Below are 144,179 nucleotides of genomic sequence, written 5' to 3' on the forward strand. Positions count from 1 at the left end.
ATAGGCCCAACTAAAATTGAGTAGACAAATGGTTGGTCCGTTCACAGAAGATGGCCAGTATACATATGTCACTGAATATCTGGGGTGATCTTTTTGGGAGGTTTCAATGTAAAGTTATGAGAAAAAGTAAGCAAACTTATTCTGCATTGACGACAAATATAACACTTACTCAATATGCCCATAAAAGACATGACCATTATGTAGCTAAGCCAGCCTTGCCTGGCTTTCAAGAGTCCTTACGTCTACTAGGCGCTCTCCATAAGGAGAAAGAGTATCCTCAGATGCTGATGAAGACTTCCCACCTAGTTAAGCCTGTTCTCTCTGCTCTGCACTGTTGAGAGGCCATTGCCCCGAAACAGCTGTCTACAGGTGAGATACTGGCTTAGCTATAATCCTAAATTATATCTCAAGGCCTGTTTAAAAGGTCAAACATTGACTTATAGCATACCCATCTTGTATCTAGGGGCACTAGAGTCTCAGCTTTCTTTTCTTTTTAGAAAGAAAGCATATTTCTGTACATTTGTCCCAGAGGTGCATTGCCTGGCCTATAAGACTCCTTATGCTAGGCATGTTCAAACTGCGGCCCTCCAGCTGTTGCAAAACTACAACTCCCAGCATGCCTGGATAGCTTACAGCTTTTATGGCATGCTGGGAGTTGTAGTTTTGCAACAGCTGGAGGGCCGCAGTTTGGACATGCCTGCCTTATGCCTACTAGGCGCTCTCCATAAGGAGAAATATTACTTCCAGGATAACATTGTTTTTGGTAACCAATGCGGAATCTTAGGTTATTCCAAGGGGTTACTTTTTATTGCAAATGTTCTTAGCAACATGCTTTTGTTTCAAATGGATGACTATTACTAATTTGCACTGATCAATCACCATAACACTATGGTAATCTAATCTGGATGTGAATAAGGCCATGTATGGGGGTGATAGCGAAAGCTTCTGACATGGACAGGTCTCTATTTTTAGTGAAAAGACAGATCTCACAGTGAGTGACGGTATTTTACTGCAGTCTGTGTATTTTACCCTCATGAATGTAGTAAATGTACTTTAGACTGTCACCCAAGGATCTATCATTTTACAAATTCCCACGTGACAATACATTAAAATATTTAATAAAATTACGAAGCTAATGATGATAATTCAATATACTGAAAAAAGTTAATCTTCCTCGGCAGAATGATTAGGAAGATTATGTTAAAACTAATACAGAACAAGAAAACTTGGCACTCCCAAGAAATTTGTCAAAGCTTGATTATTTATTGGTCCATGTTTTGTATGTATTGATTTTTTATCACTTTGGTTTGCTCAACCGATATATTGTCAAGTAATCGCAAATTCCTTGGAGTGCCCAATTTCATTATCTGTGTAAGGCTACTTTCACACTGGCGTTTTGGCTTTCCGTTTGCCAGATCCGTTCAGGGCTCTCACAAGCGGTCCAAAACGGATCATTTTTGCCCTAATGCATTCTGAATGGAAAAGGATCTGCTCAGAATGCATCAGTTTGCCTCTGTTCCTCCTCCATTCCGCTTCGGAGGCAGACACCAAAACGCTGCAAGCGTTCTGACACACAATGTAAGTCAATTGGAACGGATCCGTTTTCTATGACACAATCTGGCACAATAGAAAACGGATCTGTCCTCCATTGACTTTCAATGGTGTTCAAGATGGATCCGTCTTGGCCATGTTAAAGATAATACAAATGGATCCGTTCTGAACGGATGCAGACGGTTATATTATCTGAACGGATCTGCACCAAACGCAAGTGTGAAAGTAGCCTAAGAGGCAAGACCCTACTTGGAGTACCACAGCTAAAATGGAGCGCTATTATACCCTATATCAAGGAAGTTCAACCTGCGTCCCTCCAGCTGTTGCAAAACTACAACTCCCAGCATGCCTGGACAGTCTACAGCTATCAGCAGGGCATGGTGGGAGCTGTAGTTTTACCAAATGTGGAGGGCCGCAGGTGGAGTATCCCTGCCCTATACTAATGGATAACTCTAGTACAGGTCACAGTCCAGATCTTCAGATGAGACTGATGCAATGTGCTTACCAGTTGCAGTACATCACCAGAATGGGAAGGACGTGGTACTTAAAGGGATTTCCAGTTATAATGATTTTTAATATAGTGCCCGCAGTCTACCTGATGAAACAGAGGATTAATGCTTGCCTGCTCCGGTCTGCATACGTCTCCACCTTCCAGTTTCCACACTGTTTACATATGTTAGTGCATAGACACTGTCCCATGCGCCACTCCAGCCAATGACTGGCTTCAGCGGTGATGTGCTGCTTGTGGCCACATCACCACTGAAGCCAGTTAATGGCAGGAGCGATGCAAGTGATCATGTACCACCGAATGTAAGTAGTGCAGGGAGCAGAGGATGGAGACAGCGGTGGTAGCCATTTTAAGAGGCAGGCTGCAGCACTCGCTTAAAAATCATTCAAACTGGAAAACCCCTTTAAAGGGCATCTGTCAGCAGATTTGTACCTATGACACTGGCTGACCTGTTACATGTGCGTTTGGCAGCTGAAGACATCTGTGTTGGTCCCATGTTCATATGTGCCCGCAATGCTGAGTATGTATGCATATTAGCCTCTAGGAGCAACAGGGACATTGCTGTTATACCTAGAGGCTCAGCTCTCTCTGCAAATGCCAAGCCCTCTGCACTTTGATTAAAATAGCCAGGAAATAAAAAGATCAACACGCCTGGCCCTGTCAATCAAAGGGCAGAGGTCGCAGCAGTTGCAGAGAGAGCAGAGCATCTAGGTGTAATGGTAACGCCCCCACTGCTCCTAGAGGCTCATTTGTATATAATAAAACATTATTTTTCTCAGCAATGCGGGCACATATGAACATGGGACAAACACAGATGTCTTCAGCTGCCCAACGCACATGTAACAGGTCAGAGAGTTACATAGGAAAATCTGCTGACAGATGGCGTTTAATGCATAATGCTGAGCCTCAGTAAACGATTCTTTAAAGGGGTTTTCCAAACTTTTAATACTGATGACCTATCCTCTGTTCCGACAACTGGAAACCGGGTCAATCAGCTGTTTGAAAAGGTACTGGTATTTGCAGTAGCGCCATGGCCTTCTCTCAGTTTTCCTGAGGCCTGTGACGACACGTTCATCGGTCACACGGCCTTGGCGCTGCTCAGCTCCATTCAAGTGAATGGGGCTGAGCGCGATACCAAGCACAGCCATTATACATATCGCTCTGTGCCTGGTAAGCTGCGAGAAGGCCGCTGCGCTCAAAGGTGCACCGGTGCCTTCTCAAACAGCTCATCAGTGGGAGCACCAGGTGTAGGACACTGACCGATCAGATACTGATGACCTATCTTGAGGATAGGTTATCAGTAGAAAAATCTCGAAAAACACCTTTAACTGTGCAAAACATGTAAAAATATATGTATGTATCTAACTGAATACGATATGTACAGTGCCTGAAAAGCTGAAGTTAACCTTCAAGCACAGTAACAAACAAAAAAACTATAAAAAAAAATGTAAACTAACCCTTATTTCAAATTGACATGAACAGACATAAAGGAGGTTCTTCAGACATAACGTCAATGCTTGAAACCAACTAAAAACAACTTGTGAACGTCCTGTGCTGTGGACCTACAACTGGAGACAATTTCTAAAACTTACTTTCTTACAAAATTACTGTAAGAAAGGAAGTTTTTATGCAAAATACAAAAACAGCATAAAAAAAACTGCAGCAAAAATAGTGCGGACATATCTTTGGTCCATAAAGTATGGAAATATGGAGGTCTACTGTCCACTGTCCACAGCTTCCGTTTTGCGATGTCTTAAGGCACTCTCAGTCTCCGGTGTGCTTGGCCGTGGTGGATGACTATCCTGTTCTTCTTCATTTTCGGGGTCAGATTTCTCCACTGCGGAGTCCTCTTCAGAATCTTTAGCATCACTATTAGAATTAACATCTTCACTGTCCTCTGCTTGGTCATCTTCCTTGTCACTTTCAATGTCCTCTTCAATGGCATCTTCTTTGTCAATCGCATCCTTCAGTCCATCAGAAGAATCCATCTGGTCTTGGTCTGAAATTTCCACATCTTCCTTGCTTATCTCTGAGGTAAAATAAAAGAAAGGATTGAGATCATGGATTTTTACCAGAATGACAATCGCAGGTAGGACTAATGCCTTAAAGGGGCATTCAGATCTTAGGCAATTACAACCTGGTGACATGGCTGCCGTGAATGGAGGGCTGGCCATGCGTGCGTAGCTCTCTCCATTCACTTCTACGAAAGTGTGGAAAACAGACCCTTTTGGCATATCTTTTAGATTATTCATAAACATCTAAGGGCTCTTTCACACTTGCATATTTCTTTTCCGGCATAGAGTTCCGTCGTTAGGGCTCTATGCCGGAAAAATCCTGATCAGGATTATCCCCATGCATTCTGAATGGAGAGAAATCCGTTCAGGAGGCATCAGGATGTCTTCAGTTCAGGACCGGAACGTTTTTTGGCCGGAGAAAATACCGCAGTATGCTGCGCTTTTTGCTCCGGCCAAAAATCCTGAACACTTGCCGCAAGGCCGGATCCGGAATTAATGCCCATTGAAAGGCATTAATCCGGATCCGGCCTTAAGCTAAACGTCGTTTCGGCGCATTACTGGATCCGACATTTAGCTTTTTCTGAATGGTTACCATGGCTGCCAGGACGCTAAAGTCCTGTTTGCCATGGTAAAATGTAGTGGGGAGCAGTATACTTACCGTCCATGCGGCTCCCGGGGCGCTTCAGAGTGACGTCAGGGTGCCCCACGCGCATGGATCACGTGATCCATGCGCGTGGGGCGCTCTGACATCATTCTGGAGCGCCCCGGGAGCCGCACGGGCGGTATGGCAACTAGGACTTTAATAGCGTCCTGGCTGCCAAAGTAACACTGAACGCATTTTGAAGACTGATCAGTCTTCAAATGCTTTAAGTTCACTTGCGGTGTTACGGATCCGGGGGGGGGGGGGGGGGGGGGCAACGGAAGTGCACGCTGGATCCTAACAACGCAAGTGTGAAAGAAGCCTAAGCTGGGAATAACTCTTTAATAGGTTGCCCATTATTAATGTACTCTGTTTTTTCAAAACCTGATCACACAGCTGAGAATATGCTACAGTGTGTCAATCTGAAAAAACAAAACAAAACACTATTGTAGCCAAACACATTAGCAGGTCTTATCAGTCTTCCCTCCTGCAATCTGGACATTTAGGGCTCGTTCACATGGCGGACTTTGTGCAGAGATTTTCATACTGAACACTGAGCAGAATCCACCTTCCATTGCTGTCAACAGTCGTTCACTGGGCTTCAAAGTATTTCTATACTGCGCCAAGAAAAGTAGCAGGTCTTATCAGTCTTCTCTCCTGCAAGCCGAACTGTTGGAGCTTGTTCACACAGCAGATTTTGTGCGCACATTTTCACGCTGAAAACAGCCTAGAATCCACCTGGCATTGTTGTCAATGGTAATCCACCCTGCCATTCATTCAACTGCAGACGATTTCCAAACTGTGCCAACAAAAAGACATGTCCCTTTATGTCCCGTGGAAAATCTGCTATGTGAACAGATCCTTAGCTGCACAAACTCCACACAGACCTAATTTAGGTCTCAGCAGACAGGTCAATACTTGTAACAATTCTGGAGCTTTCTCTCTTAGGCCTCTTTTACACTTGCGTTGTCCGGATCCGGCGTGTACTCCACTTGCCGGAATTACACGCCGGATTCGGAAAAACGCAAGGGTACTGAAAGCATTTGAAGACGGATCCGTCTTCAAAATGCTTTCAGTGTTACTATGGCACCCAGGACGCTATTAAAGTCCTGGTTACCATAGTAGTAGTGGGGAGCGGGGGAGCGGTATACTTACAGTCCGCGCGGCTCCCGGGGCGCTCCAGAGTGACGTCAGAGCGCCCCATGCGCATGGATCATGTGATCCATGCGATCACGTCATCCATGCGCTTGGGGCGCCCTGACGTCACTCTGGAGCGCCCCGGGAGCCGCACGGATGGTAAGTATGCTGCTCCCCGCTCCCCACTACACTTTACCATGGCTGCCAGGACTTTAGCGTCCCGGCAGCCATGGTAACCATTGAGAAAAAGCTAAACGTCGCATCCGGCAATGCGCCGAAACGACGTTTCGCTTAAGGCCGGATCCGGATCAATGCCTTTCAATGGGCATTCATTCCGGATGCGGCCTTGTGGCAAGTGTTCCGGATTTTTGGCCGGAGGAAAAAGTGCAGCATGCTGCGCTATTTGCTGCGGCCAAAAAACGTTCCGTTCCGGAACGGAAGACATCCTGATGCATCCTGAAGGACGGACTGTCCATTCAGAATGCATTAGGATAATCCTGATCAGTATTCTTCCGGCATAGAGCCCCGACGACGGAACTCTATGCCGGAAGAAAAGAACGCAGGTGTGAAAGAGCCCTTAGAACTCTGTGTTGTACCGTCCCTCTCTTATTCCTCCAGAATATTTATGAATAACCTGACAACTGTGTGTTACCATTCATCTGGTCAGAGAGGTGTCTCCTTCCAAAGTCTTATACCGACAACACTGATTGGACATTATCAGACTGTGTTTGGACAAACCCCAACCGGTTGTCAGCTTATTCATACATTTCCAGGAGAGATCCAGGAACGGCACAAAGCAGAGATCTAAGGAAACATGCTCTGGAATTGTTATTTCTTGGGGAATCCAAGTATTTACTACAACTGAAATGTCAGGCAGACTAACACAGGTTCTATCATTTGCGGCACGGCCACACATTGAAAACCTGTGCTGACCGTTTTTTTGCGGACCCATAGAAATGAATGGGTCAATGTGAGATCTGCAAAAAAAGCGGATTGAACACGCACCAAAAATATGGTCATGTGCATAAGGCCTAAGCAGACCAACTAGGTTGAGGAGCAGTACCAGGCACAGCCACTCTGAGATGTATGGCCGCGTGCCTGGATAAACAAGGCTAGCAATCTGTTCTACTGGACCACCACTTTAGCATAAGAGAGCACCGAAGTCTAAAAGGCTGATGACAATGGTCTTTGATTGGTATGCATGCACGGCAGGCTCTATATCTCAGCTAGTCTGAATGAAGCTGGTGCACATATGGGCTTTCATCCACAAGCGCAACCACCTCTACAGTAATGTGCACATGAAACCCCGGACTGTTTAAGCTTTGATGTTTCTATCAACATATGGTATCTGTTGAGAAGGCGAAGAAATAGATCATTATTCTACCTCAAATAGAATACTTATGACGAACCTACAATCTTACTGGCATTGTCCTTCATTATCTACAAACACACGGATAAGGATCAATGTTTTCCTCCAGCTGTCTCACCATGATGAACAGCGCTTGGCTGTAAAAGATAGACTTTTTTTTTTTTTTTTTTGGTAAGTACTCTAAAAGGAAATCTTATATACAAAGCAGAACAAGATAATGATCAGATGAGCATTACAGAAGCATCACCAAACAAATGCGGCTTTATCGTTTACAGAAAGAAACCAATTTGAACCAGGGCGACATTCCATTTCTAAAAGCAAAGCTCCGAGATAGAAAATGTACAAAGCAAGTGAGGTTATAAATGGAGAAATACAGCTACTAAAATGAGTTAAAAGGGGGGCATGGCGGATCAGATGCCGTAATTGAAAGGCGCCATGTGTTTGGGAGGCAGTGAGATACATGGACCCCAATGAAAGACTGGACACTAATGTATTTTTTATTTGGTTTACTTAGATGTCTGGCTTATAGGAAGGACGAATGGCAGAAGGCATAGCCTTGACCTGTTCGCCTTGAGAGGCTGTATGGACCACAGTCAAATTAATATATACTGTAAATTTTACGGATGTAGTAGCTCTAAATTTGAGGGCGATATCCTGTCACAGCACGACATTACATCACCAAAGACCATGAAAAAGTGAAGAAAAGTCTCTTGCCATTAGTTACTTAACTCATTAATGATCAAGGTCAAGTTTGCTACATCTGTGTATTAGGCAAATTAAGGAGAAGACCCATTTTCCCTTTATACCCTTTTAGAGACTTGAATTTAAAAGGGACGGGGGTTCCCTGTTCAAGTTCCACAACTCTGGCTCTAGAGGATCTCCCGTCTTGCAACACACAGACATCCCATAAATGTTAATACAGTAGGTACTGTAATGCTTCATTTCTCCTGTGGAGGCACTGTAGGCCAATTGAATAGCTTTCAACACAGATTGCAGTTGGTCCCAGAAAGGGGAAGTTTTGTCATTTCCCATTTCCTTAATATCAATAGTTCCTTCTAATCAGTAGTGATTGTCCAAAGCGGAAACCCCCTTTTTTCCAACTCTGCAATCCAGCTCCCGCTTTCTTAACTCCATCTAATGGTTCTCAGTTCGTAAGTGACTCAATCTCCAGCCTTATCACCTTACCCAATGTACAGGCAGCATATGAGCAGCATATCCACTAGTTTTCATTTCTCCCTTCCTCAACTAGATCGAGCACACTAGCATAGTTTGTAAGGCTGAAGAAAGATATACGTCTATGTAGTTCAGCTCATTATCCTGCAATGATGAACCAGTGAAAAATCCCCATGAGACAAAAGCTTATTTTCCTCATCTTATGGGAAACAAATCCCAACTCCCCAATCCCCTCATCACGGTCAAAGTCCTGGGAATAAATAGATGATGGGAGAGATCTCTGCATTGACCATTGATATATTCATATATACTTATTAGGTGTCAGCCATCTTTTTTTTATTTATTTTTTTAAACACATTAGATGAACTGGCTAATTCAGGTAATACCAACTGACCGTCTAATGTTTACGGGGCGTCTTCTGGCTCTTCCCTAACAGCAGATATTAGAGGAAAGAAGAATTGAATATGGGCAATCCTTTTATTTTACTGGAGATACACTGCCGCCAATGGTATCTAGTAGTGACAAATAAATTGAGCTTTGGATGTTACATCCGAAGTCGCTTCGTTCAAAACTTCTGAATAATACTGTACAGAGATAAGTCTCCGTACAGTATTAAAATGTATGCACTGCGATGAGCCGAAGTTAGTTATTTGCAAAGTTGTACGTGACTTCATTGAATAACTTTGGTAGTTGATTTTTAATACAGCATCCAAAGCTCTCTTGGCTCATCACTAGTGTACTAGTGTAGTCCTCTCTCCTCATTGAGAACACATGTACACTCAGTCAAACCAAACATGCTCGAGTAAGATGTGAGGACAGGGGGGAAGGAATATATTTAGCCAACAGCGTATGGCCAGCTAAAATCCTAATGATGATATGTTTTAGAGAAAGCTAAGTACATCTGGTATGGCTTCCATTTCAAGACTCATTTACTCCAGCTGTTAAGACGTTGGAGAAGAAAGTCTAACTAAATAAACTGTATTGACTTCAATAGAGATGATGTCTTCCATACTTACCAGCAGATCTCACCGCTTGATACTTAGGTTTAGCTGGACAAAAGCAATCTGCTAGAAGTACCAGTATCTGCATAGGAAACATACCAAGGAAGAGAGGTCAGTTTTACAGCAATACAAACCTGTAGCATGATAATCTAGCTGCCATCACCCATATTCCCTCCCCCAGAAAGACGTACATTCAACTAGAACACCAACAGAAGAACCTCTTATCTTGGGGCGGGGGACGACAACAGATGACAGACAGAAAACCGAAAGACATCAAACTAAGGTTTATAAGCAGTAAAGCAGACCTCTAATAAAAGGGTTTTCGAGGACTCTCTTATTGATGACCTATACTTGCGAGGTTGTCAGTATCAGATCAGTGCGGGACCTCCCTGATCCGTTGTATTCAGAATCTACAGCACAAGCTCTGTTCACTGTGTAGAATCCGGGCCTGGTTATTGCAGCACTGCACCAATTCACTTGCATAGGAGAAACTTTACACAATAGCCTTTGTAGGTCTGGTGCGACAACACAGCTCCTGCAGCCCATTGATCAGTGGGGGCTACATGAGCTGGGGGGAGGTCATCAATAAGTAAGTCCTGAAGAAGCCCTTCAATAGGTTGGAAATGTCAGCCGCATGAAACCAACCATTTCCACTTTTTCGTAGATATTTTCTTGAAGAATAGGAGAAGGGAGCTGTCAATCACTTGTCAATCATGATATCCAGCATAGCCGGAAAGGGCCGGAGCACCACCAGGCCCCATTGACTATAACGGGACCTGGCGGGGATCTGGCCTGTTTCCAGCATTAGTGCCAGGACTCCACCGGACAAAAACTTATGCTAAAAATCCTGGCACTAATGTTGGAAAAAGGCCAGATCTCCGCCAGGTCCTATTATAGTCAGTGGGCTCTGGCAGGGAAAGTGTGAAAGTCCTTTATAATGTCTTGCTTGGATTTACATCAACATAAGAGCACTGCTTTAAAGAAGCTGTTTGAGAAAGCCCCAGCACTGCCTCCTTCAGTTGAATGGGGCTAGGCCTCGTGACCAATAGTCGTAGCGTCACTAGCCTAGGGAAAGCTGTGAGAAGGCCGCAGCACTCACAGAAGCTCCAGGGTTTTCTCAAACAGTTGTTCAGCAGAGGGCCCGGGTGTTGGACCCCCAGCAGAGGATAGGTCATCAGTTACAAAGAGTCAGATAACACCTTTAATATAATATGGGGACGAACAGGAGCCTTCATATAGGAAATCAAACTAATTTGAACAGAAGTACAGACATAAAATATGGCGATTTTGGGTAATGCCGGATTACTCCTCCTTTCTGGACCATGGTGCAGGAAGTTCTCTACAGTCTATTTGAGGTTAGGTTCCCCCTGGACCCTTACACATATCTGCTAAATATCCCACATATACCTCTAAAGAAACACTCATTGAAGTTAATGCTATATGTTCTGACTGCGGCCAGACATTTACTGGCTAGATTTTGGAAACGGGCAGATTGCCCGTCACGGGCTGAACTCATCACTAGTATATTAGAAGTCAGACGCCTTGAACATTTGCCGGCCGCATTGCTTGCCTCGGTGGATAAATTCGACCGAGTTTGGAAGCAATGGGACCTAGTGTTTGATGCTCCAGAATGATTGGGCCTTCACCCTTTTCCCCCCATCCTAACCCTACTGTGTCATGTCTTGTCACTCTCCTTTGTGTGTCTAAACCTCTTTCTTACAGTAATTTTTGTATGTCTTCATACAGATTGTATGATAATAGACACTTTGTCATTATAGTAATCTGTTGATTCCTACCACAATATTACTTTTCAATGATTATTATATCTGTAATTTTTAATACATGCTTTGAACCTGTTTTTGCATAGCGGTGTAATACATGCTATCTTTTGCTCAATGCTCTTTGTTATATCTCTAACATGAATAGTGTACACCAGAGAAACTGTTTTTCATCCACGTTTATTCTTGGAATTTTTTTTAGACAATTGAAGAAAAAAAATAAAAAGTTATATTTTAAAGGGTCCATATACTCATTGCTAATCAATGCTGATACCTATTTTCACACTGCGGACACCTATACTATTGTTATATATCTATTTTTTTTTAGATTAAGTAGGCAGCACATCACCCTGTGTAAACAGGGCAGTCTTGCTGACAAATAAAGAATTTGAATGGGGCTGAATGATCGTCGTAGCCATCATTTATCCCAATACAGAGGAGATGACTGCTCATGTGAAATGCAGCTGAATGAGCAATGATCGGGAACAGTCAGATTCAAACTCAGAATCGCAGCCTCACCACAAAGCACTGCCAACCACTGAGCTACCCTGACGGGAAATAGAAACTGACTAAATAACTGAAATGGATCCTATACTTTTTGTAAATGTAGCACTTGTACCCGAGTGCAGATGGCACACTTAGTGCTTACATGGAGGGGCTTCTAATTAAACATGTAAACACGAGTCTTACCAAACCAAGCACAAGTCCAATCACCAGGGTGGCCATGATAAAGATGATGTACGAGCCCCAGGCCGGGATTCCAAGAGGTCCTGTGAAGTAGTTGTGTGTTTGCTGAAATACAGGAGAAACACGGCAATTTAAAGTGATGCACAATCACAGCAGACATCCATCTACAATAATACATATGTCCTTTAAAGGGAGTCTGTCACCTCCATATGGCCATATACAGTGCTTACATGGCTCTGTAGCACACCTATACAGGACTGTAATGGTACCTTTGTTATTTTCTTTAGACTTGCACCAGCAGGAAAAACTGAGCTTAATTCATATGTAAATGACACTCGCAAGTGCCCAGGGGAGGAGCTCAGTGTGTAGGTGCCCAGGCTGCTCTGCCTTCTTTTCACTTTACTCCTCCCCAGCCTCTGCCTTTGCCCGCCCTCCAAGTCTCTTGCCTCATTGATAGGTCCGGACTTTAGGTGCCCAGGCTGCTCTGCCTTCTTTTCTCTTTACTCCTCCCCAGCCTCTGCCTTTGCCCGCCCTCAAGTCCGGACCTATCGATGAGGCAAGAGACTTGGAGGGCGGGCAAAGGCAGAGGCTGGGGAAGAGTAAAGAGAAAAGAAGGCAGAGCAGCCTGGGCACCTATACACTGAACTCCTCCCTGGGCACTTGCGAGTGTCATTTGCATATGAATTAAGCTCAGTTTTTCCTGCTGGTGCAAGTCTAAAGACAAAGACAAAGGTACCATTACAATCCTGTATAGGTGTGCTACAGAGCCATGTAAGCACTGTATATGGCCATATGGAGGTGACAGACTCCCTTTAAGGTCCTTTTACACCTATCAATATTTAAGCCAATTAGCGGCGATATACGTCTGAAAAATCCCTTGTTCCCGATAATTGACCTGTGTTAAGATGCCCAGGAACAATGATTTTTGATAAATGCTGACAAAGGCAATTATCAGCAACATTTGGTTTCGTTCCCTGTAAACGACCTGATCAACTGTAGGTATAAAATGACATTTAAATTTAGGGCCTAAAGATTAAAGGAAAAAAACTCTGATATGTAACACCACAATGGTCACCACGGACTTGGTGGAACCTCGCCGTGCTGTATGCAGAGACGTCCTCCATGTTTGGAGAGGTGGGGGTGTGAATTTTTCAGCATGATGCAAATCTGCAGACAACTAAAAGAAATAATAATCTATGACCTCCAGCAATGCTTCTAATAGATGCAAGGAGGTCAGCTCATGTTCACAGTCATTAGGGTGACGATCTGACAGACTTGAATCCCAGCAGTGAGAAGCAGCATGTTACACGCTGCAAAGTCATCAGTCTGACAAGGTCACTATTAAGTAAAACGCACAGCGGCCATGTGGCACTTGTAATCAAACTTCTCCAGTTACCACTAACAGGATGGGGTCTATAGCAAGCGAGCACCGGATCACAATGTACAAGCTTAACCCGGCTACCAAACAAAAACCGAGGGCAGGGCGCTGTTAAATAATTCTAAATGTATGGAGTCACATCTCTAGATAGACATCATGTCAATATAGTAGACTGGAAGGGTATGTTCACATGAAGAGCAGTGATGGCCAGTTCGCCCGTGAACACATGCGGGCTGCCATCTTTATTCACAAGTCCGGCGATGCACAGGTAAGTCCTTACCTGTGCGGCAAGCCGGTCTGAAACTAATGTGGTCACCGGGAACAGGCAGTTCCGGGAACAGCCCGATGAAGGCCCCCGGCGGCTGTTCTCGGAACTGCCTGCTTCGCTGACCGCATTTGTTTCAGACCAGCTCGCGGCACAGGCACAGGTAAGGCTACTTTCACACTAGCATTGTTTAAATCCAGCGTTCAATTCAGACACCGGAACTGCCCGCCGGATCCGGAAAAACATGTGAAAACGGATTACATTTGAATCCTGATCAGGATTTTGATCACAATGAAAAAATGCATTGGAAAAAACAGATCCGCCATTTATGGACTTTAACTTTTTTTTCCACATTTTTCCGGTTTAACATGCAAAAGCCGGATCCGGTTTGACTGAACACACGGCGCCGGATCGGGCGTTAATGCAAGTCAATGGGAAAGAGGCCTGATCCGGCGTTTAGTCAAAGTGTTCAGGATTTTTGGCCGGAGGTAAAAATACAACATGCTACGGTTTTCTGAAGAGTCAAAAAGACTGAACTGAAGACATCCTGATGCATCCTGAACGGATTACTCTCCATTCAGAATGCATTAGGATAAAACTGATCAGTTCTTTTCCGGATTTGAGCCCCTAGGACGGAACTCAGCGCCTGAAAAGAAAAACGCTAGTGTGAAAGTACCCTTAGCACTTACCTGTGCATCACCGGACTTGTGAATAAAGATGACAGCCGGTATGTGTTCGCTGATGAAGAGTAGATGCTGCAGACTTACAGTATCAGCAAAGTGGATGAGAATTGAAAGGGGTTAACAAAAAAATATTCTACTCTACATATTCAATTAAATGAACTCTATGGCCTCTTTCACACAGGCGTCATGGATTTGAGCCGGATAAGATGCAAGTGAGTCGCGGGAAAATGCAAAATTTTTATGCATTTTGCACGTGCGTGAGAAAAATTGGCATGTTTGGTACCCAAACACGAACTTCTTCATAGAAGTTTGGATTTGGGTTAGGTGTTCTGTAGATTGTATTATTTTTCCTTATAACATGGTTATAAGGGAAAATAATAGCATTCTTAATACAGAATGCTTAGTAAAAAAAAAAGGGCTGGAGGGATAAAAAAAATAAAATAAATTTAACTCACCTTAATCCACTTGTTCGAGCAGCCCGGCTTCTCTTCTCTTCTTTGCTGTGCAGGACCTGTGGTGACGTCACTGTGCTCATCACATGGTCCATCACTATAATGATCGGGTCCCCATCCCAATCATCTCCTAGCAAATGTGTGTGAAAATCGCACCGCATCCACACTTGCTTGCGATTTTCACGCAGCCCCATTCACTTCTATGGGGCCTGCGTTGCGTGAAAAAACGCACAAAATAAAGCATGCTGCGATTTTCACGCAACGCACAAGTGATGCGTGAAAATCACTGCTCATGTACACTGACCCATAGAAATGAATGGGTCCGGATTCAGTGCGGGTTCAATGTGTACACCTCACGCAATGCACCCGCGCGGAAATCTCGCCCGTATGAAATAGGCCTATCTGTAGTGGCACCTGCTATTTGCCTAGGCCTCTTTCACACGAGCGAGTTTTCAGCGCAGGTGCAATGTGTGACGTGAACGCATAGCAGCCGCACTGAATCCTGACCCATTTATTTCAATGGGTCTGTGTACGAGTGTTTTATTATTTTTTCACGCATCAGTTCTGCATTGCGTGAAAAACGCAGCGTGTTCTATATTCTACGTTTTTCACGCAGCCCTGGCCCCATAGAAGTGAATGGGGCTTCAGTGAAAAACGCATTGCATCCGCAAGCAGGTCCGGATGCAATGCGTCTTTCACTGACGGTTGCCAAGAGATGATGTTTGTAAACCTTCAGTTTTCTATCACGCGCGTTAACGCATCAAAACTGAACGCAATCGCAGACAAAACTGAATGAACTTGCTTGCAAAATGGTGCGAGTTTCACTGAATGCACCCAGAGCCAATCCATATCGTTCGTGTGAAAGAGGCCTAAATTCTCAGTTCAGGTCACTGAGGTTGACATACGTGCTCAGGTCCATCTTTCACCTGCCACCACTGCAGCAGAAAAGACATGCCCCCTGAGAAAGTGCACGCAACCTCAGCTGCCAGCTTGAAATAAATCTAGCGGAGTAACTGCAGCAGAAAAACACGCCCCCTGAGCTGTCAGCTTGATATAAATCTAGCAGAGCAATGAATGTGGAGATCTCTGGACCCATGTGAGGTACCGGGCTGGTTCTAGCTTTGTTAGAAAGAGATTGACATGTACTATATGATGTCTGATTTTCATTTTTTACATTTCTCATGGGATAACCCCTTTAAGAAACCTCAGCATATCTGCAGCATAAACTGACCTGTGGGGCAGATTTTTAACTGTCTTGCGTCAGTTTATGCTATGGATATCCAGTATGCTATTTTTTCCACACGGAAATTTTCTGCTACGACGTTTTGACCCCATCCATGTATAATACGCTGTCAGTCATTTGTGGTGAGAAATCTGCACAGCAAATCTGCCACATTTGATTTTATCAAATCAGTAATCAGTTGTAGAGATGAGAGAAGCAACGGATGCTATATCTGAAGTCGCTTCTAAAATTTTTTTGTTATAATACTGTACGGAGATTCGTCTCCATACAGTATTAGAATGTATGGGCTCCGATGAGCCAAAGCAAGTTATTTACAAAGTTGTGTGAGATTTCGCTGAATAATTTCGGTAATTGATTATTACAGTGAAAAAGCACTTAAAAACTTTGAAGTATCTCCATACATCATAATAACGAATTTTTTAGCGAAGTGACTTTGGATGTAGCATCCGAAGTCGCTTTACTCATCTTTAATCAGTAAATGATCAGGATATCCAGTAGTAAGTGTTCAATTGCTCTGCAGTGCACTACAGGTGAAATTAAAGGGGTTCTCCAGGCTTTTAATATTCATGACCTATCCTCAGGATAGGTCATCAATATCAGATAGTCGGGGTCCGACACCCAGCACCCCCGCGATCAGCTGTTTGAAGAGAAGGCGCGCGCTGTGCCCGTGCTGCCTCCTCTTCACTGTTTACCTTCTCGCCGTCGCCTCTGCAGCGGTGAGCAGATGTAATTACACCCAAGCTCGTCCCATTCATTTCAATAGGACGGATCGCTCCTATACAAGTGTATGGGAACGTTCTGTCCCATTTCAATGAATGGGACGGTTGGGTGTAATTTCACCTGCTCACCGCTGCAGAGGCGACGGCGAGAAGGTAAACAGTGAAGAGGAGGCAGCACGGGCACAGCGCGCGCCTCCTTTTCAAACAACTGATCGGCGAGGGGTGCTGGGTGTCGGACCCCCGCCGATCTGATATTGATGACCTATCCTGAGGATAGGTCATAAGTATTAAAAGCCCAGAGAACCCCTTTAAGCATTACACCGTTCCCAATGAAATCACTGGGCTATTGGTATAATGCACAGACATGGGTCCTCCACCCTTCCCTCTGGCTAATTGATGAGGATCCTGGATGAAGGATCCCTACAAAACGTTGTTGCTATGCAATGAATAGGGCATGAAGTAATATATACACCAAAATACAGATGTGTCTACTCTTACCTGATCTCCAAATTGGAAGTGGTGTCAATTTTGCTCTGACAGCAAAACAACATAATATTGCAAGACTGTAACTAAACTCTAACGCTGGGTTCAGACCTGAGCGTTCTGAAACGAGCGCTCTGTATGCGCGATTGTACGGGCGTTTACAATCGCGCATACAGAGACTGGCGTTCACACATTGTCGCGCGTTCCCGAATTTCTATGTGCGGGAACGCGCGACAAACGCCCCAAAAAAAAAGCTCAAGCACTTGTTTGAGCGTCGGGCGTTTTACAGCGCGATCGTACGCGCTGTAAAACGCCTAGGTGAGAACCATTCCTATAGGGAATCATTGGTTCTTGCCTGTTGTGCGTTTTACAGCGCGTAGGAACGCGCTGTAAAACGCTCAGGTGTGAACCCAGCCTAAATGCTTGCAACACACATCACAACCACTGGGCGGTGAGTGCTCCACATTTAGCTTATTGCTCAAGCTGCTTTTTCTTCTGTTTCGAGAACAGAGAAGCTAGCCTCAGATATGAGATATTTAGCGGCAGACCTAGCTAAATTTGTTGAGATCTATTGAGAATATTAAGTGTGTGAACGTCAAACACATGAGAATAAAGGAACACTAAATCCAGAATCCAAACATCATGTGGGATACTGCCTGCTGAGCTGGGTATCTAATCCTACCCTGTGTGATACTGTCTGCTGAGCTGTGTATCTAAGCCTAAGGGTTGGGAGTGGAACTGAGGAAGGTGAGGATTTTGTTAAACAGTGGCTCATTTTAAATTCCCAGCTTTTCCTGTCTCTCATTTTTAAAATTCCCTCTAGAGAGGAAGGTTTTATGGTAAGGAACAGATATGAGCAGGAGGTCAGATGGAGGGAGAGATGATAAGTTCCTTGCTGGGTGCAGGGGTTTTATGGTGTTTCAGGCAGTGCAGGAAAATAGGGTTGATAGTTCTGGGAAGCAAAAACATTGTTTGCAGTGATTATTTTATTAGTTACAGTTCTGGTATAATTTGATTTTGTGCACTTAGTAAGTTTTCATTTTGGATGAAGGACAATGTCTCAGAAGAACTTAGGGCTCTTTCACACTTGCGTTGTTCTTTTCTTCCGGCATAGAGTTCCGTCGTCGGGGCTCTATGCTGGAAGAATCCTGATCAGTTTTATCCTAATGCATTCTGAATGGAGTGAAATCCGTTCAGGATGCATCAGGATGTCTTCAGTTCCGGACCGGAAAGTTTTTTGGCCAGAGAAAATACCGCAGCATGCTGCGCTTTTTGCTCCGGCCAAAAATCCTGAAGACTTGCCGCAAGGCCGGATCCGGAATTAATTCCCATTGAAAGGCATTAATCCGGATCCGGCCTTAAGCTAAACGTCGTTTCGGCGCATTGCCGGATACGACGTTTAGCTTTTTCTGAATGGTTACCATGGCTGCCGGGACGCTAAAGTAATATAATAAATATAATACTAGACTAGCACTGTATACTGACACCAAGTGTATCTAAATCATAGTATACGGCATATAGAATTGTAGTGAACAATGGCGCAGGTCAAAATATATGGTAATCATTGCACAGTAAAAGAAAAAAAAAAAAAAGCGTCAGAGGGATTTGTTTAACCCCTTCAGAACCCTGTTATTTTTTACATTAAGGACCAGGCAATTTTTTGGAAATTTGACATGTGTCACTTTGTGGTAATAACTTTGGAAAGCTTTTACTTTTACAAGCAATTCTGAGATTGTTTTCTCGTGAAACATTGTACTTCATAATCGTGGAAAATTTCAGTTAATATTTTTCATTTTTATTTAAAAAATACCAAAATTTACACACAAAAAAAAAAGGAAAAATATGCAACTTTCCAAATTTCTATTCCTCTGCTTTTAAAACAGATAATGATACCTCATATAATAGTTATTACTTTACATTTCCCATATGTCTAATTCATGTTTGGATCATTTTCTGAATGCCATTTTATTTTTTAGGGACGTTAGAAGGCTTAGCAGTTTAGAAGCAAATCTTGAACATTTTTGGAAAATTTCCAAAACCAAACTTTTTAAAGGACCAGTTCAGGACTGAAGTCACTTTGTGAGGCTTACATAATAGAAACCGCCCAAAAAGGATCCAATTTTAGAAACTACACCCTTCAAGGTATTGAAAACTGATTTTACTAACTTTGTTAACCCTTTAGGTGTTCAACAAGAATTAAAGGAATATGTAGATTACATTTTAGAATTTCACTTTTTTTGGCAGATTTTCCATTGTAATCTATTTTTTCCCAGGAACAAAGCAAGGGTTAACAGCCAAACAAAACTCAATATTTATTACCCCGATTCTGTAGTTTACAGAAACACCCCATTTGTGATTGTAAACTGCTGCACGGGCACACGGCAGGGCGCAGAAGGAAAGGAGCGTCATGTGGTTTTTGGAGGGCAGATTTCACTAGGATAGTTTTAAGTTGCCATGTCACATTTGACGCCCCCCTGATGCACCCGTAGAGTAGAGTAGAAACTCCAAAAAAGTGATCCCATTTTGGAAACAACGGGATAAGGTGGCAGATTTGTTGGTACTATTTTAGGATACCTAAAAATATTGCTGTATATTATACTTTTTGTGAGGCAAGGTAAAAAAAAAAAAAAAAAAAAAAAAAAAAAATTTGTTTTGCCACTTTTTATTTTTTGTTATTTACAACGTTCATCTGACAGGTTAGATCATGTGCTATTTTTATAGAGCAGGATGGTACAGACGCGACAATACCAAATATTGTTGGTTGTTTGTTTCAGTTTTACATAATAAAGCATTTAAAAAAAATATATATTTTTTAGTGTCTCCATATTCTGGAAGCCATAGTTTTTTTTGGTGACTGTCTTATGTAGAGGCTCATTTATTTCACGATGAGATGACGGTTTGATTTGTACTATTTTAGGGTGCATATGACTTTTTGTGATGTAAGATGACAAAAAATTGCTTTTGACACAGTTTTTATTTTAATTTTTCTTACAGTGTTCACCTGAGGGGTAAGGTTATGTGGTATTTTTATAGAGCAGGTTGCTATAGACACGGCGATATCCAATATGTATACTTTTATTTTTTTACATTTAACACAATAAAAGCATTTTTGATGAAAAAATAAATAAAAATAATCATGTTTTAGGCTACTTTCACACCTGCGTTTTGGTGCGGATCCGTCTGGTATCTGCACAGACGGATCCGCACCTATAATGCAAACGCTTGTATCAATTCAGAACGGATCTGTTTGCATTACCATGAACAAAAAAAAACAAAAAAAAAACAAAAAACTTTTATTTATTTTTTGTTCATGATAATGCAAACGGATCCGTTTTGAATTACTGTACATTGAAAGTCAATGGGAGGCGGATCAGTTTTCAATTGCACCATATTGTGTCAGTAAAAACGGATCCGTCCCCATTGACTTACATTGTAAGTCAGGACGGATCCGTTTGGCGTAAGTCAGACGGACATGGAGCGGAATGGAGGCTGAACGGAGGCAAACTGATGCATTCTGAACGGATCCTTATCCATTCAGAATGCATTGGGGCTGAATTGATTTGTTTGGGGACGCTTGGGAGAGCCTTGAAACAGATCTCACAGACGGACCCAGAAACGGCAGTGTGAAAGTAGCCTAACGCTGGGTTCACACCTAGGCGTTTCTCAAACGCGCGTTTTTGTCGCGCGTTTTATGCGCGGTTTTTTTAATAGTGAACGCGCGTTTGACGCGCGTTTGGGTGATTGACAGCAGTGTTGTCCAAAGAGTCTATGGCCCAAACGCGCGTCAAACGCGCCAAAAAAAGCTCCTGTACTTGTTTGAGCGTCGGGCGTTTTACAGTGCGATCGTACGCGCTGTAAAACGCCCAGGTGTGAACCCTTCCCATAGGGAATCATTGGTTCTTACCTGTTGTGCGTTTTACAGCGCGTAGGAACGCGCTGTAAAACGCTCAGGTGTGAACCCAGCGTTAGTGTCCCCATAGTCTGAAAGCCATAGTTTTTTTTATTTTTTGGTCAATTGCAAAAACTTTTTTGCAGGATGAGCTGACTGTTAGATTGGTACTATTTTGTGGGCATACGCCTTCTTGATCGCTTGGTGTTGCACTTTTAGTCATGTAAGGTGACAAAAAAAAGATTTTTTTTTTAGCAGTTTTTTTTTTTTTTTTTTAACGTTGTTCACCTGAGGGGCTAGGTCATGTGATATTTTTATGGAGTTGGATCAATACCAAATATGTCATTTTTTTACAATTTTGTGTTTTATCTTGGTAAAGGGCGTTTTTTTTATTTTTTACTTGAAACTTTTTTTTAGTATGGAAAACACACTTTTTTTTACTTTTTATTTTTGTCCCACTCTGGGACTTCTGGGGTCTGATCCCTCTGCAATGCATTATAATACAACCTGTATTGTAATGCATTGGCTGTCAGCTTTTATGCTGACAGCCTGCCTGTGACACCCAGCCTGGGGCTGGATCTCACAGGCTTCCATAGAAGGCAAGCTCCGATGTCTATGGAGGGCATCAGGCCCCCGTCACTGCAGTGCAGGAACCCGATGGGAAAGCAGAGGGCACCTGTACCCTCGGAAAACCCCGGTGCATGCTGCGGTCAGCTTTGACTGCAGCATAAAAGGGATTAATACGCTGGCATCAGTGCTTTCACCGATGGCGGCGTATGCAGCAGGTGTCGGGCTGTCAGTGACTGCCGGACCCCTGCCGCTGATCGAGCGGACGCAGCACCTGCCCCCGCTCGCCGTACATATATGGAGCGGGTCTTTGAGGGGTTAATGTATACAGTATATCTTTTATATATGTTAAATGTAAGACAAAGACGTGATGTGAACCTGGCCAAATTTCACAGGTCTTGAACTTATGTTCAGGTATTAGCTAGTAACACAATGTGCCACCTTTCATTCATCCCTACTTCAAAATTCATAGAAACATATAGCCATCTCTCTCTGTTTTCTGTGTAGTGGAGGAAGGCAGGTGAAAGGGTTAACAGCTGCTGACTGCAATGCACTCTTGGGAGATGCAGCTCACACCCACAGAAAGTGAAGATACCATGGCTGCAGAGGGGTGAGTAAAAAGCCAAGAAAGGATGAAAATGACCCTGGAGAGCAGCTTATTACTCATTGATATATCAGTAGTTTAAAATAAGTGTGTATTACTGCAGATATTTTCATTTTTTTCATTTTTGGGATAAAAAAAAAAAAAAGTTACTTTGAGACCGGTAACAGGGCTTTATCAAAACCAGGCAACCCTTTTAAGCGCAATGTGCGAGCGCATAACTACAGCTGAACTCTATCATTACCTCTATAGTGGGTTTTAGAACCGTAAATGAAACAAAATGGATTCTAAACTAAGACCAGTCACCACAGTGAGAGTAGTAGTAGTAGTAGCTAATTATTTCCCACGCAACATAGGCTCTCAGGAAAGAGATTTCAAGTCTTTGCCGTCTGTCAGAACCAATATAAGAAAGATGCAGGGAAAACCTAGTCTGATGAATATCAGCGTGCGCTCAAGAAACACTGTGAAAGGGCAATTTTGCTCACACTGAGGAAAGGCGAAAGAGCTCCGGTGACAGTATCATTGCTATAATACAAAGGATATGCAATGGCAGGGAAGGTCACTCTTAGACAGATACACTATTGATTCTTCAGATACCCTAAGGACAATAGACTGCAATAGCAATTTTATTTCTTTTTTGTTGTGTTATCTTTTCTCTGTTTGTGACATTGAGATGGAGAGAAGCGAGCAAAAGGCGCAGCTCCTGGGCCCGTCACACACAATTAGGAAATCAATACGTCTGCATTCACAAAGTCTATGCTATCAGAAACCCGGTGGAAATTGACTTATGTGGCCGGCTGCCCTTCTGCTATTGTAGCTGGAGACCCTTTTACAAATGCTCTGTTACTTTCTGCAGATTATTTTATGTTCTAACCCTAGCCATTTCACTGCTATTCCAAGCGACCTTCACATATTTCTCACCAAAAATTCTCTTTCATATTTATCTCACTGTTCATCCTGAGCTTCCTGGTTCACAAACGGCATAGAACAGCATGAGAGAGGTAGGTTGGTAGATGGTTAGAAGGCGGTAACTGTAACGTATACATTTTGGTCAGCGTGAATGTGTGATTATTCGTAAAAGGGAATCTATAAGATGCTTATACTGAGGATGCTATTGTAACTGTCACGAAACGCCCTGTAACCGCCACTTACACCCTGCATTTCAGTTTAGGGTCACAGGCTTACATTTACACGCTACTTATAGCTCCTCCCAGCCAGAAATCATCACACAATCAGCGCCAAAAGCAATCACTATAGTGACCATGTGGTGCGCCACGTTCAATGGAAAAAAGATTTTTTTTTTATTTAATAATTTTTATTATTTTTTTACAATTTACTAGTCCTGTTAAAAGGGACTTTAATACATGATCTATTGATCACTTCTATAATACATTTGTATTGTTAATGCACCAGCAGGCTGCGCCAGAGAGAAACAGCATGCTAGGAATATACTGCAGGCAGGCCGGGCCTTTATTAGGTCCCCAGCTACCATGCAAAGATATCGGCAGACTGCAATCTCATTCGTGGGGGCGCCGATGCAAGACAGAGGGAGCTCCCTCTCTCTAAACAACTCAGCCGCCACAGTTGCCATTGACCACAGCCAAGTGCCATGTGAATGGGGCCCAAGGGGTTTATACACATTTGAATTTACACTGGCGTTTTTATTACCACTAAAAAACATTACAGAAACTACTAAAAGTTTTTATGGCGTTTTTTCTAAAGCACATTCACAAAGCTTCAGAATCCTGCTTTTTTCAAAAAAGCTTGAGACCAAATAAAAAACAAACAAACACCTAAATCAACAAAAACGTCAGTAGCAAAAAAGGGTGTCCTGCATTTCGAATACACTTTCTGCTGACATCTGGAGCAGCGTTTTACCGCTAAAAACACACCAAAAACACAAAAATGCCATTCAAAAACCACCCTAATGGTATGCTATATTATAATGCATTACGCATTTTATGGAACATCTGGCCCATAATAGAACAGTCCTACCGTATTTTTTGGGCGGCGACAAGGTCACCAAAAAAATGGTAAATTTAGTGTTTTAACATTTTTTTTTTTCTGTTACGGTGTTCACCGCATAAGAGATATTTTTTAATATTTTAATCATTTGAACTTTTTCGGACGTGGCGATATGTAATATATTAATTTTTTGATTGTGTTTATATTGTCACCCTAATAGAGGTCTATTAGGGTGAATAGGACTTCACACTGTCCCTGCTGCCCTGTGCATAGTGCACACAGCAGCAGGGAGCTTACCATGGCAGCCAGGGCTTCAGCAGCATCCTGGCTGCCATGGTAACTGATCGGAGCCCCAGCAGATGCTCCGTTCCCGCCATGCTGTCCTGGGCAGTTCATGAACAGTCGGCAGTGGCATGTGCTCCCCTGCTCCATGAATGGCAGTCAAATTATTGTGCGTATTTAGACGCAGTAAACAATTTTTAGGGAGAAAAACTGCTTGTATAGGCATCTATGACGCTTGTACAGTCGTTATTGCAACTAGGGATGAGCAAATAGACTTCGGATGGAACATCCAAAGTCGATTCGCATAAAAATTTGTTCCCTAATTGCGACCTCTGCGGCTTACTATGTCTGCGATGCTACATGCCCTAACCCTGCTGTTCTGTCGAGACTCCACCTGAAGCCTGGCAGGTAACAGCCATATTTTAATGAGGAGCGCCATTGGACCTCTCCTGCACATCAGCCGTACTGTGCATACAAAAAGGATAGACTAAGTGCAAAAAAAAGGGGTGTAAACTGGTTGTCCCAAATGGCCATTTATTACATAACCACAGGTTAGATAAGCCTGGGGCTACATGGTGACTTTGGCCCCTCGCAGACGAGCGTTACTCCTGCAGCGAGTCTGCAACACAGCACCCCGCCTGACCTCCCAGCACTGACGGGAATCACATCACATTATATTGATTTCTGATGCTATGTAACCCTTACAGTTCTGGAATGTATTGGATAACACTGACAGCATTATGCCAGTGTTATCCAATACATTCCAGAACTGTATGGGTTACATAGCATCATAAATCAATATAATGCTATGTGACCCCGGCAGCTATGGGAGTTCAGGCCGGGAGCTTGGGTAAACCAGCTATGGAATCCATTTCATCTGCTAGTGTGAGGAGCTAGCATGACTCGGCATTCTGTGTGTGGCTGAGCGCACTGCAGCTGTCCACCATCATTGCCCTCTGTTCTCCATCACTTGCCCCTTACATTGGGAGCACAGGGCACCCTCAGCACATGGCGGTGTAAGCAGAACGCTCACCTCCATGCACCGCTCTTATTGCAGGACTGAAAAACTTCTCTACTTGAGCTAACCTTTTCTATGGAGCAGTCGGCAGTGAGCGCACTCCCCGTTGTCATAACGGAAAAGCGAGGGAAAAGGGGGGTTTGAGAGGAGCAGCCAATGGCAGGGCAGCACGCTGATACTGGCAAATCAGCAGCGTCCTCACTTTTCAGCTCACAGAGCTATATGAGGGCTTATTTTTTTCCCATTATGGTGTTCTCTGTGCAGGATAAATACTTTTATATTTTAATAGTTTGTATATTCTTGGACACAAACGATACCAATTACCGTATAATAAATTTTTCTGTTAATTTTTATAAATTGATTTTAAAGGGATTCTGTCACCTCCCCTAACCCAAAATCCGATTTTAAAGCAGCCATGCAGCACAGCTTACCTTGATTAGGCTGTGCTCTTTTATCTTGTAATCCGTCCAGTAGTTTCTGCAAAAAACGACTTTTATGGATATGCAAATGAGTCCTGAATGTGCCCAGAAGGGCGTGTTGTTCCTCTTAGAGAGCCCAGTACCGCCCCTCTTACAGTGCCCAGCCCGCCTTCCTTGCACTGTCTAACCGCCCCCAGCCTGCCACAGCCTCTCCTCCCTCTCCCTCACGGCCGAACGAACTCTCGCACAGGCGCAGTACCCACTGAGGGCTGCGCCTGTGCGATCAGCAGGAGACTGAGGCAGGAGCTTCATCCTCGTCACTGGGCATGCGCCGAGCCCAGTGACGTCCGATGCTCGCTCTTCCCTGCTGACTGAGGGAAGAGCGAGCATCGGACGTCACTGGGCTCGGCGCATGCCCAGTGACGAGGATGAAGCTCCTGCCCTCAGTCTCCTGCAGATTGCACAGGCGCAGCCCTCAGTGGGTACTGCGCCTGTGCGAGAGTTCGTTCGGCCGTGAGGGAGGGGGAGGAGAGGTTGTGGCAGGCTGGGGGCGGTTAGACAGTGCAAGGAAGGCGGACTGGGCACTGTAAGAGGGGCGGTCCTGGGCTCTCTAAGAGGAACAAAACGCCCCTCTGGGCACCTTCAGGACACATTTGCATATCCATAAAAGTCGTTTTTTGCAGAAACTACTGGACGGATTACAAGATAAAAGAGCGCAGCCTAATCAAGGTAAGCTGTGCTGCATGGCTGCTTTAAAATCGGATTTTGGGTTAGAGGAGGTGACAGAATCCCTTTAAATACTTTTTATATTTTTTAAAATTTCTTTATTTTTAGTCCACCTTGGGGGACAAACATGCATGATTCTGCTGCAGGGAGGGCTTAATATGCAGTTAACAATGGCAGACATGGTAGCCTTTACAATCGAGAGACTGGCACCCTGCAATTTCACTGTGGGGCCATTGGGCAGAGGAGACCCTGTGAATTCATTTATAAACTTTCAGCAGGAATAAAAGAGGTACAACATAATATACAGTTATGTGAAAAGATAAGAATTTAGCTTAAAAGAGTATTTATAAGGTGTCAGGAGTTCAGAGTTAAAGAGGACCTTTCACTACGGTACAAACTAAAAACTAACTAGATCAGTGGGCAGAGCGGCGCCCAGGGGTCCCCCTGCACTTACTAGTATGCCTGGGCGCCGCTCCGTTCGCCTGGTATAGGCTCCGGTGTCTGCGCTCCCTCTGACTGATTTTTTGTAGGAGGCGTGTCCCTTGCTGCACTGCTGGCCAATCGCAGCGCACAGCTCATAGCCAGGCTATGAGCTGTGCGCTGCGATTGGCCAGCAGTAGCCAGTGCGCTATGAGCTGTGCGCTGCGATTGGCCAGCAGTGCAGCAAGGGACACGCCTCCTACAAAAAATCAGTCAGAGGGAGCGCAGACACCGGAGCCTATACCGGGCGAACGGAGCGGCGCCCAGGCATACTAGTAAGTGCAGGGGGACCCCTGGGCGCCGCTCTGCCCACTGATCTAGTTAGTTTTTAGTTTGTACCGTAGTGAAAGGTCCTCTTTAAGGGCTACAGATCAAGCTGTCAGAACAGTCTTTGATGGATTCAGTGTAAAGCTAGTCTGCAAAGACTTGATTTTTTTTTAAGCAATTGGTAAAATGATTTTTAACCTTAAATGAGTAAAATACAATAATTAAAAAACTGCTCCAAATGTGTCTATAGACTTTAAAGCATACCTGTCGTTTCCGGTGACTTTCAGTATAAGATGTACCGTAACTTGTATGTTCATGAGAAATAAACACTATGTCTGACCATTATACTGTATGACTTGCATATAGCATGGAGGAGACTGGCTGCTATGAAGTCTCCCATGCACAGCACACAAAAGAAGAGGAGATCCTGCTCTCATATCTCTATGTTACACAATGTCCAAGGCACCAGCAAAATGAAGGCCTATATACAGTAGTACTGAGCAGTGTGACTGCAAATCCAGACAGGAGTGAGGCAGAAAATTACTAGAGCCAATAGCAACATCTGTGTGTATGTGCCTCTGTCTCCCTCCAGCAGCTCACCTTCCCTCCAACCTTCAATACACTTCTATGGGCAGCACGTTAGCTGATCCCTCAATGAGCTGATCTGGTATCTCAATACAGATTTTAGTTGTGCATTGAGGGTAAAGGATCAGTTCAGGAGGCAGCTCAGAGGAGAGAAACTGGTTTAAACTGGAGAAACAAGAATTGTTCTCTAATAAGATAAGATTTAATTGAAAAATATACTTTGCATATCTGTGAACTATTTATATATGCAAAGTTTGTTAAAAGTACAGTGCATATTTAGAAAACAGATCAGCAACATTGAAGTTGCAAAACCAAGACGGACAAGCCATAAGGTTTCTCAAATTGAGAAAGTAGCAGGTGTCGTTTAAGATCTGCAGATGATCAAACTTTCAAGCACCTAGCTCTACTCTGTGGCATAAAAGCCAAATTAAAAGCAAAGTTTTTAGCCACATGAAAAACCTTAAAAAAATTGATCAGGTCATGTGGGATGATTGTGCGATGTTTGTCGCTGTGCCAGTTACTGTCACTTGATGTAAACAAAGAAGAACAGAATCCTTCAACTCAGAGGCCTTAGTTTATCACTCCGGAAGATCGTTACTTGCCTAGGCTGAGATGTCAGCACTGGTCAACACTGCTGCGATTACAGCAAGAGGTGCATAGAGGCGAACCTCTGCACAAACGGATCGTCTGAAGAATGTGTCTGCAATGTCTGCGAGTGAAATTGGACGTCACATCAGAAGCCTAGGGTGTCAAACAGTGTCTGCACAAACCATCAGAAGGCATTTGCACGCCATTAGGCTGTGAGCCAAATGTCCAGCTACAGATGGTCCACTGACCTCACGCCACTGCTCTCAAAGGCCATCATGGTACACAGCAAGATGACATTGGAGGCTGGAATGGAGGTCTGTCCTCTTCAGCAAAGAGTCTTGTTTTTGTCTCAGATGCAATGATTGCCTATGTGGTTTCCAGACCAATATCCAGCTATGCCATTAAGAGGTCTTCAGTCCTGGGATTATGGTGTGATCTGGCATAATGTACCCCTCCATTCTTCATTTCAGATACACTAAGGCCTCTTTCACAAGAGTGTCCCGGATTTGCTCCGGATGCATCGCGTGCGAGTTTTGACTGCGATTGCGTTGTTCTGGTTTTATCATGCGAGTGCAATGCGTTCTGCGCGCGCGCAATAAAAAAATGAATGTGGTACCCAGAACCGAACCCGGACTTCTTCACTGAAGTTCGGGTTTAGGTTAGGTGTTCTGTAGATTTTATTATTTTCCCTTATAACATGGTTATAAGGGAAAATAATAGCAATACTCATCTTCTCCCTGCTGATCTGTTCCAGTTCCCTTTGGTGGTCTTCTGGTCTTTGTCCTGTAAACTTCTGGATGGACAGGATGACATGCGCTGCTGCAGCCAATGACTGACCAGTGACTGAAAAAACACTGAAGGGAGCCAGGAGACTGAACAGGGTGGTGGGGAGCAGGAGAGTATTGGTTTTTCAACGGGTACAACACACTGCAGATGTCTATTAATAAAAAAAAATAAAAAAAAGAAGAAGAAGAAGCTGGACGGCCTCTTAATATTACCATTTTAGAATAGCAATGCTAATGTACATGCAGTGCAAAATAGTGCAAGTAATCAATTCCTCATACGGGTAGTTATATAAAAAAAAAAAAAAAAAAAAACACGACTGTCAGAATGAGAGGAGGCGAAAGTGAAAAAGTATCTTTGGGTTGAGGAGGCCAAACAGTCTGGGTCCTTAAAGGGGTAAGAGGTATTTTTTATGGCTTATTTCTAAGGTTTAGCTGCAGTGCCATTATCAGATATAAACAGTAGGTGGCGCCAATTTGCAAATATAAAATTAGATTTCATTCTGGAAACATTATACACTGGGATGGGAGACTGAAATATTATAGTAATGGCAGCCAGCTTTATAAGACAGGAGAAGAGTAACGCAAAGAATACTCTACATTAGTTGGGGTGAGCAGAAGAGATACATGTACGTACTGCTGCTGGATTGTCCAAGAAAACATGCATTTAGCCTTATTTAAGCAATTGCAATTTGAGGAATTATTTACTAGTGTTTGCACTTATTTTCTGTAAACCAACAAAATCAATACATACGACTAAGACTACTTTCACACTCACGTTTGGTGCGGATCCGTCATGGTTCTGCACAGACGGATCCGTTCAGATAATACAAACGTCTGCATACGTTCAGAATGGATCAGTTTGTATTATCTGTAACATAGGCAAGACGGATCAGTCTTGAACATCATTGAAAGTCAATGGAGGACGGATCAGTTTTCTATTGTGCCAGATTGTGTCATTGAAAACGCATCCGTCCAGCTCAGTTTCGTCGCAGGGAGAGTATTGGGGTCCGCCTCCAAAGCGGAATGGAGACTGATCGGAGGCAAACTGATACATTCTGAGCGGATCCTTTTCCATTCAGAATGCTTGTAAGAGCCCATGACTCATCTCACAAACGGAAAGCCAAAACGCCAGTGCGAAAGTAGCCTAGCATCCTATTTGTGTGGGACCACCAGAAGCTGCACACTGCTGTGCATTAGTGGTCCAGTGTAATTAGACCCCATCCCAAGTGATTATTCCTTAAAGGGTCATTTGAAGTTTATGGTGCATGAAGAAACAATATAATTTAAAAAAAAAAAAAAAAAAAACACATAGTTAAGAGAATAACACCAGATGTAATAGAGCATGCTGTCCATGAGCTGGAGAGAAGCCTTGTTTTCAAGGAAATGGCAACCACATTGCAGATGTTTCTTAGAAAAAAATTATCATTTTCCCTATGAATGGAGACTAGAAGGCCTCCTGCAAGGGAGATAATACTGTAAATTTACTTGCCGATCTAAAACCAAGGATAACATTTACTAAGAAAAATGCATTCTAGTTTAGTTTATGTTGTCTACATTTCGGACACTAATAATAAATCTGCTCCGCTCTGTTATACTTGTGCATGGACTTTTGATTTACAACATGCTAAAGGCATACAGATGTGCCCTCCTTACCTATCCTCTTGACACAACATACTGTATCCCGAGCTGTGAGGCACGAGATGTTCAGGTTATAAAAAAAAAAAAAAAAAAAAGAAAGATAAAAATTGATTTTGTGATAGAGTGCCACGAGATGTCTATGCCATATCTGTCTATGTGTGGCCACCCAGTGGTCGTGAAGTGAACTGCAGTCAGGCAACAGTTTTACTAACCTGTTGCAATACTTTATTGTGGCGGTTTCATGACTAAATGGAGTCTTTAACCAAATTTGAGGTAAAGTAAGGGTGACACATCTGTACTTGTCAATGTGAAGTATCAATATCAGGGACACATGAAATAATCTACGTAAAGTGAACAGAAAATCTTACCCGAATCCATCCGGATAAGTGAAACAGACCGGCCATCCCAGACATCCTAAAAGAGAAAAGTCCAGCATTACAGAGATAACACAATCAATCAATTTACTATCACAGCTGGTTGTCTGGATCCGGCTGGAGACAGTATCTAATGTGACTGGGGAGACAGTGTGATTTATAGAGGGAGAGACACATCCTGTGACTGGTAGACAGCCGTGACAAGACACAACTGCCATTTGCTATTGGAAACTTATGTTTTTCTCAGTTTATTTGACAAGACTGGACATAGAAGGGCTGTCCACCTTTGGGGAGCTTTCAGCCTGCGTAAGCCCCCCACCCCAAACCTGTGTATGGAAGCATTCTTACCTGCTTCATACCACTGGGTCCCGGCTCCTTCGGTTTCCCCTGCAACAGACTTGCTCAGGTACTGCATGTCAACATCCAGTTTGACGGGGGTCACAGGTGACTGACCACGGCAGTAGCCTGACCCCCATGTGTCACGTGACAACCACTAATATTCAAACTTTCCTTCAAAACAACCTTTACTAAATAGTGTGCATTGTCTGGTCCCTTCTTACAGAATGAATAAACTGAGAACTGGGCATTATATATGCCTTGTTGATAGGATGTGTCGTTACAAACCCTGACACTGTCGTCATTAAATGGACAGTGTTAGACTGTTTAGGTACCTAACCTAAAGGGTAAAACCAAGTAGTTTATTTTATTATACATTTCTAGGGAGAATAAAAGAGGAACAACAAAGTACATTTCTAAGGAAAATGCCCCAGAATTGTTATTTCATGAGGAATTCAATTACTTGCTAAGACTGACAGGAGAGCTGAAAGGTCCTGAGCAGGGACTCTCCTTCGAGCCACTCCTGACAGGCCTGTTGTAATAGCTTAATGCAATCCCCATGTAATAATAATTCTGGAGCATCTATCCTTATGGCTCTATGTTGTGCCGTTCCCATATTATTCCTACTAGAAGTTATAAATTAATTGCTAGCAGTCTGCAGTAAGGGTACAGAAGAATGTTAACTAGTTGGGGGGGGGGGGGGGGTGTACCTACACACTCACTGTATCCAATCAGTGCTCCCATTTTCAGACTGTGAAAAGGGACACCCCCACAACTGGCTACCTCCCCTCTGTACCCTTACTGCAGACTGCTAGCAATTCATTCATAACTTCTAGTAGAAATAATATAAAGGAATGACATAAGAATAGATGCAACAGAATTGTTATTACATGGGGAATGCATGAAGCTATTAAGGGTACGTTCACACTAGCGTTTTTCTTTTCCGGAACCGAGTTCCGTCAAAAGGGCTTAATGCCGGAAAATAACTGATCAGGCATATCCCCATGCATTCTAAATAGAGAGTAATCCGTTCAGGATGCATTAGGATGTCTTCCATTCAGTCATTTTGACTGATCAGGCAAAAGATAGAACTGTAGCATGCCATGGTTTTATCTCCAGCCAAAAAAACGGAAGACTTGCCTGAATGCCGGATTTTTTTTCCATAGGGATGTATTTGTGCCGTATCCGGGATTCAAAATACCGGATCCGTCCTTGTGGTCTGCGCATGCGCAGACCGAAAAAAAGGTGAAAAAAAAATGAATGCCGGATCTGTTTTGCCGGATGACACTGGAAAGATGGATCCGGCATTTCAATGCATTTTTCTGACTGATCAGGCATTTTTAAGACTGATCATGATCCTGCTTGCCGGATCACTCTGCCGCAAATGTGAAAGTAGCCTAAATCAGACATGTCAGGAGTGGTGACAGGTCCTCTTTAAAAAAATAATGTGGTTGTTTGAAAGAGGGGAACCTGTCTCATGAAGACATCCCTGTCCATGTGCCCTATTACAGTGGGGTTTCCTTACAAGAGGAGTTCCTGATCTGATGGACTCTGAGCCGTCCAAATAATACTAACTATCCTGCAGTGAAATGCCTGGCTGACTGCGGCTTCCTCTAGCAACATCAACTGCCACATTCTTAAAAGGATAAATGTCATTTTCATAAAAAAAAAAATTTAGTATATGTTACTGCTGCAGCAGAATTATGCATAAAGCAATCTTTAGTTTCTTCACTTACCACTAATTTCCTTGAGTTTTCCCCCTAGTTACAGCAGTTTTGAATCCTACATTACGAGCATCTTCTCACGATGGCTCCTCTGCCAGTTCTGAGGCCAAAACTGCATTCCCTCAGGTCGCATACACACTTGCTGTAGCTAGCAGCTGACTGCCAGCCAATCAGATTGGATTACTTAGAGACACACCTCCTCACTCTGAAGCCTAATGCAGGCATGCAGTGTGAAGGACCGCCCCTCTGTCTTCCTAGCCGGAGACAGATGAGCCATAGTAACAGTATTTTAAGGGAGCGGTGGAAAGGGACAGGAGACATTAACGAAAGCTGTTGTAATCATTGACAGACTAACTCAGGTATACATGCATAGCTCTAATAAACTAGCAAATAAAATTTTAAAAAATGACATTTATCCTTTAACCTCTTCAACCCCCCTAGCTGAAACACCCTTAATGACCAGGCCACCTTTTAAACTTCTGCACTACACTACTTTCACCGTTTATTGCTCGGTCATGCAACTTACCACCCAAATGAATTTTACCTCCTTTTCTTCTCACTAATAGAGCTTTCATTTGGTGGTATTTCATTGCTGCTGACATTTTTACTTTTTTTGTTATTAATCGAAATGTAAAAAAAATTTTGCAAAAAAATGACATTTTTCACTTTCAGTTGTAAAATTTTGCAAAAACGAGATTTTTGTATAACTTACCAGTAAAATCTCTTTCTCGCTCTTTCCTTGGGGGACACAGAAGACCTTGGGTATAGCTCATCTCCATAGGAGGCGTGACACTAAGTGAAAACTGTTAAGCCCCTCCTCCACAGCTATACCCTCAGCCTGGAGAGAGAGACTGCCAGTTGCGTGTCCAAGCAGTGAGAAAAGGCAAAGCCCAACAAGGAACCAACAAGCCAACTACCCAACGGGTAACAAAAAACTCGGAAACTGTACAGAGAAAAACAATGAATGGGTGGGTGCTGTGTCCCCCAAGGAAAGAGCGAGAAAGAGATTTTACTGGTAAGTTATACAAAAATCTCGTTTTCTCGCCCAGTTTCCTTGGGGGACACAGAAGACCTTGGGATGTTCAAAAGCAGTCCAAAAGGGGGAGGGACCACAGCACCAAGGTGAAGCACCCGAAAGGCATCAATGAACCGCCGCCCGCAAACCCAGGCGGGGCAGGCAGCATCTGCCAAAGTCAGAGTATGCACCCTGTAGAACTTGTCAAGGCGTGCAAGGTAGACCTGTGGCCGCCTTGCCCAAATGCATGGCCGAAGCCCAATGCCTCCGGCCCAGGAGGCACCGACCGCTCTGGTGAAATGAACGGTGACACCAAGACAGAATCCTGCCCTAGGTGCGGAAACCTCAGCAATAGCCAATCTGAGCAAGCGGAGGACAACCACCCTGGAGTCCGTCAACCCTATGCACAGACCTCCTGGAAACCCAAGAGGCCGAACATCTACAAGAGTCGGAGATCTCCAAGTAAAAAAAAACGGCAAGGCCCAAACAACGTCCAAATAGGTGAGGTGTTGAAGCGAAAGGCAAACACCACCTTCAGAAGGAAGGAAGGAAGGAAGGAACGAAGAAAAACGGGATGTAGAACAGCCCTGTCCTGGAAAAGACAGAAGGCTCGTAACAAAAAAAGGGCCATTCCGGCACCCGTCAGAGACACGACTGATACAGAACACAACCGTACCGGACAGAAGGGGTAGAGAGAACCTCTGTAACGGCCCCAAGGACAAGATTGGAGCGCCAAGAGCTCAGTATATAGTCCCAGGGCGGTACCGAAGGACAGTACAGAGGAACCAAAGAGCCACTCCGAGGAAGAAGGTCTTGGCAGGCCCAGAGGGCCGGGAACGCTGGAAGAGGAAGAACAGCGCCGACACTTGACACCCCAAGTAAACGACAGAACCATGGGGAGAGAAATTCAGAGTGGGGAATGCACAGCTTCCCACAGAACCCCATACAAAAAACCCTAAGCCTTACGACAGATCCTGGACGAAACACAGCCAGGAGTGGACAGTAGCGAACCCGCTGGAGTCGCCTGGCAAGCGGGCGAAAACCCAATGTGATCAGGCGCAGACCAGTAACACGGGCAGAAGGGTCGACAAAACTAGCCCCGTCAGCCCTCGAACAACGTTGTCCCGTATCCACCCGAGTGGGGGAGCAGAGGACAGATGGAAAGAACCCAAAGGATCCGCCAGATACCAGGAGAAGACAGGCAAAAGTCCATGCTGATGTAACCACGTTGTACAGCCCCGGTGTGGGAGATCAAAGGACAATCTGGATCGAAAAAGGTAGTCCCCCCAAGTTATCAAGAAGGCAAGTCTACAGCAGGACCATGCAATCTGCACTCAGCGGGAGGACAGCACGCGGTAGACTCGGTAAATAGGCACACAGCTAATACAGCCAGTGTGAACCAGGGAGACAGCACGAGGCCAAAAGGAACACCGGAACCATCCACATGAACAACCATGCTCTCCCCAGAGGGGAGGACAGTGAAAGAACAGCCTCTGAAGTCCGGCGGGAAGCCACATCGGAGTGATCCGTACCGAGCGGGAGCCAAACAAAGCCGGCGAGATAAGGCAGTGGAGACAGAGGCCGGCATAACACCCTCCAACCGAAAGGAGGAGGGGTGGGCAACAGGGAAGCCATAGGCCAGCTGAAAAGCAGAACCCGCTACACTGAGAGACGCCCGGTCCACCGCCTCGCAGAAGGCGAATACCTTGGAGAACCCAAGGCGGAGGTCCTCCGGACCTGGGTAATCGAGCACCCAAGAGAAGTTGGGTGACCTTCCAGAGAATAGCAGCCCGAACCTGGCAGCAGATCAGACAGAAGCGCAGAGGCGCCAAGAGGAAGGACTCATACCACACTGCATCCGAAGAGGAGGAAATTGCAGCAGGCAAGGGAATCGCAGTCCTGCACGAGCCAACGAAGAATTCGAGAGGCGCTGCAGACAACAGCACTCTCGAGCATGTGACCACTAGCGCAGGGGAACAATGCCGCGGGAGGACGAATGGGTACGTATCTAGGGACCACGAACACACCCCGGGCGGAAGGGCCACGAAAGGAATGAGTACCACCCAGCTAGGTGCAGTAGCGAACAAGTAGAGCCCGTCTACTTATAAAAAAGGGTATATACCTTGAATACATTGGGCATTCATCTGCTGTTTGTTGGACACCACCTCAGGCCCACACAGTTGGACCGAATGAGCTCTTTAGAGAATAGTGCAAGGCTTGCTGGAAGCACCATATCCCAAGAGAAAAAAGTACATCTCAGGATAAAGGGGGGCATACGGACGAGTAGCCCCGTAAGCAGTGAGAAGGCATACACGGCCCAAACAACGGATAGAGCGCACAAGAAAGTCCGCCCACTGCAAAAAATAGTCACTCAGCGAAGAATCAGCCAGAGTCCAACCGTAACAATGGAAGTGCAAAGTGCAACCCGAAAGGTAGTCATGCACAAGACTAGTACGGCATGCGATGGAACGCAAACAGTCCGCCCAGAAAAGGGGGAAAATGTACCTGGCAACCACTGCAGAGGCCTGCCCAAAAAAACAAAAGGGGGGGATGCCAAGGCCAGTACCTACTCCGGAAAGGTAGGGCATACCATACTCCGCCCAGAAGGGGGCCATGCCCATGGCCGCACATATCCAGCAGAACGCAGGAAGGTCCACTTTAGTGAAAGGGGGCATGCACAGGTTATTCTATCATTAAGTGATTGTGCAAAAATCCACCCAACACCGAATGTCGTGAGAGTGCACCACTCCGCCAATGAAGGGGGACGTGTACCAGTCCAGCACAGCATAAACAAGGACAGCCGTGGATCGTGTGAGCGTGCAAAATGCCGCCCATGGAATAATGGGGGGTCATGCACAAGACCAGCACCGTATCCAATGGAAGTGCCAGCATTCCACCCAAGTTAGAGGGCATGCTCATGACCGGCAACGCATCCAGTGAGTGCAGTATTCCGCCCAGAAATGGGGGTCATGCACATGGCCAGCCACGCATCCAGTGAGAGCGCCGCCATGGATGAGAGTGCACGTATGTCGCCTGAGGAAAGGAGACATGTCCATGGCCGGCAGCGAATCCAGTGAGAGTGCGGCACACCGCCCACGGAAGGGGGGGGGGGGTGGTGGTCATGCAGATGGCCTGCAACGGATCCAGTGAGAGTGCAGTGTACCTATGAAAGGGGTTCACGCACACGGCCGGCACCGTATCCGGTGAAAGTGCAGTATTCCGCCTAAGGAAGGTTTCATGCACATGGCCGGCAGCGAATCCAGTGTTCCGCCTATGGAAGGGGGAACGTGCACATGGCCGGCACCGTAACCGGGGAAAGTGCAGTATACCTCCTTATCCGGGGAGAGTGCAGTATACCTCTCATGGAAGGGGTTCATGCACATGGCCAGCACCGTATCCGGTAAGAGTGCAATATTCCACCTATGGAAGGGTTCATGCACATAGCCGGCAGCGAATCCAGTGAGTGCAGCGTCCCGCCTGTGGAAGGGGGTCGTGCATATGGCCAACACAGCATCCGGCGAGAGTGCAGCAGTCCGCCTAGAAAAGGGGGATCATGCACGAGGCCAGGCCGCAGCCAGGGAGAGTGCAGTATTCCGCCTAGGAAGGAGGGTCATGCACCTGCAGCCACCAGAACTGGAGTGGGTGACGAAGTCTGGTCAGAAAAAAATCTGCATGCACTTGGCCAGCGCCGAATCCCGGGAGAGGGCAAGAAAAAAACGCCTGGGAGGCGCCGCGGCCGGGGAACACGACACACCGCCTAAGAGAGGGGGGCATGCATACAGACAGCAGTACTGAATGATGAGGCTGCCGCGTCCTGCGCAGCCCACAAGTCCAGTTATTTAAAAAAAATAATAGTATTTTTTTTTTTTTTTTTTTTTATTATTATTTTTATTATCATTATTATTTATTTATTAATATTACAGCCTCCCTGAGGCAGAAGGGGGGCCACCATACAGGGGCACAGGCCGTACAGGCCCTCAGGAGCCGGCCAGTACCCAAAGGGTTAACAGGCATCTGGCCTGGGGGCGGCGCAGCGAACCCCTGGGGGTGGGGGAACCTCCAGGCGGGAAGAATCCGCGCCTGGAGAGTTCCCGCCCCCCCCCCCAGAGGCCAGAATGTTGCGGCCTAGTAGGCCGTGAAGCCGGGGCCTAAATTTTAGCGTCGCCCGGCTGACCGGGGCCGCAAGTATTTAAAGTATCGGCCGGGCCTAAGCCGGCCGCGGGAGCCCCCGTACCGGTCGCGGGTGCCCAACCCGAGCGCCGGAAGTGCGCAGCAGGCCGCGAGGCCTGAACAAACTATGCAGCGCCCCGGCCGGCCGGAATGCACCGACGGCCGGCCGGGACCTGTTGGAACACAGCGCTATCCAATGCCGGCTGCGGGAGCCCACCCGGCAGCCGGGAGAATCAGGGACCCGAGAGGAGCGTGGAGGTGCGGCCCAGTAGGCCGCGATGTCTGGGCCCAAAGTTGCGGCGTCCGGCCAACCGGACGGATGGTCGGCCGGCCTAGTTAGAGCATAGTGCGCACTGCAATGCAGACCGCGGGTGCCCACCCCGCGGCCCGGAAGAGTCAGGGGCCCGAGGAAGGAGCACCGGATGGTGCGGGCCAGCAGGCCGCGAAGCCTGGACTAAATTTTGGCGGCGCCCAGGATTACCCATGCCGTCAGGAGCGGCAGCAGGTCCTGAGCAGCGCACCGGTAAGCGCCCCCTCTTTGCGCGCGTCCTGCACCAGCGGTATGATCTATGGCGGGGAAGAGAGGAGCAGATTGCCGCCTTGCGGCACCCCAGGGACCACCCTAGGTCCAGTAGGGCCACCCTATAGCCACTCTGCTATAAGAGACAAACATTTTAAATCTGTCTTTGGTAAAGCAATGGGTAATGCCTAAACCTTGCACCTCTCCGCTCTCGGATAGGCTACCAGTATGGGGGTCAGTCACGCAGGAGACCGGGGAGGGAGGGGACGTAGGGCTGGAGAAGCCACTCTCTCACCACAGATGTCTTCACCCTCGGTCCGTTCCAGCAGGGTCGCCCCTTCAGCTACTGGCACCGTAGTGGCAGGACGCTGGAAGAGGGGCTTGGCGTGCGGGCGACCCTTGCGCTGGCGGGATGCAGGGGAGCTGGGCTGCCCTGGTCCACCTTGCCTTCTGTGGGGGAGGCAGCAGTGCGGATGACCGGCACTGGCGCAGCTCAACCCCGGGAGAAACAGAGAGGTCTAGTGCGTCTCTGTTGTCTCGTATTCTGGAACAAAAAGAAAAAGTAAAAATCAAAAATTTTAAAACAACAAAGGAGAAAACAGCCCTGCAGTAGCAGGGAGTGTCTTGCCTCCTTGGACACTAAGCAAAAACTGGCAGTCTCTCTCTCCAGGCTGAGGGTATAGCTGTGGAGGAGGGGCTTAACAGTTTTCACTTAGTGTCACGCCTCCTATGGAGATGAGCTATACCCAAGGTCTTCTGTGTCCCCCAAGGAAACTGGGCGAGAAAAAACGACATCCATATATAAATTTTTCGCTAAATTTATTGTTCTACATGTCTTTGATAAAAAAAAAATGTTTGGGTAAAAGTAATAGCGTTTACAATCTATGGTACAAAAATGTGAATTTCCACTTTTTGAAGCAGCTCTGACTTTCTGAGCACCTGTCATGTTTCCTGAGGTTCTACAATGCCCAGACAGTAGAAAAACCCTACAAATGACCCCATTTCGGAAAGTAGACACCCTAAGGTATTCGCTGATGGGCATAGTGAGTTCATAGAACTTTTTATTTTTTGTCACAAGTTAGCGGAAAATGATGATTTTTATTTATTTATTTATTTTATTTTTCCTTACAAAGTCTCATATTCCACTAACTTGTGACAAAAAATAAAAACTTCCATGAACTCACTATGCCCATCATGAAATACCTTGGGGTGTCTTCCTTCCAAAATGGGGTCACTTGTGGGGTAGTTATACTGCCCTGGCATTTTAGGGGCCCAAATGTGTGGGAAGTAGTTTGAAATCAAAATCTGTAAAAAATGGCCTGTGAAATCCAAAAGGTGTTCTTTGGAATGTAGGCCCCTTTGCCCACCTAGGCGGCAAAAAAGTGTCACACATCTGGTATCGCCGTACTCAGAAGAAGTAGGGCAATGTGTTTTGGGGTGTCATTTTACATATACCCATGCTGGGTGAGATAAATATTTCGGCAAAAGACCACTTTTCCCATTTTTTTATACAAAGTTGGCATTTGACCAATATATTTATCTCACCCAGCATGGGTATATGTAAAATGACACCCTAAAACACATTGCCTAACTTCTCCTGAGTACGGCGATACCAGATGTGTGACCAGATATTTATCTCACCCAGCATGGGTATATGTAAAATGACACCCCAAAACACATTCCCCAACTTCTCCTGAGTACGGCGATACCACATGTGTGACACTTTTTTGCAGCCTAGATGCACAAAGCGGCCCAAATTCCTTTTAGGAGGGCATTTTTAGACATTTGGATCCCAGACTTCTTCTCACACTTTCGGGCCCCTAAAATGCCAGGGCAGTATAAATACCCCACATGTGACCCCATTTTGGAAAGAAGACACACCAAGGTATTCAATGAGGGGCATGGCGAGTTCATAGAATTTTTTTTTTTTTGGGCACAAGTTAGCGGAAATTGATTTTTTTTTTTTTCCTCACAAAGTCTCACTTTCCGCTAACTTGGGACAAAAATTTCAATCTTTCATGGACTCAATATGCCCCTCACGGAATACCTTAGGGTGTCTTCTTTCCGTAATGGGGGCACATGTGGGGTATTTATACTGCCCTGGCATTTTAGGGGCCCTAAAGCGTGAGAAGAAGTCTGGAATATAAAGGTCTAAAAATTTTTACGCATTTGGATTCCGTGAGGGGTATGGGGAGTTCATGTGAGATTTTATTTTTTGACACAAGTTAGTGGAATATGAGACTTTGTAAGAAAAATAAAATAAAAATAAACTATCTATTTCCGCTAACTTGTGCCCAAAAAAAAATGTCTAAATGGAGCCTTACAGGGGGTGATCAAAGAGTCTGTATGGGGTGATCACCACCCTGTCATTGATCACCCCCCTGTAAGGCTCCATTCAGACGTCTGTATGCGTTTGGCGGATCCGATCCATGTATCCGTAGATCCGTAAAAAACATACGGACGTCTGAATGGAGCCTTACAGGGGGGTGATCAATGACAGGGGGGTGATCAGGGAGTCTATATGGGTGATCACCCCCCTGTCATTGATCACCCCCCTGTAAGGCTCCATTCAGACGTCCGTATGTGTTTTGCGGATCCGATCCATGTATCCGTGGATCCGTAAAAATCATACGGACGTCTGAATGGAGCCTTACAGGGGGGAGATCAATGACAGGGGGGTGATCAATGACAGGGGGGTGATCAGGGAATCTATACGGGGTGATCACCCCCCTGTCATTGATCACCCCCCTGTAAGGCTCCATTCAGACGTCCGTATGTGTTTTGCGGATCCGATCCATGTATCCGCGGATCCGTAAAAATCATACGGACGTCTGAATGGAGCCTTACAGGAGGGTGATCAATGACAGGGGGGTGATCAGGGAGTCTATATGGGGTGATCAGGGGTTAATAAGTGACAGGGGGGGGGGTGTAGTGTAGTGGTGTTTGGTGCTACTTTACTGAACTACCTGTGTCCTCTGGTGGTCGATCCAAGCAAAAGGGACCACCAGAGGACCAGGTAGCAGGTATATTAGACACTGTAATCAAAACAGCGTCTAATATACCTGTTAGGGGTTAAAAAAAAATCGCATCTCCAGCCTGTCAGCGAACGATCGCCGCTGGCAGGCTGGAGATCCGGTCTCTTACCTTCCGATCCTGTGAACGCGTGCACATAGGAAATCTCGGCTCACGCGAGATGACGCGTATATGCGTCGCTGAGCCTGGGAGAGCCGCCTCCGGACCGTGATCCTGCGTTAGGCGGTCCGGAGGCGGTTAAAGCATAACTGTTATTTGCTAGTTTAGAGCTAGGCATGTACACCTGAGTTAGTCTGTCAATGATTGTCGAAAGATCTTTAATTACCTTATAATAACAGATTTCATGAATCTGCTCTATCCCTTTCCACTGCTCCCTTAAAAGACCGTTAACTAGGGCTCGTCTGTCTCCCAACAATGTAAGCAGAAGACGGAGGGGCGGTCCTTCACACTGCATGCCTGCATTAGGGTTCAGAGTAAGGAGGCGTGTCTCCCAGTAATCCAATCTGATTGGCTGGCAGGGAGATGCTGGCTACAGCAAGTGTGTATGTGAAATGAGGGAAAGCAGTTTTGGCCTCAGAGAACTGGCAGAGGAGCTATCTTGAGAGGATCCTCATATTGTAAATGTTTAAACAGTCGTAACTAAGGGAAAAACTCAAGGAAAATAGTGGTATGTGAAGAAACTAAAGATTGCTTTATGCATAATGTTGCTGCAGCAGTAACATATGCTAAAATTGATTTTTTTTTTATGAAAACATGACAGATACCCTTTAAAGGGGCGGTCTCTAATGAAACATTCCCTTTAATGCATCTCTAATAAGCTATGGAAGACAGACAGAATAAAAGGAATGCTAAAACGTATTCTGTAGGTGGCTGTTCTACCAGAAACTAACCTGTAATGTTTCCTACACACTTCTATTCTCTACCTGACACTTCAGTGATGACGTGTGTCCATATAAATATACTGTATGTGGGTAGTACCTAAAACAGGCCACATACTGAAAATAATAACCAAAAGTAACTTCATGCATCTTCCTGTGTTTGGAACAGGATGCAGTTGGCAATGGCGTCTCTCACAGGCATTTCCTACAATTATGATCAGCAGGACTCTATTTTATTTGAAAAATTGATTGTAATCTTCAGACAAAAGGCAAGTGCTGGAGAAAGAATGAAAACGTGAGTTCTATTTAGGAAGCAGACAGAAAGTTGGTCTGAATACAAGGTCTTTGAGAGTTAAGTCAACCGCCCCTCCAAAAATCCCCTGCCCTAGCAGCAAAAACTGAGAAAAACGCTCAAAAAAAGCAAATAGATGCAAAGTGAAATAAGGAAATGTGCGCATTGAGCATCTTCAATTTACAGAGTAGCACAGGCTTAAGAACTAGGGTCCTAATATGAAAGAGTATGGTAATATAGTGTGCCAGTAGAAATCAAGCACTGTTATAATAAGTGAATACTCGCAGTAGCTGCCATGATCCATTGACAGAAATAGATTTGAAGGAAACAGGTCATCAGAAAATGACTGTTTAAATCACATTTTTATTGTTAATATATTTTTAAAGAATTTCTAGTGGTTATTTTTAATTTTCCATGTCAATATCTATATTTAAACAAAAACCATAAAATCCTGCAGTTTTCACAGGGGCGACTAAGCCTAATAATAGGTCTGTACAGATCACTTTACTGCCGTTATCTGCTCATCTGTCATTCTAATCCTACCTTTAGTGATAACGCCTCTGTGTACAGATAAGGCTACTTTTACACTCGCATTTGGTGCAGATCCGTTCAGATAATACAACTGTCTGCATCCGTTCAGAACGGATCAGTTTGTATTATCTGTGACATAGCCAAGATGGATCTGTCTTGAACACCATTGAAAGTCAATGGAGGATGGATCTGTTTTCTATTGTGCCAGATTGTGTCATAGAAAACGGAGCCGTCCCCATTGACTTACATTGTGTGTCAGAACGGATCAGTTTGGCTCAGTTTCGTCGGACGGACACCAAAACGCTGCAAGCAGTGTTTTGGTGTCCGCCTCCAAAGCGGAATAGAGACGGAACGGAGGCAAACTGATGCATTCTGAGCGGATCCTTTTCCATTCTGAATGCATTAGGGGCAAACTGATCCGTTTTGGACCGCTTGTGAGAGCCCTGAATAAATCTCAGAAATGGAAAGCCAAAACACCAGTGTGAAAGTAGCCTTAGACAGGATCCACCATTCACAATAGGTGGCTTCACAGCTTATCTATTCTTTCCTTGTACAATGATCTCTGCACAGGTCACAGAGCATGCCTTGAAAACTCCCCCATGCAAGTCAAGGAGGTCCCCTCCTGACCATTGTGTCTATGGCCAATGGGGCTCCTGTAAAGCAATTTTCTTAATGCATTGTAAATGCTCCGGCAAGATGGCTGTCCCATAATCATGTGCAGGAAAGAGAATAAATAAATTTGCAACCAGATATTAAAAACAGCATAGAAATGTCACTATCTGATTTTAACTGGCAGAAAAAAAAAAGTGAGACATTTCCTGTATTCAGCCAACATTGCCCACAGTGGGAAGGAATGTAAAGGGGATTGTTTTATCTGGGACTTTGAGGGCAATCACTAGGACATGGCACCAATGTCAGACAGGTGCAGGTCCCACCTCTGCTCGTCCTGCTGGATGGTGAATTAGCATTAATATAAGATGGATTCCTGTGTATTACGGGGCAGTTAGAGAAGGAGGCTCTGGGTAATTTTACTAGAAGCAGTAGAGACACAGGGAAGGTAAATCCTCTCCCACTTTCTCCTCAGTGTGTGGCTGCAGCCAACTCTGCGTGTATGAGAGACTCCTATACACGCTTTACAAGAAGCTGTCTCCTGCTCTAGCAGATAAACCCTTCACAAGCTGTCCCCTCATCTAGCTGGACAGGATAATACCCATCATTTTTCACCTGACATATATGTTTCACTAATGCTTTTCCCACTAGGATGCAGGGGCAAATTGCTTCACCAGTTCTGTGATTCACTTTTGGCAAATTGATTTACTGAGCCTGAATTCTGGCCAGATGTTCTATGAAATCAACACCCCCTTCCCTCATAGTTGGTCCTTCTCTTATAGGACAGTCAAAATTTCACAAATTGAAAGCTAAAACATAAATAAATAAAATAAATATCAGTACTTGTAACACTGAGGGAAATTAGCTGTGTTGCTATTGATATGTATTTGAAAATATTCTTATAATTTAATCTTCTGTCAGTGTTTTGTGTTTTTCTCTAAGGCCTCCTGGACGCGAAAGCGTGCACCCCGTGACTGTGCTGCATAGGGACAGCATACTTACCATTTTGGCACGTTGCTACGGCTCTTCTCTCTACCCCCTCATTTCAAATGTAATTTGACTCACCCTTACGCATCTACTCTTTTGGCTATGAAGACACCAGACCACCGGTGTCTCCCTGTGCCCCAAGACGCCTTCCTCAGGGGCTTGGTTATTGACTGTGTTTATAGTTCTTGTTTCCTGAAAAATACTGGCTCCTTTTCTTTTCAATACCCATGTACGTACTATGGAGGCGTGCATGCATCCTTTTATTCTGACACTTAATGATTACATGCGGTGTCTATGTATATGATTTATGGAACCTCTAATAAAAAGTTTTTAGTTTTTTTTTTAAAAGACACAAAATACAAATGAATCAGCACTCCGTTCTGGACCTAAAAGACCTGGTGTTAAACATGTGGACCACAATCTTAAAAGGGGTTGTCCGAGTTATATAAAACAAATAAAAAATACAGCACTGTAAATCTAAAAGGTCAGCAATATATACATAGGCTAAGCAAGTTTTAGGCAAAAAAATTAAATACAATTCTATTTCCTTATTTCCCTAGTTCTCATCTGGCCCTTTGTTTACATGCAATCTGTGAGGTTTTCCTCATTTCCTCATGAATATTTGTGGGTGTCAACAAAGACTGCCTTTTCCCTCCCCCTGCTTTACAAAGGGAGTGAATAAAATTGCTGTCCTGAGTAAAATGTCTGACTGCTGGGATACTCATGTTGTATGTGTAGGACTACAAGTCCCAGCTGTACAGTACAATGACATTGCTGATACACACAGGATATTCACCCTACATGTTCTAGTGCAATGCTCTGCAGAGCTCCTCTAGTCTGTCAGCTCTGTGTTTGCAGGGTAAAGAGGAAAGAACCTGTGCCCAGCATTTTTCTCTCCACTGCCTGGAGAAGAGAAAGCCCGGCAGCTGCTCTGCAAAGCCTTCAACCTTGAGTCTGTGCTGCAGATGGTAGAAAGGGTTAAACTTTGCTAAAGAGTCGAGTGGAGGGGAGACACAGGGCAGATCGCAGTGCAGGGGTGTGTGGACAGACAGACCTGCTCCTCAGGTTTGTGCACGAAACATCAGAGCAGGGAGAGAAGCTGACATCACAGGTCATGTGACCCTCAGTGAAATATGAGAAAGGGGCCACTGCAGATTATGTGAATTACATTTGATTAGCTAGAAACATATAAAGAACAAAAAAAATAACCTGGACAACTCCTTTAAGGTAAGCTGTAATAAATGTTTGTCTTACAAGCAAGATGAAGGCGCTTTCCATCCAGCAACCGGCTCTATAACGTTCCATTTCTTCTCTGTAATGAATGTGTGAAGGTCTTCAGCAATCCTTGAACCATGATAACGTCTGAACACTCCATCCATGACACTAGGAGATAAAAAAAATATGCCACATATGCAGAATTCAGTTAAAGGGGTTCTCCAGGAATGAATAATATTACTTCATTATAAGAACATTCCCAAATAAATGTTATTATTTATAAAAAAAAAATTTGTTTGTTTTTTAAAGGGGGTAAGCAACGGGGGAAATAAAATGGCCGCTGCCCTATGAGCACACACAAAACCCATCCTAATAACACAGCTGGACGGGTTACTTCAAAGCAGATAGCTGTCTCAGCTCTGTCATGAATTACGATATTACATACAGCTGATAAGAAAATAGCTGTGCATGAGGCCTAATGCAAGTGAAAAGGAATTGCATTAATGCAGTTTAAAATTCGAATTTTGTGAAAAGGTTCAATATTCTACGCTCAGAGTGTCACACTCTAGTCAGCTAATTAATCCATATCCCCTGAGTAAAGGGGACCTCAAACTTGAGACTTTGGGGTTTCATAAGCGGTTAGCTATATTCATCCAAATTAGAACAAAGAAAGGCTTGAAATATCTCGCTTTGCATGTAATGAGTCTATCTAATATATTAGTTTCACCTTTTAAGTTGCATTTCTGAAATAAATGAACTTTGCACGATATTCTAATTTTTTTGAGTTTCACCTGTACTCTTATAACAAAGCAGAACAATGGAAAAGGGGAGAGCAGAGCAGCACCAAAATAAAAAAGCCCTTAGAGAAAAATAGACTTCCTGACTCCAGATATTATGTATATTTCTGTAAGGTAATACATCCACTTACTGGTATATCGTTGGAAGAGTCGTGACAAAGAAACGACCGCTCAGTCCTAAAAAAAGAAAAAAATTTGCTTATTTAACCAAGTAGAAAAATTATATATTTTTGTCTGAAATTGTCCGATCCACATTAGTCTCTAAAGGGGTTTGCTAGAAAAGACATTTGGAAAAAGCAATAGACAATGAGGGGCACTCCACGTTTGGGAAAAGAGAGCAGCAAGTGTCTAGTGGCTAAGTCAATAATATATATTTATTACATATTCACTATAGGGAGCCAATACATAAAACAGTAAAAACCATCCATAAAATATAAACTATAGATAAGGACCTCAAATAATCGCCGAACAATCGTGAATATACATAGGTATATGAAACAATCGTATTCGCGAATATATAGCAATTCCCACAGTGTTCCTATGAGCAATTCTCTTTGTAAATAGTCGCAGGAGATACTTTATACACTTGGAGTGATGGTTCCTATCTCCAGCCAAATGAAAGGCTCCAAATGATTCGCATAAAATATCTTACTATGTAAGGTAGTATCGCACCACATGCTGTCCAGATTCAGTCCTATGGCTTATTCGGATAATCCGATATATTAATAATCGTGAGGGAGATCTCTTACCATGTATCGTCACCAGCTCGATGTTACAAATCGAAGATTCTGCCGATCTTACCCTACGCGGCGTCCCACGTGGTATGGAGTCTCAAACGTGACGTCTCACGTGACTCCTCGGCTTGGCAGCTGTAAAGTATCGGATCCTTCTCACGATTCTGCCTCTAGTTCGAGACAATGGCAATAGTCCATATGAGAAAATCCACAGGACTGTAACCTTCTTCTGTCGATAAATCCTGGTATTTGGGGAACGGCTCACTGAGGAAGGGGTGTATACCCTGAAACGCGTCTGGGTCTGCTGGGACAGTGAGCCGTTCCCCAAATACCAGGATTTATCGACAGAAGGTTACAGTCCTGTGGATTTTCTCATATGGACTATTGCCATTGTCTCAAACTAGAGGCAGAATCGTGAGAAGGATCTGATACTTTACAGCTGCCAAGCCGAGGAGTCACGTTTGAGACTCCATACCACGTGGGACGCCGCGTAGGGTAAGATTGGCAGAATCTTTGATTTGTAACATCGAGCTTGTGACAATACATGGTAAGAGCTCTCCCTCACGATTATTAATATATCGGTTTATCCGAATAAGCCAGAGGACTGAATCTGGACAGCGTGTGGTGCGATACTACCTTATATAGTAAGATCTTTTATGCGAATCATTTGGAGCCTTTCATTTGGCTGGAGATAGGAACCATCACTCCAAGTGTATAAAGTATCTCCTGCGACTATTTACAAAGAGAATTGCTCATAGGAACACTGTGGGAATTGCAATATATTCGCGAATACGATTGTTTCATATACCTATGTATATTCACGATTGTTTGGCGATTATTTGAGGTCCTTATCTATTGTTTATATTTTATGGATGTTTTTACTGTTTTATGCATTGGCTCCCTATAGTGAATAGGTAATAAATATATATTATTGACTTAGCCACTAGACACTTGCTGCTCTCTTTTCCCAAACGTGGAGTGCCCCTCATTGTCTATTGCTTTTTCGTGCGGTCTGGGTGGACCGAGAGGTGTGCACCCTGATCCATTCGGTTGATAGGTAGAGTCGCTGTCTTGTATTTTCTTCCATTTAGAAAAGACATTTATCATTTATCTACAGGATAGGTCATAAATATATGATCGGTAGGACCCCATCGACGATTACGGTAAATGGGAGCCCCGACTCCTCACTGCATGACTGTGACATGGACGAATTTAAGTGGCGGCCGAGCATGTACCCTGCCGCTCCATTCAGAATTTATATGGCAGAGGAAAACAGTCAAGATGAATACTCACTGCTAGTGAATGATGGGGGTCCCAGTGATTTATCACTTATCCTGTAGCTATATAATGTATGTCTTTTTCTGGGGGAAACCCTTTAAAGAGGACCTGGCAGCTCTCTTGAGATTATGTTTTAGCAAATATTTCTATTCTAGAGCATTTTACTTGGAACTCTATATTGCCCAGTTCCTCTGTTATTCCTGCTAGAAACTTATGAATAACAAGACCACTGGGTGTCGCTATATTCGGACACTGTCCAATTAGTGCTTCTGGTGTCAAACTGTGTAGGGGCACGTTCCTTTTACAAGAGAAAGAAAAGCACCCATGAGTCACCTGTAATTAGTTTGATCTGTTGGGCTTTTGTCCCATATGTAAGGTATACACATGACATATACATTAATTGGATGCCATACCATAGGGTAAAAAAATAAAGAAAATTTTATTTTTAGTTTTAATGTAAAAAAATATCCATTAACACAAGATTTTTATTTTTTATTTTTTTTCTGGATCCTGCAGGATTTACGCTTTTGCATCTTTTTCCGAGCGTATATGTTAAATATAAGGAAAAAAATTTAATAAACCTCTTAGTAAAAGCCGACAGGTTTGCATAAGCAATACTAAAAAGAGTGCAGGGACACGATCTCCTTTTGTGGGTAGTTAAATTACCAGCATGAAGTGCTACATAGCCAGAAGTGGTTCCGAGCTATAATAGCTGCTCGCTAGGGATGAGAAGAGCCAGACCTATTGGAGCAGCTTCCATTTTATAAGGGTTGATTTTCATGAAATTACACATTTAAAAGATAGGGGATAACTGTTAGTTTATTGGGGGTTGACCCCAATCATGAGAATGGGGGATTCGTATCCCCTACTTGACTGCCGTTCTGGTGAAGAATGCACACCAACACACTATTCATCTCCATGGGACTGCCGGACAAAGCCAAGCACAGCGCTCTGCTATCTTCGGCAGTCCCACAGACTTTGAATGGAGCTGTAATTTCTGCACTCCATTAAAATGTGGGGCACGGTTCTCCTGTTCTCATCATTGATGGGGGGGTCCCAGCAGTTTGACCACTATCAATCTAACAGTTATTCCCTATCTATATATGGAATAGTTTGTTGTAACAAGTATTCCCCTCTCCTGTTTCGAAATGTTCTAAGTATTTTTTAGAATGTAATGATTTTAGGCTGGTATAGGCATAAAGACACGACTACTTGAATAATGAAGCAGAGTGTCTTTCAATAAGCTCAACCACTGACAGTTTCTCAATGACTGCTAGTCTTAAAATATTTGATTGTGTGGATGTCTCATGAGCTACTGGAAAGGTGTCACAGATCTCCCTCACACATGGCCCCAGTGCTGTCTAGTCATCAGGTCATGTATGCCTGAATTATTCGAACTACTTAATACAGAAATTAAAGTGAAGCGGTCATTACAACATTCTGGAGCCCCTAGGGGTTCATTTGCATATACGGTAATACAAAGGCTTATTTCTCTGAATTGGGACCACATCAAAGTGTGATCAAGTGCTGATCACTGCATAGGGGGCTCCCTTTCTAAACCCATCGGCTCCTCGCAATGCAATGGATGGTTGCTGTGGCGGCCCAAGTCCTTATAAAAGGCCCAGTTACAATGCATTACAATACAGTATGTACTATAAAGCATTGTAAAAGGATCAGACCCTGAAAAGTTGAAGTCCCCTAGTGAGACCAAAAAATCTGCCCTCCAAAAACCATATGGCGCTCCTTCCTTTCTGAGCTCTGCTGTGTGCCCATACAGTAGTTTACAATCATATATCGGGTGTTTATCTAAACTGAAAAATCATGGTAATAAATATTAAGGTTTGTTTTGCTTCTAACCCTTGCCACATTACTGGGAAAAATGGATAAAAATGGAGAATAGGCACACAAAAAAAAAATTTTTTTTTTACATTTCACCTCCATTTTGCTTTAATCCCTTTCAAACACCTAAAGGGATAATAAAGTTTGTAAAATCATTCTTAAATACTTTAAGCAATGTAGTTTATAAAATGTGGTCATTTGTGAGTGGATTCAATTAGGTAAGCCCCAAAAGCTAACTTCAGAATTGAATTGGATATGTTCTTGAAACTAGGGATCGACCGATTATCGGATTTACCGATATTATCGGCCGATATTCAGGATTTTGAACGCCATCGGTATCGGCATTTATTTTGCCGATATTCCGATAGCGTATGGGGAACACAGATCGCGCTGCTGTCAGCGCTCTCCGTGTTCCCCTTAGCAGCACAGGGGAGAAGGAAGCAGTGTCTCCTCCCCCTGTGCTGCTGCTGCTGCTGCTGCCGCCGCCGCCAATGAAAGGACAGGGGACAGGAGGAGGGGAGGAGCTATGGCCACTGCGCCACCAATGAAGCTTAATCTCTCATTTATTCATATACAGGAGGCGGGAGCTGCAGGATCACATAGCCGGCTCCCGACCTCTATGAGCGGTAGCTGCGATCTGCGGTAGTTAACCCCTCAGGTGCCACGGATCGCAGCTACTGCTCATAGAGGTCGGGAGCTCATAGAGGTATGTGATTCTGCAGCCAGCTCCCGCCTCCTGTATATGAATAAATGAGAGATGGGGTTGTCCAAGTTATATTTATTGATGACCTATCCCCAGGATAGGTCATCAATATCAGATCGGAGGGGGTCCGACACCCGGCACCCCCTCCGATCAGCTGTTTGAAGAGGAGACTCGCACGGTGTCAGCGCTGCCTCCTCTTCACCGTTTACCTTCTAGCCATTGCATCTGCAGTGGTGAGCAGGTGTAATTACACCCCAGCCGTCCCATTCATTTCAATAGGAAGGCTTGGGTGTAATTACACCTGCTCACCACTGCAGATGCAATGGCTAGAAGGTAAACAGTGAAGAGGAGGCAGCGCTGACACCGTGCGAGTCTCCTCTTCAAACAGCTGATTGGAGGGGGTGCCGGGTGTCGGACCCCCTCCGATCTGATATTGATGACCTATCCTGGGGATAGGTCATCAATAAATATAACTTGGACAACCCCTTTAATCTTCATTGGTGGCGCAGTGCGGCCCCCCCCCCCCCCAACCCCAGTATTAGACATTGGTGGCGCAGTGCGCCCCCCCTCCCCCCCCCCAGTATTAAGCATTGGCGGCGCAGTGCGCCTCTCCCCCAAGTATTAAGTATTGGTGGCCAGGACCATGGCAGCCAGGACGCTATTGAAGCCCTGGCTGCCATGGTAAGCTCCATATGCTGCTGTGTGGACAAAGCACAGAGCAGCAGGGAAAGTGTGAGCTCCTATTCACCCTGATAGATCTCTATCAGGGTGAATAGGACAAGGGTTCTAGTCCCTAAGGGGGCTAAAAGTTAGTAAAAAAAAAAAAAAAAGTTACAAAAATAAAAACACCAAAATATTAAGTATAAATGAAAAAGAAAGATTTACAAAAAAAAAAAAACTACACATTAACAATAAACATTAATTTTCAGCAGATTTGTGGGAATTTTTTTAATTTTTTTTCAAAAATAAAAATTCCCAGAATATCGGTATAAATTATCGGCTATCGGCCTGAAAGTTCACAAATTATCGGTATCGGCCCTAAAAAATCTATATCGGTCGATCCCTACTTGAAACTTTTGAAAAATTCCTTCTAAAATTCTAAGACTTCTAACATCCTAACAAAATGATGCCAACAGAAAGTAGACTTGATATTAGACATTTTGTGATGCATCACTTTTCGTCTTAGAAGAGAAATAGAAATTAAAAAAATTGGCAATTTTTCAAAAATTTTTGTACATTTTGGGTAAAAATATATAGGTAAAATGTATTGACTCAAACTTACCACTAAGTACAATGTGTCACAAAAAAAAACAAATCTCAAAATCACTTGGATTAGGCCTTATGTACAGGACCGTAGTTCTGGTCCGCATTCGAGCCACAGTTTTTGCGGCTCGGGTGCAGACCCGTTCACTTCAATAGGGCCGCAAAAGATGCGGACAGCACTCAGTGTGCTGTCGGCATCCTTTGCTCCGTTCTGTGGCCCTGCAAAAAAAATAACATGTCCTATATATTTGCCAGTTTTTGCGGACAAGAATAGGCATTTCTACAAGGGGCCGCCCGTTCCGTAAATTGCGGAAGGCACACGGGAAGCTTCAATTTTTTGCGGATCCGCAACTTGCAGACCGCAAAAAACGGAACGGTCATGTGCATGTAGCCCAAGTAAAAGGGTTCCAAAATTATTACCACACAAGGTGACAAATGTCAGATTTGCAAAACTAGGCTGGGTCCTGAAGGGGTTCAATTGAAGCTCCACCTCTCAGAATATACAATGTGACAAACAGCATCACAGGAGTACAGAGCAGTTATGGTGCACAAAAAACCCTCAAAGTGATAACAAAGGTGTGGACAGGTTGAATTGTTCTAACATGTTTGGGGTGTGTCTCTGCACAGTCTGACATATCCAATCAGTGTGGCCAGTGTCAGCCTGTGCTGGGGCACACCTCCAAATGATAAAACCCAACTGCACCATCATTGCAAACCCCTTGAAATGTATTCTTAACTTCTAGCAGGAATAATGAAGGAAAGGCACAACATAGTCATAAAAATAAATGCTCCAGAATTGTTCTTACATGGGGAAGGCAAGTAGAGACTAAAACAGAAGTGTCAGGAGTGGTGACAGCTCCTTATATCAGCGAACATTCACAGCTTATGTGCATGACTGTACCTGGTTCTTCAGTCACATCCACTTTTGCTACATTTACTTCAAGGACAGAACTTCGTCTTGCAAAATCTTCCCACTCTGGCTTCATCTGCTGGCACGCAGGGCACCATGGAGCAAAGCTGAAATAAAAAAAGAAGAATAAAGCATGTCCTACAGCTTTATATGTGTAGAAATAAAAGGAAAAAGCAAGGGTCAGTCAGCTCTTAGGGATTGGTTTATCCGAAAGATAAGAACAAACTTGAGGCTTCAGTGGAGCTAATACTTCACCTCTATTGGTGTCATTACTGCAACATGTATGATCCACTATAAGAGTTTTTGGCGCTTCTTCTTTGGTTCCTATATTCGGCTGGGCTTTTGGGTGTTCGTCAACGTTTGATGCGCCTGCATTGCACCAGCCGGATCTCACTTACTCTACAGCTCTATACACAGACAGTGATCAATCACTCTAGTTTCCCTACTTCACACATACAACCAGGGTTCATTTAATAAGAAATATATTAATTATCTTATCGGCATGTTTTGGGGAATGCAGGAGGAAACCAAACAGACAAACAAACTAAATGTAGATGTTTCCCATGGTCATCTTTGAATGCAGAATTTTATGGCTTCATAGCCTACACCATGCTGTCCATTTTACTAATGCAAAGGTAAAGGTTGTCGTCAAGAAGACGTTTTAACCATTGTCCATGTATCAGAGGTAGACAACCAAGAAAGAATGGCTCCTGCTATGGGTGAACTTGGTCTGAACACGTGTAAGGACTTGTCAATCTTCTTCTACAGAAATGGGGCGGGCCTCATCAGTGGGGACACCTTATAGTTTAATAAGCACTGTATTACACAGCACTTAATTTATACAATTGAGCACAACGTGGCCATGATTTTAGCCGATCGCAGGGGAATCTGAACGCCACTTCCACATCAAGCAGGTTTATTTTGAAAATGGTTAATGTGTTTAGATTCCAATTAATGAGTGAACAAAATAAAAATCAGTTTTTAATTGACAATAATCACTTGTGTTGCCCCCAATGTTTGCACTGCTAGCACAGTACTGGGATGTCTATTGCGCTCCTGTGTATCTTGAGCATCGGAGAAAAGATTCAACAGTATACTATTGCTGAAGCTCAGGGGGGAACTGGCCATAGACCCCTCAGGGAATTTTCTCAGTGGGCTGATGACCATGGGGTAACCCGAGCCCCCCTTACTGCCGCTGGTTGGGTACATATTACTAGGGTCACTAAAGGGGTCATTACTAGAGGACATCCAGGCAACACGCTTAGGGTCCATTCACACAACCATATTTCTGGGCCCGCATCAGTTCTGCAATTTTGCGAAACGTGTGTGGACCCATTCATTTCAACGGGGCCACAAAAGATGCGGACAACACACCGTAATTCCGTTCCGCGGCCCGGCAAAAAAGAAAGGGCATGTCCTATTCTTGTCCACGGACAAGAAGAGGCATTGCTGTCAGAGTTGGCCGCGTGCGTTATGCAAAAATGCCTCATCTACTTGTGTTGCCCTGCCATCTGACAATTGTGATCCACTTACAACATTGGGGCAACTTTAAGTTCCCAATCTGCCCCTGTTGAAGCTGGTGTATTGTGGGATACAAGTAGATGAAAGGTAGAAGGGGATGAAGATTTGTTTTCAGGCAGATGATCGGCTGGTGGTAACTGCTGGGACTTCTTGCTGCTGTGAAAGGTAAGCAGAGATGCTTCCCCCAGAATCCGCACTGCTGGGGGGACCACACTGTAAAATACAGGTAAACTAAAAGAAATAGCTGGTCCAGTGACAGAAGTCTACCCTGACCTACGCACAGTCTCTGAACAAGGCCTTACACATCACTACATGGTGAGAAACTGAGGTTAGCACAGGGCGACATAACTGTCCTCACAAGAAGAATATTAACCTATTTAGGACCCTGCCATTTTTCACCTTAAAGGGGTATTCCCATCTCAGACAATGGGGCATATCGCTAGGACCCGCACCTACAATGAGAACGAAGCGGGAAGCACTGTGGCTGGATGATGCCGGATTTCCCGGGGTCCGTCCACCACCAAGCGCTGCTCTAGTAGAAATGAATGGGAGCGCACCGCGCATGCGTGGCCCATGCTCCCATTCATTTCCATGGGGCAGACGGCAATACCTCGGCAATGGCTCGGCTATTTTCAGCGGCCCCATAGAAATGAATGCGCAGTGTGCCCTCCGTTCATTTCCCGGCTCCGTTCTCATTGTAAGTGCGGGTCCCAGTGGTGGGACCCGCACCTATCAGACAATGGGGGCATATCCTAGCGATATGCCCCCATTGTCCGAGATGGGAAAACACCTTTAAGGACCAGGCCATTTTTTGCAAATCTGACATGTGTCACTTTGTGGTGATCACTTTAAAATGCTTTTCCTTATCCAGGCCATTCTGAGACAGTTTTTTCGTTACATATTGTACTTCATGACAGTGGTAAATTTGAATCAAAATATTTCATTTATAAAAAAAATACCAAATTTACCCAAAATTGAGAAAAATTTGCAATTTTCAAAACTTCTATTGCTCTGCTTTTAAAACAGATAAGGATACCTCCAAAAATAGTTATTACTTTACATTCCCTATTTGTCTACTTCATGTTTGGATCATTTTGTAAATTACTTTTTTTTTTTGGGGGGACGTTAGAAGGTTTAGAAGTTTAGAAGCAAATCTTGAAATTTTTAAGAAAATTTCCAAAACTCACTTTAAGAACCAGTTCAGGACTGAAGTCACTTTGTGGGGCTTAGATAATAGAAACCACCCATAAATGGCCCAATTTTAGAAACTACACCACTCAAGGTATTCAAAACAGATTTTACAAACTTTGTTAACCCTTTAGGTGTTCCACAAGAATTAAAGAAAAACATAGATGAAATTTCAGAATTTTTAATTGTAATCCATTTTTTTCCAGTAACAAAGCAAGGGTTAACAGCCAAACAAAACTCAATATTTATTACCCTGATTCTGTAGTTCACAGAAACACCCCATATGTGGTCGTAAACCACTGTATGGGCACATGGCAGGGAACAGAAGGAAAGGAACGCCATATGATTTTTGTAAGGCAGATTTCACTGGGATAATTTTAAGTTGCTATGCACCCCTAGAGTAGAAACTCCAAATAAGTGACCCGATTTTGGAAACTACGGGATAGGGTGGCAGTTTTGTTGGTACTATTTTAGGGTACGTATGGTTTTTATTTTTTGTTATTTACAATGTTATTTACAATTTTATTTACATCTGACAGGTTAGATCATATGCTATTTTTATAAAGCAGCTTGTTACGGACGCGACAATATCAAATATGGATTTTCAGTTTTATATAATAAAGCATTTTTTGAAAAAGATTTTTTAATGTCTCCATATTCTGAAAGCCACAGTTTATTTTTATTTTTTGGGCGACTGTTATTTAGGGGCTCATCTTTTTCGGTATGAGATGACGGTTTGATTAGTACTATTTTAGGGTGCATATGACTTTTTGATCGCTTTGTATTACACTTTTTGTGATGTAAGGTAACAAAAAAAATGGCTTGTTTGACAAAGTTTTTGTTTATTTTTTATGGTGTTCACCTGAGGGGTTAGGTCATGTCATATTTTAATAGACCTGGTTGTTACGGACATGGCGATACCTAATATGTCTACTATTTTAATTTTCTTCACTTTGACACAATAAAAGCATTTTAAAAAAAAAAATAAAATCATGTTTTAGTGTCTCCATATTCACATTTTTTATTTTTTTATTTCCCGATTGTTTTATGAAGGGGCTCATTTTTTTTTAGGATGAGGTGACGGTTTGATTGGTACTATTTTGGGTAGCATACGCCTTTTTGATGGCTTGGTGTTGCAGTTTTTGTGATGTAAGGTGACAAAAAAAAAATGATGGTTTTAGAACAGTTTCTATTTTCTTATTTCTACGGCGTTCAGGTGAGGGGGTGGATCTCGTGATATTTTTGTAGAGCCAGTCGTTACGGATGCAGCAATACCAAATATGTCTGGTTTTCATTTTTTTTCTATAATTTTAGGTGTTTTATTTTGGGAATTTTTTTATTTTTTTTACTTGAAACTATTTTTTTTATTATGAAAAACACACTTTTTTTATTTTTACTTTTGTCCCAACTCTGGGACTTCAACTTCTGGGGGTCTGATCCCCTCTGCAATGCATTACAATACAACCTGTATTGTAATGTATTGGATGTCAGCTTTTATGCTGGATCTCACAGGCTTCCGTAGAAGGCAAGCCCCGATGCATGCATTCTGTGCCATCGGGTCCCCGATGGGGAAGTGGAGGGCACCCGTACCCTCCGTGAACCCTCTGCTGTGGTCAGCCTTGACCGCGGCAAACAAGGGGCTAACACGCCGGCATCGGTGTTTTTTTTACCAATGCCGGCATATGCAGCAGGGGCCCGGCTGTCAGTGACTGCCAGATCCGTGTCGCTGATCTGGCGTGTGCAGCTCCTGCACCCACCCGATCAGCCCACCGTTCATGTACGGCATTGGTCCTTAAGTCACGTCCGCCAGCGCTGCACATGTACGGCGAGGGTCCTCCACGGGTTAAAAGGGTTTTCCAGGAGTTTGACATTGATGACATCTCCTCAGGATAGGTCATCAATATCAGATCAGTGGGGTCCGACACCCAGCACCCCTTCCCATCAGCTGTTTGAACGCTATGGCCTCTTCCAAAGCCACGGACATCATGTTTAGCGTTCACATTGGCCTAGGTGCAGCTCAAGTAAATGCGTCTGAGCTGCAATACCAAGCAAAGCCACTATACCAGTGATGGCGAACTTCTTGAGGCCGAGTGCCCAAACTGCAACCCAAAACCCACTTACTTATCACAAAGTGCCAACACAGTATTTTAACCTGAATAGCAATATAGAATATCTTCCATGTACTTTATCATTTAGCTACAGTAGCCTGCCTGCATTCAATCCAGCGGTACGCCAAATGCTCCGGCAGCCCGCTCAAAGCGACCAATAACAAACTTCTGTAAGTAGCTTTGTAATTGGTTGTTTCAGGCAGTAGCAGCTTCGCTGCGCTGCCTGGGCCGCTCACAAAGTTCCCTGCGCTGATCAATGGCAGGAAAAGTCTAAGGCGTATTGCCCTGGGTTCAACACCGCTGTGCTATGCAATGTACGGCGCTGTGCTTGGCATGCTGCAAGTAAGCACCAACGGTCAACGGAGCACCGCAGAAGTGCTGGGAGTCGGACCCCCACCCATACGATACTGATGACCTACCCTTAGGATAAGTCATAAATATTGAACTCCTGGAAAACCACTTTAAAAGTACAGGCAATTACTGTAGTATGTAATCTCCAATAGTCCTAAATATAGTAAAGTAGCTAAAAGGCCATACAAAGTCATACAAGTACATATCATACAGCAAAATAGCACATCCTGACGTAAGATCAATATTTAACGCTACAAAGCTAACTTGGTCAGGGCGTATTACATTTCTGGCCATAGAATTGTGACAAGACTATTGATAGATAAGGCAGCTGTCACATCTGTGATAAGCAACACACCCGCGCTCACACACAAGTTCTGTCTGTGACCTTAAAGGGGTTGTCTCAAAATGAAATGCTCATTTACTCACGCTAAATGGAACAAGTTATCTATTGGAGTACTTATTTTTTTTAAATGCTCCAGTGTGTAGAAATGACGGCTATATACTTGCCACGGCGCTCCCTGCTCAGAGCATACATGTAACATGTCCACTGCTCGTGAGTAGAAGTCAATTCTAGTGATTCTGACCTGTACAAATGTCATAATCGCTCCACTGTACACGAGGATCCTGGTGGTTATTGAGCAAGTGTGATCACCAGCACTGGTTACATTAGGTGGACATGAAGAGACATAACAAAAAAAACAGCAGGGGGCGCCATAACATGTATATAACGGCAATATTTAGACACATAAGAAAACAGACGAGGACTCTTTAGAGACAGTTTCTGTAACTCCAAAAGAGGTGAATGGAGAGAGCCCTGAACATCCCCATTGTCTTGGCAGCCAGAATATGGAGCTCCATATTTTGGAGATAGATATAGGTCCAAGAGGATAAATAGGAATTTAACCGGTTCCCGAAACCCTTACAAATATATAGGTTGGTGGTCGGGAGTGCAGCGGGCGCCATAACCGATGGGTGTCTGCTGTTCTAAATGTATGCAAATGACAATAAGCCGATCGCACACATTTATCCACTCAGATGTCATGGTCAAATGTGACCACGGTATCTGTGACGATAAAAGCCGGGAGCGTGTGCTCTCTGCCATGCTCTGGCTTCCCTTAGCGAGGATCAGGGAGCTGGATGGTGTATGCGGCAGCCTCTGTTCTCCTAAGTGATAGCACAGTAAACCCGCGGTCACGTTGGCAATTAGAGGACCACAGATCACTACAATGTAGTGCGTTCTGCTCAGACGAGCAGTGGTCAGTCCAGGGAATGCAGCAGTCACGCAGAGCGCGCTTCATGGACTGCGCTCTACCATCTGAAAGTAGTCTAATAAGCCTGCATTTCACACATACGACCCAAACAAAAATGTTAATAATTCTGAAGAGTTCATAGATGTAAGTTTACTTCTCCGTGTCACCAAGATAAATACCAATCTGTCCACGGAGCCACATTAAATCCATCCCATCCTGACAAATCTCGACATTAACTCGGGTAGTATTAGGTTTTATAGAAAAGACTGAACACGTCTGGAACCAGCCTAACAGCTTTACTGCCAGAAACCTATAGCGTTCATTCATCTGAAAAATGAATGCAATCACAATAAGGCAATCCATGCCAATAGAAACCACTCATCTTCTACTTTTTTTGCCATTGGCCTACTACCGTAATGCTTATTTTAGTCCTTTAAAACTAAAAGAACAAGAGTAACCTAAGGCATGCCATCTGCAGGACACTGTGCCAAGCCATGCCGAAGTTAATGCTCTTTATGTAACGCTGACAAACAAGCCCCGTCTGCCCAAACCGCATCTCTGGATTCTAGATATTACCCTAGTAATAACTGTATTAGAAAAATAAAAACATTTCTATCATTTCCATCATATTAGATATCCATCTTAATGCAGAGAATTCCCATACACACAGAGATTATGCTACATATACAACTGGTAAGTACTGCTGCATAAATGCCATCAATGTTGCTGCTACTACTGAAAGTGTTATAGACAGATACTGTATGAGAGCAGGATCTCCTTTTCTGTGTGTGTGCTGTGTATGAGAGACATCATAGCAGCTAGCATCTAACCTGTAGGTCAAGAAAACCTGAGCTGGAGCCTGCAGAGGGCAAATCTGTTGAAAAATGCACACTGCAAGTCATGTAATGTCAGACATAGAATTGGGGGTCTTCTTACTGTACATCAGCAAATGGTAGACAGTAAATGAGTGCCAATCGAAGATGTACTGTACAAGACAATCAGTGCGTGCTTGGCCTTTCACGCGTAAAAATCTATTATTTTTACAATTATTTATCCTCCATTCACTTGACATATTGCTGCCAGGGTGATGTGCTGCTGACTAACAACAGTTTTAAGTGCCACGTCAAAGATGCAATAGACAGTACCTTTACAATGGGCAATTATCCTGAATCAGTATTCACAGGAACCTTTAATTCACATAATTGACCCAATCCTTAACCAATGTAAAAAGTGCCCTTAGTACCCTGCTGTATCTGGGCCTTAGGAGTACATTGAACCTGTCATTAAAGGAGTATTTTTCCAAGACTTCGATATAGATGACCTACTGTATCCTTAAGACAGATCATGGCACCTTCCCTGATCAGCCAGAAGCAGTGGACGGACGCCTACCTTTCACTCAAATGGAATTGAGCTGCAGTACCCTGGCAGAGTCACTACACAGTGGAAGGAGCTTTCTGCTTCCATCCCCAGCATATTCCACTGCCATCTCATATTTTCCACTGATCAATGGGGGTGTCAGAATCCCATCGATCTGATGCTGATGACCTATCTTGAGGTCATCAATATCTAAGCCCCGGAAAACTCCATAAAAATACACTACCCTTTGCTGATCATGTCAGTCTGTACCACATCCTGATAGGTGAGCTGCCGAAAATAGGAAATGTGGTCCTATTAGGACTGCTCTAAGTAGCTATTGTGAAAACTCAAATATTTCAAGATTTTGTAACTTGTAATGAAAGCGAGTGAGATCCTGTATTATCCAGAGCTGCTTGAGCTGCAGCTCATTGTTAGTATAACCCGATAAAAAACAGTGATGTACATCAGGGATGCTCAACCTACCCTGCTGTAGGATGATAGCTGTAGGCTGTCTGAGCATGCTAGGAGTTGTAGTTTTGCAAGAGCTGGAGGGCCGCAGGTTGGGCATCCCTGTTGTACATAAGTGTCAAGATTCATGAGGGAGTGTATAGAGCACGCTCAGCTCCATAAGGGTGCTGCCACACGTTGTGGCTGTGCTGCGTTTTGGATGGGATTAAACATTAAAAATGCATGACGTTTTTGCAACACCATAACCTGCAGTTATGCCGCGTTTTCTTCCAGCAAGGGAAAACACACAGCAGACAAATTACATTAATGTATAGCTATTTTGTAATTAATGCAATTCAGTTTTGTTGTGTGTGATTTGCTTTTTTCCTTTTGTTTTGCTAGAAGTAAAAGCACCATACTACAGGTATGTTGTTGCAAAAAACGCATGCATTTTTTGCGTTTTCTGACGCAGTACAGCTGCGACATGCGGCAGCACCCTCAGGCGAGTGTCGGCTCTGTTACACAGCCAACATCCACCTGCAATACTGTCCGCAGCATCTTGAAACCGCTGTACCTCGGAAGTGAAGCAGAGTTTGGTTTCAAGTTTTAAAGTGGTTTTCCAGTTCAAAAATCAACTACTAAAGTTCTTCAAAGAAGTCACGCGCGACTTTGTGAATAACTTACTTCGGCTCTTCGGAGCCCGTACATTCTAATACTGTATGGAGACAGATCTCCGTACAGTATTCAGAATTTTTCAACGAAGCAACTTCGGATGAAGCATCCGAAGCTCGCTTTGCTCAAAACTAGTTCTGACCACAAAATCAACTTTCTACAGGGAGTTTTGGAAACCAAAACCAGGAGTCAATTCGAAAAAGAGAAGAAGTCGCATCTGTCCTGTATGCTTTCTCCTCTTATCATCCACTCCTGACCAAGTGACTGGACCCTTACGGACGCAGCTTGTGACTATAATACAGGCTGTAACCCAATGCTATGGTATTTTGAGGGATCTATAAGAGCAAAGTAAAATGACATCCAATACAGACATACAGTACCAGAGAAAAATGTTGCTTCTGTAAAACACCCGCCGGCCTGCTGATGGAAGTGAGAAGAAGCTATACAGTGTGTACAAGATCACAAGACACCGTAACTAAAATGATGCCACAGTCTATGGTCTTGTGAATAGATTTCCATGAATGCCTCCCTAAGGAGATGTTATTTCCCTACAAAAAAAAAAATAATGAAAAAAGTTGCATAGGGGTTATTATGGCACCACACAGTCACATAAGGAATAAAAGGCACTCCGATTATCACTTCCATTATCCTAGGTAATGATGTCTGTACAGAAAGTATGCACTCTTCTACTACAGTCAGAGTGACAAATGAAAGAAAGTGGAAGATACAAACGCATTAAGCTATTTAGGACATTTTGCCGACCAGGGGTCTTCAGCACTTTGCAGTGATTATGGGATCAGACATTGCATTACAGCAAATATGGAGCACTTTTCCCTATTATAAGGATGATGCATATAATTCAGTTTTTATTTATTTTTTCCATTTAGGAGACCTGAATTTACAAGGTATTACTTTTTTTTATGCAAATGAGCTTATCGGAGCACCAAAGGGCTGGCAGAATCGGCGCTTGCGCAGTGTAGATTTAAAAGCAGGGAGAGCTGCCCGAGATCAACCGTGCATGTACCGACGAAGTCTTGGCGGTGTAAGCACGAGATTTCAGGGCCAGGCATCTGAACAGTGAGCATACCTGACCCTGTCTATTAGGCCACGACGGACAGTGGTGATGGTGGAGAGGAGGAGGTGAAGAGATGTTCCGAGAGGCTAGGCCAGCCCCTTGATGCTCCAATCACCTAATCTGCATAAAGTTAAAAGTAATAATTATATAATGGACATCCATTTGAATCAATAGAGGGTTCATTTTATTCCCCATGCGGACGCGGACCCATTCATTTCAAACTCAGCGTGGCTGCAAAAGATGTGTATAAGCACATTGTGTGCTGTCCGCATCCGTTCGCCTATTCCGTGGACCAAAACCACAGCTGTGTGCATGAGGCCTAAAGATAAACTGCATTATGAAATATATTAGTACAGAATTTTGGACCTATTAAGAGTGGATTCTTTTTTCTCTCTTTTCAAGGGTTTACATTCACTTCAAACTACATTTTCAACTAATACACAACTGAAAATTATTGAAAGACACAAACTCACAATTCTCCTGTTGATGTGAATAAGCACTCAAAAAATATTTAACAACTATTTGTGGTTTCAATATAACGTGGAGGGCATGGACAGCAACTTTTTATGAACACATGCCACAGTGAATATAGTCATAAATGCCAAATGCACATGGTAGTCACTGACAGCCCAATGCAAAAATTTGCAAGATTTTTATTTTTACCAGCGTTCCACTGCAGAAGCCTCGTCAAGCAGCTCTCTCCTCCCTTCTCACAGCAAAAAGTCCCAGCGTGATCTTTGCAACCAGTTTATATACAACAAACCAACCCTAGCTTCAATAAATGGTATGTCTCTAAGGCTATGTGAACCACCTCACCATCAGTCTTGACCACTCACATTTGGGAACTTCAAATGAACTTATAATGTTAATATTTCCTAACGCTGAAAATACAATCTGCACAAACTACGCATCTGCACTTACAAGTAGCATTTGTCATCAACTTCTAGCATGTTCATGAATTTAATAACTTGAAGCAAAGAAAGTGTGCTTCTAAATGAAAATGTTGTCTTTGTTAAAGAAATCCTCCTTGTAGCAGGTCAGCGGTGACCGATGGCATTAACTTGCATATTTCAGTCTCTGACTATGGATTTTTCAGCCACATCAATCAAATCTGTTTGCAAAATATAATCAAGAAGCTTTGGAAGTGAGATTTTCTTTTTTTTGTTTTGTTTTTTGTTGTGATGCTCTAAGGGCCCGTGAGCACAAAATAATTAAATGTCTCCCAAGGCTGTAACATCTCTTCAATCTGCCCTTTGGATTATGAATGAACATCTCTGAGATAAAACAATCTGTGTTACTTTACGGGGGAAGGGGCGAAAAGGCAGAGAAAAGAAAAACAATGTACTTCAATTTCCACAGCAATGCTGAATCTTAATCATACCGAAAAGTAGCTCCGAGCAAGACATTTATTACAGGAACAATGCATTACAATCAGCCATGGAAGGCTATTGTTCTCTCAAGTCACATTTTGTACTTAACTCTTTCTGTTCAAAATGTGCCTGGAATAAATTGTAATTTCATTTATAGGACACTGTCCTCCAAATGCAGGAAATGCACAGATGGATGACTAACAGGCTGGGATCCCATTACATCTCCTACTTAAATCGACTGTATGATAGACTGAAGTTTCGCTGCATTGGGGGGGTCTTGAGGTGTCCATACGGGGGGCATCTCAATAAATTACAATATCATTGAAAAAGGTAATTTATTTCAGTAATTCAATTTAAAATATTATATACATTCAGGACATCCGACACACAGAGTGATCTAGTTCAAGCATTTATTTCTTTTAATGTTGAGGATTATGGCTTACAGCAAATGAAAACCCACTTCCGGTTTCCTGCTTTGACTGGAGTTTGATATATTCACACACCGATCACAGTTCCTGCTGCACAGGTGAATGTAGTTACACCTTATCTTATACCCTATATTAACTGACGCCCCAACACACAGTCCTTTACCCCTGAGGAAGCCGGATTGCTCCGGCGATATACGCGTTGGGCGCTTGTTATATTTCCAGGTCCACTGCACCAGCTGGCTATGTAGGTTTGGCTCTTGATATTTGACCCTATGTCGGTCTGTCTGCATTTTCAATTCTAGTGGTCTTACCTTACCTTACATTTGCTATATGTGATTCATTGTACTGTTTTATATGCTGGTTGATAACGCATACATTCAGATGTGATAACTCAGTGGACCTGTATGTGTCGGTTACATATATTTTATTGCATACCGCACTTTGTTCCATATTGTATACAATTTTTTAATGCGTGTGTGTTGTTGTGTCTAAATAAACTTTATATATATTTTTGTATCCCTTTATGGTTGGATGTGCATCTATGGGGTGGCTCTCAAGTTACTGCCTGTATCACAGTCCAGTCATGGATTTACCGTTCTGCTGATCATCATAGGAAACAGCAACAAGCTTGTTGTCAGATACGCACTTGCTGTGCTCAGCTGGTATAATGTATTGGGGAAGGCTCTCTTTTATACATCTGTACATTGTACAATGTCCGATGTAAAGACATCACTCACAATGACAATCACCAGAGAAGAAAAGGGGGGTCAGTCAGCACATGCCAATGTGCAGGTGCGCGCTGTCATGGCTCAAAACACAAAGAAAAAAAGGCAATGCAACAGCACTCTGCAAACCAAATAAAGTACAATAATGCCATAGTAATAGAAAATATTCTGGTGTTAATGCTACGCTTAGTGTTAGGTTCCCATCTTAGGCCTCAAGCACACAACAGTATTTTTTTCACGGTCCGCAAAACGGGGTTCCAGTTGGTCCGTGATCCGTGACCGTTTTTTCGTCCGTGGGTCTTCCTTGATTTTTGGAGGATCCACGGACATGGAAAAAAAAGTCGTTTTGGTGTCCGCCTGGCCGTGCGGAGCCAAACGGATCCGTCCTGAATTACAATGCAAGTCAATGGGGACGGATCCATTTGACGTTGACACAATATGGTGCAATTGCAAACGGATCCGTCCCCATTGACTTTCAATGTAATATCAGGAGTCCCTTTTATACCATAGGATCTGAGTTTTCTCCAATCCGATGGTATATTTTAACTTGAAGCGTCCCCATCACCATGGGAACACCTCTAGTGTTAGAAAATACCATCGTATTTGAGTCACATCATGAAAACTCATATCCGACAGTATATTCTAACACAGAGGCGTTCCCATGGTGATGGGGACGCTTCTAGTTAGAATATACTACAAACTGTGTACATGACTGCCCCCTGCTGCCTGGCAGCACCCGATCTCTTACAGGGGGAAATGATACGCAAAATTAACCCCTCAGGTGCCGCACCTGAAGGGGTTAATTGTGCGTATCATATCCCCCTGTAAGAGATCAGGGGCTGCCAGGCAGCAGACCCTACTCCCTCCCCAGTTTGAATATCATTAGTGGCACAGTGTGCGCCCCCCCCCTCCATTGTATTTAACTCATTGGTGGCACAGTGTGCGGCCCCCCCGCTATTGTATTTAACTCATTGGTGGCACAGTGTGCGGGCCCCCCCTCCCTCCCTCTATTGTATTTAACTCATTGGTGGCACAGAGTGCAGCCCCCCCCTCCCTCTATTGTATTCAACTCATTGGTGGCACAGTGTGCGGCCCCCCCCCCGCTATTGTATTTAACTCATTGGTGGCACAGTGTGCGGCCCCCCCTCCCTCTATTGTATTTAACTCATTGGTGGCACAGTGTGCGCCCCCCCCCCCCCCCATCATTGGTGGCAGAGGAGAGTTCCGATCGGAGTCCCAGTTTAATCGCTGGGGCTCCGATCGGTAACCATGGCAACCAGGACGCTACTGCAGTCCTGGTTGCCATGGTTACTTAGCAATATTAGAAGCATCATACTTACCTCCTGGCTGCTGCGATGTCTGTGACCGGCCGGGAGCTCCTCCTACTGGTAAGTGACAGGTCTGTGCGGCGCATTGCTTAATGATCTGTCACTTACTCAGCTCTGAAAAAGCTTTTATGCAGACGGATCTTCGGATCCGTCTGTATGAAAGTAACCTACGGCCACGGATCACGGACACGGATGCCAATCTTGTGTGCATCCGTGTCTTTTTCACGGACCCATTGACTTGAATGGGTCCGTGAACCGTTGTCAATCAAAAAAAATAGGATACACGGATCACGGATGCGGCTGCAAAACGGTGCATTTTCCGATTTTTCCACGGACCCATTGAAAGTCAATGGGTCCGCGAAAAAAAACTGAACACGGCACAACGGCCACGGATGCACACAACGGTCGTGTGCATGAGGCCTTACAGAGATCTCCTTGACGTGTGGCAGAGGGGCCCAAATAATTTTGTACAAAATGTATTTTCCAATAATCTCAAATTTACTAAATAAGAGAAGCATTAGCACCAGAATATTTTCTATTACTATGACATTATTGTACTTTATTTGCTTTGCAGAGTGCTGTTGCATTGTGTTTTTTTTCTTTGTGTAATCACCAGAGAAGGCCATGTGCTGATGCTCAGCCAGCAAAGAATGCTGGGAGATTTCAGTCCTGAAGTTGACACAATTGTGAAAGTTCTGGAGCAGTAAATTAAAATATGTGCAAAGAGATTCTTATATTTTACTTTCCTGTATATGCAAATGAGTTATGTATATTAGCATCTATATAGAATTCATACAGCCTGAGGCTAAATTAGACAGAAACCAAAACACTCCAACCTAAGCAATTACATGGTACATGCACTCTCTGGGCCCACAGCAGTCTGTGCCATCAGCAGGCCGTACACAGGAAAATGCTCCATTCTTCATGGATTTACGTGTTGTAAATCTGTTCTGGGTGATATTAAAGAAGCACTCTAGAAAATGTTTTATCTTTTGGTCCATCTGTACCTCAGGTAAATAATAGTGCACTTAACTAAACACTCCCCTATCACTGCCCCTAACCCCCAGCTAGTTTATAGCTCCTCCCACCAAGGTACATAGACACTCCCCTATAACTGCCCGTGTTGCTGCTCCGACACTCCCATGGACATAACGTCACAGGAAGTAAGATAGAGCAGCATGGACATGGTCATGTGACCACGGCTCAGAACAGAAGATAGGAGCAATGTAGGTAATAGAAAAACATTACAGCGACTTTCATAAATTATTTTAAAGCATTTTCATGCAAACCAGAAAACCCCTTTAAAGATTTTAACCTTGATTTCCTTACAGTACTATTTTGGTCTTTGGACTTTTTTCCATTTTAGCATTGTCATATTCAGCCATAACTTTTTGTTATTTTTCCATTGACATAACCAAGGGAGGGCTTGTTTTTTTGTACCCATAGGATACCATTTTGGGGAACATATAACTTAATGGTTAACTTTTATTAACTCTTTCTGGAGGATTGGATTCTGCCATTAATTTTGTGCTTTAACTTTTATGTCGTTCAGTGTGCGACATAAGTAACGTACATTTTTATTCTAAGGTTATATGGGACAACAATACCAAATATGTATTTTTTTTATGCACAATAATCGTACATCATACAAAATGTGATGAACATGGTGATACCATATACACTCATTGGCAAAAAAACTTAATGCACCAAGAAGGCGTTGTTGGATTAGAATGTAACTTTCTAGGAGTGAATGTAATGATGATATATGTAAGAGATTACAATATTGGAGCGAAAGAAGTTTATTGTGGAAAACTGTACAATTGAAAGGAGGCGCTAGGACCCTGTTGGGCACCTCTAGCCTGGGTACAAGATGAGATACGGTTGGGATGGAGGCATACACATACATATCTGCCCACAGATGTAACAGCTGGGCCGGTAGATCCTGCATGCTTGTAGGTTGCTGAAGCTGGCGTCTCATCTAGTCCCATAAATGCTCGATTGGTAATAAATCTGGTGACCGGGCAGCCAAGTAAGTGTTGCAATCTGGCAGAGGCATTCATGGGAAACCCTTGCTGTGTGCAGGAGAGCATTATCCTGCTGAAAAATACCAGTTGGAAGTCCTGCCATGAGAGACAGGATGTCCTGCACATATCTCTGAGGTGTTAGTGTCCCTCGTATCATTACTAGGAGTGACTGTCGTATGTGATGGCTCCCCAGATCATCACACCAGCAGATGGAGCAGGGGGTCGCTCCGCAGCAAGGGCAGGATTGAAGCTCTCACCAAGAGACCTCCATGCTTAAACCAAACCGTTGTGGGATCTCAAACAGAACCTGGATTCATCACTCGAGATAATACAGCTCCAGTTCATAGCAGTCCAGGTTTCTGCAAATGAAGGAGACTGTCAATGGCAGGAAATGTAACTGGCACAGTGACCCCAAAACTTTGTCTGCTAAGCACCTGGGAATTGTCCGAGCAGAGACAGGGGTGTGTAACAGCGGCGATACCTGTGCCTGGACTAGGGTTGCACCAGGTATCGAACTTTTTTTTTGCGTGGTATCAAATGGTATAGAGTTTCGCAATACTTTTATGGTATTGAAATTGAATTAAAATTTTAGTATTGTGACAACCCTCGTCTGGACAGTGGAAAACGAAACTGTGGGAGCTAATCATGCTTGTTGGTGGATCAAATGATCCTCTCTACTGGTGGTCTGTCTGCTACTGGTGGTCTGTCTGGGTCATCCCAAGCCCGTTTACTGTGTGCGCGCACTCTTGTAACCACTGCTCCCAACACCTCCTATCAGCTAGGTCAGAATGGACTAGATCCCAGGCAAGTTGTTGAAACTACCATCCCACTTCTCTCAGTCCAATGATGCTCCCCCCTCTCATAGTTTGTCAACTGCGCAAAATTTTTTTGGGTGCGTCTTAGAGGCACATCTAGCAGTCAAAGGTCTCTCAAGAGATACACTACCCAAAAGTAGCCTCCGAGAGTCTTTTTATAGGACAGCCGGGGAAGCACTTTTATGCCCTCCTGTGGCAAGGTCTAGTGTCTAATCAGACCACAGGGGTCATGTTCATATCTGTCTGTTTGAGACATAACTGCAAGGCGAGGTTTGCAGCAAATCTGGATGCGTTTTTGTTGTCAATGAACGTCCGGTTAAAAAAAAATAAAAATGCAAACAGGAGAAGCAATTTAGAACTGGACCTAATCTTCCTGGGTTTGTTAGGCCTCCGGTTGCCATGGCGAAGCATCGCCATCCCACGATGGGGGGGGGGGGGGGGACACAAGGAGAATAGAGAGAGCCCCCCTCCCTCTAACAGACTGCGGCAAATGGTTACCTTTCACTGTAATCCTGCCTGTGATGATAATAAAATGACTACTTAGGGTACTTTCACACTAGCGTTTTTCTTTTCCGGCACCGAGTTCCGTCCTAGGGACTCTATACCGGAAAAGAACTGATCAAGCCTCTAGCTAGATTTTTGGAGGACTCTGACTTGTACTCAGGTATCACCATAGGTAAGAAAGAGGTCAAACTAGCTTTATATGCTGATGATCTTCTGATTTTTATGGAAACTCCTCAGCGACACTTAGGCCCCTTAATGGAGTTCCTACGTTTTTTTGGGTCCTTCTCGGGATATAAAATAAATTTGTCTAAAAGTGAGATTCTGGAGTTACACGCCACTAATCCACCGCAGTTTTGGCTGGACGTAGGTTTTTCTTTGTCTGCTGTTAAGAAATATGTCACTTACTTAGGGGTTAAAATTGGGAAGCTCCCGGGGTCACTGTATTCGCTGAACTACCCTCCCCTCATAGCAAAAATAATATCTGAACTACAGAAATGGCACTCACTTCCCTTGTCTCTACTAGGAAGGTGCCAGCTCATTAAAATGATGAGCTTCTCTAAGCTGCTCTACCCCCTCCAAACGCTTCCGATTCTACTGAAACATACTGATGTCACTGCCCTGAATAAAGCGCTTACCACATTTTTGTGGTCCGGCAGGCGCCCTCGTATCTTTCTTTCGAAGCTTATGCTGTGGAAACCAGAGGGAGGGGTGAAATTCCCGAATGTGCGGGGCTACAATTTATTATGTCTTATGCGTCACATATCCGATTGGGTGCACAATACTGATCTTTTCTCTAATAGGGAATTGGAACAAAATCTGGTAGCTCCCTGGAACTTGGTATCGTGCCTTCTCTCTAACCTGGCCGCGTTACCTGGGGATATTAAATCCTCGCTTTTATTGAGAGATACGATAGCAGCCTGGAAGGCTATAAGGAAGACAGAAGGTCTGCCCCATGCAATCTCTAAATGGATGCCGCTATGGGGTCATCCAGAATTTCCATCAGGAATTAGTTTGAGACCCCCTGAGCTGTGGGTATCTAGAGGTGTGACTAGGGCGGAACATCTGATGCACCAAGGGGAAAGGCGTTGGCTGACCCCAAAAGAACTGAAGGAAAAATATGCCCTACCGGATTCCCATTTCCTGCATATAATGCAGATTGTGGGTTTCTGTTCGCATAGACTGCTGTGATCTGTCAAGGGAGGGGACTACAAATTCCTTTCACGAGATCCTCAGTTACTCTCCCCAAACAGTTTCTCTCTCTAGGTTGTATAGGGCTTTTTCAGGCAATTTCACTGAAAGCCAAAGTGGATGATGAGATTGGGGTGAAGATCCTGGAAGGCTGGAGTAAGGTACGCCAGTGCGTGATAGGTGAGACTTGGCGTGAAACGTATTTTAAAATTATGCATCGGGCGATCTATGGCTTTAATTTTCCGGCCTCGCCTCAGTTTCCGGACCGTATCACACATTGTCCAAATTGCAATTTGGCGGCTACGGATTTCTGGCATGGCATATGGGCATGTCCTGAGGTAGTCAAATTTTGGGCCACTGTGATTGATTATATCAAGACTAACTGGTCGGTGGAATTACCCATGGAACCCCAGGCCCTGGTCTTCCATTATATACATCCGGAAAGCCCAACTCAGATACCGATCATATTGCACTCTGTTTTATTAGTAGCCAAAAGAGTCTTGCTTCAAAGATGGCTCATAGATGCCATGCCAGACATTCCAGCTGTGATCTCTGATTTGAAAGTCCTATTGGGATTTGAGAGGATTGAGGCGTCTAGGCACAAAGAAGGTTCAGCTTCCAAATTCTTCAATAAATGGCGCACTTTTATTACCGTGCACTTTAGCCCGGTAGAGATTGGGGAATTAGTTAAACCCTTTCAGTACACCTCGTGGTATCTTAAAGCATCTCTAGGTAATACCTTGGGACCCCTGGCAGTGTAGTCCTGCCCCCCCCCCCCCCCCCCCCCCCCACCTCTTCCTTTTCTTTGCTTTTCTATTTTTTGTTTATACTTACTCTAAGTTAAAATAAAAAATGCAGTTAGATTCATATTTACTGAATTCATGTCCCCTATGATGCTGTATTTGACTCCCTGACTTCCTTTGGAGGCCATGTGGGGGAAGTATGTATAATGTATGATATGCGGGTACATGACCCTTGCTTTTGTTCTTTTGTGAATCTGCTCCAAATAAACAGAATAAAAAAAAAAAAAAAAAGAACTGATCAGTTTTATCCCCATGCATTCTGAATGGAGAGTAATCCGTTCAGGATGCATCAGGAGGTCTTCAGCTCAGTCTTTTTGACTGACCAGGAGAGAGAAAAAAACGCAGCATGCTAAGGTTTTATCTCCGGCCAAAAAAACTTGCCTGAATTCTTTTTCCATAGGAATGCATTAGTGCTGGATCCGGCATTCAAAATACCAAAATGCCGGATCCGTCCTTCCAGTCTGCACACGCGCAGCAAGAAAAAAATAGGCGAAAATAATAAATGCCCGATCCGTTTCTCCGGATGACACCGGAAAGACGGATTCGGCATTTCAATGCATTTGTAAGACTGATCAGGATCCTGATCAGTCTTAAAATGCCATCAGTTGGCATACGTTTTGACTGATCCTGCAGGCAGTTCCGGCGACAGAACTGCCTGCAGGATCACTCTGCCGCAAGTGTGAAAGTAGCCTAAGGAGAGAAACATTTCCTATTACTATTTGCCATAGTAACGGGACACAAGTATCTAAGACACAGAGGACATCTCTGTAGGTGACTGTATGCTTCCCACTAAAGATTTACTTCCAGCATACAAAACCTGCAGTAGATGTCGCCGGCAGAGACCGTGTGGATTTCAGGTTTAAGTAGTTGTTTGACCTTTTATACTACTTTCATCGCAGATTTTTGTTGCAAGATTACTTTACTGCTGTAGTGTTAGGATTAAAGGACTAAATCAATTCTTAAATATTAATCCCTGTAAAGCCAGGGTGAAATCAATTTTGACAAAGTTTAGCCTTCGCATCTCATTATATAATAAGCATTTATTTTTATTATATTTAGAAAGCCTAATGGGAAAAAAAAAAAAAAAAAGGGAGGTAATAATTTCATCGTAGAATTCAGATAGATCTGTTAGGCTACTTTCACACTAGCGTTCGATCGGATCCGTTCTGAACGGATCCGATCATAATAATGCAGACGGAGGCTCCGTTCAGAACGGATCCGTCTGCATTATATTGGCATATAAAAGCTAAGTGTGAAAATAGCCTCGGACGGATCCGTCCAGACTTTCAATGTAAAATCAATGGGGGACGGATCCGCTTGAAGATTGAGCCATATTGTGGCATCTTCAAACGGATCCGTCCCCATTGACTTACATTGTAAGTCTGGACGGACCAGCACGCCTCCGCACGGCCAGGCGGACACCCAAACGCTGCAAGCAGCGTTCAGGTGTCCGCCTACTGAGCGGAGCGGAGGCTAAACGCCGCCAGACTGATGCAGTCTGAGCGGATGCGCATCCATTCAGACTGCATCAGGGCTGGACGGAAGCGTTCGGGTCCGCTCGTGAGCCCCTTCAAACGGAGCTCACGAGCGGACAGCCGAACGCTAGTGTGAAAGTAGCCTTAAAGAGAAAAATGATCAGCAAGAAGGATGACCGGGGTCAGGACCATATATGTAACAGAATAGGAAAGAAGAGCAGGGACATGCACAGCAAATTTATCAGGTATCCTGATGGTAACTAATGCCCCTGTGACTAAGGGCACCCTGTATGTCACTGCAAGAATGCTTTCACCTGGTGCCCCTCTAACTGACTGTCATATGGTAAATGGCGGTGTGCCAAATGTACTGAACTAAAGGCTGTTGCTGACAGTTTTAAAGGGAGGACCCAGAACGATAACCAATCACCTATCCAAAGGATACAGGATAAATGTCTGATTGGTGAGGGTCCAACTGCTGGGACCCACACCAATCATAAGAATGAGAGTGCTGTGCTCCCCCTCTAGATGAAGCAGTGGCCATATATATTGTACTCTATCTGCGGCAAAAAACTTTAAATTAAACAGAAGTTTCCACGCTCCATTCATAACAGAGAGGTTGGGGACTCATGATCGGTGGGCGCCCCTGCAGTCAGACAAACAGTAGTCAGACTCTTGTCACCTATCCTGTCGATAGGTGGTATGTTGTCATTCTGGAAGAACCCTTGAGATCCATCATTCCCAGCAGATGCAGTCACAACTGGACTACACTACTCACAAAAAGTTAGGGATATTTGGCTTGTGGGTGAAATTTCAGGATGAACCTAAAATGAACTCTAACCTTTACAGGTGAACTTAATGTGACCTTCCTTAAACTTTTGAATGAACATGTCCAAAGTTCAGTGTTTCAGTACTTTTTGCACAACTTGCTGTTCTCGAACAAGGAGCTTATTTTTATCCAGGCAGCACCCATGAGCTCATGCTCCAATGCTCTCCTTTGCCCTGCGCTAAATCGCGCAGGGTACGGGCTCTTTTGTTTACAATCACACTGCCGGGCGGAAGCTACCAGCCCGGCAGTGTGTTCAGTGATGTCACCGGCTCTGATGGGCGGGCTTTAGCGCTGCCCTAGCCGTTTTACTGGCTAGGGCAGCGCTAAATCCCGCCCATCAGTGCCGGTTACATCACCGGGCTTCCTGGCAGCCCCCTGGAGAGCCCCGGTACATCACCGGATCTCCAAAAAATGCCTTTGCCCTGCGCGATTTAGCGCAGGACAAAGGAGCGCATCGGAGCATGAACTGCTCCGATGCTTAAGTTAGGGGGGCTGCCGGGGTGAAAATGAAGGTATGTCCGGGTTCAGCTCTGAACCCGGTACAACCCCTTTAAAGACAAAATTCACAAAACGTGTTTGATCCAAGAATCGCCCAATAAATTCCCTGGTTCAATTAGAATTGGTATTTAAACAGTCCTCCTCATCATGCTGTTCACATTTTGACATCATAAGACCAAGATGACACCTAACATCTGATCAACAGTACCTCGGCATTGCGAGGATTCAAGCAGGATGTTCTCAGATGAAAGTGGCCGTTGAGCTTACAGTGTCACACAGTGTCATCAGCAGGTTGCAACAGAGATGCAGAGAGACTGGAAGAGTCGCAGAAAGGCATAGAAGTAGACATCCTTTGTCCACATGCCACACTGATGACCGTTTCATTGTGAACAATGCCCTGCGGAACCAGATAATGAATGCCACGCAATTCCAGGCACATTTAATGGAGGTGAGAGGCACCCAAGTGTCACATCAAACCATTCAAAACTGTTTACATCAGCGTGGTCTGCGTGCTAGACCATCTGCAAGGGTACCCGACAACAGGCGTCATCGTCTTGCATAGGCCAGGGAGCATCTACGCTGGACCGGGACCAGTGGACTTCAGTGCTGTTCACTGATAAAAGTTAATCACGCTGAGCAGGCATGATGGCCACCAACGATGTTGGAGACATCATGGAGAGAGCTGTGCATCAGCCACTGTGGTCACCAGATGAGCCTTTGGTGGTGGTGGTGTTACAGTGTGGGCAGGTGTGTCTAGACAATACAAAATTGCCCTACACTTTGTGAATGGTACAGTGACAAATCCATACTACTTGAATTGCATCATTAATCCGGTCATTGTGCCTCTGCATGAACAACACAGGCCTAATGTCATCTTCATGGAGGACAATGCTCCAGCTCATCGAGGTCGCATCATTAGGGAACAGCTGCTGGAGACTGGGGTACCTCAAATGGAGTGGCCTGCACTTTCTCCAGACCTGAATCTTATTTGAGGGGATATACCCACCATTGTTGTTGACTTTTGTTTCAATAAATTGTTTGAGATGAGGAGATCATCATTGCTGCTTCTACTTAAATGCCCTTCTTTCAGGATATAAAAAAATTTATGCGACAGTGATATTATGTTTTCCATAAATTTCACCCAAAAGCTAAATACCTCTAACTTTTTGTGAGTAGTGTATAAAGACAGCACTGTGGGCACTTGTGACTACTATAGAGCTGCTGTGACTACTGGGGGATGGAAGTCTACTAAAACTACTATGGTGATATTAGACTGCGGTTATTAGGGAGGGCCTGCTTTCACCACAAATGAAGTTGTTCTGACTGCTGGGTTAGTGGCAATGAGTCTGCTGGGTCAAATGCTGTGCCTGTGCTAACTACTGGGAAAGTGAAGGAGCAAAGAGCTGCACAGAGTCCATTACTAGAAGAAGGATCCACCGCTGCTCTACTAAGGGGAGCTCTATTCTGAATGCAGGATATGACGGTATGGTCTCAAGCCGTGTTTACATTGGAGGCAACTTAATATTCACCAGTACGCACACTAATCTGTAGGATCATTGGTGGGCAATGTGCCATGTTCTTATCACTAAATTGTCGACATATCATTTACACTGAATGCTGTCCCTATACTACAGTGAGGACCAACATGTGCAACATTCATTAGGTAACCGCTTAGGGGATAACTGTTATTGGTGATCACAAGACCCGGAGTCCCAGGTAGAGAGCGCTGTACTTGGCCATTTCTGAGTCTCATAGAGATGAAAGGAGTGCCAGTGTGCATGCAAAACCGCTACTCCACTCCACGTCCCCTGTTCTAGTGATGAGTGGGATCCCAGCGGTTGGATTCTCACTGACCCCACAACTATTCCCTATCCAGTGGATAGGTTGTAACTTGCTGTTTCTGGAATATCCCTTTAATTTATCATTCCCCACTGAGCACTAGAATGAGGATAGAGCAGCGCTCACACAGGGCCGTCTCCTCACTGCAAGAGACGCAAGATGGACACAGAATTGAAATGGGCCCCAGACTTTCTACTGTCTCCTGCAGCGAGCGGGTAGAGCACGCTATGTGAGAGCTTCTCTCTCCTCGCTCTTATTTTCTTACAACTCTGCGTTGTTCCGTTCTTCTGTTATTCCTCCTGAACTCACACCCGCTCATTAATATTCCACTGTCTAGCGCTGATTGGACAGTGCAAGTGACAGCTCCAACTGGTTACAGCCAGCAGTCAATTTATTCATACATTTCTAGGAGGAATAACAGAGGAAAACCACAATGTAAAGTTCTTAAAAAAGATGTTTCAGAATTGCTATTTCATGAGGAATACAAGAATTTACAAAAATTTATTTATTTGTCAGGGGTGGCAACAGGTCCTCTTTAAAACATACCCTGCAGGCTGCTGAGAGTCATACAGTAACTAGTCAAGATGGAAATCCTCCACAGCCCTCAGCTATGGGTCTCAAATGTAAAACCAATACAGCAAGCTAAGGGGGTATTCCGGCGTTACAATTTTCAGTATCAGTTGACAGGAAACAACATTATCACTTACTAAGGCCTCTTTCACACGGGCGTCAGTTTTTTTGCCCGGATAAGAGCCGGGTGCGTTGCGGGAAAATGCGCGATTTTTTCTGCGCAAGTGCAAAACATTGTCATGCGTTGCACTCACGTGAGAAAAATCGCGCATGTTTGGTACCCAAACCCGAACTTCTTCATAGAAGTTTGGGCTTGTGATTGATGTTCTGAAGATTGTATTAGGACCTGGGGTGAGCTGCTCCATTAAATATCGGTTAAGGACCTTCGATGACGTCACTCCGGTCATCACATGGTACGTCACATGATCTTTTACCATGGTGATTCACCATGGTAAAAGACCATGTGATGACCGGAGTGACGTCATCGAAGGTCCTTAACCGATATTTAATGGAGCAGCTCACCCCAGGTCCTGTTCAACTTCAGCGCAGAGGAGACACAAGGAGATGCCGGGCTTCGCGAGCAAGTGGACTAAGGAGAGTTAAATTTTTTTTTATTTTTTTTTAACCCCTCTAGCGCTGGTTTACTATGCATTCTGTATTCAGAATGCTATTATTTTCCCTTATAACCATGTTATAAGGGAAAATAATAATGATCGGGTCTCCATCCCGATCGTCTCCTAGCAACCGTGCGTGCAAATCGCACGGCATCCGTACTTGCTTGCGGATGCCATCCGATTTTCACACACCCCATTCACTTCTATGGGGCCTGCGTCACGTCAGAATCGGACAATATAGAGCATGCTGCGATTTCAACTGAACGCACAAGTGATGCGTTAAAAACTTCGCTCATGTGCACAGCCCCATAGAAATGAATGGGTCAGGATTTAGTGCGGGTGCCATACGTTCGCTGCACGGATCGCACCCGCACGGAAAACTCGCCCGTGTGAAAGGGGCCTAATAGTGACTGTTTCTCTGTAATGCCCAGTTTTCCTGCACTCCATCCTGGTCACTTGAAGCGGTTGTCCATTTTACAGGCTAGGACAGCGCTAAAGCCAGCCCATTAGTGCCCGGTAACGTCACCGGGCTCACTGCTAGGCAGAAGCCTCCGCCTAGCTTACCCTATGGAGAGCCCGGTACGTCACCGGATATCCAGAAAAAGCCTTTGTCCTGCACGATTCAGCACAGGACAAAGGAGAGCATCGGAGCATGAAATGCACAGAGTTTTATTTAAGGAGTTTTTGTGGCAGATTTCCCTTCAGGTTTTTCAGCCAAAGCTGGATCCAGCAGGTATAAAGTATAAATTATTTCCTTTATATTTCCAATTCATTTTGAATCCACTTCTGTTTTTTGTCAGAAAAATCTGAAAGGAAATCTGCAAAAAAATAAACTCGGTTTTTTCCGAGATAATTTTTTTATCTGATTGGTGGGGGTTCGACACCTAAGACCCCTGCTGTTTGCAAAGGCACCAGCGCTCAAAACTTCTCCTAGGCCAGTGACGTCACGTTTATGTGTCACGTGGCCTAGGAGCAGCTCAGCCCTATTCAAGTGAATGGGACTGAGCGCGATACCAAGAAGCTATACAAACGTACGGCGCCATGCATGGTGAGCTGTAAGAAGATTGCAGAGCTCACAGGAGCAGCGCTGCCTTCTCAAAACAGCTGATCGGCGGGTGTCCTAGGTGTGGGACCCTCACCAATAAGATACTGAGGACAGGTCATCAGTATAAAAATCACAGAAAACCCTTTTAAAGCATCTCTTTAGTAAAAGTCTATGTACTGAAAGAGGGCCCTTCCACCAACTTATATGCAGCATCAATTTATTAAAAGGGTTTTCTGGAAAGGTCATCACTATCAGACTGTCGAGGGTCCGACAACCGGGAACGCTGCCATTCATCTACTTGAAAAGGCACTTTTTGGTGCTCCCCAAGCACAGCGCTGTACATAGTATTGCGCTAACCCCCTTCAGTGGAAGCTGCGCCTAGGCCATGTGACCGATGTACGTGTACTCACTTGGCCTAGGAACAGCTGAGAGAAAGCCGCGGCACTATACTGCGAGCACCAGTGCTTTCTTAAACAGTTGATTGGTGGGGGTCCTGGGTGTCGGACCCCCACCGATCAGATACTGATGACCACAGACACGGACCCCCACCTGATGCCACAGACACTCCATGTGAGTCTTGCGCTGGGATGTAAACACAGGACGCAGGTCACACATCACTATTACGCTGGAGTCAAAATGCACCCAGAACGTCATCATCTGACTTATACAGTGCGGTAAGGTAGGATGCTGGTGTTATTCTTTGTGTAACCCCTTTAAATGTTACAGAAGGAAGACTGTAGAAGTACGGATTGTAAAGGGCTCTCTTTTGAAGTCTGTTTCCCTCTAGAGTTTGTCCAAAACGGCAAACACTTTGTTAAAAGATAGAAAAGCCACAGAAATACGGTAACTGATTTCTGCTGCAGGAAACAGCTGCCATAACCATAGCGAGGAGGAGAGAGTGCTGCGATGGTCCCTGCGGCACCTTCATTCCCTCACAAACACAAAACTGCTTGGCGGATGATGTGAGGTGACATGACAGTTGGCTCTGGTCTACACCTCACACAAAATGAGCAAGATGTTTACAGGAGGCGCACGTAGTACATGTAATACTAGACCTGCGACAGATACTGCATGTCCAAGCCACGGGAAGAGATGGCCACGTCTAAGAGCCTGCCGAAGGCCTGCCCATATTGTATATAAGCCGCTATGCAAGGTATACAAGAAGGCCTGCCCATATTGTATATAAGCCGCTATGCAAGGTATACAAGAAGGCCTGCTCATATTGTATATAAGCCGCTATGCAAGGTATACAAGAAGGCCTGCTCATATTGTATATAAGCCGCTATGCAAGGTATACAAGAAGGCGTGCTCATATTGTATATAAGCCGCTATGCAAGGTATACAAGAAGGCGTGCTCATATTGTATATAAGCCGCTATGCAAGGTATACAAGAAGGCGTGCTCATATTGTATATAAGCCGCTATGCAAGGTATACAAGAAGGCGTGCTCATATTGTATATAAGCCACTATGCAAGGTATACAAGAAGGCGTGCTCATATTGTATATAAGCCGCTATGCAAGGTATACAAGAAGGCGTGCTCATATTGTATATAAGCCGCTATGCAAGGTATACAAGAAGGCGTGCTCATATTGTATATAAGCCGCTATGCAAGGTATACAAGAAGGCGTGCTCATATTGTATATAAGCCGCTATGCAAGGTATACAAGAAGGCGTGCTCATATTGTATATAAGCCACTATGCAAGGTATACAAGAAGGCGTGCTCATATTGTATATAAGCCGCTATGCAAGGTATACAAGAAGGCCTGCTCATATTGTATATAAGCCGCTATGCAAGGTATACAAGAAGGCCTGCTCATATTGTATATAAGCCACTATGCAAGGTATACAAGAAGGCCTGCTCATATTGTATATAAGCCGCTATGCAAGGTATACAAGAAGGCCTGCTCATATTGTATATAAGCCGCTATGCAAGGTATACAAGAAGGCCTGCTCATATTGTATATAAGCCGCTATGCAAGGTATACAAGAAGGCCTGCTCATATTGTATATAAGCCACTATGCAAGGTATACAAGAAGGCCTGCTCATATTGTATATAAGCCGCTATGCAAGGTATACAGAACAATAGAGGGAGGTAGATAAGTTGTATTACAGGATGGTACATGTGTATCTGCATTAACTATAGTGTGTACATATATCTATGTGTAATTATCATAGCGATCACAGCCACTGCTATGTGGCAGGTCAGTTATGTGGAATGAACACACAGTATAGAATTGCCTATGTTAAAAGGGTTGTCTGGTTTTCGATACTGATGACCCATACTCAGGATAGGTCATCAATAACAGATTGGCGGGGGGTCCGACTGCAGGCACCCACCCCCGCTGATCCGCCGTCACTTTAATGGGACAGAGGAGCTGTAATTATATCACTCAGCTTTGCAATGTCGACAGTGACAAGAAGGCAGGGCTCATTCGAGTGCTGTGGTCTCTCAGACAGCTGGAGTTGACCCCTGCCGATCTCATATTGGTGAACTATCCTAAGGAAGGGTCTTCAATATCAGAAACTTGACAACCACTTAAGGGTCCATTCACATGACTGTAAGTGTTTTGCGGTCCCTATGATAGAAATGCTTATTCTTGTCCGCGGACAAGAACAGGACATGCTCTCTTTTTTGTGGGGCCACGGAATGGAACGGATGCGGATAGCACACTGTGTGCTGTCCGCATCTTTTGCGGCCCCATTAAAATGAATGGGTTCACACCCGTTCCGCAAAATTGTGGAACAGATGCGTACCCAGAAATACGGTCATATGAATGGACTTAAGGGAACACTAAAGATAGAAAATGAACAAAAAGATTATTAAAAAATATATATATCCCAGAACTTCCTCCCTTAATTTCCTCTTTTGCGGTTATCCTATTTTACCTCAGATTAATGTCTGGCAGAAGGGAAGCCTGCAGCAGGAGCCTCCCCCCTCCATGACTGCAATAGTATGCAAAATAAATCCCACCTGTCCCTTCAAACAGCTATAATCCTGTAATCTCTGCAGAATTGTTCTACCGTTTGTTTCAGACATATGCAGAAAATCCTGCAAATCTAGTTTATGACCTCCATTTACTGGCTGACCCATTAGGCTCCATTCACACGTCCCTATAATCAGTCCGCATCTCATTCAGTCCGCGGACCCATTCATTCTCTATGGGGACAGAATGGATGCGGAGTGCACACTATGTGCTCTCCACATCTGCATTTCCGGAGCGCACACCCGAACTTCCGGTCCGTGGCTCCGGAAAAAAAAAAAATAGAACATGTCCTATTCCTGTCCGCAATTGCGGACAAGAATAAGGCTGGGTTCACACCTGAGCGTTTTACAGCGCGTTCCTACGCGCTGTAAAACGCTCAACAAGGAGAAACCAATGCTTCCCTATGGGAATGGTTCTCACCTGGGCGTTTTACAGCGCGTACGAACGCGCTGTAAAACGCCCGACGCTCAAAAAAGTACATGAGCGACTTTGGGGCGTCTTGTCGTGCGTTCCCGTACATAGACTTCCGGGAACGCGCGACAATGGGCGTTCGCATACTACTGGAGCCGCGTAGGTGAGACGCCGGAGAATCGCGCATACACAGCGCTCAGGTCAGGACGCTCAGGTCTGAACCCAGCCTAAGCATTTCTATGGGGTTGCCGGCCAGGTGTATTGCGGATCTGCAATGCACTATGGACTTCTGAATGGTTAAGGTAACCAATGGACAAGTTTAGCGCCTATATTGGGAGCCAGTCATTATTATACACTTAAAGGCCTCATGCACACGGCCGTTCCGTGCATTGGGGACCGCAATTTGCGGTCCCCAATGCACGGGCAACGTCTGTGTGGCAGCCGGGACGGCTCTTACTGTCAGTGATCCGTCCGCACCGCAAAAAAATAGAACATGTTCTATTTTTTTGCACTGCAGAGGCACAGAAAGAAACACCACGGAAGCACTCCATAGTACCGCAGCTCCTGATTGCGGACCCATTCAAGTGATGCATGAGGCCAAAAGGGTATTCCAGTTATATAAAGTGTGGGGATTCGCTCTGGTAGGCCGGTTAGCGGATGCAGAATAGAGGCAACAACAAAGTCCTTAAATTAAACAGTTCAGTGTTTATTCACACATTAGGTAAACGACAAAACAAAAAGTCAGTTTCAAGGAAAACAGTCACCTTGTGATACTGGTGTTCGTTCACACCATGCAGCAAAGAAGAAGTCCTTGGACGAAGCAGAATCCATCTGCTTTCACACCAACAAGGTAGCAGGCCTTAGGCTAGGTCTACACGACGACATTTGTCGCGCGACATTTTGTTGCACTAATGTCGCGCAACAATTTTTATAATGGCAGTCTATGGTGTCGCACTACAACATGCAGCGACTGCGACGCAACAGTCGCAGAAAATTCATTCAAGATGGACTTTTCTGCGACTGTTGCATGTTGCAGTGCGACACCATAGACTACCATTATAAAAATTGTTGCGCGACACTGGTGCAACAAAATGTTGCGCTACAAATGTTGCAGTGTAGTTGGGCCCTATCTGTCGGTCGCGCGACAAATGTCGTCGTGTAGACCTAGCCTAAATCCAGGCCCAAAATCCCAGGTCCCAACACAGAGACTGACATAGCTCCAGTGTCAGAGAGGAGTAATCCACTCCACCTGACAGTGCTGCCTGTGTTTTATAGCCCAAAATCAGGACCCGGTCTGGAACATGGGGAGTAGTCACCCACCCAGCACTTTGACTACTCCCAGTAAGAGCCGTCCCGGATCAGCTATTACAGCCATACTAAATAGCAACATGTCAAACGGCAACTGCTGCTAACACATGAAACCGGCTCTTACTTCACCGAGGCCAGGAACATCGGTGACATGTCTATCACCCACGATCATCCCATGAACCCTCCTACAAAAGTTATAACTATTAGATTGGTGGAGGTCGTTCTACTGGGATACCCACAATAACAGCAATTCACCATAGAAATGTGAATGGAGCAGCCAAGAGCATGCCCGACCGACCACTCTGTTCACAGGTTACGGACTCCCTATTCTCATGATAGTGGGCATCCCTGCGGTAGGCGCCACTACAATCTAATCGTCATCTCCTATCTTGTTGATAGAAGATAATTTAATATAACTGGGGCACCATGACTGTCTACTGACGTCGTAGGTGAACTGGTAGATCGACAAGCACAAAGTACACAATGTCCAGTCCCTACATTTCAGATTAGACTCGCTACCCCCGATATAGAGGCACGCGTCAAACTGCGCTCAATGTCAACGTGCATGAGACAGCCACTACAAAAAGATTGTATAAACTTAGACCACAAGTGAGGTCACAGAGGACGGCTTCTTTGCTCTTGAAAATGCAACACAAGATGATTGCAGTCTCCATGTAAAAAGCAAAATGGTCCCAGCACAAGCAATTACCCCAACCCCCCCCCCCCCCCCATTGTCCTGTGGCTTTCTTTACCCCCAAGCATGGCTCCGAGGGCTGGGCATAGCTTCTTGAGGTGAAGGCAGGGACGGCGGTCTCATGTACAGTCATCAGCAATGATTGGTATTGTGATTCCAGCACGGGGCATTATGCAGTCTAGTCGGTACAGCAATATGGAGGCACTGATTACTACGACTGGGTGAACTGCACCCAAGTCAAGGACGTCCCCGGCTTATCCTTTATTCCTGGCCTGATAGTCTGGAAGATTTTTATTGCAATCTGATTTGAACAAGGTGGATTTATCCTGACCCACTCTTTAGAGGAGTTTTCCAGGACCAGCTTATGGATGCTTAGTGTCCTTTAGTGTACTACATGGACCGGTGTGTCAGGCAATTATTGGGAACGAACCAGGCGATCTATTGCCCGTGGCTAGCAACATGCCCCGTTTATGTGGTTAAGGAGCTTCATCTAGTACTCCCTTTCCCACTTGTCCATATACTTAATAGACAAACTTATGGGTGTGTTATAACTGGTATCACCCGATCGTCTATTTTTAAAGTTCTAGTTAAATTTCCCCTGATGATTTTTCAAATATGAAACGTGCATGTAGGGAGCAGGACTAGATTATGGCCAATCAGGGCCAGTTCACAGGGAGAGATTCCTGACGGGGGTCGCCCTTATAAGGACGAGTGCCCTGAGGTTAGGCTGCTCCTGTTATTTAGTAATCAGGGTCAGCTTAGGATTACACCACAGGGTTACAATAGGGCTTATACTGACCCCGCCGCCTCAAGCAGCCAATGGTCCGATTGGAGCAATACAACTCCGGTTTCATCAGGACACAGACTGCACCATGGATTCTGAGGACGGAGCGGTAGGACTACGGTTATCAATCCCAAGTGCCGCTGTGCACCTTTATCTTATGTTTATTGGCTGGGTGCCGCTGTGCACATTTGGTCCTTACTACCGCTGCTTTTGATCTCATTATTTTGTATGATTTATATATTTAGGGCCTATCCTTTTTAAGGTATTAGTAAAAGTTATGTTGTAATATAACAAATGACCACCACTTTATGTTCTTTAATTTGATTCATAGTGACGTCTACTTTTGACATTTATTGTCTTTTACTGTTTATTTGGTTATAACGAACCAGACGTTCCCATAATTGCCTGATCGTCAGCAGAGATGAGGGCGGCATTTACATACAGCAATCACCTCCACTGTATGATGATGACACAGCAAATCATTGCCCCCTGGGCAGCAGATCGCCATTTAGATAGAACGATCTGCTGCACAGGAAAGATGACACAATCACCGGCACCCTTTACATAGGTCAATTATCGGGAACAACCGTTTATACACTCATCCCCAATAACTGGCCTTAATATCAGTCCGTGTAAAAGGACCCAAAGGATAGATCATCAATATCAGATGCCTTCAGCTGCCAAGTGCACATGTAACAGGTCAGCCAGTTTCATAGTTACAAATCTGCTGACAGATGCCCTTTAAATGGTGTCAAAAAAATAAAACATGTCCCACAAAAATTAAATCCTCATATGGCTATGTGAATGAAAAATGTAAAAAAGTTGCAGCTTTTGGAAGGTAGAAAGAAGAAAACAAAAGTGCAAAAACAAAAATTGGCTCAGTCCTCAAGGGGTTAAAAGGAGTGCATCATGTGACTCTGCTCAGACCTCCCCAGTCTACACGTCAAAGCCGACAAGTGAGCTGCAGGAAATAGGAAAAGTCGGCCTACTGTGACGTCTGTGTGAGAACTGTAATAAAAGGCTAGCCTTTGTGGACAGTCACATAAAAATAATAAAATAAAAAACAACTGAAAATATACAGGGCGGAGGAGCCTGTAGTGTGCAAGGCTGCAGTACAGATGACTGCATCGGGGGAGCGTAAGTACTATGTGAAACATCTTCCCTCCACAGGTTAGAGATGATCCAAGAACCCCTTTAATGTAAGTTGCGCGCAACACGAGACTCGCCTGTGACTTGGCTGTGCTTTCATAGTCACAGTTCTAAAATAGCGGTACAACAGCAAATTGCAGACAAGTCGCACATAATTGTGTCGCCGTGTAGCCGCACCCTAAGGGCCAGTTCACACAGACATTTTTGGCGCTGATTAGGGTTGCGTTACTGCCTCAAAATCAACCACAAAAAAAAAACCCCAAACAGCCTCATTCATTTAAATAGGAAGCAGCACTTGCCCTATCACGGAGCAGAAACAGCGCCGAATCTCCCATTGAAATGAAAGGGTAGCATAGAAAAAAAAAGCTTCATGTAAATCCATACGCAGATTCGCGTCAAAAACCTCAAGCTGAAAATGCAGCTATTCCAATTCTATTAAACACCCATTGGTTTAAAGAAAAAAAAAAAAAAAAAAGAGCGGCAGAAAATCACATCTGAAAAACCGCTGCATAAAAACATGTGGATTTCACGCAGATTTTTAAAGTTAGTTTTTTTTTAATCAGCTGTGTGAACTGGCCCTAAGGGTTATTTAGGCTTTCCACCATGTACAGGGCTGTACTGCGAGTGTGGGGCACATTTAGACGTAAAAAGTGTGGCCGGTCCCTTTTCTGTCCGGCCATGCGACACAATGTTACCGCATGTGCCAGGGATGTAGTAGTGGCGCGCCGGAGGCCGTACTGGGGTCGGGACTCCAGCCTTGGCAAATTTTCTTACATTTACAGCTGGAAACAGGCGCAAATGTAAGCTAAAAACTACACCAGCCAGGCTTTTTTGGGGGAGATTTTACTCCAGGCGCACGCCTAGTCATAAATTAGACGTATCTAGCGGCAGCGCAGAGGGGGAAACTAAGACCGCCGTAAAAAGCCGCTCTTAGTAAACGTGCCATTCGGTGTTGCTCTGGACACAGATATATGTGCAGCGTTGACAGGGGGTTGGGGTGGGGCACTTTCAGACACAGCAGCTATTTTTTGGAAAGGTCATACTTTCTAGCAGCTCGTTATCTGGAAGGCCACCGCTCTTTATCAGTCTGAACTTCTGTCACAGCAAGTATAGTAGTGGCTACAACTGGGCGCAGCACCTTGACTTCTATGAGGAGACGGGCAGCACCCACTGCCAGGACATGGCACAACAGATGTCAGGCACTTATACTGGAGCCCAATTATTACCTACATGTGGGAGTATGGAAATCAGACATCTGCAGACAAGAGCAAAGGAACGTTTTTGATTAGCAATAGGAACAGGTGACAAAGATGGAAGGTGTTGTCTAAATGAAATACAATGCAAAGAATCGGCGACATGCATGTCCTATAGACCTCAATGTAAAGAGTCCAGTCTGCTCCTGGATGGGGCCGCTGCCGACCACCCTGACTGGCTGAGCTCCCGTAATCCCGATAGGTGAGACCCCCCCTCACACCTACCAGACGAGACTCCTAAGGCCCCTTTAACACAAGTGAGTTTTCAAGGCGGGTGCAATGCGTGACGTGAACGCATAGCAGCCGCACAGAATCCCGACCCATTCATTTTTTAATGGGTCTGTGTACATGACCGTTTTTTTCATGCATCAGTTCTGCATTGCGTGAAAAACGCAGCATGTTCTATATTCTGCGTTTTTTCACGCAGCCCTGGCCCCATAGAAGTGAATGGGGCTTCAGTGAAAAAACGCATTGCATCCGGAAGCAGGTGCGGCTGCGATGCATTTTTCACTGAAGGTTGCTAAGAGATGTTGTTTGTAAACCTTCAGTTTTTTATCACGCGCGTGAAAAACACATCAAAACGCATTGCACCCGCGCGGAAAAAACTGAACGCAATCGCAAACAAAACTTACTGAACTTGCTTGCAAAATGGTGCGAGTTTCACTGAACGCATTCAGAGCCAATCCGCCACGCTCGTATGAAAGGGGCCTAAATGTCTAGACGTTATTTATCATCTGTGTGCTATCGGTTTCCTGACAGCAGCAGTGACCGACATCCTGTACACTCCACATTGCCGCTGCAGCCAATCACCGGCCTCAGCAGTCATGCGCAGGGAGTATCACCTCTGACGTCAGCGCAGCAGGACCGCAGGGGAGTAAGGGCGCTGCTGCCTCCGTTTTTACTTATCTTGAACCCTCTTAAACATCCTGGTGTTGTGGGGGTCATTTACATCCGTGAGTGCACAGGGCGATGTGCTGCCGATAGCTGAGCAGCCTGCACCCATGAAGGGTGCCCATCAGCTGATATACAGGCGTTTCCACACTCATTGGCATGCATATTCCCGATAAGGGTCCATTCACACGTCCACAAGTGTTTTGTGGACCGCACATGGCCGACGCTATATAGAAAATGCCTTGTCCGTGGCTGCAAACAAGAATAGGACATGCTTTTTTGCAGGGCCGCGGAACAGAACTACATCTTTTGCGGACCCATTGAAATGAATGGGCCCACACCCTTTCTGCAAAATTGCAGGAACGATGCAGACCCATTCATACGGACATCTGAATGGACCCTAACTGGCATGTAACTGTGCAGTCTAATAGGGCCTTAAAGGGGTATTCTGGTTATAGAAAGTTATCCCCTATCCTGTGTACTAGATCGGTGAGGGTTCTACTACTGGGACTCTCACTGATATTGAGCGACACAAACGGACAGCATGGCTGTTCAGAAATGAGTGCCGCCACACTATTCACTTCTATGGGAGCGCCAGAGATAGCCGAGTACAACGCGGGTCTCATTATTGTGATCAGTGGGGGGAGTCCCAGCAGGAGGACCCCTATCGATCTGATAGTTATCCGGGATCACTTTCTATAACTGGAATACCCCTTTAAGGCTACTTTCACACTGGCGTTTTGGCTTTCAGTTTGTGAGATCCGGTCAGGGCTCTCACAAGCGGTCCAAAACTGATCAGTTTTGCCCTAATGCATTCTGAATGGAAAAAGATCCGCTCAGAATGCATCAGTTCAGTCACCATTCTGCTCTGGAGGCGGACGCTTGCACACAATGTAAGTCAATGGGGACGGATCCGTTTTCTCTGACACAATCTGGCACAATAGAAAACGGATCCGTCATGAACTCCATCTTGACTATGTTACAGATAATACAAACGGATCCGTTCACGACGGATAAATGCGGTTATATTATTGTAACGGATCAGTTTTTGCAGATCCATGACGGATCCGCCCAAAACGCAAGTGTAAAAGTAGCCATAGTCTGACTGCTCAACCAATCAGATTTAGAGAGCGTCATGTGATTCTTGCTCCTAAACACTTTCTATTTCCTTTGAACACGTTTAGGGGGCGGGGCATCCACTACTATAAACAATGGCGACCTCTGATTGGTCTAGAGCTCCCTAAGGGGATAGCTACCCTCCTGCCCCCAATAACCAGATGTAGTGCAGCCCTTAGGGTACTTTCACACTAGCGTTTTTCTTTTCCGGTATTGAGTTCCGTCACAGGGGCTCAGTACCGGAAAATAACTGATCAGTTTTATCCTAATGCGTCAGTTCAGTCCCTCTTACGTTTTTTGGCCGGAGAACATAGCGCAGCATGCTGCAGTTTTCTCTCCAGCCAAAAATCCTGAACACTTGTCGGGAAGCCGGATCTGGCATTAATTTCCATTGAAATGCATTAATGCCGGTGTAACGTTACAGATTTCCCTACCTCGTAACTTCCGGTCACACCGGAAATGACGTGAGGAGGCGTGCCGGAGTTGTGCCGATCTGCGCATGCACAAAACGACGGTTTAGGGAAATCTCACAGCGGAGTTCAGCTGGCCACTGTGCATGCGCCAGAGAGCCTCACCAGCCTTAAGGTAGGGAAAAATTACGGCCCAGTGCGCAAGCGAGGCTAACTACAGAACAGCCATCCCATCTCTGCGCCTGCGCAGTGTGGGGATAGGGAGATCTGATGGCAGTTTTTTTTGTTAAATTGGCCATCAGATCTCCCTACCCTCACACTGCGCAGGCGCAGAGATCGGATGGCTGTTCTGTACTTGCGCACTGGGTCGTAATTTTTCCCTACCCTAAGGCTGGTGAGGCTCTCCGGCGCATGCGCAGTGTCCAGCTGAACTCCGCTGTGAGATTTCCCTAAACCGTGTTTTTGCGCATGCGCAGATCGGCACAATTCCGGCACGCCTCCTCATGTCATTTCCGGTGCGACCGGAAGTTGCGAGGTAGGGAAGTCTGACGAAGTAGGGTAATGTAATGTTACACCAGATCCGGACCCAAGTGTCTCGGCAAAACAGATCCGTTCTTTCCGTCCGTGCATGCGCAGAGCATTAAATCCGTGAAAATAAAAATACAGGATCCGTTTTTCCAGATGACAACCGGATCCGGTATTGCAATGCATCCGTTTGCCTCCAGATTGCCCGCCTGAATCCTCTGCTGAACGTGTGAAAGTAGCCTTATATTTAGTAGGGGGAGGCGAGTCCTCTGCTAGGACCGATTCCTCATCCCTATAAAGCACTTGTCACACACAGTACACACCGAGGCGTTACCGCTCTGACCAATGACGTGGCCGTGGCGTATAAGCGGTGGCGCACACAATGACAGCAATGTCCTCCCCTCCTCCTGTCACCGGCGGCTGCATACTCACAATGTCACCATCCACTGCCCCTCTAACACCGCAGTCCAGTTGCTGGAGGTGACCGTCGTCACTGCGCTCTCCTCTTGTGTGGCTCCGCACAGCTCGGGCACCCGGCACAGCGCCAACACCACGGCCAGGGCCACCGCCGCCCCGGCTCGTCCTGCCCGCCGCACTGTCCCCCTGTCAGCGGCGGCCGCCAGCCTCCCGGAGCCCGCCATCACCGTGTACACAACGCACGTCAGGCGGTGCGATGAGGAAGTGAGCGCTGCTTAACCCCTGCACTGCCGCTCCCTGCTTGGTCACCTCCTCCCACTGAGACAGAGCCTAGTGCCAGGGCGCTATTGTGTGCACAGGGCTCTATAAATATGGCGCATCCCCTATTATAACCTATATCTGGCAGTGTACACTCTCCTCCCCGTGTAGCACATGACATGGCGGCTTCTGTGCCCTCTGTATATGGACATGATAGCTACAGGCACGTCAAACTGACACTTCTGTCCTCTAGGCGGGAACAGCGCTGATTAAAACCACTGTGAGGTGAAGTGAGAAACGTCTTGTGACAACGGTGCCTGTCATGGGATGTGCGGAATTATAATTTAGGGTATGTTCTGTGCTGAGAAAATCTCGCATCAGTTTTTTTTTTTTTTTTATGCTTTTTTTTTCCTTAGGCTTTTTTCACGCTGCCATTTCTGGGTCCGCTTGCGAGATCCGTTTCAGGGATCTCACAAGCGGCCCAAAAGGGATCAGTTTAGCCCGCCTGACGATGCAGAGCCAAACGGATCCGTCCTGACTTACAATGAAAGTCAATGGGGACTGATCCGTTTTCACTGACACAATATGGTGCAACTGAAAACGGATCCGCCCCCCATTGACTTTCAGTGCAAGTCAATTCTGAACGGATGTGAGCGTTTGCATCATAGGTGCGGATCTATCTGTGCAGATACCAGACGGATCTGCACCTAACGCAGGTGTGAAAGTAGCCTTATGCGTTTTTAAGTTCACACTGTTGTAGAAATTTTTATAGTTGTAGTCAGCTTGCATAAAAGTTTGTGTAAGGAAAACGGTAAATCCCTCCTCTCTTAGCCGCAGTCAGAGACAGACCCAGGTGCTACCATCTTGATTGAATTCTTGCTGAGTACTCCCTCCCTTCCTCCTGCCCAGTCTGTTCCTTTTATTTACTCACAAAAGGGGCTGGCCCAAGACAAGGATACAGGAAGTGATGACATAGGACAGGGAGGGACAATCAATGTGGCTGGGCAGACAATGCACACACCCCATCCCTGTATAAGGAAGGATGAGTCATGTCCATTGTCTGACCAGCCAGGTGGCTGCCCACCCCCATCATTGTCAGCATGGACCTTATTCAATACTGCTCAAAAGTGACCAGTATCTAATAAGGATCATTCTGCTGATTCTTATAGGTTTATCTGCGAGACATTGCTACGGCTATTGTCAGTATACGGTACGAGTATACCGACAAGGCAGATATGCATGTCTTAAAAGCAGATATGTATCAAGAAAGGGATAGCGAAGCCGCAGCAGAGGTATAATATGTATCTCTCGTTATGCAGACTTCACTTCTCTAATGTGTATAGACATTTGAAGGGAAGAAGCCCAGTGCTTGCACTTGGTGCTCACAAACCGGCAAACGCCCCCTACACACTGAGAACACGTCTCCAAGCCCATCAGAGGGTTTTCATACTGATGGTTTTACCACTGGTCCCGATTCAGCCAAAGTACCCTCTGCTAGAGCGTTCTTTGGCTAAATCCGACACAGGAAGACAGGTGACAATCTATAAAAACACACATCCTAAAATAAAATGTCCACATAATAAAATTTCCACAACAACACTTCAGTATTTGGTCAGTTATTTCCATCAGTAATTATGAGCCAAAACTAGGTGTGGGTCAAAAACACAGAACAGGTGCAGATCTTTCCACTACACCTTAGGCCTCATGCACACGACACCTTAGGCCTTTTTTTGCGGAACGGAAATACGGAAACGGAATGCACACGGAGTACCTTCCATTTTTTTGCGGACCCATTGAAATGAATGGTTCCGTATACGGTCCGCAAAAAAATGTAATGGACAAGGAATGAAAATGCGTTCATGTGCATGAGGCCTTAGGGTCCATTCACACGTCTGTAGGACATGTTCTATTTTTTGGCGGATCCGGAAGTGCGGATCCACAAATGTGGACCGCACAGTCCGGCCCCCTTGAAAATGAATGGGTCCGGAATGGATGCAGGCCCATTTTGCGGACGTGTAAATGGACCCTAAGGGCTCATGCACACGACCATGTATTTTGTGGTCTGCAAAACAAGGATCCGCAAAAAATACAGATGACGTCCGTGTGCATTCCGTATTTTGTGAATCGGAACTGGCCCCTAATAGAACAGTACTATACTTGTCCGTAATGCGGACAATATTAGGAAATATTCTATTATTTTTTTGGGAGCGGACTGTATATACGGAATGCACACGGAGTACCTAATCCATGTCAGGAATGGACAGGACACTTCTTTTTTTAAAACCGTGAGCGGAAACAAAAGTTCTCAGCGCATGCGCTATAGCTTCAGATGGCCAGCACAGGGAAGAGTGCGCAAACGCAGGCCATTGCCCATTCTGTGCTTGTGTGAGGGATTGGGCTCTTACAAGGCGGGGCCACATTGATCGTGTGCACGGGAGCGCACAGCATCATAGATTACAATGATGCTGTGCGCGTCTTGCCTCCTGCACGGCTATTGTCCCTCACTCATATGATTTTATGAGTGAGGGACAATAGTCCCGCGGACGGCCCGACGTCCACAGCATCATTGTAATCTATGATGCTGTGTGCTCCCGTGCACGCGATCAATGCCGCTCCGGGACATTTGGCCCGCTCACGGACCGCATATCTCGGAGGGCATACGGTCGTGTGCAAGAGGCCTAAGGGCTCATGCACACTAACTTATTTTCTTTCTGCTTCAGTTCCATCTTTTATGGACCATATGGGGAACCATTCACTTCAATGGGTCCGCAAAAACAATGGAAGGTACTCCATGTGCATTCCGTTTCCGTTCTGCAAAAAAGTAGTGCATGTCCAATTATTGTCCGCAAATAAGGCCTCATATAAGTCAATGGGTCTGCAAAAAATACAGAACGCACACGGAACTCATCCGTATTTCGCGGATCCACACTGTAGAAATGCTATGCCCAGCCCATATTGCTCATGTGTTTGGTGATTAAATAGTTACTGTTTCCAATCTGCAAAAAACTGATCAAATACAGAAACCATACGGATATGTTTTGTGGAATAACGGAAAGGAAGAGGACTTAAATCAGAGAAAAAAAATTGCGCGCCTCTGTTCATTCGGCGCAGGCGCTCTGAGATTAGGAGGCTCGTCTCCTCAGAACTCCCTCAGTGCGCCGATGACATCACCGAAAGAGAAGACGTCATCGGCGCAGGCGCAATGAGGGAGTTCTGAGGAGACGAGCCTCCTAATCTCAGAGCGCCTGCGCCGAATGAACAGAGGCGCGCGATTTTTAAAATGCTGACAGGGCCGGCCTGAGGAGGAGATCACGGCTGGCCCTGTCAATCAATACGACGAGGGGGCGGTTTTTTGCGGCGGCTACCAGCAAGAAGACGCCCTACTTGCTGGTAGAGACCTGATTTACATATTATAAAACTTCGTTTTTATAAGAAACAGCTGAATGAAAGTAAGTAACACCATAATATTTTCATATATCGCACTATAAGGAATGTAACTAGCCCAACAACAAAAAATGACTTTAGTGGGGTGACAGAAGCCCTTTAAGGTGAGTTAAAAAAAATGTATTAACCCCTCCAGCCCTATTGTACTATGCATTCTGTATTAAGAATGCTATTATTTTCCCTTATAACCATGTTATAAGGGAAAGTAATAATGATCGGGTCCCCATCCGCACTTGCTTGCGGATGCTTGTGATTTTCACGCAGCCCCATTCACTTCTATCGGGCCTGCGTTGCGTGAAAAACTCAGAATGTAGAACATGCTGCGATTTTCATGCAACGCACAAGTGATGCATGAAAACCAACGCTCATGTGCACAGCCCCATACAAAATGAATAGGTCCGGATTCAGTGCGGGTGCAATGCGTTCACCTCACGCATTGCACCCATGCGGAAATCTCACCCGTGTGAAAGAGGCCTTACAGCAGGGGTTAAGTCCTGGGAAAAAAACCCACCCAAAACTCACCCAAGATGCAATGCAAACCCCCCCCCCCCGCATACAATCCCACACAGCAGCGCCCCCCCCCCATACAATCCCACACAGCAGCGCCCCCCCCATACAATCCCACACAGCAGCGCCCCCCCATACAATCCCACACAGCAGCGCCCCCCCCGCATACAATCCCACACCATAGTCGTCCCCCCATCATACAATCCCACACCATAGTCCCCCCCCATCATACAATCCCACACCATAGTCCCCCCCCATCATACAATCCCACACCATAGTCCCCCCCATCATACAATCCCACACCATAGTCCCCCCATCATACAATCCCACACCATAGTCCCCCCCATCATACAATCCCACACCATAGTCCCCCCCATCATACAATCCCACACCATAGTCCCCCCATCATACAATCCCACACCATAGTCCCCCCCATCATACAATCCCACACCATAGTCCCCCCCCCATCATACAATCCCACACCATAGTCCCCCCCCATCATACAATCCCACACCATAGTTCCCCCCATCATACAATCCCACACCATAGTCCCCCCCATCATACAATCCCACACCATAGTCCCCCCACCCCATCATACAATCCCACACCATAGTCCCCCCATCATACAATCCCACACCATAGTCCCCCCCCATCATACAATCCCACACCATAGTCCCCCCCCCATCATACAATCCCACACCATAGTCCCCCCCCCCATCATACAATCCCACACCATAGTCCCCCCCCCATCATACAATCCCACACCATAGTCCCCCCCATCCCACATGGCACACCTCACAGAATTGTCAGCCCCCTCCACAGGCTTCACATGTCCCTCTCAGGCAGACACTCTCCCCTGTCAGTGCTAAAGACGCTGGTGCGCAGAGCAGCCATGCCTGACCTTCCTGCTGTAATAGAACTTCTGAAGCGCGCGCTGGCTGCCGACCCACGTGACCTAGAAATGTCACGTGATAGTGTGACGTCAGAAGGTCCGTTTGGTGTCTGGAGTTTAGACACTACCCTTCTGTTTGTATCGCTGTCCTGAGGACAGCGATATAAACAGAAACAGATCACCATGGAGATGAGCGCTTCACTTCCACAATGGAAGCGCTCATCTCAGTGCCTGCCCCGCCGCCGCACACTGCCTGCCCCGCCGCACACAGATGAAAGGGAACGGCGTTCCTGCCATGAAAAAAGTGCAGGAACGCCGTTCCCACGCGTTCCCCCTGGACTCGACCCCTGCCTTACAGGTTCACTTAACCTCCCTGACGGTATTCCCGAGCGTGACTCTGGGTTAATTTTCGCTGCCAGAAGCGGTAACCCCGAGTCACGCTCGGGGTAGATTGCAGAGGGAGCCGCGGGTGTGCATACCTAATCCCGGCGATCCAGCGATGTTCCCCGCTGTGATCGCCGGTGAGAGCCCCGGCGGATGTCTCATCTCTCTTCCTGGTTCCGCCTCTGTAAGCCGCAGCGCCTCACAGAGGCGGAACTGGGCGGGAGATTCAAAAAAAATACATTGTATATAAGTCAAACACACACACTATAAAGTTAGGTGATACAATCCTGTCAGATTACACTATCACCTCAGATTTGATCTGATCATTCTACACTGCCCTGGCTGTTTTTTCTAAGCAAAAAAATATATATAAAAAATATATATATTTTTTACCATGGCATCAAAGCGTCACTTTAGCATCACTAAAGCGGGTTTGGATCAGATAAGTGACAGCGACAGCGACACAGAGCCCCTCGCAGAATTGAGCGACAGCGATAGCGATTCGTGGAAAGATTCATCATCCGACTCTGAACCTGACCAGAGAAGTGGCGACAGCGACGAATCTGCACTTGAGCTCAGTGAGGTGCGCTCTTGGTGCCCTATTGATTGCGGTATGGATGCAGTACCACCGCCAAGATTCCCGTTTACAGGATCGCCTGGGATAAAGGTAGAAGTTGATCACAATGATCCTTTGGCGTACCTAAAATTATTTCTGACTGATGACGTCATTGAAAAGATTGTCACGGAGACAAACCGCTACAAAGAGCAGCAATCCACTACTCTGCACAGCAAGTTTTCCAGAACCAGAAAATGGGAACCGGTGAGTAAGGAGGACATATGGAAATTTCTGGGGCTAATACTTCTTCAGGGGGTGGTGGGGAAACCCCTGCAGAAATGGTACTGGACTACCAATAAATTGCTGGCAACCCCATTTTTTGGCACCATCATGTCCGAGTACCGATTTTCCCTCATAATGAAGAATTTACACTTCACCAACAATGAGGAATTTGACGAAGCCACACATCCAGCGCCAAAACTGAAGAAGATCTGGGAAGTATTCCAAATGATCATAACAAATTTCCAGCAGGCCTTTGTGCCAGACAGAGACATCAGCATTGATGAAAGTCTGATGGCTTACAAAGGACGCCTCAGCTGGATTCAATACATCGCATCCAAGAGAGCGCGGTTTGGAATAAAATCCTATATGCTCTGCGAGTCTACAACTGGCTATATATGGAATTCCATCATATACACCGGCAAAGGAACACAATTCAACCCCAGGTACAGCGGCTATAGGATGGCAACGTCATCAGTCCTTTCACTGCTTGAACCATTGCTCAATAAGGGGTATTGTGTGACAACAGACAACTTTTACACGTCGCCTGAGCTGTACGAGTTTCTACTAAAAAACAAGACTGACGGATATGGAACCGTTAGGGCCAACCGACGTGGCCTGCCATGTATGTTTTCCAAGAAAAAACTGAAAACAGGAGAAATGGTGGCCTGGCAGAAAGGAAAGATGATGGCAATGCGTTGGCGTGACAAAAAAGACGTGTGCCTAATGAGTACAGTACATAACACCTCCACTACCACGGTCCACACAAGAGGTGGGAAAGATGTCATAAAGCCACGACTTGTGATCGACTATAATAACACCATGGGAGGAGTCGATAGAGCCGATCAGGCGATGACATTCTATCCAGCAATGCGGAAGCAACAAAAAAAAATACTACAAAAAAATATTCAGGCATCTCCTGGAACAATGTCTGTGGAATGCCTATATACTGTACAAAGGAAAGAGTGACAAGCCTCTTGTTCACTCTGACTTCATCTGGAAGGTGGCGGAGCAGATTTTTGTGAACTACCAAACGCCATCAGTGGCCGTGAACAGATCTGGACGTCGCGCTGTTGACGTTGTAAACCCAGAGAGGCTGACTGGTCGTCACTTTATGGATTACATCCCGCCAAGCGCAAAAAAGGCAGCACCTACAAGGATGTGTGTAGTTTGCTGCTCAAAGCGAGATGGAAATGGAAAAAAAATCCGAAAGGAAACCAGGTTCCATTGCCCTGATTCTATGTGCAGTCCCATGTTTCAAAATTTACCACACCCAGGATGTTTACTGAATTTTCTTTTGTTTGACAAATTTCATTATTAATTACATTACTGAATAAAATTATATTATTTATTAGATTATAACTCATGATTTAATTTTTTCGAACTTTATCACATCTGAGAGGTCTACTAGACTCTTCTTTGGTCAGGTTTAAGTAAGTAATTACTAAGAATTGCAAGCCTACAATACATAACACCAAATTTCCATGCAAAAAAATTGTACCGCTTTTGGAACAAAATTCCTGACATAATCATACCGCCAGGGAGGTTAATGTGACCTTCTGTAAACTTTTGAATGCACATGTCCAAATGTTCAATATTTAAGTACTTTTTGAGAAACTTGCTGTTCTTTAACAAGGAGCTTCACGGCAAAATTCACAACAGGTGTTTGATCCATGAATTGCCTAATACATTGCCTTGTTCAATTAGAACTGGTATTAAAACAGTCCTTCTCATTATGCCGTTCACATTTTGACATCATAAGACCAAGACGACACATAACAATTGATCAACAGTACCTCGCCATTGCAAGGCTTCAAGCAGGATTTGGAAGTGGCGACTGAGCTTAGAGTGTCACAAAGGGTCATCAGCAGGTTGCAACAGAGAGATTTGAAGAGTCACAGAAAGTCATAGCAGTGGACATCCTTTGGCCACATCGCACACTAATGACCGCTTCATTGTGAACAATGCCCTGAGGAACCGGATGATGAATGCCACATAACTCCAGGCACATTTAACCACTTAAGGACCACAGGTTTATACCCCCCTAGTGACCAGGCCCTTTTTTACAAATCGGCACTCCACATCTTTAGCGGTTTATTACCCGGTCATGCAACTTACCACCCAAATGAATTTTACCTCCTTTTCTTCTCACTAATAGAGCTTTCATTTGCTGGTATTTCATTGCTGCTGACATTTTTACTTTTTTTGTTATTAATCGAAATTAACGAAATTTTTGCGAAACAATTAAATTTTTCACTTTAAGTTGTAATTTTTTTAAAAAAAAACGACATCTATATATACATTTTTCTCTAAAATGATTGTTCTACATGTCTTTGATAAAAAAAATGTTTTGGGGAAAAAAATGGTTTGGGTAAAAGTTATAGCTTTTACAAACTATGGTACAAATATGTGAATTTCCACTTTTTGAAGCAGCTCTGACTTTCTGAGCACCTGTCATGTTTCCTGAGGTTCTACAATGCCCAGACAGTAGAAAACCCCCACAAATGACCCCATTTCGGAAAGTAGAAACCCTAAGGTATTCGCTGATGGGCATAGTGAGTTCATAGAACTTTTTATTTTTTGTCATAAGTTAGCGTAAAATGATGAATTTTATTTTATTTTTTCTTACAAAGTCTCATATTCCACTAACTTGTGACAAAAAATAAAAACTTCCATGAACTCACTATGCCCATCACGAAATACCTTGGGGTGTCTTCTTTCCAAAATGGGGTCACTTGTGGGGTAGTTATACTGCCCTGGCAATTTAGGGGCCCTAATGCGTGCAAAGTAGTTTGAAATCAAAATCTGTAAAAAATGGCCGATGAAATCCGAAAGGTGCTCTTTGGAATGTGGGCCCATTTGCCCACCTTGGCTGCAAAAAAGTGTCACACATGTGGTATCGCCGTACTCAGAAGAAGTTGGGCAATGTGTTTTGGGGTGTCTTTTTACATATACCCATGCTGCGTGAGAGAAATATCTCGGCAAAAGACAACTTTTCCCATTTTTTTATACAAAGTTGGCATTTGACCAAGATATTTATCTCACCCAGCATGGGTATATGTAAAATGACACCCGAAAACACATTCCCCAACTTCTCCTGAGTACGGCGATACCACATGTGTGACACGTTTTTGCAGCCTAGATGCGCAAAGGGGCCCACATTCCTTTTAGTGGGGCATTTTTAGACATTTGGATCCCAGACTTCTTTGCGCGCTTTAGGGCCCCTAAAATGCCAGAACAGTATAACTACCCCACATGTGACCCCATTTTGGAAAGAAGACACCCCAAGGTATTCAATGAGGGGCATGGTGAGTTCATAGAATATTTTCTTTTTTGGCACAAGTTAGCGGAAAATTATTTTCTTAGTTTTTTCTCACAAAGTCTCCCTTTCCGCTGACTTGGGACAAAAATTTCAATCTTTCATGGACTCAATAAGCCCCTCAGCGAATACCTTGGGGTGTCTTCTTTCCAAAATGGGGTCATTTGTGGGGTGTTTGTACTGCCCTGGCATTTGAAGGTCTCCGCAGTCATTACATGTATTGCCAGCATTAGGAGTTTCTGCTATTCTCCTTATATTGAGCATACAGGTAATGAGATTTTTTTTTTCCGTTCAGCCTCTGGGCTGAAAGAAAAAATGAACAGGACAGATTTCTTCATTCACATCGATCAATGTGGATGAAAAAATCTCTGCCAAAAAAAAAAAAGGAGGGGAAAGGTGTCTGCCAGGACATAGGAGCTCCGCCCAACATCCATACCCACTTAGCTCGTATGCCCTGGAAAACCAGATTTCTCCATTCACACAATCAATGTGGATGAATAAATCATTGCCAGGATTTACGCCGCATACACCGACTTTTGTGTAATCTGACAGCAGCGCAATGCTTCTGTCAGAATGCACATCAGTGCTGCAGCTGCTTGATCGCTTGGTCCACCTAGAAGGTAAAAAAAAAAAAAAAAAACAGGCCGCAATGCAATAAATTTATTAACATTAATTTTAGAGAACATTAACTTTTATAAACTTTTGAAACAGAACAATAACTTTTTTGCTTACCGGTGATTTTTATATATTTTTTTTTTAATCTTTATAGGACAAACCTCTCCTTCCCCATGGGACAATGTGCAAAGCGCAAATCGCCCAGAGATGTGGCGAAGTACATTATGCACTTTGTCCCAGGTAAAAGGAGAGGTTTGTGGCAGCTCTGTGTGAAAGGGCCCTAAGACCCCTGTGTGCCTGTCCTGTGTACGCAATCCCTACGCTAATAGTGTAGTGTGGAACTTGCGGAAACACTCCCCTATGCATAGGGCAGGCTGGTCAGGACAAAAAAAAGGTGGTGTCGCGCCTTATTCCACCCGTGCTATAGACACGACATCTTTTTCTTGGGGAACTTTGAGTTGGGGTACCAGGATAGACAGACGGGAAGTGTCTGCCATGTAGCCGGCTCACTACATCAGGGACTTGGGGCACGGACCCTCCTGGATACAGGAGTTCCGAAATGATCTCTTCCTGGAATTTTAGGAAGGATCCTGTTCTCCCAGCCTTACTGTAGAGAACAAAACTATTATACATCGCCAATTGAATTAAATAAACAGACACCTTTTCATACCAGCGTCTGGTGCGTCGGGAAACTAAATAGGGAGCCAACATCTGGTCATTGAAGTCCACCCCTCCCATGTGAAGGTTATAGTCGTGGTGTGGGGGTGTGGCTTGCAGGCCGAGTAGATGGCTGCTTGAGGCAGGAGCTCCAACGCTGCTAGAGCTATTCCAGCTACTCTAGTAATAGCGGGATAACAAGAAGATAATAGCGGTGCAATATCCACCTTAAAAAAAAATCGACCCTGGACTATACTGTGAGAAGCGGTTATTTGATCAGCTGGCTTGGAAAATGACCCGAGGTACGAGGTCTGCAAAAAAACAAGGGAAGATGGATTGCTTCCTGGCCAAGGGAAGCCCACCTAAAGATACTCAAGCATCTCAACCATCCCAAATATCACAAACGCCGCAAATACCTCTGTCACCTCGCCAGCGGAATCCCCGTCCTGAGGAAGCCGGGGGCAGTCCTGGGTCCAATGCAGAGCTAATCTCAGCAAACGCTCTGTCTGACGCACTCCATTATACACCGACACGTGCAAACGCAGGAGGTGAGAGGCCCCGAGAGACTCGCGGACCTGGAGCTGAGGGATTGCAGGAGATTGCCGCCCCGTCGATTCCATCCCTGGGCCCCTCCACGGTGGAACACCTGCCAGCCGGATTGCAACACAGAGGGGAGACCCTGATGACTGAGGTGAGCGATCATACTGCTTTAACTATTCAGGCAATTCCTACCAATGATCAACCGGCATCAAGCAATCTTTTGAAAGATGTGCTAGTTCTTTTTAGTGAATCTATCCATAAAGACCTGGCTTCCTTGGTCCGACCGCTTCAGACCGCAGTAACAGAATTGGAAACCAGGGTGGACTCTATTGAATCTAAAATGGGAGAATATGCTGTTTCCTATAATCAGATGAAAGGGACACATAAAGATCTCCTAGAAGAAATAGATCGACTTAAGGTAAAAGTGGTCGATTTAGAGGATAGATCGCGCCGGAACAATCTTAAATTCCGGGGGATCTCAGAGGAAATTATGCCAAAAGATCTGACCCCTTACCTACAGAATTTAATGAAAGCCTTGATCCCAGAACTCTCTCCATACGATCTGACTTTGGACAGAGTGCACAGGGTGATGAGACCGAAGCACCTTTCTAACTCTGCACCGAGAGATGTTTTGGTGCGGGTGCACTTTTTTCATATTAAAGCTGCATTATTGGCGACATCTAGGAAATCAGACATTTTACCCTCTCCGTATGGTCATATTAAGATTTTTGCAGACTTGTCCATTACCACATTGCAACAACGCCGCTTGCTCAGTCCATTTACTTTAGCTTTAAGATCTAATAATATTTCCTATAGATGGGGGTTCCCGACTAAGGTTTTGATTTATCATTTGGGGGCTGCCCATGTGATAACTTCCTTAGAATCCGGGAAGCAATTACTAGATGCTTGGAATATAAAGATGGAAATCCCGGTCCAAAGCTCATCTACCCCGCTAGACTCTGGTTGGCAAGTAGTTACTCAGGGCAAGGGGTCCCGCCATAGGTGAATAGTATGACCGTCAGTGGAATAGAGTTCTCTATTGCAGTGCTGAGCAGCGCCTTTCGGCCAAGAGCCGAAGTATATGCCCTATAGAATGGTCATCGGTATTAAATGCCGATTTAATGTTTGTCAAAAAAGATTTCTGTATTTATTATTTTTTTGGGTTTTATGTAGATTTATTTGTTATATATGTTTTGTTCTACAGTGCATCAATAGACAAATTTGTCAACTGGTATTAATTGTGTGGGGGGCTGCTGAGGGGGAAGTATGCTCTATATTTAAGAGTAGCTTCTCCAGAATATGGACCCTTATTTTTTTCCCTTTTATATGGTTCTTAAAATCATAGTAGTGAATACGAAGGGCCTTAATAGCCCATTTAAGAGGTCCATGCTCTGGAGGGAAGCAAAAAATCTGAAAGGGGATATTATTTGCGCAACTGAAACGCACCTGCTGAGAGAGGATGCTAATAGGCTCAACAATCCCCACTTTCCTTATGTTTTTCATTCCCACTATGTCAAAAAACAGAGAGGGGTCATGGTGGCAGTCAGGGACTCGGTTGCGTTTCAGTTGCTCAAATCTATAATAGACCAGAACGGTCGATACATTATCATTATTGCATCTATAAATAACCTGATATATACTATGGTCTTTGTATATGCTCCTAATAGGCATCAGGTGCATTTTTTAAAGAAACTGATAAACAAAGTGAATTCTGTTAGGAGGGGTTTGGTCCTCTGGGGGGGAGACTTTAACTCTATTTTGGATCCAATTTTGGATTCTTCATCTGGAGTTGCGTCTTACTCCCGGAGCCTCAACTCCCTCCTACTGAAAGAGGATCTTTATGATGTTTGGAGGTTTCACCACGATGGAGAAAGAGATTATTCTTTTTTTTCAAACGCCCATCAAACCTATTCCAGGATTGACTTTTTTTTAGTGGATCGACATCTGTTATGTAAAGCTACGCAATCCACAATAGGAACGATTACATGGTCTGACCATGCCCCTGTTACTCTATCGATTGAGGAAACCATAAACCGACCTCCTTATGCTCCCTGGCGTAATAATATCTCCTTACTGGAACAATCTAGATATAAAAAATTCTTGCAGAAAGGTCTAAAAGAATTTTTTCATATTAATGATGGATCGGTGTCCAGCCCCCTTTCCCTCTGGAATGCCCACAAGGCATTCATCCGAGGGTTGTTCATCCAGATTGGCTCTAGAGCAAAGAAAGACAGAGAGGAGCGGACGAATAGCTTGATTACAGAGATCAAGTCTCTAGAGTCTAATAATAAAACAGATCCCTCTTCCATTATAACAACTCAAATACAAAATCTTCGCCTTCAACTAAAAGCGCATCTCCTTTATAAATATGAAAGGGATCTAAAAAAGACCCGTGCAAAATATTATGCACAAGATAACAAATCGGGGAAACTGCTTGCTCGTAGATTGAAAGAGAGAATTACTAGGACTAAGATCCCGTTTATTAGGTCAAAATCGGCAGATAAAAAGATCATAGATCCTCAAGGAATAGCAAACTCTTTTCAAAAATTCTATAGAACTCTATATAATCTGGAATCACCATTAGAAAGATCTCCTCCAACAGCAGAAGACATAGATCAGTTCCTGAGTACCCTTGATCTCCCACATCTTACTCAGGCTCAATTAATGGAATTGAATTCCCCAGTGACAGAACAAGAAGTTCTTGATGCCATTGTAAAATTACCCAACAACAAAGCCCCAGGACCAGACGGGCTATCAAGTGAGTACTATAAGGTATTTCAAAAAGAACTCTCTCCCTATTTATGTCAACTCTGTGTGGAAATAGCGAGAACTAGCCAGCCTCCAAAGGAGACTTTGGAGGCAATTATAGTCACTATACCGAAAACCGATCCCCCTCCAGATGATGTGGGGAGCTATCGCCCGATCTCGCTGTTAAATACAGATGTAAAAATATATGCAAAAATTTTAGCGGGACGGATAGCTCCTCACATCACAACTCTTACTCATGTAGACCAAGTGGGATTTGTAAGAGGTAGGCAAATACAAGATAATATTAGGCGGACATTAAATATCATGGACTATGTCCAGAGGCTGAAAATTCCTGCTCTTTTGGTCACACTGGATGCCGAGAAGGCGTTCGACCGTATTAATTGGCGGTTCGCCTTCTCGGTATTGTCAAGGATGGGATTTTCTGGAGCTATCCTGGCGGGCTATCAGAGCACTCTACACTCAACCTAACGCTAGAGTGTGGGTTAATGGGGCGCTCTCAGACCCCTTCGATATATCTAATGGCACTCGCCAGGGCTGCCCCTTATCCCCCTTGATTTTCATTTTGAGCATAGAGCCGTTAGCCCAAGCCCTACGCCAATCCCCGAATATAGAGGGAATAAACATAGGAGAGACCGAACATAAAGTCAGCTTATATGCTGATGATATCATTTTGACTCTCTCAAATCCCCAGAAGTCTCTAACAGCTGCCATAAATATTATATCCAGATTTGGAGACCTCTCCTTTTATAAATTAAACCCTGCAAAATCACAAGCTCTTCCAATAAATATCCCTGTTATTCAGAGGAGGATACTAAAAGATAGCTTTGGGCTGGACTGGCAAGATACCCAGATTAATTACCTGGGAATAAAGCTAACAGACTCATTAAGAAGCTATATGCTGCAAATTACCTTCCTCTTTTGGAGACCTTAGAGAAGGATCTAGATAAATTAGGTAGGTTTGAGATCTCTTGGGTAGGTCGTATTGCATCTTTTCAGATGTTTACTCTCCCTAAACTATTGTATATATTTAAGGCATTGCCCATTACCCCTCCAACTAGCTTTTTTCAGGAAGTGTAGTCAGATAATTAATGCTCTGGTTTGGAAAAAACATAAACCTAGGATAGCTACCACAATAATGCAGAGAGCTAAAAATCGAGGTGGGCTGGGCCTCCCAAATATTTATGACTATTTTTTAGCTACACAGATATCCCAGTTAAGAGAATGGTGGATGGATAACTATAATAAACAGTGGGTACATATTAAGGCAATTTTATCTCCAGGCAACAGCCTTAAAATGTTCCTATTGGCTGCTCTTCACCCGTCATTTAACCGCCCACTGCTTCCAACATTAGTATCTATGTCATTGGATAATTGGTCTCAATACCACAAACGATGTTTATGCGAACCTGGACCATTTCCACCCTGTACTCCTATAACGGTACTCAATCATCTTATTCCAAACCTTTCGATTTCCTCCTGGGCGTTGAAAGGATTGGATCTTCTACCTAAACTTTTTGTTTCAGAGACCCTATGTTCCTTTGAACATCTTTGTGGACAGTATCTGATTCCATATACAGACTTTTATAAATACCTATGTATTAGACATTTTCTTTCTGCCAATGTTCCTCTAAATCTTATGGCTAATTGGGAAGTCTTTAAAACTTGGTCACTTCCCCCCCCACAGGGCACACGATTGCGGCCTGTATATATGATTCTTGGAGACAAGGGATCCTTTGTTAAGACAACCCCACTGCTTACTTGGGAGAGAGAACTGCGGATGGTTTTCTCTGATGAGCAGTGGTCTATGGCTTTTTCCTTTGTCTCCAAGAATACCCGATGCGCCTCACATTACGAATCCTTGATGAAAACCATACTAAGGTGGTATTATACCCCTGATCGTCTAAGCCATCTCTTCCCTGGCTCTTCATCTTTATGCTGGAGGGGATGTGGACAGAGAGGTACATTATACCATGTCCTGTGGTCCTGTCCTAGGCTACAGGATATATGGAATATTATATTTTCCATTGCCTCAGATCTGTCGGGTCTCCGTCTCCTACCCTCCCCCTCAATGGCCCTTCTATGGATTGATTTGACCAAGATGCCCTGTGATTCAAGAGTGGTACTTGGTCATCTCTTCCTCTCAACCAAACTGGCTATAGTAAAAAATTGGAAATCTCAAATAGTCCCTAGTTGGAGAGAGGTTATCCGGAAACTAAATTCAACCTATATACATGAGATGGTGGTGGCGGGATTTGGAGACTCAGCAGTGAGGTTTGAGAGGGAATGGAGCAATTGGAGATCTTCTCCTCTTGCAGCACCATATCCTAATTAAGATGATTATAAGATATAATGCTGATCAGCAACAAGATGATATTAGAATAAGATCTTTATTTATTCTCTTTTAAATGATTGCACTGTACTTTTTTTTTAATTTTTTTTATGTGTTTTTAATTAAGTTTATTGTATTTTTCATTTTTTTATTTTTGTATTTTGCTTACTCTATATCTATTTCGATACTGGCTTTGGTTAAGTCGATGCTTCCAAGTGGCTATGAAAAGCCTTAACTGTGTAGCCGTTTTTTTTTCATTTGCTTTATTTATAACTATGTATGTCTTTAAAATCAATAAAAAATTATTAATCAAAAAAAAAAAAAAAAAAAAAAGGTGGTGTCGCGCCTTATTCCACCCGTGCTATAGACACGACATCTTTTTCTTGGGGAACTTTGAGTTGGGGTACCAGGATAGACAGACGGGAAGTGTCTGCCATGTAGCCGGCTCACTACATCAGGGACTTGGGGCACGGACCCTCCTGGATACAGGAGTTCCGAAATGATCTCTTCCTGGAATTTTAGGAAGGATCCTGTTCTCCCAGCCTTACTGTAGAGAACAAAACTATTATACATCACCAATTGAATTAAATAAACAGACACCTTTTCATACCAGCGTCTGGTGCGTCGGGAAACTAAATAGGGAGCTAACATCTGGTCATTGAAGTCCACCCCTCCCATGTGAAGGTTATAGTCGTGGACAGAGAGGGGTTTCACAATGACTCCAGTTGCCCTTTCAATTTGTATAGTCGTGTCTGCGTGAATGGTGGACAGAAGGTAAACGTCCCTCCACCGCGAGCAGTTCTTGGTCACACAAGGCAGTCCTCTCCCCCCGTGCAAGTCGGGTACTAACGAGTCGTTGGGGGAAGCCCCGGCGACTAGGTCGCGCGGTGCCACAGCATTGAATTCCGACTAGATGTAAGTGCCGAAAGAGGGCCACGCTTGAGTAAAAATTGTCCACGTATAAGTGGTACCCCTTGTGGAGTAAGGGTGACACCAAGTCCCAGACAATCTTGCCACTGCTCCCCAGGTAGTCAAGACATCCGACCGGCTCCAGTTTTGAGTCTTTTCCCTCATAGACCCTAAAACGATATGTATAGCCTGTGGCCCTTTCACAGAGCTTATACAGTTTGACCCCATACCGGGCGCGCTTGCTGGGGATGTACTGTTTTATGCCAAGGCGCCCCCGGTAAAATGTACTAGGGACTCGTCTATGCAGATGTTTTGATTAGGGGTATACGCATCTGCAAATCTGGATGACAAATGGTCTATGAGGGGCCGAATTTTATGGAGCCGGTCATAAGCAGGGTGGCCTCTTGGATGACAGGTGCTATTGTCAGCGAAATGCATAAAGCACATGATGGCCTCAAAACGCGCCCTAGGCATTGCAGCAGAGAACATGGGCATGTAATGTATTGGGTCTTTAGACCAATATGACCGCAATACATTTTTTTTAGTTAGACCCATGCTGAGGAGTAGGCCCAAAAAAAATTTAAACTCGGAAACTGTGACTGGTTTCCACCGGAAAGGCTGGGCATAGAAGCTTTCCGGATTGGCGGTAATAAACTGTGTGGCGTAGAGGTTGGTTTCTGCCACAACTAGGTCATAGAGATCCGCGGTGAAGAACAGCTCAAAAAACTGAAGGACCTGATCCTAAATGAGCAGTCTCCACGCTAACTCCAGACTGGGCGGTGAAAGGGGGTAATACGGGTGCGGCGGAAGCAGGGGATTGCCAATTAGGATTTGCCAGCACCTCTGGGAGACTAAGGGTTCTACGGGCCTGTGAACATGGTGGCTGCGGCAGGGGAGTTATTGCACGTGCCACCGTACCAGCTGGAACTGCCCTTCTGGTGCTCGCCACTTTACCAGGGAATACGGCAGTGCTGGTAGAAGGTCCAGGGTGTGCTGCGCTGCTGGTGTAGGCCGCACCATAAACAAGATCAGCGCTAGCATTACTCTGCTGCAAATGAGGATCATCATGCGGGGTATGCAGAACTCTGACATGGGATCGGGTACGCCTGACCGTAGCAGAGACCTCTACCTCGTCATCTTCGCTAGCGGTTAGAGTGCCACTGCTGTCTACAGGTTCATATTCTGAACCACTGGATTCAGCGGATGAGGCGTCCCCATCGCTTTCATCCATCACGGCCAGAATCCTGTAGGCCTCTTCAGCGGAATACCCCTTATTTGACATTTTGGGTTCACTAAATTTAGGGGGTATTGCTATGAGACTATCCGGGAAAAAGAGCAAACCTACCTAGTAAAAAAGATTGATTGCGAAGTAAAGCTGCGATTGCTAATAAAGATCCAAAAAGCTCAAAAGTGATCTTTTATAGCTGCGCAGCAATTTTACGGTGTTTTTGCAGTGATCAGAAAAAAAAAATTCTGTCACTGCGGTGGGGCGGACTGAACGCAAGTGTGCGCACAAGATCAGGCCTGATCGGGCGAACACTGCGTTTTTTGTAGAACCTAAGGTGACCCTAATGTACTTATATAGATCTGATTGCGATCAGTATTGATCACTTACAGATACTATATAGTACTAGTGCTGATTAGCGACAGCGATGACGCTAATCAGTGACTGCGGTGCGGTGGGCTGGGCGCTAAACTACCTAGCAAGTAGCTAACTACCTGGCAGGGATGAGGGACCCTTACAGGGGGGGTGATCAATGACAGGGGGGTGGATAAGGGGGTGATCAGGGAGTCTAATATGGGTGATCAGGTGCTAAATAAGGGGTTAATAAATGACAGGGTAATATCTAATGTGTAGTGTGGTGATTTGGTTCTACTTACAGAGCTGCCTGTGTCTTCTGGTGGTCGATCCAAGCAAAAGGGACCACCAGAGGAGCAGGTAGCAGTTGTATCAGACGCTATTTTCAAAATAGCGTCTGACATAACCATTTCATTGGTCGATTCAAAAATCCACAGCCTGCCAGCCAATGATCGCGGCCGGCAGACCGTAGATGAACTTGTACACTACGCGATCCTGTGAACGCGAGCTCCTGTGTGCGTTGGGGGGGACGTTAGAAGGCTTAGAAGTTTAGAAGCAAATCTTGAAATTTTTACGAAAATTTCCAAAACCCACTTTTTAAGGACCAGTTCAGGTCTGAAGTCACTTTGTGAGGCTGACATAATAGAAACCACCCTAAAACAACCCCATTTTAGAAACTACACCCCTCAAGGTATTCAAAAATGATTTTACAAACTTTGTTAACCCTTTAGGTGTTCCACAAGAATTAATGACATATGGAGATGAAATTTTAGAATTTCACATTTTCCATATTAATCAATTTTTTTTCCAGTTACAAAGCAAGGGTAAACAGCCAAACAAAACTCAATATTTATGGCCCTGATTCTGTAGTTTGCAGAAACACCCCATATGTAGTCGTAAACTGCTGTACGGGCACACGGCATTGTGCAGAAGGAAAGGAACGCCATATGGTTTTTGGAAAGCAGATTTCACTGGAATAATTTTAAGCTGCCATGTCACATTTGAAGACCCCCTGATGCACCCATAGAGTAGAAACTCCAAAAAAGTGACCCCATTTTAGAAACTACACCCCTCAAGGTATTCAAAACTGATTTTACTAACTTTGTTAACCTTTTAAGTTTTCCACAAGAATTAATGGAAAATGGAGATTCAATTTCAGAATTTCACATTTTTTGGCAGATTTTCCAAAGCAAGGGTTAACAGCCAAACAAAGCTCAATATTTATTGCCCTGATTCTGTAGTTTACAGAAACACCCCATATGTGGTCGTAAATTGCTGTACGGGCACACGGCAGGGCGCAGAAGGAAAGGAATGCCATATGGTTTTTGGAAGGCAGATTTCACTGGGATAATTTTAAGCTGCCATGTCACATTTGAAGCTCCCCTGATGCACCTCTAGAGCAGAAACTCTAAAAAAAGACCCCATTTTGCAAACTACGTGATAAGGTGGCAGTTTTGTTGGTACTATGGTATGATTTTTGGTTGCTCTATATTCTACTTTTTGTGAGGCAAGGTAACAAAAAAGATCTGTTTTGGCACCTTTTTTTTTATTTTTTGTCATTTAAAATGTTTATCTGACAGGTTAGATCATGTGCTATTTTTATAGAGCAGGTTGTTACAGACGCGACAATACCAAATATGACTTTGTTTTAGTTTTACATAATAAAACATTTTTGAAGAAAATGATTTTTTTAGTGTCTCCACATTCTGAAAGCCATAGTTTTTAATTTTTTTGGGTGACTGTCTTACGTAGGGGCTCATTTTTTTCAGTATGAGATGACGGTCTGATTGGTACTATTATAGGGTGCATATGACTTTTTGATCGTTTGCTATTACACTTTTTGTGATGTAAGGTGAAAAAAAATGGCTTTTTTGATACAATTTTTTTTTTTTTACAGTGTTCACCTGAGGGGTTAGGTCATGTGATATTTTTATACAGCAGGTTCTTATGGATGTGGTGATACCTAATATGTGTACTTTTTTATTTATTTACGTTTTACACAATAACAGCATTTTTTAAACCAAAAAAATTATGTTTTAGTGTCTCCATATTCTGAGGGCCATATTTTTTTTTTCTTTTTGGGCGATTGTCTTAGTTAGGACCTAATATTTTGCGGGATGAGATGACGGTTTGATTCTTATGATTTTAGGTGCGCATGACTTTTTGATCGCTTGGTATTACACTTTTTATGATGTAAGGTGACAAAAAATGGCGCTTTTTTACACCTTTTTTTATGGTGTTCATCTGAGGGGTTAAGTCATTTGGTATTTTTATAGAGCAGGTTGTTACGGACGTGTCAATACCTAATATATTTACTTTTTTTTATTTAAGGTTTACACAATAATATCATTTTTTTAAACCAAAAAATCATGTTTTAGTGTCTCCATAGTCTGAGAGCCATAGTTTTTAAATGTTTTGGGTGATTGTCTTATGTAGGGGCTCATTTTTTGCGGGATGAAATGATGGTTAGATTGGTACTATTTGGGGGGGGGGGCATACGCCTTTTGGATCGCTTGGTTTTGCAAGTTTAGTGATGTAAGGTGACCCAAAAAATTTTTTTTTGTACAGATTTTAATTTTTTGATGGTGTTCACTTGAGGGATTAGGTCATGTGGTATTTTTATAAAGCCAGTAGATATAGACCCGTCGATACTTAATATGTCAACTTTTTTATTTTTCCCAATTTTTAACTTTTTTTAACTTTATTTTGGGAAAAGGGTGCTTTTTTTTTTTTTTACTTGAAACGTTGAATTTTTTTGTAAAACTTATTTTTTTAACTTCTTTTTTAACTTTATTTTTTTGTCCCACTATGAGACTTTAAAATTTCAGGGTCTGATCCCTATTTTAATACAGCCCAATACATCTGTATTGTGCTGTATTGAACTGTCAGTGTTCAATCCTGGGGCTGGATCTCCTGGGCTTCTGTAGCTGGCAGTCTGCCATAGCAACCATCGGGTCCCCGTCACCGCAGCACGGAAAACCTATGGGGATATACAAGCTGCCGCAAACCCCCTGTACATACAGGGAGTTAATCTGCCGGCATCTGTGTTTAAGACCTTTCCCACATGATTGCTGCCCTAGAAGCATCCTCTGAAAGCATTGTGTGCATGCATGGATACATGTGGGGGAATCTCCTATATCTGTGCATATGATGAATAATTTTAGCGGCGACAAAGAAGAGGTCGCAGGCATGGAATTGGTCACAAAGGTGGCCTTTACCATCCACTGTTTACAACTGGAATCCATGGGCAGTTGGGGATCTTGGACTGGGCTGCTGTGGCAAGAAATGTTTTGTTTGTAAAAACCGCAAACAAAAAACGTATGGCATCCATGTTGTGTCCGTGGTTTTCACAGACACCGAGACTATAATGTGCATGAGGGATCCGTAATCACGGATAAAGGGCATAGTGTCATCATGGGCCCACAATCCGTGGAAAACCACTGATGTGTGAATACACACATTAAAGTCAGAGACTGTGAAAGAGGCCTGCTTACACTGGGAAATTATCAGGATTGACTGTATAAAAGTATGTATCCCGTATAGTGAACACTGCAGCAGAAAAAATGAAAATGCGGATATTGGATTTTTTTTTGTTGCTTCACCACTAAAAGTAAATGTAATAAAAACTGATCAAACAGTAATATTAAAATAAAAATGAAATATTTGAAATATTAAAATAAAAAGTTATGGGTGTCAGAATATGACAATGTAAAGAATTGTTTTTCACATTTTTATTGTTTTAAAACATAAAAAAAGTACAGTAATATACATTTTGCATCTTTGTGATTGTACTGCCCGAAGGAATAGTCATTTTACTTCACAATGAACACCATAAAATGAAAGAAATAATATGATAATAATGAATAAAATAATGGTACAATTGCATTTCTTTTATTTCCAGCTTACTAATATATTGTATGAAATAGTACATTATGTCATTAGAAAGTAGAACTTGTTCCTGCAAAAAAAGCCCTCATGCAGCTAGTAATGTATGAAAGTACAATTATGGAAAATGGATAAAAATGAAATGAGAGGGATAAAGTAGATATTTTTTAACACTGTGTGCCACTGTGCTTATGATGTCCCCTGATCATCAGTCTGTCAGGAAGAAATGTCTCTTCATCCTGGGCAGATACAGTTAATGTACAGGTATACAATACACCTTGCTAAAAACCAAGGGGGGAATTTATCATTTTCTGTGGTCTTGGTGTCAGTTTTAAGTCTGTCTTAGCTTTGTGAAGTTGTGCCAAATTTATGAAATGGGGCACAGTAATATATTTGGTACAAGTTCAATGAGGTATATGGCTTTGTAAAAGTACACCAATGGGGGGGCGGAGCTTGCCGATGGCTGAGTGAGACGCGTCTCGTGTGAGCTCCCGAAAGACTCCAGCCATTACTCTTTCTGCAGGACTAATTACTTCCAGGAGAGGGGCCCCGTCGACTCCTGCTCCTGCCCTGAGATCCACGAGAGCGATCACCCGCTTTTTCAACACTCCCAGCCAGTCGAGTGCTCACGGCAGGAAAAACGAGGAGCCTAAGATGGCGCAGGCAGAGAGTCAGGCGGCCGCTTCTTCCAGCAGTGCGCTGAACAACTCCGGTCAGGACGCTGTACCTGGTAACGGGACCCTGCTGAGTAGACACTCACCTACTTCATATGCAGCGGCGGTGAATCCGTCCTCAGCTCCCTCGTCCTCTCCTGCCCTCTTCAAGACGGTGGACGCATCCCTGAGCTCCTCACCTCAGGTCCGCAGCTCGCCAGAATCTTCACCCAGGTCAGTGACGCCACGTGGCCTGCAAAATGATGGGGATGAATGGGACTGGAAAACCCACCTCAAGTCCCTTCCCACTAAACATGAGATGGACGGGCTTTTCATGAGACTTGAGGCGTCTCACAAACAAGACATGGCGGCACTACAGCAAGACATACAACATGTCGGCAACCGGGTGGAGGACATAGAGTCTGCCCAGGAGCAATTTCAGGCGACAATAGAATCACACAGGCTGGTTCTGCAAGATCATACTGACCAGATCCAAGATATCCTCTCCCATCTTGAGGACATTGAAAACCGTAACCGGAGGAATAACCTCCGGATTCGGGGCCTCTCTGAGAAAATACTCCCTCAGGACCTGGAAGCCTGGGCCCTGTCCTTCTTCGGATCCATCCTACAAAGAAATTTAGATCAACATATTGAATTGGACAGGATCCACAGGGCACTGGGCCCCAAACCCAGTGACCTTACGCGTCCCCGTGACGTTATATGCAGGGTGCATTTTTACAGAGATAAGGAGGCAATCCTGAAGGCCTACAGGAATGCGGAACATGTCCGGTCGGAGGATAAAGAGATCTTCATCCTGCCAGATTTGGCCAGACGCACCTTGCTCCTGAGAAAGGCCCTAAAACCCCTTCTTTCTGAGCTACAGAAGCGTTCCATACCGTATAGGTGGGGTTATCCTTTTCAACTAATCGCCAATAAAGATCGGAAGACGGGGTCATTCAAATCTATATCGGACCTTCCGAAATTTCTGGAGACCTTCGATCTCCCTCATCTGGACTTGCCAGAGTGGCCTAGACCTCGGGAAATCCCGGGGGCCCCACGTCGCGAGCAATGGCAGAGTGTGGCGGCTAAACCGAAGAGACCACCCAGAGATCCTCCAGCGATTGCCGATTAGCCTTTGTTATTTCTCGCGGACTCTTGATGATGTTTAAGAGTCACCTTTGTCGCGATTGTATTACTCACCTAGTTTTCTTTACCTGTCTTCTATATGGGTCTCATTGTGTATTTGAATTGTCCTGCACTGTTATAAGTTCACTTTCTTATGTTGCTGGAGTCTAAGATGGAGTCCACTTGGTTCTGGGCTTCTCCTTCTCCCACCTAGGGGTCTGCGGTACATAGTACTGCCGGTGACCGTAGTCACGACCTAAGTTCTTTCTTTTTGTTTTTCTAGTCCTCCTTTCTTCTCCCTCCCATCCCTCCCTGGAGTTTTTTCTCCTTTTTCTTTTTCTTCTGGCGGACGTCGTCGGCCTTCAGTGTGTGTCTTGTCTAGTCCTATATTCCGTGTATTTGTCCCTAGCCCCATTTGTCTCCCCCCCTCCCGGTGTTCCTACCAACCCCTCTCCCCATACAGGCTACTGTAGAGCTACATAGAGATGACACCTCTTTCTTTTTGTACCTACAATGTTAGGGGTTTCAATGTACCACAAAAAAGGAGTCAGATCCTGTACAGACTACATAGAAAAAGGGTACTGATTGCTATGTTACAAGAAACGCACTTCAAAGCTACTGCTATCCCGAAATGTGACTCTAAATATTACCCAACCTGGTTTCATGCTCCCAATCCTGAGAGAAAAGCGGCCGGGGTGTCTATTGCTTTGCATAAACACCTCCGCCACTCTGTACTGTCCTCTGAGGTGGACCCTAGGGGCAGATATCTCTATCTAAAGATCTCGGTTGACCAATCTGTTGTTATTTCAATTGCTAACGTTTATTTCCCCAACCAGGGTCAATCCGCATTCGGGACTAAGGTCTTGAGGAAAGTGGCTAAATTTGCGGATGGTTCCCCGATCATCGTAGGTGGCGACTTTAACTTAGTGATGGACCCGGCCCTTGACTCATCCACTGGTAAGTCCTCAGTCTCCTCGGTGTCGGTTCATCAGTTCCAAAAGGACTTAGGTGTACTTGGTTTGGTGGACATGTGGCGGGTCCTGCACCCAGGCATCAGAGACTACACCCATTTCTCCCATAGTCATAATAGCTACGGCAGGCTGGACCATCTTTTCATATCACAGAATCTTCTTGACCTTGATCCCAAATGCTCCATAGACAATATTGTGTGGTCCGACCATGCCCCTGTATATGGGCTACTGAAGGGTTCCACGCTAGGAAATAGGGCGTCCTCATGGCGGCTTAACGATAATCTGCTTAACGATGGGGTGTATATGGCTGACGTCAGGAAAGCCGTGGCGGATTTCTCTGTAAATCACGAATCCGACACTACTGCTCAACCGTTAAAATGGGAAGCCCTCAAATGTGTGTTACGTGGCCTCTTTATCTCACACGGGTCGAGGTTGAAAAAAGAGCGTACCTTGAAACTGTCCAATCTTTTCTCTGAGCTTTCTCGGAGTGAGGAGCGGAATAAGCTGTTTCCTGCGGATTCCCTGAGGGCGGACATCTCTTCCCTTCGTCAGCAGATCTTAAAGATATTAGATCAAAAATCCTTATGCGCCAGAGATAGAGTTAGACATGGTTTTTATGAATATGGAGATAAAAGCGGCCGATGGTTAACACGAGCCCTCCATCCCAAACCCCCAACGACACACGTGCAGGCCATCAACACAAGCAAAAATGGCTTGGTCCATGCCCCTTCTGCGATCTCCGCGGAATTTAAAAACTATTACTCCACCCTTTACGACCTGCAGGCCTCCCGAGATGTAGCTTCGGCACTCCCGTTGGAGGACATCCGTCAATACATTGCCTCCCACGGTCCCCGGCCCTTTGATTCGGAGACATCGTCCGACCTAGAGAGCGATTTTTCCATATCTGAAATCAAAGCAGCAATCCAAGATCTGAAAATAGGGAAATGCCCGGGTCCTGACGGGTTCACTCCCCGTTTTTACAAAGTCCTGATAGAGGACTTAGCTCCATTTTTGGCTGTGACCTATAACTCTATTTCTGCCGAATGCCCCTTTCCGTATCAGGCCCTGCAGGCACACGTAGTAGTCATCCCTAAGCCGGGTAGAGATCATACGGTTTGTGGAAACTACAGGCCCATTTCGATTCTTAATGTCGACCTAAAAATGTATGCAAAGATATTGGCCATGCGATTGCGCCCACACATCCCTGGCAGTATTCATAAGGAACAGGTGGGATTCGTCCCCGGCCGTGAGGCTCGTGATAATACTCTGAAGACCCTGGGGCTCATAGCCAGAGCTAGACAATATAAATCACCTCTTTGTCTTCTGTCGATTGATGCCGAGAAGGCATTTGACCGGGTGGACTGGAGGTTTCTGTCTGAAACCCTAGCCCACCTAGGCCTGGGTGTCAAGATGCTCCAGCGTGTCATGGCTCTTTATTCTACGCCATCAGCATGTGTGCGGGTCAATGGCACTCTATCCTCACCGTTCCAGATTAGAAACAGAACACGCCAAGGCTGTCCCTTGTCCCCGTTTCTATATATACTGACTATGGAGTCCCTGGCCAATGCCCTTAGGGCGAACACAGCAATCAAAGGTTTTCGGATCGGACAAACCGAACATAAGCTTTCGTTGTTTGCGGACGACTTGCTTTTATACCTTACGTCCCCCAGGATAGGCCTTCCGTCCGTTCTCAGGGAATTTGGTATATTTGGACGCGTCAGTAACTTCAAAGTTAATGTACACAAGTCCGAAATTCTGAATATTAACCTTCCCCATAGGGAATTGCTATCCCTTGGACAATCCTTCTCCTTTAAATGGACGGAAGATTCTATCAAATATTTGGAAGTTCACATTCCTGCCAATCCCTCGCACCTATTTAAATTGAATTATACTCCTCTCCTCAAATCCATTACAGAGAGCCTACAAAAATGGCTGCCCCTACGAATCTCCTGGTTTGGTAAAATTAACACCCTTAAAATGGATATATTGCCGCGCCTGCTCTATTTATTTCAAACTATTCCATGTAAGATCCCCTTGATCTACTTTACTCGCCTCCGGCGCTTGACCTCTCAATTCGTGTGGAAGCAGTCCAGAGCCCGGCTTGGCCATAGTCTTTTGACCCGCTCTAAAATAAAGGGAGGAACGGGTTTACCAAACTTTTAGATCTTTTTCACAATAAGACTACTAAGCTGTGGGTGGAAATCGAGCATGTTTTGAATCCCCACCTTGCCACAGGCATATTTTGGTTGCCCCCCTAACTCCCTATGCAACCTCCCGCTGGCCCATTCTGATATGCTCCTCCCTACTTTAGCCGCCTCATGGATAAAGTTTGCAACCAAACTGAATTTGGCTAGGATCCCAGGTCCCCTCTCAATGCTCACTGATCATCCAGATTTACCTGTGGGGCTAAGGCAGGTTCCCGCCTTTCGTACTAACCACACATCTACTGTCAGACTGAGAGACGTCTGTTCTTCTACTGGGATACGCCCCCTCGAGGACCTATCGCACATACTCCCACCATCTCCCGGTAGATGGTTCCTTTACTTTCAGCTCAGGGGTTTTGTTGGTTCTCTGATGCCTGGTTTGCAGCCCCACACATCTTTAACAGATTTTGAAAAGCTATGTGTTGCTCAGACGGCCCCTGGCCATGCTATTTCCTTACTTTATATCATGTTGAGCGCCGAGGAGACTGAGGGCAGCCAATCTGGAGATTCCTACCCCAAACTCAGGTTTATGCTTGATTGGGAGACGGAATTGGGTGAAACATTTACGGGGGATCAATGGAAACGTTCTTTGCTTCTTACGCATAAGCTCTCTATATCGTGTAATCTACAAGAACTCAATTATAAAATTCTTACCAGATGGTATCGGACTCCGGAAAAATTGCATAGGTTCTACCCCTCGGTTTCTGACCTATGTTGGAGATGCCATAGTGATAGGGGGACCATGACCCATATATGGTGGGGTTGTCCGAGGCTTCACCCATTGTGGATGGATGTCCTCAAACTGTATAATTTTCTATTCCGGGCCTCCATAGCATTTTCCCCTTCCATCGCTCTGCTATCTATTTTCCCGGGGCGGATCTCACATGTTAAAAAAGGTTCATTGAGGCTCTTTGTGCTGGCCATGAGACAAATTATCCCGCGTAATTGGAAGTCAACTGAGAGATTGAAAAGGGTCACTTGGGCATCGGCTCTGGATGCGCTGCTTCACATGGAAGAGATGTGTGCCTCTGATCTTAACCAGGTTCCGGCGTTTCTCCGGAATTGGGAGCCATGGTCCAGGTTTAGATCTTCTGTTTCGTTCTCGGGTTGGGTGGCATCCGGGGTGCTCCCTGATTCCCCTCCTTAATACTACCCAGCTATTCTCTAGCTATGCCCTACAATCTCTCCCCCCCCCCTCCTTTTGTGTGTCGTCCTGTCTCCCCACATTTTTGTCAAGATTGTCTGGAATTATTGGCCCTTACATCATTTGCTTGAGGCCTTGTTAAGCCCTTCAGGGCCTATGTCTCCGCCGTCTTCTGTCAGCTGATTGTTTGTTTGATTATACTAGTTCAGATACATGCGCAAGCCTTGTCTTTGATGCGGTTTTGCTGTTTACAGTTGCATGTCGCAATGTAACCTTGTGTGCGGTTTGTATACTGCAATGTGTGATTTTTATATCAATAAAATCTTATTGAACCATAAAAGTACACCAATGGGTTGCCTGGCATGGAACTGCGACTTAAAGGGAACCTGTCACTGGGATTTTGGGTATAAAACTGAGGACATGGGTTGCTAGATGGCCGCTAGCACATCCACAATACCCAGTCCCCATAGCTCTGTATGATTTTATTGTGTAAAAAAAACGATTTGATACATATGCAAACTAACATAAAAGAGTCATATCTTACTTGTGTGACCAGAGAAGAGTCATATTTTCAAGCTCTGACTCATCTCAGGTTAATTTGCATATGTATCAAATCGGTTTTTATATACAATAAAAGCACACAGAGCTATGGGGACTGGAGACTGCGGATGTGCTAGCGGCCACCTAGCAACCAATGTCCTCAGCTCTATACCCAAAATCCTGGTGACAGGTTACCTTTAAAGGGGTTATCCCATGAATAATGTAAAAATGAAAATGAGACATCATACAGTACATGACAATTTCTTTCTAACAAAGCTAGAACCAGCCCCGTAGCTAACATGGATCCAGAGATCTCCCCATTCATTGCTCTGCTAGATATATATCAAGCTGGCAGCTCTAGGGAAGTGTCTTTTTGTGCTGCTGCTCAGGAGGCGTGTCTCAGCTCTCCCTATCACAGCTCAGGAGGCAGCTGAAGGATGAAACTGTGCGGCCTTCTCAGTAGGCAGGTCGAAGAAATAAGAAAAAAAACAAACTGCAGGTGGCGCTATACAGATACATTTTATTGAATAACTCACTGGCTGTGCTAAATTGTTAATTACATGCAATTACAAAAGTATTCAGATCCAGGTGCTGGTTTGAAAACTGTAGAATATTTTTCGCGGGACAACCCCCTTTAAAGGGTACAGCCACATGGGTTTCTGCATGTAGTTTTGGAACCCAAAATCAGGAGTGGATCATAAAGGGAAAGAGAGTATAAAGGACTGACACAGCTTCTTGTTTTTGAATTCATTCCTGGTATTGGCTTCCAGAAACTTGACCGTGTGGCCGTACCCAAAGGTGTTCTAATCTGAAATCCTGACCTACTTTTCACTCAACTTTTAAAAGTGGCGAGGCTCACCAAATGTTGCAAAATTTGATCAAATGTCGCAAATGGGTAAAATTTCCCCCACCTTTTTCCCCAAAGAATTGAATAACAGTGATTAAAAAGACATAAATATAAACAAACATAAATATAACAAAAATTGTACCAATAAAAATTATAGTTCGTCCCGCAAAAAACAAGTCCTCATACAGCTCTGTGGAAATGGAAATTATTTATGGAAAATAGCGATACAAAGAAAATGTAGTTTTTTTCAAAGGTTTCTTAAAGGGAACCTGTCACCTCTACTATGCTACCCTCACTTTCTAAATGTTCATTGTGTTACCCTAAACATATTAAAGACACTTTTAATTTCATTTGCAGATGAATTCAATAAGTATTATGCATTTTTGTATTTCACGCCTTTTATACAAATTAACATAAAGAGTCATATCTTGTGTGACCACAGAAGAGTCATATTTTCAAGCTCTGACTCATCTCAGGTTAATTTGCATATGTATAAAATCTTTTTTTTTTATATACAATAAAAGCACACAGAGCTATGGGGACTGGGTATTGCGGATGTGCTAGCGGCCATCTAGCAACCCATGTCCTCAGCTTTATACCCAAAATACAGGTGACAGGTTCCCTTTAACAAAAAAAAAACCTTTACAAGTTTGGTATCGCTGTAAACACCAGTACATTAAATGTTGTCCTTAAAAAATAAGGAACATTTAAAAAGTTCTGGCTATTGGAACGTGAGGAGGAAAAAATTAAAATGCAAAACCGAAAATGGGCCCTGTAGTTAATGAGGACCTTTCACTACAATAAAAAATCTAAACTAAGCATACAGACATGGAGAACGGCGCCCAGGGATCTCCCTGCACTTACTATTATCCCTGGACGCCACTCTGTTCTCCCGGTAAAAGGGGGTTCATGTCACCCAGCAATACAACAGATGATTTTGAGAGATTTAGGCCCCTGTCACCCAGGCACAGCAGGGGTTCGTTCATTCACGGCAAAAGGTGGTTTATGTCACCCAGCAAAAGAACAGAGGATTTTGAGAGATTTAGGCCCCTTTCAGCAATGCAGAGCAGGGGTTCATTCACGGAAAAAGGGGGTTCATGTCACCTAGCAATAGAACAGAGGATTTTGAGAGATTTAGGCCCCTGTCAGCAATGCAGAGCAGGGGTTCATTCACAGCAAAAGGGGGTTCATGTCACCCAGCAATACGACAGAGGATTTTGAGAGATTTAGGCCCCTGTCACCCAGGTACAGCAGGGGTTCATTCATGGCAAAAGGGGGTTCATGTCACCCAGCAATACAACAGAGGATTTTGAGAGATTTAGGCCCCAGTCACCCAGACACAGCAGGGGTTCATTAACGGCAAAAGGGGGTTCATATCACCCAGCAATGCAACAGAGGATTTTGAGAGATTTAGGCCCCTGTCAGCAATGCACAGCAGGGGTTCATTCACGGCAAAGGGGGGTTCATGTCACCCAGCAATACAACAGTGGATTTTGAGAGATTTAGGCCCCTGTCACCCAGGTACAGCAGGGGTTCCTTCATGGCAAAAGGGGGTTCTTGTCACCAAGCAATACAACAGAGGATTTTGAGAGATTTAGGCCCCTGTCAGCAATGCAGAGCAGGGGTTCAGTCATGGCAAAAGGGGGTTTGTGTCACCCAGCAATAGAACAGAGGATTTTGAGAGATTTAGGCCCATGTCAGCAATGCAGAGCAGGGGTTCATTCACGGCAAAAGGGGGTTCATGTCACCCAGCAATACAACAGAGGATTTTGAGAGATTTAGGCCCCAGGCACAGCAGGGGTTCATTCATGGCAAAAAGGGGTTCATGTCACCCAGCAATACAACAGAGGATTTTGAGAGATTTGGGCCCCTGTTACCCAGGCACAGCAGGGGTTCATTAATGGCAAAAGGGGGTTCATGTCACCCAGCAAAAGAACAGAGGATTTTGAGAGATTTAGGCCCCTGTCAGCAATGCAGAGCAGGGGTTTATTCATGGCAAAAGGGGGTTCATGTCACCCAGCAATACAACAGAGGATTTTGAGAGATTTGGGCCCCTGTCACAGAGGCACAGCAGGGGTTCATTCACGAGAAAAGGGGGATCATGTCATCCAGCAATACAACAGAGGATTTTGAGAGATTTAGGCCCCAGTCACCCAGGCACAGCAGCGGTTCATTCATGGCAAAAGGGGGTTCATGTCACCCAGCAAAAGAACAGAGGATTTTGAGAGATTTAGGCCCCTGTCAGCAATGCAGAGCAGGGGTTCATTCACGGCAAAAGGGGGTTCATGTCACCCAGCAATATAACATGATTTTGAGAGATTTAGGTCCCTGTCAGCAATGCACAGCAGGGGTTCATTCACGAGAAAAAGGGGGATCATGTCATCCAGCAATACAACAGAGGATTTTGAGAGATTTAGGCCCCAGTCACCCAGGCACAGCAGCGGTTCATTAACGGCAAAAGGGGTTTCATGTCACCCAGCAATAGAACAGTGGATTTTGAGAAATTTAGGTCCCTGTCAGCAATGCAGAGCAGGGGTTCATTTATGGCAAAAGGGGGTTCATGTCACCCAGCAATACAAGAGAGGATTTTGAGAGATTTAGGCCCCTGTCAGCAATGCAGAGCAGGGGTTCATTCACGGCAAAAGGGGGTTCATGTCACCCAGCAATACAACAGAGGATTTTGAGAGATTTAGGCCCCTGTCACCCAGGCACAGCAGGGGTTTGTATACGCCAAAAATGGTAAAATGTCACCCGACAATTAAAAATAAGATTTTTTTTCAATTTAGGGCACTAAAATTGGAATTCTTTTCTATTAAAATGGCTCTAAAATAGTCCTTGAAAAGGCTAGAGGGATGTAAAAGACAGTAAAATGTGGCAAACAAAATAGGAAAAAAGGTATCTGGAGACAATGGATGTCTCCAGATACCTTTTTTCCTATTTTGTTTGCTGCCTGCTACGAGAACACTCCCCCAGGGCCTCTGGAGCCGGGTTTATACACCACACCAGGAAGGTGAGCTGGATACAAAGTTTTCTCTACAGTAAAATGTGCTTAAGAGCATGGCAACTGCTGTTCAAACAAATGTGGATAGGAAAATAACTTAAAATGAAATAAAATAACTAAAAATTACAAATTCTTAACCTGCAACTCAGAGAAGGAGGTGGATATGGAGTCGGAGGTTGAGGAGGCAGTGAATGTGGTGTTGTAGGTGGAGGCAGCAATGGAGAGGAACAGGTAGCCAACAATGTTTTGTTTTTATTGGGGTAGGTAGCCCCCAAAATATTGGGACAAATAAAAAAAAAGAAAACAAAGAATCATTGCACTTGACTTGAGTACAAGAATGTATGTTTGATGGTGGTATAAATGTCTATTCTGCACAAGGTACAGACAAGTCTTGTGGGATCCAAGTCTGGTTCATTTTAATGAACGTGAGCTTGTCCACGTTGGCTGTGGACAGGCGGCTGCGTCTCTCTGTAATGACGCCTCCAGCCGTGCTAAATACATGTTCAGAGAGTACACTGGCTGCAGGGCAGGCCAGCACCTCCAAGGCATACAGGGCAAGCTCTGGCCATGTGGACAATTTGGAGACCCAGAAGTTGAATGGGGAAGAACCATCAGTCAGTACGTGTAGGCGTGTGCACAGGTACTGTTCCACCATGTTGTTCAAAGCTGCCTCCTGCTAATACGCTCCATATCAGCAGTTGGGACCGGTTGTTGCTGCGAGGTGACAAAGCTTTTCCACATGTCGGCCATGCTAACCCTGCCTTCTGAGGTGCTGGCGCTGACACAGCTGCGTTGGCGACCTCTTCCTCCTCCCCTGCCTTCGCCTTGTGCTTCCACTTGTCCCCCGGTGTCAGTCGGGAATGCTCTCAGGAGCGCGTCTACCAGTGTGCGCCTGTAGTCGCGCATCTTCCGATCACGCTCCAGTGAGGGAATTAAGGAGGGCACATTGTCTTTGTAACGGGGATTTGTGGCCTAAATGTGACTGTCACCTATGCACGTGTAATCAAAGATGACCAGTATATGAACACACGGGTTATTTAAATGGCAGTAAACGAATGGCCGTATTTGTGGCCTAAATGTGACTGTATTCTATGTACGTTAAATTCAAAATGAGCAGTATAGGAACACACGGTTTATTTCAGCCGCAGTAAACAAATGGCCGTATTTGTGGCCTAAATGTGACTGTCACCTATGCACGTGTAATCAAAGATGACAAGTATATAAAAAAAATTTTTTTTTTTTTTTTTTTTTTTTTTTAACACAGTCAGCAAAAAAAGCTGTATTTCTGGACTAGCAGACATACAGATAGATAGTGCTGGTGCACTATATGAAAAAAAAAAAAAAAAAAAGTTTAAGCACAGTCAGCAAAAAAGCTGTATTTCTGGACTAGCAGACATGCAGATAGATAGTGCTGCACCAGCATGTCTGCATAAGGCTGGGTTCAGACCGTTTTACAGTGCATTCCTACGCGTTGTAAAACGCTCAACAGGCAAGAACCAATGATTCCCTGAGCGTACGATCGCGCTGTAAAACGCCCGATGCCCCAAGAAGTACATGAGCTTCTTTGGTGCGTCTTGTCGCGCGTTCCCATAAATAGACTTTAGCGGGAACGCGCGACAATGGGCGTTCGCTTGTCTCTGTATGCACGATTGCAAACGCCCATACAATAGCGCATACAGAGCGTACGTTCAAGTACGCTCAGGTCTGAACCCAGCGTCACATGGCTGCCGATTAGGTATTCATAGTGACAAACTGAAGTAAAATAAGAAGAATAGCAGAGTGACTTGCAGCGCTACGTGACTCAGCCTTATATAGAGGCGGGGTCACATGCTGCAGTTGGCAAATCACAGCCATGCCAATAGTAGGCATGGCTGGGATGGCTTCTAAGGGCACACAGGTAAACGCTTGTTGATTGGCTGCTTTGCAGCCTTTCAAAAAGCGCCATAAAAATCGCCGAACACGAACTTTTACGTAAATGTTCGGGTCTGGGTAAAAAAAAAGCTAAAGTTCGGGACGAACCCGAAGTTTACAGTTCGGGTTCGCTCAACTCTAATCATTATCTGTGAGATGTGACGAGAGTGATGGACTATATGGAATTAAAACATGAAGATAGATTATTGCAGCGACACTATCATGGGACATTTTCTTGATAATACATGTTCGGTTCCTATTATGTATTATTGCACATCTCTATTCTGTATGCACTTCTTTTCTTTTAGTCACTTTTGAGTTTTCTGTTTTATTGTTATGGATACGTCCAATATATACATTTTTTTGTAACACTGTGTATTGTGATGTCAGTAGTTTCCGACACCTCTATGAGCCATAGGTTTTGATGGGCATTACACTGTGTCACTTTAAGCTGACGTCAGTATTCTTTGTGATGTCAGCATCTTTTATAGTTTATGATGGTTATTGCACTATGTCACTTTCTATCACGTAATCGATATTTTTGAAATTTTTGCTCTGAGTTATCACTTGAATATGTCAGCATTTTTGACAGTGCTATTATGAATTTTCACTTTTATATATTTATTATCTCTGTTAGATCTTATTTTATTATCATGAATTTTGCACTTTATATGGATTGTCTTTATTACTGACCAATTATTTGGTTGGTCATAGGATAATCCATCTCTTTCGTTACACTACGGTCTAATCATGTAATCTATGTTATACACTATATATATTTTTGATCATGTATTTTTCATTTTTATATACGGATTGTTTTTGATCTGATAATTTATTGTTTATATCATGGTCTAATGATGTAATTTCATTGAGGCAAAAAAACCTTTTTATGTCTGGTTACTATACTTACCAATTTATCCCATGTTATGCAGTGATCTTCTGAAAAAAATTCTATCCCTCTGTCGATATCTATATTTATATATGTATTCTCATTTCTGGATGGTTTATATCTCCCATGTGCCGGACTCCTTATTGTTGGGGTGGATGTGCTGGGCATACTCCGTTTACCCGGGTATCCTGGTTACCAGATCAGCTGATGCAGCGCTCTGCCGTGGTGCGATGTGCGCCGGGTCACGTGGTGACGCCGCTACGTTTCCTTGGGAGGCGGGCTGTAACACATGGCGTGCGTTCCACCCCTCCTCCTGACGAGAGCAGCATCACCATTGCTGGCTCGGCATGCATCACCAGATATGAAGCGCTCGGTACTAGGCATCAGCTGTTGCGACTTTCACTTACATCATATGCACCTGGGACTCATGGGAGATATAAATAGGGGCGTATGGCTACAACGAAGCTGAGGCGAAACGCGCGTTAAGGTTCCTATTCTGACCTGTGCTGCGGTTTTCACCCCTCATGTGTCTTTTGATTTTCTGCTAGGCTCAGTTTACCCTTCATCATAGGGTTTTGTATTGCTACTTTTTGAGGGACATATCTTCTCTCTTGTCTCTAGAATAGATTTAGCCTCTGATTAACTTCTGTCTCTGGCTAGCGTATGTATTATCTCTATTATTCTTTTTGGAGATTCTACTTTAGAGCTTTAGGTGATGATCGAATGTCCCATATTGAACTATAGCAGCATTATCAGTGTTGCTTTTTAGGGACTGTATTATCTTTATATATATTGTCTGTATACCTGACATGCGTTACATCTTTTGGTGGGTGACAGCGGTATAGGCCAGTGGATTGCTGCATTTGCCTTTCTGATGGTTCTCTTCCCTGTTATCTTTATTTTTATGTATATTATGATATGTTTATTACAATAAAATGAATTATATTTTTTGATTACTTTGGGCATTTTTTTGTTGTTGATTAACAACATTGTAGGTTTATATGGTTTCCAATTTCTCTGCCCAGACTCAGCTTTGTATATTGAGGCCTTTTTCTTGGTTCTATATAGCACAAAAGAGCAACATCCAGGCGGAGAACCTGTTGAAACGATGGGATTTGTGTTGGTGGTTCGAAGTTACTGTGCGTAGAGCAGATATTTCAGGTCGGATTCCTTCATTGGCATCTGGGTCTACCAATTAAAATGTGTCGGATCCGATATTGCAAGACGTTGAACGGTACATGAATGCACGACCCGTAAACTATGTTGTGTCCTTCAGGTGGCTTGGTGCAACAGATCTAGTCGTGCGGTCCACAGGATTATGGTCTGTGGGTACATAGTGCCACTGTTTGGGATAAGTGGATCTCCTGATCCTTAGTAGTGTTGATCACGAATATCCGAATTTTGAATTTTTATTGCAAATATAGGTACTTCGAAAATTTGCGAATATTTCGAATATAGTTATATATATTTGTAATTTCGAATATTCGATTTTTTTTTTTTTATCAGTACACATGATCCCTCCCTGCTTCTAGCTTGTGGGCCAATGAGAAGACTGCATTTGACTTTAGGAGTAGTGTTGTTTGTGAATTTTCATAATGCAAATTTTTGTAATGCGAAATTTTCAACTTACAACTATTAGACAAAGAAGATTATAGCACTATATTAGCTAAATTGCTCTATATTTGTTTTTTATATTCGCTATATTGCTGTAACTTCGTTTTTTCGAATATTCGTAATATTCTAAAACAAGAATATATAGCAATATAGCGAATATTCGAAAAAAACAAATATAGAGCCATTTAGCTAATATAGTGCTATAATCTTCTTTGTCTAATAGTTGTAATTTTTTTTCTCATCTGAAGTTCAGATTGGAAAAAAATTACAACTATAAAAAAAAGATTATAGCACTATATTAGCTAAATTGCTCTATATTCGTTTTTTCGAATATTTGCTATATTGCTATATATTCTTGTTTTAAAATATTACGAATATTTGAAAAAACTAAGTTACAGCAATATAGCGAATATTCGAAAAAAAAACTATATATAGAGCAATTTAGCTAATATAGTGCTATCTTTTTTTTAATAGTTGTAATTTTTCTTCAATCTGAACTTCAGATGAGAAAAAAATTACAACTATTAGACAAAGAAGATTATAGCACTATATTAGCTAAATTGCCCTATATTCGTTTTTTTTCCCGAATATTCGCTATATTGCTATATATTCTTGTTTTAGAATATTATGAATATTCGAAAAAACAAAGTTATAGCAATATAGCGAATATTCGAAGAAAAAAAAATGAATATAGAACAAGTTAGCTAATATAGTGCTATAATCTTCTTGGTCTAATAGTTGTAAGTTGAAAAATTCTCTATAAAATTCGCATTACGAAAATTTGCATATTACACGATCATTACCTTGCCGATTTTTCGAGTAAAAAAATCGTAGAATATAACGAATATTCGAATTTGCAAATATTCAACGAATATTCTGCAAAATATTTGCGAAATATCACAAATTCGAATATGACCCCTGCCGCTCATCACTAATCCTTAGCACCTGATTGCAGACGTAGTTGTAAAAAGATCTGGTTTTGTTGCAGATATATCCTAGGACTACCTTGCTGTCCGTATAAAACTCAACTTCCTCAATTTCCAGGTTCATTCCTGATGTTATAAGTTCAGCCAACTTCACTGCAAGCATAGTAGCGCAGAGATCCAGTCTTGGAATCGTGTGTTCGCGGAGTGGCGCTAGTTTGGTCAGACTCATGACAAATCCTATATGGCATTGTTTTTTTTACGTGAATGGTCTGTAGGTATGCTATGGCTGCAATCGCCTTGACTGAAGTATTGCAGATGTATAGTCTTTGCAACTTTAGTATATGGCACAGAAGCATATGGTCGTGCAACATGAAGGCTGGACGAAGCTTCAAGAGACTTCTTCCAACCTGTCTACAGGTCCTTTTTCTCCGTAGGTAAGTCTAAGTCCCTTAGCATCATTTTACCTTGGATGGTAACAGGCGTTACGAATCTCAGAGGATCATGTAAGCTGTTTATGGTGGACAGGACTCCTCTACGTGTGAAGGGCTTTTCTTCCTTGCTGATTTGGAAGGTGAATGTGTCGGACTTTAACCGCCTCCGGACCGCCTAACGCAGGATCGCGGTCCGGAGGCGGCTGTCCCAGGCAGAGTCACGTGTCTACGCGCCATCTCGCGAGACGCGTGACTTCCTGTGAACGCGCGCGTTCACAGGATCGGAATGTAAGAGAGTGTATCTACAGCCTACCAGCGGCGATCGTTCGCTGGTAGGCTGTAGATGCGATATTTTTTTTAACCCCTAACAGGTATATTAGACGCTGTTTTGATAACAGCATCTAATATACCTGCTACCTGGTCCTCTGGTGGTCCCTTTTGCTTGGATCGACCACCAGAGGACACAGGTAGCTCTGTAAAGTAGCACCAACACCACTACACTACACCCCCCCCCCTGTCACTTATTAACCCCTTATGAACCCCTGATCACCCCATATAGACTCCCTGATCACCCCCCTGTCATTGATCACCCCCCTGTAAGGCTCCATTCAGACGCCCGTATGTGTTTTACGGATCCACGCATCCATGGATCGGATCCGCAAAACACATACGGACGTCTGAATGGAGCCTTACAGGGGGGTGATCAGGGAGTCTATATGGGATGATCACCTACCTGTAAGGCTCCATTCAGACGCCCGTATGTGTTTTACGGATCCACACATCTATGGATCGGATCCGCAAAACACATACGGACGTCTGAATGGAGCCTTACAGAGGGGTGATCAATGACAGGGGGGTGATCACCCCCCTGTCATTGATCACCCCCCTGTAAGGCTCCATTCAGAAGTCCGTATGTGTTTTACGGATTTTCGGATCCGTGGATCCGCAAAACACGACACCATGGATCCGCAAAACACATACGGACGTCTAAATGGAGCCTTACAGGGGGGTGATCACCCCATATAGACTCCCTGATCACCCCCCTGTCATTGATCACCCCCCTGTAAGGCTCCATTCAGAATTTTTTTGGGCACAAGTTATTTTTTTTTTCTTACAAAGTCTCATATTCCACTAACTTGTGTCAAAAAATAAAATCTCACATGAACTCACCATACCCCTCACGGAATCCAAATGTGTAAAATATTTTAGACATTTATATTCCAGACTTCTTCTCACGCTTTAGTGCCCCTAAAATGCCAGGGCAGTATAAATACCCCACATGTGACCCCATTTCGGAAAGAAGACACCCCAAGGTATTCGCTGAGGGACATATTGAGTCCATGAAAGATTGAAATTTTTGTCCCAAGTTAGCGGAAAGGGAGACTTTGTGAGAAAAAAAAAAATCAATTTCCGCAAACTTGTGCCAAAAAAAAAAAAATTCTATGAACTCACCATTTTCCTCATTGAATACCTTGGGGTGTCTTCTTTCCAAAATGGGGTCACATGTGGGGTATTTATACTGCCCTGGCATTTTAGGGACCCAAAAGCGTGAGAAGTCTGGGATCCAAATGTCTAAAAATGCCCTCCTAAAAGGAATTTGGGCCCCTTTGCGCATCTAGGCTGCAAAAAAGTGTCACACATGTGGTATCGCCGTACTCAGGAGAAGTTGGGGAATGTGTTTTGGGGTGTTATTTTACATATAGCCATGCTGGGTAAGATAAATATCTTGGTCAAATGGATACTTTGTATAAAAAAATGGGAAAAATTGTCTTTTACCGAGATATTTCTCTCACCCAACATAGGTATATGTAAAAAGACACCCCAAAACACATTCCCCAACTTCTCTTGAGTATGGCGATACCACATGTGTGACACTTTTTTGCAGCCTAGGTGGGCAAATGGGCCCACATTCCAAAGAGCACCTTTCGGATTTCACAGGGCATTTTTTACAGATTTTGATTTCAAACTACTTCTCACGCATTTGGGCCCCTAAAATGCCAGGGCAGTATAACTACCCCACAAGTGACCCCATTTTGAAAAGAAGACACCCCAAGGTAATCCGTGAGGGGCATGGCGAGTTCCTAGAATTTTTTATTTTTTGTCACAAGTTAGCGGAAAATTATGATTTTTTTATTTTTTATTTTTCTTACAAAGTCTCATATTCCACTAACTTGTGACAAAAAATAAAAACTTCCATGAACTCACTATGCCCATCACGAAATACCTTGGGGTGTCTTCTTTCCAAAATGGGGTCACTTGTGGGGTAGTTATACTGCCCTGGCATTTTAGGGGCCCAAATGCGTGCAAAGTAGTTTGAAATCTAAATCTGTAAAAAATGGCCGGTGAAATCCGAAAGGTGCTCTTTGGAATCTGGGCCCCTTTGCCCACCTAGGCTGCAAAAAAGTGTCACACATGTGGTATCGCCGTACTCAGGAGAAGTTGGGGAATATGTTTTGGGGTGTCATTTTACATATACCCATGCTGGGTGAGAGAAATATCTCGGCAAAAGACAACCTTTCCCATTTTTTTATACAAAGTTGGCATTTGACCAAGATATTTATCTCACCCAGCATGGTTATATGTAAAATGACACCCCAAAACACATTCCCCAACTTCTCCTGAGTACGGCGATACCACATGTGTGACACTTTTTTGTCTGAATGGAGCCTGACAAGGGGGTGATCAGGGAGTCTATATGGGGTGATCACCCCCCTGTAATACTCCATTCAGACGTTCGTATGTGTTTTGCGGATCCGATGTGTGGATCCATAAAACACATATGGACGTCTGAATGGAGCCTTACAGGGGGGTGATCAATGACGGGGGTGATCAGGGAGTTTATATGGGGTGATCACCCCCCCTGTCAGGCTCCATTCAGACATCCGTATGTGTTTTGCGGATCCATGGATCGGATCCGCAAAACACATACGGACGTCTGAATGGAGCCTTACAGGGGGGTGATAAATGACAGGGGGGTGATCAGGGAGTGTATATGGGGTGATCCGATCCATGGATGCGTGGATCCGTAAAACACATACGGACGTCTGAATGGAGCCTTACAAGGGGGTGATCATCCCATATAGACTCCCTGATCACCCCCCTGTAAGGCTCCATTCAGACGTCCGTATGTGTTTTGCGGATCCGATCCATGGATGCGTGGATCCGAAAAAAACGCATACGGACCTCTGAATGGAGCCTTACAGGGGGTGATCAATGACAGGGGGGTGATCAGGGAGTCTATATGGGGTGATCAGGGGTTCATAAGGGGTTAATAAGTGACAGGGGGGGGGTGTAGTGTAGTGGTGTTTGGTGCTACTTTACAGAGCTGCCTGTGTCCTCTGGTGGTCGATCCAAGTAAAAGGGACCACCAGAGGACCAGGTAGCAGGTATATTAGACGCTGTTATCAAAACAGCGTCTAATATACCTGTTAGGAGTTTAAAAAAAATTGCATCTACAGCCTGCCAGCGAACGATCGCCGCTGGCAGGCTGTAGATCCAGTCTCTTACCTTCCGATCCTGTGAACGCGCGCGCCTGTGTGCGCGTGTTCACAGGAAATCTCGCCTCTCGCGAGATGACGCACGGATGCGTCCAGGAGAAATGAATCGACTGCCTCCAGGACGCATCCGTGCGTTAGGCAGTCCTGGGGTGGTTAAAGTTATTCACACATAAAGTGACACTGGTCAGATTTGTAAAAAATGGCCTGATCCTTAAGGTGAAAATGAGCCCGGTCCTTAAAGGGTTAATATGGTTTTAATTGTAATACTACTCCTAGAAGGATTACCAAGGTGTTTCATTCTTTCCATTTACATACTGTCTGCCTGACTTTGAATTGGTAATGGACTAATGGATATACAGTAGTAATTCTGAAAAATCCTATTCTTTCCAAACCACTAAACAGTTTTTTTATCACATTACAAGTAATTTTTCTAACAGATTACTAATAAACACCACAAACGTATGAAAATGTGATAGCATGTACGGACCAAACGGAACCAGATAAGCCTTATTTCCTGCTTCACAGCGATGCTGCTGTCAAAGAAGCGATAATAAATACTTCTCAGTGTTATCACATCTATATTCAGATTATCATTGTACTGTAAGAAAAACTTAAGGTCATGTAAAAAATGACAGTAAACTGTTAGCACCGATGTTCCTCTATTTGTGTAATATTTCCTTATTATATTTAAAAATTTTGAAAATGCATGCGCCTATTGTTGTAATTTTATTTTACAGAACTCAGTACATGAATATGATACTTTGTAATATCTTATTAAATGGGTTTTTCAGGATTTTGATACTGATCGGTGGACGTCCGACACCCAGGGCTCCCTCTTATCAGCTATTTTAGAAGGCAGCGGCGCTCCTGTGTGAGCCGTGACCTTCTTGCAGCTTACCCAGCACAGCGCCCTACATTGTATTGCGGCTGTGCTTGGTATTGCACTCAGCCCTATTCACTTCAATGGGGCTGGGTGCAATACCAAGCATAGCCGCTATACAATGCAAGGCGCTGTACTTGGTGAGCACGGATAAGGCCGTGGCTCTCACAGGAGCACTGGTGCCTTCTGAAACAGCTGATTGGTAGGGGTCCCAGGTATCAGACCCCACCGATCAGATACTGATGACCTATCCTGAGGATAGGTCATCAGTATGAAAATCTTGGAAAATCCCTTTAAGTAGAATTGCTCAAAATTCAATTTAGGTTTGATTCAGACAAATCAGTCAACCTTTTTGATTCAGGTCTGAACCAATTTTACCAAAATCCAAAAAGGGCTCCAATTAGCTTGAAAAGTTTTTTCATTTACAATCGATTCACTCATCTCTATTACTAAGTACAGTTGAAACCAGAAGTTTACATACACTATATAAAAAGACACATATGCATGTTTTTCTCAATATCTGACATGAAATCAGAATAAACCTTTACTGTTTTTGATCAATTAGGATTACCATAATTATTATTATTTGCCAAATGCCAGAATAATGAGAGAGAGAATAAGTTTTAAGGCATTTTTATTACTTCCCCCCACAGTGCCCCGTCCCTTAAAATTGGACCTCCACAGCAGCCGACCCCCTTAACTTTGACCTTTACAGCAGCCTTTCCCTTTAACAGTGACTTTCACAGCATACCACGCCTTGACAGCAACCTCCACAGGGGCCCGCCCCCTTAACAGTGGCCTTTACTGGATCGGGGTGTGTCCTTTTGAATAGCTCACTCTAAGAAAGCAGCACTGTACTGTCTGAATGTAAGCTGCAGGGGGATAGTCACCCTCCCTCCCACCCCTGCAGCTGACAGAAGTTGATTTTCACCTTCATTTTTTTCAATCCCCGTCAGTCTTTTGAGGGTGTGAGAGGAAAGTAACAGCTCACGATCCTTTCAAGCTGCACGGGAAAGGGAAATCCACAGGTCAGATCCAGCAAAGAAAATCCCAGCAGCGTAATTGTTTTCAATCTGTTATATTCTTTTATTGTAACTCACAATAGGATATTCACAGGACGTTTCGACCCATCTAGCCTTTCTCAACTGCCCCTGGGGGGGGCAGAGCGAAATAGTGCATGTGTTTTAGACAGCTCATGTCTGCAGCCAACAACCAGTGATTAATATACAGTGCCATATAGACAAGGAGGCCTGTTTTAGAGAGTGTTCCCCTGAGACCACTAGTGACTATACACTGTGAATACAACACTGCAAGTATTAGTATCAGCCTACAGCACTCATTATAGGGCAGAGGTGAAGAGATAGCGAGGCCGGGTAAACACTTGAACCTCCAGTCAACCCTGTAGCTGTCACGGCTGAGTATGGGGAAAACCCTCAGCCGTGCGATGCCAGAAGATGGACGGTCAGTGCAAGGCCAGGACAGGAATCAGGGAGCAGGTCACCTCCTAACAATCCCTAATTCTGACCCTGTCTCCTAGCCGTATGAGCCGACCCTGAAGGTAGGAGGGCTCATACTCCAGAACCTAATATTCCTGCTCGCCCTCAGGATGGCCCTGGACTAGGAGCTGGGTAAGACTACCTGTTCCTCCTAGATACAAACGAACAGGAGTCTCACTGGCCAAGCTATAAAGAAAGGGGAAACAGGAACAGACATATGGCAATGGCAGGTAAGTGCAACTAATACCACACCTACCTGCCACCGACACAGAGCCTGGAACCCATGTATAATTGCTGCTGTCCACAACAACACAAAAGACACAGCACACAACACACATCACACGGGAACCCAGGAAACCATATGCTGCAAAAAATAAAGACCAAAAAAACATCTATACATGAAGATAATGACCACAAGGGTGGCCCCCACTGGCAGATGGTAACACAGGAAGCTGACTCCAGCTAGCCATGGCTGAAGTACCCCTCAGACTAGTGATCTTCACTGAGGCTTTATAGGCACATGTAGCCACACCCACACAGACACACCCAGTGTTCACACACACAGAAGGGATTTAACTCTTCCAACACCAGGGAAGGGAAGACAGCAACTTAAAGGAGAATACACACAATAAACCCCGTGCACACCAGAACGGAAAGTGCACACATATAAACACACGTTGCAGGTGCAACCGCATGCACTTGACAGCAAGCTGCCTAGCCACAGCTTAGGCTGCTATACTGCCAATAGATAATGTTGCCAGCGACAACCACAGGTGAGGCAACATACTTCAGCCCTCACCTGTGATTGACAACAAGACCGCAGGCAACTGCATGCGGTTGAAGGAGTCACGACCATAACCATGGTCGTGACAGTAGCGCTATTACGAGGATATAGTTTAAGTAATTAAATCGCAGACATAACTGACAATTTTAAAGTGTGAGTTTAGTATAGTGTTTTATATTAAGCAATATTCACACGTGTAAACCTAGAGACAATTATTGGTCCACGTGACCATTTGTAAATATGCACGAGCATTAAACCAGGCACCCCCTGCTCTGAAGAGTGGAGGGTGTTGGGACTCTAGTTCGGCTTAGGAGTCCCTGCTCTGACTCCATATATAACTGTGTCCATATATGGATTCAGTGCTTGGGGACACCCAGTGTCTTTATATCTAATTTAGACTATTTCTGAAAAGTTTCTGGTGGGATTCAAACTCACAACCTTCTATATTACAGCCAAGAATCTTATTCGCTACACTATAGAGCTGCATAGCCAGTTAGTTTAAAACTAAAATAAAATAAAAATGAGACTTCTGCTATATAGGAATACTTACTACTGGTAAATATTCCTATACAGCAGAAGTCTCATATTTTCTTTTTTTTTAGTAATTGGCCATGTAGCTCTATAGTCTAGTGGTTAAGATTCTTGGCTGTAATGTAGAAGGTTGTAAGTTCAAATCCCATCAGAAAATTTCCAGAAATAAAGGCTAAATTTAATCATATTGTCACGACCGCTATCCCAGCAGCAGTCGTGTCGCACCAGACGGAGGGGAAGGGGGACCCTTATCTACGGATGGGAAATAGAACGGTCACCCCTGACTAACCCTAAGCTGGCACCTGTCTGCCCTGATACCCTAGACGGGGTGTGAACCCATGCGGCGAGCAGGATGCCTAAACCCTCAGTCACCCTAACAAGACTAGACTGGGGAAAGGCAGATGGGAGCACTAGTCACCATCACTCACGTCTAGGAGAACAACAGGGGAAGACACAAACAAACAAACAATCTATAACATAGATAGACTTATCCAGTCACGAGCAGAGAAGGTGATCCCAATAACGACAGTCCACACCAGACCAGAGCTCCACAGCAATACCGTCAAACGATCTCCTTCAAAGGTCAGAATAGCACTGGAAGTAAGGACTATATCTGGCAATGACTGCAAGTGAAACTGAAACTAATATAGTAGCTGGGAGTGGCAGACAGGACTCACCTGAGAAGGATGCCTACAAACTCCCAGTCAGGACAAAAAGGTTCACAAGGCAAAACCCGGATGACATACCCTGAACCACGGAGCAAACTCACAAGCTATCGCGAGTAGCAAGTCGCTGCGACCTTCTCCTCCCAGACCTGTCTGGATCAGTCACAGTCGTGACACATATATGTACATTTTTAGCCATAATATATTTACATATATTATTATATATTTAAAATATATAATATATTATGGCTAAAACATCAGTAGGTAGTTTCCTACATATTATGCATTCATATATATCAGAAGTATGATTTTATATATAGTATACCACTGTAGTGTAGTGGTTACACTTGCCCAACACTATTTGGTACCATTATACTTAAACTGTATGACTTGAGTCAAACGTTTTGGATATCCTTCCACAAGCTTCTCACAATAGTTGGTCGGAATTTGGGCCTATTCCTCCGGACAAAACTGGTGTAACTGAGCCATGTTTGTTGGTCACCTTGCTCGCACCTGCCTTTTCAGCTTTGCCCATACCTTTTCAATAAGATTGGGATCAGGGCTTTGTGATGGTCACTCAAAAACATTGACTTTTTTATCCTTAAGCCACTTTGTAACTAGTTTGGCAGTAGGCATCGGGTTATTTTCCATTTGGAAGACCCATTTCTGCCCAAGCTTTAACTTCCTGGCAATTTTAGTTTTGTTAGACCACAGGATATGTCTCTAAAAATGTAGAGAAATGTAGAGACATTATTCAGGCTTTTTAATGTTTCTTTTGCAGTAATGGCTTCTTTCTGGCAGAGTGGCCTTTCAGCCCATGTTGATACAGTACTCGTTTCACTGTGGATATTGACACAATCTTACCAGCTTCTGTCATCATCTTCACAAGATCTTTTGCTTTTGTTCTTGGGTTGATATGCACATGTCAGACCAAAGCACGTTTATCTCTGGGACACAGAACCCGTCTCCTTCCTGAGCGGTATGATGGCTGGACATTCCCATCTTGTTTGTACTTGTGTATAATTGTTTGTACAGATGAACGAGGTACCTTCAGGTATCTTGAAATTGCACCCAAGGTTGAGCCAGACTTGTGCAAGTCCACAATTCTCTTCCTGATATCTTGGCTGATTTCTTTAGACTTTCCCATGATGCTACACAAAGAAGCCATGTGTTTCAGGTGTGCATTTAAGTATATCCACAGTTTGTGTTGACGTCACTGATTATTTTGCCATTCCTCTGATCCGTCAGAACAATAACCCCCAAAAAACTGATCCTGTCTGTTGAGCATCCGCCTTCACTCGGTCAGCATTTGGTCAGTAATCCATCAGTATTGCTAAAGCCAAAAAAACAGGAGTGGATCCAAAACAGACATGACACATGAATGGAATATTTGCATGTCTTCTGTGTTTTGTACCCACTTCTGCTTTTGGCTACCAAATCATAAGTCAATTCTGATGGGACCATACAGGCCTTACAGCTTCTACATAGATAGTATCCATTTTGTGTCTCATTTTTACTTCCTTCTGACAGATCAGAAGAAGGGTCAAATAAAGGATTATGTCAACAAGGCCAATCAGGGACACTAGTTGATCAGTCACAGAGTGGGGAGGGTGGGAACAGTATGAGGAGAACACAGAGTGGCCCAGTGACATAGTGGTGAGGTAGCAGCAGCATGAGGAGACCACAGAGTGGCCCAGTGACATAGTGTTGAGGTAGCAGCAGCATGAAGAGACCACTGTCACGGCTGAGGATGGGGAAAACCCTCAGCCGTGCGGTATCAGCAGATGTAGTCGCTGCAAGGCTAGGACAGAGAATTAGGGAGCTGGTCACCTCCTACACATCCCTAATTCTGACCCTGTCTCCTTTCCGTATGAGCCAACCCTGAAGGTAGAAGGGCTCATACTCCGGAACCTGATATTCCTGCTCGCCCTCAGGGTGGCCCTGGACTAGGAGCAGGGTAAGACGACCCGTTCCTCCTAGACACGGAGGAACAGGAGTCTCACTGGCCAAGCTACATAGAAAGGGGAAACATAAACAGACATATGGCAATGACAGGTAAGTGAGACTAGTACCACACTTACCTGCCACAGACACACAACCTGGAACCCACGTGCAAGTACTGCTATCCACAACCAACACTAAGGACACAGCACACAACAGACATCGCACGGGAACCCAGTAACCATATGCTGCAATAACACATAAACCATAAACTAACACCAAACATAAAGTTTATGACCACCAGGGTGGCCCTCACTGGCAGATGGTAAGTAACCAGGAGGCTGTCTCCAGCAAGCATGGCTGAAGAACCCCCACTGACTACTGCTATTCACTGAGGCTTTATAGGGCCAAGTAGCCACACCCACAGTGAGACACACCCAGTGCACACACATACTAGGAAGGAAGTTAACCCTTCCAACACCAGGGAAGGGAAGACATCAACTTAAAGGGGAAGTGCACACAACACATAAAACACTCCGTGCACACCGATAAAAGGCACACCTATAAAGAGGTTGCCAGGTGCAACCGCATGCCTACTGCAGCAAGCTGCCTAACACTGCTCAGGCTGCACTGCTGCCACATACCCACAGGTGAGGCAACATACTATAGCCCCCCTCACCTGTGATTGACAACAACACTAAGACCGTAGGCAACTGCATGCGGCCACAAGAGTCACGGCTATGACCAAGGGTCGAGACAACCACAGAATGGCCCAGTGACATAGTGTGAAGGAGACAACTGCAGCAGCATGAGGAGACCACAGCACAATGACATAGTATGGAGGTGGCAACAGCAGCACGAGGAGACCTGAGTGGTGAGGTGGCGACAGCAGCATCAGGAGACCACAAAGTGACCCGGTGACAGAGTGGGGAGGTGGATGTCAATAACAGTACCTGCTGATGATGGTGGGTGTAATAAGGAGCACTTGGCATCAGATGTGTGGCATCATGCAGGTGGCAGCATCAGAATAGTAGCTGAGGCAGGTACCCAGAAGAAACCGGTATCTTTTGTCAACGTTTGGGGACCCTGCAGAAGTGAGATGCCAAACGTGCGTCGGTATATGATCACACTGGTCGGTATTATTTTACTTATTTATATTGGATTCATTGGACTGCTGTATTACTGTGTTATTTTTTTCAGATCTTTTTGTGTATTAATATGGCGGTATGTTTTGCACTATGCACTTTATAATGCTATATGTGACACATTATACTCAGTTTATAGCTAATAGGAGAAGTGTAACGGTCACGTACACACATACACACACACACACAGGGGGGAGGATAGTGACCACTGCGCTCCACCCTCACCCCTGGCCCTGCCTACTTGCCTCACGAGTCCTGATGACAGGGGAAAACTGGACGGCAGTCCCTAACTTAGGATACGTGTGGGAAGGACAGACAAAACGGATAGTGAACGGACCGGGTCAAAACCAAGAGGACAACACAGTACAAAGGGGTAAGCAAAGAAAGGTCAGGAGAAGCCGGGGTCATAAATACCAGGAGAGTCGAGAAGTACCAAAGGAGTCCGCAAAGAATAGTCAGGGGGAAGCTGAGGTCAATATACCAGGAAGGATGCGCAGTACAGGAGGAGCAGGCAAAGGGTCGTCAGGGAACAGGATCAGGTAAGTACACAGGTATCCAACAACTGCCAGGAACCTAAATTAACAGGCAACCTGTGGCCAGCAGGCTTCCTGTATTTATAGTGGGGAGTGAGGGTCATGTGATGTGGCCAGCGTCACATGACCGACAGACCGGGCAGTCGAGCACCGAGTGATCAGCTCGGCGCTCAAGGCAGACCTAGGAGCAGGGAGCCTCCCAGCTAGCAAAGCCGCCCTGGGAAGGAGGTCAAACACAGATCCTCGCTCCCGAAGCTAAGCAGCAGGTATGTGGCTGATGGGAGACCGAGTGCGCCTTCGGCACCCCGCTACTAGAAGTAGTTCAGAAGTTTATGATATTTAATCATCGACAGTGTGTTTTATGTCTGTCACCGTTATGTATTATCTATTACTTTTAAACTATTCAAATTAACCACCTCCGGACCGCCTAACGCAGATGTGCGGTCCGGAGGTGGCAGCCCTGCGCACAGTCACGCATATATGCGTCATCTCGCGAGACGCGAGATTTCCTGTGAACGCGCGCACACAGGCGCGCGCGCTCACAGGAACGGGAGGTAAGCGAGTGGATCTCCAGCCTGCCAGCGGCGATCGCTCGCTGGCAGGCTGGAGATCCGAATTTTTTAACCCCTAACAGGTATATTAGACGCTGTTTTCATAACAGCGTCTAATATACCTCCTACCTGGTCCTCTGGTGGTCCCTTTTGTTAGGATCGACCACCAGAGGACTCAGGTAGGTCAGTACAGTCGCACCAAACACCACTACACTACACCCCCCCTGTCACTTATTAACCCCTTATAAACCCATGATCACCCCATATAAACTCCCTGATCACCCCCCTGTCATTGATCACCGCCCTATCATTGATCACCCCCCTGTCAGGCTCCGTTCAGACGTCCGTATGATTTTTACGGATCCACGGATACATGGATCGGATCCGCAAAACGCATACGGACATCTAAATGGAGCCTTACAGGGGGGTGATCAATGACAGGCGGGTGATCACCCATATACACTCCCTGATCACCCCCTGTCATTGATCACCCCCCTGTCATTGATCACCCCCCTGTAAGGCTCCATTCAGACGTCCGCATGTGTTTTGTGGATCCGATCCATGGATCCGTAAAAAATCATGCGGATGTCTGAATGGAGCCTTACAGGGGGGGTGATCAGTGACAGGGGGGTGATCACCCTGATCACCCCCTGTCATTGATAACCCCCCTGTAAGGCTCCATTCAGACGTCCACATGTGTTTTGTGGATCCGATCCATGTATCCATGGATCCGTAAAAAATCATGCGGATGTCTGAATGGAGCCTTACAGGGGGGGTGATCAGTGACAGGGGGGTGATCAGTGACAGGGGGGTGATCACCCTGATCACCCCCTGTCATTGATAACCCCCCTGTAAGGCTCCATTCAGACGTCCGCATGTGTTTTGTGGATCCGATCCATGGATCCGTAAAAAA

At 44.5% G+C, this 144,179-nt stretch overlaps 1 protein-coding gene across 1 annotated transcript; it reads right to left on the reverse strand.

Moving 5' to 3' along the window:
- Positions 1-3,164: 3,164 nt before the first annotated feature.
- On the reverse strand, positions 3,165-92,472 carry TMX4 (thioredoxin related transmembrane protein 4). Its single transcript, XM_044290559.1, has 8 exons — positions 92,081-92,472; positions 54,092-54,207; positions 47,505-47,550; positions 46,616-46,744; positions 31,261-31,306; positions 11,863-11,964; positions 9,410-9,476; positions 3,165-4,088 (listed from the first exon to the last, which is right to left on the reverse strand). The coding sequence occupies exons 1-8, from the start codon at positions 92,287-92,289 to the stop codon at positions 3,775-3,777; spliced, it is 1,029 nt and encodes a 342-aa protein (XP_044146494.1). The 5' UTR covers positions 92,290-92,472; the 3' UTR covers positions 3,165-3,774.
- Positions 92,473-144,179: the final 51,707 nt, after the last annotated feature.

The sequence above is a fragment of the Bufo gargarizans genome, chromosome 4 (assembly GCF_014858855.1).
Source record: "Bufo gargarizans isolate SCDJY-AF-19 chromosome 4, ASM1485885v1, whole genome shotgun sequence".
In the NCBI taxonomy this organism is placed as follows: Eukaryota; Metazoa; Chordata; class Amphibia; order Anura; family Bufonidae; genus Bufo; species Bufo gargarizans.

Coding starts and splice junctions, on each gene's coding strand:
- TMX4 (XM_044290559.1), bottom strand. CDS start 92,289: ATGGCGGGCTCCGGGAGGCTGGCGGCCGCCGCTGACAGGGGGACAGTG. Junction 54,208..92,080: donor GGGCAGTGGATGGTGACATT/GTGAGTATGCAG, acceptor TTTTTATTTCAG/CTTTGCTCCATGGTGCCCTG. Junction 46,745..47,504: donor ACTCTTCCAACGATATACCA/GTAAGTGGATGT, acceptor TTTATCTCCTAG/TGTCATGGATGGAGTGTTCA.